Below are 139,430 nucleotides of genomic sequence, written 5' to 3' on the forward strand. Positions count from 1 at the left end.
TGGGGAAAATGTGTGGAAATGGATGTTGAGAGTGTGGGATCTGGGTGGAAGGAATATAAGCTTGCATAAGTGAGACAGGGACTCAGATACGAGATTCTGGACTTGATGTGTTGGAGTGAACGGCTGGGAGTGACCACCCCTCCCGCCCCCATTTTCTTGACCAATCACCAAAACTGTTGCCCCACAGGTAGCCTACCCTAAATTAAGTGAAATCCAGAACTTTCCTAGTATACTGGAGAGGACAGTGGAACCCTAGGATGGATTTATCACGAAAGACCAGCTTGATGTCCTTGGGGCTTGGAGGTCACCCCTTCACCAGGATTCTAAGGAGTGAATTCACGGGGTAGCCCCATACCCTCACCCTCACCCGCACCCTCACCCACACTCGCACCCGATCCGTCACCAACACCCACACCCGATCCCTCACCCACACCATCACCTGCACCCACACCCTCACCCTCACCCGTACCCTCACCCGCACCCACACCTTCAACCACACCCTCACCCTCACCCACACCTTCACCCATACCCTCACCCTCACCCACACCCTCACCCACACCCACACACTCACCCTCACCCACACCCACACCCACACCCCTCACCGCACCCTCACCCGCACCCTCACCCGCACCACACCCTCACCCACACCCTCACCCTCACCCTCACCACACCCTCACCCACACCGCACCCTCACCCGCACCCGCACCCGCACCCCACCCGCACCCTCACCCGCACCCTCACCCTCACCCGCACCCTCACCCGCACCCTCACCCACACCCTCACCCTCACCCACACCCTCACCCACACCCTCACCCTCACCCACACTCACCCACACCCTCACCCTCACCCTCACCCACACCATCACCCCACCCGCCCCCTCACCCGCACCCGCACCCGCACCCACACCCTCACCCGCACCCTCACCCTCACCCGCACCCTCACCCGCACCCTCACCCGCACCCTCACCCTCACCCACACCCTCACCCACACCCTCACCCTCACCCACACCCTCACCCACACCCTCACCCTCACCCACACCGCACCCTCACCCTCACCCGCACCCTCACCCGCACCCTCACCCTCACCCTCACCCGCACCCTCACCCTCACCCTCACCCTCACCTCACCCACACCATCACCCACACCCGCACCCTCACCCGCACCCGCACCCGCACCACACCCTCACCCGCACCCTCACCCTCACCCGCACCCTCACCCGCACCCTCACCCGCACCTCACCCGCACCCTCACCCACACCCTCACCCACACCTCACCCTCACCCTCCCCGCACCCTCACCCCACCCTCACCCACACCCTCACCCTCACCCACCCCTCACCCTCACCCTCACCCGCACCCTCACCCGCACCCTCACCCTCACCCTCACCCGCACCCTCACCCTCACCCTCACCCTCACCCTCACCCACACCCTCACCCACACCTCACCCACACCCTCACCCTCACCCACACCCTCACCCTCACCCTCACCCACACCCACACCCTCACCCTCACCCACACCCTCACCCACACCCTCACCCTCACCCTCACCCTCACCCATACCCGCACCCTCACCTGCACCTGATCCCTCACCCACACCGTCACCCGCACCCTCATCCTCACTCGACCCCAGGGAGAGCTCCGTGATCATTCTTTTCTGTAGGCCAAAAACTGCGGTGGGAACTGCTGCCATGCAGCTGGACTCCCAATGCAGTGGGGATGGTGGAGCTCCCGGCTGGCGGGAGCCGACGTGATTCCCAGCACAGCGGTGAGGGGCAGCAGAGGCGCCGTCATCTGACCCACGTAGTTCCCGCGTTGCCTGATGGGCGCGGCTTCCCTACAACTGAAAAAAATGGACATCCTGCCAAAGGCGTCCCCGTTTTGTGCTGGCAGAAAGGCTGTAGGTTCGAGAGCAGGAGTCCTGAGCTCTGACTGGAAGCCCCAACACAGAGTTCTGGGCCCTCGGCCAAGTTCCAGACTCTGGACAGACCCAGGCCCCTGGAATGGAGGAGAGACTGCGTCTCCCAGAGGAAGGGGCCCTGCTAAATGTCAAAAATATACAGCTAATTTTCCCACCACCCCTTCCCAAATGGATCTTCCTCTGCTTATCAGGAGTCTGTGCAACGGGGATGGGAAATAATCAGGCCTTTTAGGAATTTCTGGATCTGAAAGGAGGCCTTTTAGACCCTGGATCTGAAAGGAGGCCCAGATGCCAGGCAGAGCTGTGGTTTATGGAGGCGGATGATGGAGTTGGTTCAGGTTTTCCTCTGAGTAAGCCCAGTGAGCCTCCCAGCCTCCTGTGGAACAGACGTACTCAGCCAATGGCCGGGTCCCCACATGGGTACCCTGAGCCCAGGAGTGAGGTCGGCTGGAAGCAGCAGAGCAGCCAGAGGAGGAGCAAACCCCAGGCCACAGCGTGCTCCTGCAGGGACCCCGATTTTGTCAAAATTTAGATGCAGAGAGAGAAAAAGATTAAGGAAAATACCAAAATAACGACAGTGGTGACTGCTGGGTCTGACGTTTTGGGCAGGCTTGGTTCTTCTCCCTTTTGCTAGGTGTCCCACAGAAAGACAGACCCAGCGTGTGGGGACCCGCACCCAGCCAGTCTCGCCCTGGCTCAGCCTGTTTACTGGCCCTGCCCTGCCACTGAGGGCTGAGGTCACTGTCCGTCTGGTCTTGTCTTTTCTGCCCTTCTGGTTAGGCCCCCTGAGCTCAGCCACAGCCACGGTCCCCACTGCCGCCTCCTCCCTGGGACTCACTGACGCCTGATGTGAGGGGTGGGCAGGGAGGGTGCTTGCTGCTTTGGGTGTTACCGCCTGTCGGAGGCCCCCGTGCCAAGTTCTCCAGTGAGATGGCTCTTTCCATTTTCCCCGACAGCTGCCTCGGCCTCCCTGCTGGAACAGGGAGCCACAGCTCAGTGACCCTCTGGTGCCTTGTGGGCCTGTGGGCACCAGGGCTCCGGGGCCTGGGCCTTTTCCTGTTTCGTGCGGCCCCACCGGGCCGCGGATGAGCCCAGAGGCAGACTGGGGCTGAGTCTTCCTCGCCACTTTTCCGCACAGTGAGCTCTTTGGCTGCAGGGTTCATGGTCTGGAGCTGTTGGAGGAGGCTGGTCAGAGCTGTTGCTGTCCCACCAGACACTTGGCCAAGGGGTCTGCACTGGTCTGCACGGGAACGTCCCACCAGCGTCTGCTCATGGCTGGGCTGTGGACCCATAGGCTTGTTCAGAAGCCAAGCGCAGGCCAGGCGCCAGCTCACGGAGCCTGTCCCTGCAGCCACGCTGTGCGCAGGCACGTGGGGCACCGTGTCTCCTCTACTGGCACTGCTGGGTCTGGGCCGCCAACCCCGCCTGCCCACCTGTGTCCTCAGCAGCAGCCCACGCCTGGCAGAGCCACCAGGCACACTCTCTGCTGCAGCCCACGCCCAGCAGAGTCCGCGGGCGCACGCTCTGCTGCAGCCTGGATGGGCTGGGGCTTCGGGGCTCACTCCTCAACCATGAGACCCCTTCACCACAGCTGAGGCTGTCGCGGTGGTCTCGGGCTCCCACTCTGAAAGCCCCAGGAGAGGGTCTGAAGGGGGTGAGTCCCTCCTCCCGACCTTCCTGCCCATCGTCTCCGGAGCTGGATGGCACCGAGTCCCCGCAGGCAGCGAGAGAGTTGCCCCATGACGGAAGGATGTGGGGACCCGCACCCAGCCAGTCTCACCCTGGGCTCAGCAGGAGTTCAGGGAGGGGTCCAAAGGGCACTCCTGCCCACGCCCAGGCAAAGCAGCAACAAGAAACTGGGTGGCCAGGGCGTCCGTGCATGACCCCAAACTCCTCGGCGTTAGAAAAAGGCTGATGAAGACCCGAGACAGAAGCTTCCTGTGGCTGTTTATTCTACTGCGAGTAACAAACTCTAGGTCGTTCCATGTTCTCATGTACAGTGATAGAAGCCTCCGCAATATAAAATACAATTTACAGGAATCTCTATCAAGTAAACTAAAGAAACACACTTGATTTTTACATTTGTGTATTTAAATTAGAAAAATTTGCTTTATATGTTAAACAAACAAAAAAAAACCTTCACATCGTACTAGATGTTGGAAAGTGACACCTACTTTAATTTAACCTATGGACACTTGGCTTTCAACAGCAAACATCTCAAACTGATACGTTCTCAATGTTTTCTTAACTTAAGAAATCTGTGCTATAAAGTGAAAAATCTGTAGTGACGTACAATGGAATAACAGACTCCAAAGGACAAGTGAAGTTCTTTAATTTTATATCTGTAAAAGTAACTTTATGAAAATATAAAAAATTATCAAAGTGTATTTGTACAAATAAATTAGCCAGATGTTTTTTACTTCACACTTCAGTACTCAAAAAATACACAAGCAAGAGACTGTTTCACAGTGAACAGCTTCCTATCTCATTTGCAGTTCTTGAGCTAATAATCACTATTTCTCATCTCAGACTTTATACGAGTATTGTTCCACTTTCAAGGACAAAGTTTTAAATATATCATCTGACAAATACCAGTTTGAGGCTGACTGCACTTTTCTCGGGACACAGAACTGCTCAGAAGGTGAAACTGGACGAACAAAACGTTCCGATTATTCAGATCAAGGACTCCTCCCCACCCCCAAAGTACACTTAATTGGTTTGTTACTTTTTTTTAGGCTGGTCAAACTTAACATTTTTCAATAAATTGTTATTTAAAATGCAACAATTATACTAGGACAGATGTTGCTTTAAATCATGGTTTTGAAAAAATTGATAAGGTGACATATAAAAGCTGAGCTCGCTAAGAAATGTGTTTTTGTTTCCCAGTTGAAAATTGCAATTCAAATTTTATGACAAAAGAAAGATGCATTTGTAAGTTTTGTGTTTCTCAAGACTCCAGATACAAGCTACTAACACTTCTCCCCCAGCCGCAGGGTGGACGCCTGCAGGTCACGCCCACACCGGCCTCCGGGACAGCGGCTAAGACCTGTAAAAGCAGCTTTTGGAAACACAAACAGATGAGATGTCACTGAAGGTATGGCTCTAGGGTCCAACGAAATTCCCTTAAAATTTACAATAGTCAAGTTATTGGAAAAGATAACTTTATGATCTGAAAAAGCAATATGCTCTGTAGGCAATTTCCCATTTCTTTAACTTTAAATGGAAATATTAAAGTTTAGTTTTTTTTTTTAAAAAGCATCAGAATTGTAAAGATGTGAAATCTAGTAAGAAACCATTTACACAAAATTACAGTAATTTTTAAGTCCAGAATATTCTATCCTGAATCTAAGATCGTGGCTATTTCAAAAGCTACTTGTTCAATGCATTTTACGAACGTGGCTTTAAAAAGGGTCTCTGCCCGGCCGGGGCGTCTAGGCCTGCGAGGTGGTGCCAGCGTCGGAGGCCCTCGAGGCCTCGGGCTTCGGGTCCCGAGCGCTCTCTTTGCTCTTGCTCCGGTCCTTGCGGTCGCGGCCCCGCTCCCTGTCCCTGGCCTTGTCTCGGTCCCGCTCTCTGCTCCGGGACCGGTCCCGGTCGCGCCTCCGGTCTCGCTCGCGCTCTCGGTTCCTGCTCCGCTCCCGGCTGCGGTCCCACTCCTTGCCCCGGTCGGCCTCGCGCTCTCGGTCGCGGTTGGCGCTCCTCTCCCGGTTTCGGTCCCAGTCCCGGCTGGAGTCCTTGTCCCGGTGTCGGTCCCAGTCCCGGGCCCGGTCCCAGTCCCGCTCTCGGCTCCAGTTTCGGCCGCGCTCGCGCTCTCTCCGCCGGTCCTCGGACGCCCGGCCCTGGGCGTCGGGCTCCTCCAGCGGCTTCTCTTTGGGGCCCGCGTCAAAGCGCTCTCTCTGCCTCCCTTCGAAAGTCTGGTTTCTGTATTCGTGGCCTTTGCCCTCTCGGAAGTCGGGCGATGCCCACTGTCCGTCGGCCTCGGGGCCCTGCCCGGGCGCACTGGAGGCGAGCGCGGAGGGCGGCCCGGCCTCCTCCCAGCGGTCCTTCCGGTGCTGCGGGGGGTGGCTGGGAAGCTCCAGCAGGGGCCTGGGGCCCGGCTTCATCACCGGCGGGGCCTGGCCCTGGAAGTGAAATCGCGGCGGGGTCTGCTCGCTTTTTTCAGAGAAGGGCGCAGACCCCCGCAGTCCACCGAACTGCAGGGGTGCTGGCGCTCTTTGGTTTGTGAATCTTGGTGGTGAATGGACCCTCTGGTCTTCGAACTGCTGAGGCTGAATGCCCCGGGGACCTGGCATAAAGTTAGGGACCTGGCCTCTGGGTCCTTCGAACTGGCTGGGATGAGGGCCCCGGGTAGCTTCAAACTGACTAGGATGGGGCCCTCTTGGGCCCACGAAATGGCCAGGGGGCGGTCCTCTCTGACCTCCAAACTGAGAGGGAGGGGGGCCGCCTCGGGGCCCTTTCAGCTGGGACAGCAGCGGCCTTCTCTGGCCTCCGACCTGGAAAGGCGCGCCGCCTCTGCCTCCCAGAAACGGCGCTTGCTCTGTCCCTTCGAACTGGGCGGGGCTGCCCGAGACCTCGTTATACGGGGCGTCCTGGAACTCCCTCTTCTCCCCATGGGGATCCTTGCGTTCTTCAAATTGGGATGGTGCCACTCCTCGTGGTCCACCAAGGTAAGAGGGTGCGGGGCCTCTGCTGTCCCCATAAGGAGGTGGCCCATGTTGCCCCGAGAATAAGGAAGGGATGGGCCCCTTCTGGGCTCCAAATCTGGCTGGCGGCGGCCCTCGTGGCCCCTCGTTAGAGGCGATACCCTCTTCTGGAAACGGAGGGGCTGGCCCCCTTGGTCCCGGGAAACTGGGGCCATGAAGCCCTGACATCCCCAAAGCATGAGGTCCAGGTTCACGCTGACCTTGAAACTGGGGCTGCGCGCCCCCTGCTTTCTGTCCTGGTGTGGGGAGTGGGGTGGTGCCCTCGCCGGGTCTGGCCTGTGGCTCTCTGTCCCCCTCGGTTTCAACTGCAGGGCTGCTGCTCCTTCCAGCAGAATGAAGATTTCTTGGGTCCTCATACTGAGCTGGGCCAAGAGCCTTGTCCTGCGACGCGAACCCTGGGCTGGTGAAAGGGTCCCTCTCACCGTCGTGCTGCAGCGGGAAGCTGGGCTGCAGGGCACCGCAGGGTGGTGTGGGCAGCAGCACCCTCCGGGCAGGCCTGGCTGAGCTGTCTCCAGCCGTGGCAGGGCGGGTGCCCTCACCGGGCTCTGCCTTCCAGCCGTCCTGCTCGGACCCCGCTGGGGGCTTTTCGCCTGAAGACCAGGGGGAAGAGGCTGGTTCCTTTTCCTCCAGGACTGGCATGGGTGCCTGGCCCACAAGGCCGCCCCTGCAAGCATCTCTCTCAGGCAGGGCACCTTGGGCACCACGAGCCGAAAGCCTGGAGAGAGGCTCCCCCTCCCCCTCCCCGGTCTCGGCGGCCAGGCGCCTCGCCTGCCGTGGGTCTCTGTGGTTTGACGCCTGGCTGGCGGGGGGCAGTGAGGCGGGCTTGTCTGCGGGTTGCTGCTCTTGCTGGAATAGCTCCGCCTTGGGCAAGGACGACTTTGGTGGTGGAGACATCAAGGCGTCCGACACCGAGAAGTGGGCCATGGAGACCCCGACAGCGGCCCTCTGCTGCCTCAGAGCTTCTTCCTGCTCCTCCAGCTGTCTCTTCTGCTCCTCGATCTGTTTGTTCAGCTCTTCTAGCATCTTCTGTTGTTCCACCAAGGAGGGCGTGGTGGCCCCAGCCACCGGCTCAGCAGGCCTGTCCACGGAGTTCCTTCTCACGTCGGCACACATCCTGTTGGGCAAGTCATCAACAGTCACTTTCGCTTCTTCTAAGATGGTCTCATCCTCGGGGTCGTAGGCCACCTCTTCCCGCTCGGCTGCAGCTGCTTCAGGAGCCCTTTCCACCTCGTGGCGCCGGCCTCGCTCCACAAGCTGAGTGTCGAAGGCCCTCTCGGGGTCATACTCCTCCTCGGGGTCGTATGGCCTGTCATCCTCCTCTTCCTCCAGTGCCTTATCTTTTGATAACTGACCGAACTGCTGGACGATCGGATCTAACAGTGGAGGCGCGGGCACCCCGTCCTCTGCTGTGGTTTTGGGCTCCTGGGGGAGACCTGTGGTGGACCCAGGCGGCTCCCGGACAGAGGGGTCGAATGATTTCTTCTTTCCAAAGAGAGTCTGCAGGATGTGCTCCAGTGGTGAAGCTGTTTTGGAAGCAGAGGAAGCGGCGGAGGAAGCTGCCGTGGAGGCTGCTGCTGCTGTTGTGGCTGCTGTGGCTGGGCTGGTGGCTGCAGGTTTGAGGGATGACAACACTTTTAGCACCGGTGGTTCTGGAAGAGGGGGCGGAGGGGGAGGCGACCCAGGGGGTGTGCTGCTGACAGCCGTGTCTGCAGAGTACAGCTGATACTTGGAGGGCTTCTTTTCGGACTGCGGGGCTGTGGTTACTTTTGGATAGGCCGGAACGTCCACTTCTTCTTGTTGCAGTCGGGTTCGCTTTTCGTCCATCTTATCTAACTCTCCAGTGTTTGCGGGACGTTTTATTTTTTGGCAGATTACTAATCCAAGAATTATATTCGGACGTGGTGACTCAAGACCTGAAAAACAAAATATTTGTGCAAATTTTAGAATCTAAATCCAGCTTTCACCCTTCAGAGGTGAATTTTATTAAGGGCTTTCATGGGAAATGTTTAATAGAAATAAGCCATTCTGTGGCAAAATAAAATCAAGTGTCAAGATAGTTGCAAAAGCCTGGATGATTCTGCCCCAGAACACATCATCCCGGGAACGCACCATCCCGGGAACGCACCGAGCCAGTCCTCCCGGAGCCATGTGAAGGGGGCGACTAACCCCTCGTCACCAACCACAGAACTGAAGGCCCAATTCACGAGGGAATTCATCCCAATCATCGGAATTTGTTACATATTTTAAAGAAATTATCTGTAATGCTAGAGCAGAAGTGTGGAGGGGAGGGAGGCTGTGGTGGGAACCTACAGGGGTGGAAAGGGCATTGTCCCAGGTGCCCTCAACACAACAGCTCAGCTATGCTCTTCTTCCCCTCGTGCCACTGCCAGGAAGGTAACAGCCCTTTTTTTTTTTTGAGATGGAGTCTCGCTCTGTTGCTGCAACCTCGGCTCACTATAACCTCTGCCTCCCGGGTTCAAGCGAATTCTCCTGTCTCAGCCTCCTGAGTAGCTGGGATTACAGGCACACACCACCATGCCTTGCTAATTTTTGTGTGTTTAGTAGATAAGGGGTTTCACCATGTTGACCAAGCTGGTCTTGAACTCCTGACCTCAGGTGATCCACCCGCCTTGGCCTCCCAAAGTGCTGGGCTTACAGGCATGAACCACCACACCTGGCCCTCTTTTTGTCTTTAACTTAGGAGTTGCAACACATAATTACTCTAAATATACTAATATTAAATGTTTGATTAGGTGCCAATTCAACTCAATTCAGAATTATCAATAAAGCACAAGCATGAGGTCATCCATTAGTCTCTGGTGTCAGAATTACAACTAGACAGAAAAACGGCATTAAATGAAATGGCTAAAATAAATTCTTTGGACTGGGCGTGGTGGCTCATGCCTGTAATTCCAGTACTTTGGGAGGCCAAGGCAGGTGGATCACGAGGTCAAGAGTTCAAGACCAGCCTGGTCAACATGGTGAAACCCTGTCTCTACTAAGAATACAAAAATTGGGCCAGGTGTGGTGGCTTACACCTGTAATCCCAGCACTTTGGGAGGCCAAGGTGGGCAGATTATGAGGTCAAGAGATCAAGACCATCCTGGCCAACATGGTGAAACCCTGTCTCTACTAAAAATACAAAAATTAGCTGGGTATGGTGGCGCACACCTGTAGTCCCAGCTACTCAGGAGGCTGAAGCAGGAGAATCGCTTGAACCCAGGAGGCGGAGGTTGCAGTGAGCCGAGATCACACCATTGCACTCCAGCCCGGGCAACAGAGTGAGACTCTGTCTCAAAAAAAACAAAACAAAACAAAAAACAAAAATTAGCCAGGTGTGGTGGCATGTGCGTGTAGTCCCAGCTACTTAGGACGTTGAGGCAGGTGAACTGCTTGAACCTGGGGTGCAGAGATTGCAGTGAGCCGTGATCGTGCCACTGAACTCCAGCCTGGGCGACAGAGTGAGACTCTCCGTCTTGGAAAAAAAATAAATGTTTTAGGTTTAGAAAGAAATTCAGTGAGCATTAACATATCAAAGACTGCCTAAGGCTTGCGTCTTTGTAAACACAGGACACTGTGCTCACATGAAGCACAGAGGTGCTCAGCAAACAGGTGGCAAAGAGCAGAGCAGGTGAACGACGCGCACTGGGGGTTTTAGGGCACAGTATTAGTTAAAAAAAAAAAATTCTTCAAAGATAACTATTCCCAACGTTGTAAGCTGTGGTAACTTAGATCAGGAGTACTAACATTCCAGTAACAACCCTCCCCACACTCATAATCAATCAAGAATGCCAAAGGGGAATAGAAAAACCCACATCCCAAAGCAGTAGCTAAGAATGCTACACATGGGCAGAGCGTTTCAGCAGCGTAACAATGTATGAAACTAAACCGTCAAAACTCAATGCACAGATAATTTAACATTACTGTGGTATAGAAAAGGTGCTCACGTTACAGCTTTTTTTTCCCTTACAATGAAAACCAGTACGATTTCCCGTGCCTCTGGTGATGTTAAAGATCATCACAGATCGCTTCAGGTTGTTTGGACAGGCACCACCCTGTAGTTCTAAATACATTTGTTGTTACTCTCCCTAAATTCCACTAAGGAATTGATGGACAGGCTGAGCACACAGGGTAGTGGGTGTCCATCTCACCCTTAAGGGGGGAACACCAGGCCTGCCAGACTGAGTTGGGACCAGCCTGCTCATGGGACACTCCCTCCCTCCTGGCGAGAGGGCCAAAGGCCTCTTCCTCACAGGCTGCCGGGCAGAGCTGAGACTCGAGCGCAGCGAGAGGGGTGAGGTATCCCAGCACCTCACCTCCACCTCCTCTTCATTCTGTTCCCCGGATGGTAGCACGGTGCCAGTGAAAGGGCTGGGTGGGCACAGAAGGAGGGAAGCAGGAAAGCCAGCCAGGCCACACCGAAGGGCACAGCTGAGCTCTGCTGCTCAGCAAATACGAAGGGCAACCTGTCAACCTCACGTTCTGATTACCATGAGTTAAGCGTATTTTAAAATAGTACTTCTCTCACCACAATAGCTATCTTTTTACTGAATAAGCTATTACACAGCTTACTCAAATCCACTTTTCAGGTCTGGTCAGTTGTGAAATTGGCTATTATGGCCTTCCCGGACCATATATCTGCAGAGCCCACCACGCCCTGGTGGGAAGGGCACTGAGGCTCAGGCTGAGTTCCTGTAAGCCAGGCCTTCTCCCTGCAGAACCTGACACGGGGAACAGACACAGGCATGGGCTAGGCTTCGGGAGGGACCCCCCAGGCAGTCGGGCTTGTGGGGCCTCGTGTGGGGAAGTCACCTGGGGGAGCCTAGTGCCGACTCATTGAGACAGAGGGGACATGCCGCCCAAGGGAGACTCTCAGCTTCTAAAGGGCTGTCAGGGTGGCGGAGTGATGTACAAAATCACGGTTACGTGGTCGTCTTGTGGTGTCACTCCAACTCAAACTTTTAATGGCTAACTTGCTTGTTAATGAAAAAAATAATGAGTATATCCCAGCTCTGGCAAGATTCTTCAGTCTTGAAAACAGCAACCACCTGGAGATTGGCATCAAACACGCAGCTGGCGCGTGTGAATGCTCCCACTCTTGGTGCTCTCGTCTGCAGACACTGGTGACTGAGCAAAGCTGCAGAGTCAGATCGGTGTTCATTCTGAATTTCCCCGCCATTTAAAATTTAAATTGGGCTGTCCAAAAAAGCACACCCGTTGTGAAACAGTCAAACTTGTCACCCACTCCTGTTTGTTACTATGGTTGCATGAACATGTAAAACGTGGCCGGCACCCACTCCTGTTTGTTACTATGGTTGCATGAACATGTAAAACGTGGCCGGCACCTTGGAAATAACTCCTCATGGAAGCAGCAGTGCCGTTCACCTGACTGGACCTTGGGAGCCATCTTCCCTGGAGGAGAGGGAGCGCCTGGCAGTGCCTGACATGTCCAGCAGACCGGTAAGGTCAAAAGGTCACAGAGCCCACACCTCAGGAGGGGCACTTGAGGTTGCCCAGGGGCTGTTCCCAGGCTCACCCCTCCCCTCGGCAACTGCCCCGTGGTGTGTGTGAACCCTGGGAGGGAGTGTGCCCCGGGAAGCTGCAGAGACTGAGGCCTGCGTGAAGCGGGCACCAGCCAGGCCGCAGGCAGCACAGGGCACGGCAGGCTTACTTACCCACCTCCCTCCTGAGGGCTACTGAGGCCCTCCGTTCATAAAGCAGGCGGCCAGGAGCAACCAGGGCCCGGGGCCCAGAGATGCCAGCTGCGGCTAAACGTGCCCCTGCACTTCCACTGAAGGGTACTGATCAGGCCTGGAACAAGGGTGTGGACGTTCCCCCAACACCCTCTGAAAGGCCAGAGGGTGAATGGTTTTCTTCTGGGCGTATCATGTGCAAGCAAACAGGCCTTTTTAGCACCATGTCTGTGTCCTTTGCATATTCATGAAGGAGGCGTCTGGACTCAGTGGTCAGAATCAGACCACACGCACAGGAAAAGAACGCAAGACACCGAAGACAAGGGGTGTATTCGAAAAGCTGTGTGGGCCAAGACCAAAACCAGGATCTGTGTCCAGGTGTGTAGGCAATAGGGACTGGGGGACAAGGCAGCTGACGAAGGGAACCACCTGCTTCGGAGGATGCAGGAAGCGCCCTTGGTACTGAACCTGAGGCTGCAGGAAGACACTCCCTCTTACTAATGAACCACCTGCAAACCTGACTCCTCCCAACCCCAAACTATCACAATGAGGCCTTTACCCCTAAACCCACCCACCGAGCACATCCTACTACCAGTGATTTAAAATGAAAACTCTCTCAATGGTCTGCTTCTGTCAAAACAAAATGTTCACACCTGCTGGAACAGAAACTGTGTGGAAGTTAATCAACAAGGGTTCCGAGTATGACTTGGATAGAAAAGACTTGGCAATTAAGGTGGGAAGAAGTGACTTCCCCCAGCCCACCAAACACACCCACTCACACACACACAGACCCTCCCTCGTTCCAACTGGGAATCCCTATGACCTGCACAGAGCCGCTGGGTCCAGCACGCCTCAGGTGAGAGAGCGATGTCCATCTTCTTCTGGGTGCCGGGGTGCCAAGAAGGGCCCCAGGGCAGCACCAGCCTGCACTGCATCAGCTCCAGCAGCTGCCAGGTGGGCTGCAGGGCCGGGGGCACCACCAGGGTGTGCTGCACTGGCTTATGGAAAGCAAAGGAGGGCCTAGGATAGGTGACCAGGAGCCACCAAATGGTTCCAATTCAAACAAACAAGGACCAGTTTCCACGAAATATGTTTATTGATTTAGGAGAAGGCAGTACATTCCATTCAATACTGTATGACTCTGATTACAATTTCCATGCAAAGCTGCTACTGTTACATACACACGTGAAAACTGAAGAAATGCTTACCTGACAATATTTCAAGTCAGAATTTCTCAGCTAATTTAGAAAGCAGTTAAAAGTGAATACAGAAGGACACTATGGATTCACTCTTCCCAGAAGAGCTTTCTAATGTATAAAGACCTCAGAGAAAAGAGCCCTTTCCATTTGAGCAGCTACAGAGGGTGGTGTTCCTCCTGCCCTGTACTTGGGGGGAACAGACTGTGCACCCATGTTTATGGACCGAGGTCACTTGACAGGCATTTCAGACCAAGGCTCCGAGGCCTGCGGCTTCATGCAGAAATGACGAGGGCTGGGCATGGTTTACAGGCAGGCATCTGGCTGTGGTCCAGTCCCGTAAGGGCCCCACACAGAACCCTCCACAATGAGCCTTCAACCCGACTCATCTCCCTTCCATGAACAAGGCCCTGAGACAGGCCTAGACTCTGCCACCCCAAGTCCCTGCGGGGGGCCCTGTTGGTAGAGCTGGAACTGAGTGGGGTGAACGTCTAGGTGGAGAAGGTCACCCGGACCCAGGCCTCCCAGTTGCCCCCCAGTGATGCTGAGTTACGGAGAGTGCCCCACTGCAGGGCAGAGGGCAGAGGAAGAAAACCTGGTGTTTCTGTGGACAAATCATTCACATATGCAAGGACCAACGTCCTCAGGGAGATCCCGCTACTGCTGTGACCTGCACGGCTCCCGAGGGTGCTGCGGGGGCAGCTCCACTCTCACTACCCGACTAGGGCCAAGTGTTGACGGGACGGGTGACTTGGTTTCCCCTGAGGGCACAGCTGGGCACCTTCAGTCCTTCACTTGCTGAAATGTGAACAAGCACCCACGGGGCTGGGCATGGACACCACGCTGCCAGAGCCCATTAGGCCCCACGTGTGGGAGGCAGGACACCTGCAACTGGGTGGTATAAACCGAGGCACATGGATGAGTCGGTCACTCTTTTCTGTGTGGATCTCTACCCCCAACAGGACCTTCTCCTTAACACCCCAGGGGAAGATGCTCCCCCATCCGTGCCCTGATGCAGATGGGCAGCTCAAGGCTGGGGCGCCGGGTCTCCTTCAGGCCTGTGCTGCATGTGCTGCAGCGAACTGAGGCTCTGGAATGGCACTGGGCCCTGCAGACCCTCGCCCAGCACTTCCAGGGACATGACTCTAGGCCACGCAGCACACACTCACCCCTGACCACAGCTCTGTGGAGTCAACACCATCAGTGCCCTCAGGTGTGGCCTGTGCTGTCCAAGGGCTTCTGGGCAGAGACTAACTCCATAAGGACAGGGTCCGCTGAGACAGAGGAAACGTGCCAGGACCTAGCCCTACACACACACACACGCACTACACATTTACACCACAAAGCCAGGACACACATGTACATGTTTATATCTAGAAAACGCCAAGTCAAGTAATCAGTACGTGAAGTGGGCCAAGTACCCAATGGCCTGGCCCGGGGAAAAGGCTGTTTAGTGACCATGGAAGTGTGTGAAATTTCACGCAGACATATTCATGTCAACAAGGACATCAGGAGAATTAACATTATACTGAAGCCTTAAGTTAAAACATTTCTGAAGTGTATGGAAAAGTTTCACTCGCTGTTACTTCTCTAAAGTCCCTTGCCCTGTGTTACTTTACCCAGACGCCTCTGCTCTTTATGGTGCGTCAAAGTCCCCGGAGCGTTTGTGTGTCCCCCGTCAGGCGGCGTCGTGGCCTCAGCAAGTGCCTTGGTGGGCGAGTGTGACGTTTCCCCAGCTGGTCGCGGAGCTGACAGTGTGGGTGGTTGGCACCATTGCACTCAGCAGACAAGGTGAGTGACCCCAGCCCAGCCCTCCTTGTCCCGGTGCCATCCGGGAGGTGCCGGGAGACCGGTCCTCTCCCTCTGCCCCAGGGCTGCACCTGCCCAGCCAGCCCTCGCTGTGGGGAGAACGGGGGTGCCGCTCCTCTGGTGGCCTCCCTGGGCCCCATCACTGCCCAGTGTGGGGAACCCTGTGCCCGGCATGTGCTGGGGCTCGCTCAACCCCCTACGTACAACCTGTGCTCACCTGACAGCTCCAAGTTTGGAGACAGAGTAGGGAGAGGAGCTCAAAAAGGGATGAAATATCGCTTCAATTTTTTTAAAAAGGGGAGGCTCGCTATCTATGAATTCACATTCCTGTAAATAAAAAGTGCTCTTTTCACCCCAGCAGTGAGGCGCTGAGGCGCCGCAGTGTCTGCACTGACTGCACACACACTGCTGCACTTGCAACTGACCAGGCGGTCTTCACAGGTGCTTGAGAGGTCAGCTTCTCGGTCTTCACCTCCAGGAGGGCCGGGCTTTTCCTCTCCCTGGTCACGCGGAGCTGGCCAGAGCTCTTCACAAGCGTCACCTAGGACATCTACCAGGGTCCTTTCTGCCACCCATTAGGTGGTTTCTCTTTATCCCAAGTAGGATTTGAGGGGACACACTAAAGCACTTTGCTTTTAAAAATGTATCTGGCACTAAAATAATTTAATGCATCATGCCAGCAAATATTTAACCCTGAAATTACTGATACCAACCAATCCCTTTATGGACATACAATTCCACAACACAGGCACAGGCCGAGCCCACTCCAGCTGTGAAATGGGCTCCAGTAGGAACATGGGCTGTGCCTGGGGTGACAGAAGTCTCGCCCAAGATGTGGAGTGGCCCCTACAGAACCTCAGCTAGCTACGGTGAGGCGTAAGGAGTGTGGGTGGGAGCACCCTGCACAGCTGTGGCAGAAACACCCGCCGAGGCCCAGTGACAGGGACAGAGGGCACTGAGGCACAGGGTCTAGACAGCACCTGCCTTTATGACGAAGCACTTAAGAGAACACTGTGTAATTCACGCACCCATTTTTAGAGAACACGGATCCTCTGGGGACTGCATGGCCAAGGAGACATTGCAGTTGGGCAGCAGATACTTATCCCTACCTGAAGTCACATCAGCTTCTGCTAAGGGGCTATGAAAGAGCTGGTCACTGACAGAGCATGTGGCCCCTGGAACCACCCTCAACTCTTGACAAAGATATATTTTAGGCTATTTGTAAATAATCGTTTAAGTACAGTACTTCCCAAGGAATGTGCAAACACAAAGTAGCTGGCCAAAGATGAATGAAGCTATTACAATTTGAGCCGCAGATCTGAAAGTAATTCTTTCTAGAAATAGTTTTCTATGTCATTATTTTTAAATCTCCTGGAAATCCACCCCTGTTAGAGAAGTGACCCCTGATGGAGCCACTTTCTGGTGTGTGCTGGCTCCTGAGTCTATCTGGAGGAAAACACAAGGCAGCTGGGAACGTCACCTCCCTTTCTGGCTGAGCCTCGGACTCCTGGGCACTGTGTCTTCTCTGACCTGAGGCCAGGATGAGCTGGTTGCAAGCTGTGGGTTTTCCCCTCTAAAAAACTCTTCTGAGACAATTTATGCTGTGAATAGGGGGCCCTTCTAGTGCCACAGTCGTACGCCCTCAAAGATGAATCCTATTGCTAATCGCTGAGTCTGTGCTCCTAACTCCTGCTCCCAGAGAGCCCTGGGCTGGTCAGGACTCAGCGGGGCATGTCAGTGGGAGGAGGGGTGCGGGTGCAGGTGCAGGTGCAGGTGCAGGTGGGCCTCACCTCCACCCAGAAAGCCAGCGCTTACCTGGTCCCTCAAAGGGCAAGAGTTTGGATGGAACAGGGTCCTGGGCGCTCAGTGGGATCAGGTAGAGGTCCTTGACGTGCCTGTTGTTATTAGCTACAACACCAAAGCGGCCACGGCTGCTAAAATAGGAGTAGAGAGAGATATAGGCGACCTCCTCTTCCTCTGTGGCGGGGTGGAAGCGGATCAGACAGAGCTCCTGCAATGGAAGAGTGGGAAGCACTCATAAAGAAGATGCGGCTCAAGCATCACACGCCCGATTCACATCCTGCTTTCAACAGGAAGCCTTGTAAAATCTCTCCTACTCACAGCCACGATCCCATAGAGCTCCTGTCTCAGTGAGGCAATTCGCGTGACATGTGAGCCCAGCAGTGTCTGGAGCAGAGCCGGCTTTTCCTACATGCACGATGGCCCCAGTCACGAGGAACCAGCTGCATGATCTGCAATGGCTGGCTGTGTACCTCCCCAGAGGAGGGTTAAACTAGACAGGATCTAGCCCTTTTGTGAACCTGACAAAGACTACAGAGCTTCCCGAGAGAAAACTACAGACACACACAGCTGTAGCTAAATCTCAGGGGGTCCCAGAAAACCAAGACCGTTTAAGAGCCCAGGTTGAGTGCCCTGAGCCTGATCACCCCCGCAAAAGACACCTTCTGCTCCTTCAATCATAAAAAAAACAAGAAAATAAAGCTTATATATTTCTTACTAAAATTTAACTGCACATACATTATAATAAACTAGAAGCAACCCCCTACCACTGTATACTCAAACACCTTCACAAAGTAATACAACTGTAGAAACTTTTTTTTTTTTTTTTTTTTGAGACAGTCTTGCTCTCCCAGGCTGGAGTGCAGTGGTGTGATCTCGGCTCACTGCAAAACTTAATTTTTAACATTCACCTGGAAATATCTAATAAGCTATAGGCTAACATTTTAAGTGTTAACCCATCAAAATAAGAGGTTAAAAAAAGATGTGTTTAAATAAACACAATTTTCCGTGGTTGCAGAATTTATACTATAAGCAGATACCTTGGACACAGAAGACTTGAGTTTGCCAACATAATCCCAAACTGTCTTCGGTGCAATCCTCCCACCAATGTGGATCGTGTCAGGCAAATCCTAAACAGAAAGCACTGGAGTAAATCACTTTGAACTGCAGTAGTCACAAAAAGATGAATGCAGTCATTTGAATGTAGTCATACTATCCAAGATTCAAGAAGACCACAACTATTCCAAGGAAAACAGTCATTCTTGTATTAAATGTATTAAATGCTGTATTAAATCCAGGATTACAAGTTACCAAATCCAAGGGGGGTATGATGCCAACCTTCTGCCAAACAAGATTATGTTTAGAAATTACTGCCCAACACTTCTATGCTGTCTTTACGTACATACACAGAGAGTAACAATTCACATATGAGCCAGGGTGACTCCTTGCATTAAAGTCATAAATGCCAGTGCTGTTTTCTGGTTAATTCTGAAACTAAAAGGCCTGCCATGGGGTCATATGCACCACCCCACAAGTGGCCAGGTGTGTGTAAAGCTGGCTCCGAACACCTGGCTGTGCTGGTGGCTGTGCGCACAGCCATCTGGTCAGTGCCCCAGCGAAACCGGTCACTGACAGGCCAGACTACAGGCTCACATTTCTGACCCTGTCCAAACTGCTGAACCTGTGGACTCATCACAGCATCACCACTTTGCATTTAGAGGCATTTCTGTATCCAGACAGTCAGTTGCAAGGGTGTCAGGCATTTCTGTTTCTCTCCTACTTCTTGAAAGTCATGCGTTTGACTCTAGTTTAGAAACTCCTATGAAAGACACACACACACGCACACACGTTTTCTTGGTTCTAACCTCACTGAGGTAATCGAAACACCCAGAGACAGGATACGCCTTAGTGACAAATTTTGCCACACTCTGCATGTTAATAAATCCTTTCCAAATGGTGCTGAGTCGAGACAAAAAGAGGGTCGTGTCTCCCTCTGGAGGGGACCGTGACTCTGAGGTGCTGTAAAACAAAACCATGGAAAAAAAGTCAATGTCCCTCTGTGCAATGAGAATTTCAAAAGTAGATTTTTTTTTTTTTTTTTTTTTTGAGACGGAGTCTCGCCCTGTCGCCCAGGCTGGAGTGCAGTGGCCGGATCTCAGCTCACTGCAAGCTCCGCCTCCCGGGTTCACGCCATTCTCCTGCCTCAGCCTCCCGAGTAGCTGGGACTACAGGCGCCCGCCACCTCGCCCGGCTAGTTTTTTGTATTTTTTTTAGTAGAGACAGGGTTTCACCGTGTTAGCCAGGATGGTCTCGATCTCCTGACTTCGTGATCCGCCCGTCTCAGCCTCCCAAAGTGCTGGGATTACAGGCTTGAGCCACCACGCCCGGCCGATTTTTTTTTTTTTTTTTTGAGACAGGATCTCATTCTGTCGTGCAGGCTGGAGTGCAGTGGGGCAACACGGCTGGCTGCAGTCTCCACCTCCCAGGCTCAGGTGATCCTCCCACCTTAGCCTTTCAAGTAGCTGGGACTACAGGCGTGCATTACCACGCCTGGCTAATTTTTGTCCTTTTTGTAGAGATGGGGTTTTGCCATGTTGCTCAGGCTGGTTTCAAACTCCTGGAATCAGGCACACCTCCCACCTCTGCCCTGCAACATGCTGGGGTGACAGGTGTGAGCCACTGTGCCCGGCTTCGAGTACAAAGACTTTATACGTAAAAGCAAAAGTGAACTCTTGTAAGTTTTACGTTTTTGGTAGCTTACTTTTGCCAATTACTTACTTAAATTATAATGATACAGACATTTTGGTTAAAGAAAAATAAAGTGAACAGACAACAAAACTGGATGAGCACAAATCTAAATGTAAATTTCCAAGATCTCCACTTCCAGAAGGACAAGAAGGCACCCTACAACTGGGACGTTCTAAAAGATGAGAGTGAAGCTGTATTCCAGGTTAAATTTCCGAGTTCAACTATTTAATCACCAGTTATCTTTCCTTTTGTTAATCTAAAAAAAAGTTTGACTTGTTCAGACCACACCTGAAGGACGCACCTGATATTTGGTGACGGAGGAACTGACAAGTATCTTGGGTCAGGAGATGAGGACGGCTTAGCTAGGATGGACTTGGGCACCATCACAGAAGTCAAGACAGGCTTCGGCACGTCCTGTCTGGCTTCCACCACGTGGGTGCTGTCTGGGCGGGCTGCTGCGGAGGCCACGGCTGTGCATGAACTGCTTGGAGCGGTCCTGGGGTCCCGGCCGGACACTGTGACGGTGGTGACCAACCCGCTCCCACAGGAGGCTGGGCAGGGGGACAGGTCTTCCAGCGGGGAGGGCTCGGGATGGCCATCTCCTAGAGGCCCAGGGAAGTATGTTCTGTCCGTGTTTGGATGAGAAGCACTTTCGAGGCCTGGCTCAGAGGCAACTTCAGGCAGAGCCTCCGGCATTACCTCATCAGCTGGATCAGGAGCCGGGTCAGGGGCAGAGCTGTCAGGCTTTGATTTGAAGTCTTCTTTCTTAACAGAAGCTGACAGTTTTTGTTTTTTTGGAGCTGGCTCATCTTCTGCGGAGGGAACCTGGCCTGAAGAAGGCAAGGAAAGGCTCCGTGAGAAACCCAGCCTGCAAACGACTGTCTCTCACACAAAGCCGAAAGCAACGCTCTAAAGGCAGGGCGGGAATCATTCTGGCCTTTCTGCACGTTTAAGCTTGGCTTAAGTGTAGTTGCTTTTACAAGGATTCAGTGATATTTAACAAAATCAAGTTTAGTCTTGGCTTCAAGGCTCCATCCCCCAAACTGTGCGCACCTGTGCAAATTTTACAGTTGAGATCGAAGAGGTGTGCGCGGTGCTGACTGGTGGTGTCTTTCAACATGCAGCTGAAGACGTCCAGGAGCGGCGCTGTGCTCTTCTCAGGGGCAGCACGTGCCGACTCTTGCTGTTCCTAAAAGAAAAACAAAAAAAGTGAGGTCATTTCTTCTCCAAACTCAGCTCCAAATTAACAACACCCAAGACAAGTGGTCTCATGGGATTGAGACCCACAGGGAGAAAAAAGGACCACCGAAAACAAGGACTGGGGAACGCCATAACGACACACACCCAATACAAGGACTGAGGAACGCCACAATGACACACACCCAATACAAGGACTGAGGAATGCCACAATGACATACACCTGCTGTAAGCTCAGTGTTCTGCCCAGTAATTTAAGATAACCTCAAAACATGTGGGATGGATTGATCTATCTTGGTGAACACAAAAGCACCCAAACGCTTACCTCTGAATCTGACACTGGCGGAGAGTCCTCCAGATCAGGGATGGCCTCCTGCCTGGGGGCCGTCTTCTTGCTTTCATTGTGCAGTTTAGTTCTGGACTCCATCACCTGAAATGAAAAAGACACCACAGGGCTGAAGCCTTGTTTTCTAGGAGGAAAGCATTGCTCATGCGGCCGCCTACGAATTTGTTCCTGTTAAACTTGAGTCCCGGGTGCCTCCGCGGGTGCCCTCCGCACTCACAGATCTCGTCGGCCTCTCTTTCCACGTGGAAAGCTCTTTAGATACAAGTTCTTCTGGCTTCAGTCTCACAAGTTTTGCCAAAGAGATTTCCTCACGCAGAACACGATGGAAGAGTCCCTGTAAACAAACATTTTTCATTTACTCAAATACTATTCCTGTATCTATCAATACAGAGAGCTTATGGAAAACAGAGCTGCCCAGAAGTTTAGCGGGCACAGGAAAAACGTCCTCAGGGCCCACTTGCGTGTGGCACTGGGCAGACCTCTCTAACTCCCCAAATGGCCCTGTGACAGTGCACCCTGGGTCATCCCTGCTGTGAGCAAATGGGGGCCCAGACAGCACAAGCCATAAGGTTAAACAGTGGATCTCACGGCCTATGCTGCACTGGCTCTGCTAAAAAAACAACACACACCACCTAAGGAAAAACAATTATGTACACAAGGTGGACACAAGTCAAAAAGGTAGTGTCAGGGACAAAGGAAGGAAGAAATCATTTGTTTGTGGCTGTTTAATGGTGAGATGCAAAGTCAGGGTCTTTCAATATTCTAAAATTCTAAACAGGGAGGGGTTTGGAGGCCGATGGAGAGAGAACACCAGAAGGCTGTAAGCCTGGCGGTGAGAGGCCACCAGGCAGGCGGCCTATCCCTCCCAGCTGGAGTTTCTGTCCTTGTTGCATGGGTCAAGCACCACCCACCCCACACTGCAGTGAGGAAGGACTGATTCCACAACCTGGGCATAGCAGCCCCTGCTCCAAGTGGTGAGAACTCACTAAAGCAGCCCAGACTGTCAGGCTCACTCAGCTGGTGAGCAATATGAGAAAATAAGGTGGAAAAGGCTGTCTGAGGCCATAATATGGACACCCTCATATGCTGGGATAAAGAATTGGACTTTGGCCGGGCGCGGTGGCTCAAGCCTGTAATCCCAGCACTTTGGGAGGCTGAGACAGGCAGATCACGAGGTCAGGAGATCAAGACCATCCTGGCTAACACGGTGAAACCCCGTCTCTACTAAAAAATACAAAAAACTAGCCGGGCGAGGTGGTGGGCGCCTGTAGTCCCAGCTACTCGGGAGGCTGAGGCAGGAGAATAGTGGGCACCCGGGAGGCAGAGCTTGCAGTGAGCTGAGATCCGGCCACCGCGCTCCAGCCTGGGCGACAGAGCGAGACTCCGTCTCAAAAAAAAAAAAAAAGAATTGGACTTCATTTTGGAGCCAGTGAAGTGACTGGCTTGTAACTTTACAGCAATGTTTAGAGGAGACTAATCTGGTGATAAAACGTGGACTTCAGGGAAGCCAATAAGCAGACAGGACCCCAGTTAAGGCAGGGAGGGGAAGGGCCTTCCAGGACCCTCAACACCAATATGACAATACACGGGCTGGCGAAAGGGTCACAAAGGAGAAGGAGACGTCTCAGCTTTCCTGGAAAGGACACAAACATCTCAAAATACTGTTTGGTTTATCCCTTTAGCATCCAGTGAACAGAACAGGAATACTCCAATGCACCGACACCAAGCACACACCTGATTTTTGGGGTCCTTCAGGTTGAACATGATGCTGCGGTATTTACTCTTGTAGCGATTATCTGTGACTTGAAACAAGCTGAACATCTCCTTCTCAATATGGAGGGCGATTTTTCCTACTTCGCTTTCTGTCATGATTAAGTCATCGCTGTCATTGACTCTGAACAGAATAAAAAAAGGAACTACATAAGACACTTGCGTATATTAAACTTTTTGAACAGTGAGGCCATCCTGCAGCCACACTCTAATGAAAACCCTTCCATTTTAATGGGTAAGAAATCAAGCAGAACAGCCCACCTTTTCCACAAAATCTCTTTTAAGGAGCGTCTGATATTTTGCCGAATTTGTGAATTTGGCTGCGATGGGGCAGCACTCATAGCCCCAAGGCGTCCTGGGGCTGGCGAGGCCGTTGGAACAGAAGGTACCACTGGCTTCCTTACGGCTCCCACCAAGGCAGCAGAGCCGGGGAACTTCTTGGAGGCAGCTGCAGGTGCCGGTCCTGCCTGCCTGGCAACTGCAGCACCACTCGATGGGGTAGCGGAGAGCCACGGCCTCTTGGGGATGGTGCCCTTGAAACCTGAGGGCGGCTTTTTAACGGCTGGTGTGGCTGCTGCCACATTAGCAAAAGAAGATTTCTTTGGCACGAGGTTTCTAGGTGCAGGCTGCTTGCCCACCGCAGAGCCCGGAGGGGCTGTTTTCTTTGAGGCTGCCGTGGCTGCCGCTTTCTCCTCGGACCTCCTGTCTTCCTTCGTGGCTACAAAGGAGAACACAGGCGCTGAGTGAGGGAGGACACCGCGGGGTGCTGTCACCTGACTCTAAACCTATAAGTGCCCACCTGGCATTACTGAATAGGATACACATAGAGAAAAGGATTTGTAAAATCTTAACATTCAGAGGAGCGTAAGGGAAGACCGCCAGCAGCATTTATGACAGTGACTACATTTTATTTCAGAAAGAAAAATGCTTTATTACATCTTTCACCGTCAACCAGCAAACTCTAGTTATTAAAGGCTTGACTTGAGCACTAGCTAAGCTTCAAAACTGAAGGACCATCTCACATTATCAATTTTAAAAAGGCAGATTTATAACAGCACATCATTAATTCAACTGCAAGCTTTTTTGTAAACTTCAGTGAAAAAGATCGTTTTAGAAGGGTAAAACAGGTTCTCTTATCCTGGTGGGTGGGGTGGACACATCTCACTTCATTGTCCTTCCAGACTGGAGTCCACTGGAGGTGATGCCATTAATAAAAATAAGGAAAGCTGGCATACACCTGCACCACGGGAAGAGCAGCCACACCTTTACACGAAGAGTGAGAAGCTGAGAACGCAGCAGTGCTATTACAGGAATGTTTCCATTCACAACCCTCACGCTGTAATTCCATTAAGTATTAATCCAAACAAGGATTATAATTGAAAGCTCAAAGAGGTCAAACCCCCTCAACTTGCACAAAAAGCCTTCTATGCCAGTGGAGAATCAATCACTTTATAACCCCGTGTGAGACTGTCAGAGCTCAAAGGCCCTCGAGCAGGGGACAGACAGTGTGCCAGTGGACAGGGCTCACTGGGGTGTACTGCAAGACAGGGCAGGGATCCAGCTAGTGGGACAAAGGAGTGAAGCGCCTGGGGAATAGGGGGCCCCCGTGAGGGCCCCAGGACAGCAGAGGCCGTCTCAGCTCCACGGGCAAGTGCCTGGGAGCTGCCTTGGGTGATCAAGTAAACAAGGCCCCTCCTAGGGAAAGGCTTTTCCAACGATCTGTGCAGCAGCAAGCCTCCCAAACTCCCAAAGGCCTAACAGGAGAACGTGACAGATGCTCTCAAGAGCGCTTCAGTTTTATCCAGGGATTGAAAACAAAACCGCGCTCCTCCACCGTCGTCTTACTGACTGCTTTCAATAAATGAGGGAAGTCTAAAAGCTCAGGAAAGAGCCAAGACTCTACAAATAAGGCCCGATTCAACAGCCTGCCCCAGCTTGGTCCTGCAGGACGCCCTGCATGTGCTGCCAGGCTTGGCCATGTTGGCAGCGGGTGCCAGTCCTCCCCAGCAGCCAATCCATCAAGCAGCAGCCTCACGGCTGTGAGTCTTCCCAACTTCCCAGATAAGTACAATTCCTTCCATGTTACAAAACTTGCAACAGTATGACATAGATCCAAAAAATGGTGTCACTGTTAACAGATAACCCAACTTCCAAACAGTGGTGTCACTGTTAACATATATTCACCCCGACTTTCAAGATTTCCATGTGTTCTTTCCTAACCATCATTTTAATGGTAACTAAGTAAAGGCAAATCCTGTATTTTCATTTTAGAGCCCGTCGAACCTCATGGCCCCTGCCTACCCCGTGCTAGATGTGGTCCAGCCACAGGACGCCCTGCTTGGCAACACCGCCAGGCCCTGCCTCGCTCACCCACAACCGCACCCCAAAACACTCATTCCTGTTGGAGCTGGATCTTAAAAGTGCACTATAAAGCAATGGCAATGTCTAACAAAACAGGAACAAAGGTGAGTTTTTATCTGTCCTGGAAACTCTGCTTTTAATTCTATATGTACTATTTCATCAGATCAGGTCTAAACACCCAAGTAGTCACTACCTTAGTGTTTGCAAATCTGTAACAACTCAGTTTAACTCAGACTTAGCTCACAGGTCTGTAGCATCTTGCCTGCAGGGTTCCAATAGGTCAGTCAGGTTAAATAAAAATCACTAGAGGCCCTTTTTCTTGGGGGAAGCAGCGAGGGGGTGGGGTGGGGAGGGAATGAAAAGGCACAGCAGGCCTAGGGCGCTGGAGGCCCACAGGCAGGAAGCTGAAACCAGGCAGGCACCCAGAATCAAGCCCTGGTCTCCAGAGGCGGCAAACACCTGCCAGGAAGCCAGCCATCATGATTCAAACTGAAACCTCAAACCAATTCAGTGCCTGCAATAGAAAACTGTGGAGTGTTTTAGTATCACGTTTAAAGAACTCTAAAAAGCTGGCTTAAGGCATTTCCAGAAACCTCAACAAAATGCCTTGGCTGTCACACACAGAACACCTGTGTGCTGTGACCTGAACGGTATCTTTAGTGGTGTTTAGTGTTCACCTTGTTTCAAGTTAGGGTTATATGCTAACTTTAAAAACATCAACTCCATTTCTCCAGATCGTAAGTGTTGGAATGAGAGGTCATGGCCATGCTCGGTCTCTCTGCTCGGGTAACTAGAGTACTGTCTCCCTCACTTAGGAAAAACCCAAGTTGAGACATGAATTTTAGGGCATTCCCAATACACAGGATTAAAATCACCCATTACTCGAGTGCGGACAGCAGATGAACGTAATTTATTTGAAAAGCAGGAGATACCTTTCCTTAACCATTGCTATTTTAGAAAATTAACTGCTCCCTTTCTAGAGGCAACTTTTGTCATCCCTCATCTGTGCTTAAAGAGCATGGAAATGGGCAGTCAGGTGACTGAACGGCAGAACGTTCCAAGACGGGCCTCTGGGAGCAGCGTCCTACAACACACAGAAAGCCCCATTCCTGCTCGGAAGGGACATGTTCCATCCAGCGACTGCTCCAGGGACCCGAGCACACAGCCGTTCCACACCAGGTGGGACAGCACGGCTGGTGCTCAACTTGGGTCAGCTGCTGCCGAAATGGGGACAGAAACTCACTTTTTAGTAGAGCTAAAATTCGATTTGCAAGTTCATCCAAATTCACTTTGAACTATTATGGTGTACAGCATTAGAGAAGGACAAGCAGCAACTCCAAGCAACCTGGGAAAAAACCCACTGCAGAGAAACAGGGCCCTGTCAGGGTATGAGCCTCCCCTACACGCTGCTGGGTTCCCTGAAGGCAGCAGAGGTGGTGACCTGGTCACACCACACAGCACTGATGCCTGAGAGCTAGGGGTTCCCTGCCCCTCCCCACACCTCTCTGCCCCTTGGTCGCAGCGCTGTCTCCTTTAGCTCCCATATTCTGGGGGCCTGCCTAGGCCACTGGCCCAGATGAAACTGTTGCTGCCGGGTCTGGGTTTCAGCCAACTGCAGAATGGAGCAGGTCGTCGTCGTGCACATGGATCAGCAGCACACTCTAATTGGCCAATTTCCCCAAGCAGAAGGCTGGCTGGTTTGGGTGCTACTGCGCCGCTGGCCACTGGGTGGCACCTGGGCTTGAGCAGAGACGGGGAGGAGAACATCAGGCCCCCACCGGAGGATGGTGCTACTCGGCTCCTCTCTAGAACCCATCCAATTGCCCCAGTGGAAGTTTTAGCAGGACAGGGATTAAAATATGGGGCAAGAGACCAAGTCTGCTCAGTTCTGGCCTGTCCAGAGGCCCACGTGTAGCGACCTTATGTGCTGGATGGCTCCTCACAGGGAAAGGAACTGGTTATAAAAAATCACTAAAAACCACCTCTCGCCCTCGCTAGGTGTTAACGATGAAGTGGCCTGCCCTGTCACAGTACTGCTGGCTGGTTTAGGGAAGCTGGGGCACTCAGACCTCCAACCGGCCTCCCGCGGTGTCCTGAATGCTGCCTATCACCGTCCGCTACAGCTCTAAGGGCTGTTCCTATGCTATGCACCTGAAAATAGACTCAAGAGACACAGGGAAGGAACCGTGGAAGTAAATTCTGTAAACTGTGACGTCAGGCCTATTTCCAGCCCTCAGTGAGGTATGTGTACAACAATGTTTTACACATTTTCCCGCTTTACCTGTTTCTTCACTACCAAGATTGCCCCCAGTGGGAACCATCAAGGTGACAGTGGCAAGAGAAAATGTTCTGCTTTTGCTCTTCTCAACGTGCTAAAATGTGTTCAAATGAATTAGCCTCTTACAAGTAGTTACTAGCTTGCTTTCATGTTGGGGGGAAATGGTTAATTCCCAAATAAAGCAGGCAGACTACATCCCAGATGCTCCTCAGAGGAGACCATCACTACAGCCAGGACACCCTTGCAGGGTCCACAGCTAGACCGCCATGCTTTGGAATACTCCAGTTTTCTTACTAATACCCACTATTTGAGTGCCTTCCAACTTAATGGAGAGGTAATTCTCCTTAAGAAACTCGTGTGAGGGCCATGTAGACAGACGGACGTTCCACTCAACTGCAATTTCAGTTGTGCCCAGCTGCACATGGTGTGTGCCTGGCTGCCAAACCCATTTGGGAGCAGAGCTGCTGCTCTTCCCAAGATCTCCCACACCAGTAATTTAACCTTTATCTAAATTGTTTACTACTTAAACCAACATGTTAGGGGCAGGTTAAATTAGTCCACAACCCTCCCCTCTAATCCCTCCAGTCCCAAAGGGCCATACTCAGTATAAAGCCCCTAGCTGACAGCACCAAGCAGGTCAGTTGAGGATAAAGTCAGTTACCTTACGCTCTTCTTGCCGAACTCTTCCAGGTTTGCGGCAAATCAAAGTTGCCACAACCTTCATTTAAATTAAGTGCAAAAATTCTTGTCAATCTTCTAAGTTACTTCTCTAACTTTTAGAAGCTAGGAATATAACGTGTATGCTGATGTGTTAGCAGACAAAAAAAAAAAAAGAACCCAGTATTATTCTACAACTTCATAGAAATCTACCTGAAACTTGGGTACCACATTGGAGGAATTGTAGCAGGTGTCTTCAGAGCTGACCTCTGCACTCTGTGACACCGATAATGCCAAGGCGGCTTTCCTGAGTATTCATCTTTAGACTATTAGAGTAGATCCATAGCTCCCAAAGGTCCTACGAAGGTCACTGAAGAGGTGGTGAATTCAAGGGGACCGATCCTGCTGGAAACTTCCATCCCTGCACCCACCTGCCCAAGGTGGGTGAAGCGTAAGCACAAAGGGAGCAGCTGAGGGGCCGACAAGGGCGCCACAGGGCGGTGATGACGTGGGCGTCACCGTGCAGGCTCACGGTGACGGAGGTGTGAAACCTTTCCCTGGTGTAATTTTTTCAACAGCAGGCTGCTTTTTAAGTTTATAAAAAGTAAAACACTTAAAAATACCAAAAGAATGTTACTACTGACAGCCCAAGAAACTTCCAGTTATATGGATAACATAAAAAACAACTCTCAAGCTATAGCTTTCTCAGTACAAATTCTGATTCTTCTAATTGGGAGGAAGAGATTGGTGGACACGTAGAGTCTGATGACTCTCAGCCTCATTTTATTGCCGCTGACAACTCTGGAGGAGACAGATAAAAAGAGCTCACGGGACCAGTGAACAAGCCACCCTCCTCTCCCGGCTTCAAATTCCTGCAAAACACTCTTAGGTTCTAGAATCCCCCATGTATTGTTTTATTATTGAAAACTGAAAATGGATCCTCTTAGGATTTCAGTGACATGTGTTTCTGGAGCTCACACCATGAGTTATCGTTGTGAACGGTGTTCTCCGTCCATTTCACGCCACCAGGGCCATCTCTGTGGCAGCACGTGGGAACAAGAGGCAGTGCTTCCACCTGGGCACCATGCTTAACACAGCATCTGGATTTGGGTTTACAAACTGGCAAGGTTTTCCATTTTAATTCCAACGGTTAGATGAAAAGAACTGTAGAATCTGCTTTGCAGTCAAAATCTGTTCAGATCCTCAGTGTTTAAGTCACTTAGGGAGTCCAAAATACTAAGAATTACACCCATAAATACCAGAATTCCATCTCAAAATTCTGGTCAGTCAGGTACATCTCAGAAAAAAATTTCCAACTGACTTCATGCCTGGACAATAATGGGAGGTGAACAGTGGAAATAAAGAGAAAAAAAATGGAACAAGAATTTATAAAAACACAAAAGAAGTATCATGATCTTATTTGAGAAGTTATGTGCCAAATGTTTACGTAAGCTAAAGAAACTGTATATGTAAGAAACAATTTTTAAAAACAAATGGGAGGAACAAGTTGAGGCTGTGAAGGACCTACTGATACCTTAATGGGGGGCATAGCCTCCTTCCAGCAGCAGCAGAACGTCTGTGCACACGAGACCTCGCCTGTCGGACAGGAGCCCCCAGGTCAACTGAGTACCAATGGGAAGGACAGGAGGGTGCCTAGGTGCACTCTGGGGAGCAGCAGTGGCAGCTCCACCACGTGGGTCTTCTGATGGCATGTACGGTGAGGCAAGTGCAAATCAACTCATGAGACAGACCCACACCAGCCTCTCACTTCCAATCTCACCCCCTACCAGGGAGGGCCAGCTCTGTGGCCAGCAAGGGAGGTAGGGCGGGGGCCTCAAAGGCGGACAGTGGTGGCAGGCTCCCCAGTACCTGTCAAGCCCGCGAAAGTGCAGAGGTTGTTTAGGAGAGAGACAGAGACATGGTAGCTGCTCTCACCAATGCCTCTAACTCTGCTCCAATCAATCACCTTTTGGGAAGATGACATTTCCGGGATAACAAAACGAGCAGAAAGCTACTAGCTCAAAAGTGTGTCGTCCCCATTCACATCCTGTATAAATTCTGGAAATCTACCAATTTTAACTTGAGGTGATGTGTTGGGAAGGCTAACATTAGGCAATTTCCCCCACTTCCTGTCCCTGGAGCAAATCAGCTTCCCAGAGGAGCTGATGTGTGGCAAAGAAGAGAAGGAGGAGAAAAGGTCAGAGGACCCCGCTATGGGCAGAGCAGCAGCCTCCTGGTCGACCTCTCCCCACTCATAGTGCAGGAGGCAGGCAGGAAGCAATAACCCAGGGCCAAGAGCCCCTCATTTCCCCATCTTCCCACCAATGCTCCCTTCCCGCAGTGTACTCGGACTCTTCCAGCTACACGTGTGGAGTCTCTGGCAGCTTTTCAATTCTGGTTGACACAGACAGAAATTAACCAAGCTGAAATTATCACTGTTCTATTGTAGAGGTGCTAGAATCTGATGAACATTTGAGACATTTGCTAGCATAAAATTCTCAGCTCAAACAATGTAAGGTATCTCAAGATTCATTCTAATGCAGCAATTGCATGGTTCAATTTATGTGCGGCTCAATTTCTTAGGTCTAGGCTGTTTACATGATCAAAACGAATGACATATTTTTCTTCTTTTATTCAGTTATTCATACTCAATAACTGCGTATTTTTCGCCAGGCGCAGTGGCTCACACCTGCAATTCCAGCACTTTGGGAGGCCGAGTTGGGCGGATCACAGGAGGCCGGGAGTTCAAGACCAGTCTGGCCAACACAGTGAAACGCCGTCTCTATTAAAAATACAAAAATTAGCCAGGCATGGTGTCAAGGGCCTGTAATCTCAGCTACTTGGGAGGCTGAGGCAGGAGAATCATTTGAACCTGGAGGTGGAGGATGCAGTGAGCCGAGATCGCGCCACTGTACTCCAGCCTAGGCGACAGAGCAAGACTCTGTCTCTCTTTCTCTCTCTCTCACACACACACACACACACGTACACAAGCATATTTTTGTAAAGCACACCAGACCTAGCACAGCGCCTTCCCTTAGGGAATCTGCTCAAAGTCTGACGACGGGGAAAGCAGGGCACTCTGTGATCGTCTCTGAATTGAGGCTATTTAACCTTTCAGTGCTTTTTTTAAAAAGCACAAAATGCACTATAGACAGAAGGCATTAAAGACTGAACTGAAAATAGTTTTACAGCAGAAAACTGAGAAACAAGAAAACATTAAAGTTGCACCACAGAATCTGAGGTTTCAAAGATCTGTTTGAAATATCTTCGTCTCATTAATTTGAAATTTGGGGCAGGATATGATCTTAACACTCTAAACATTCGAGAGAGGAGGGCAAGAAAGCCAGTCACATGTAGAATACCAAGTCCAAGCCACGCGTCCTGTGGTCAGGACAGTGTTCTAGGTGTGAACTCACTTACCGTGGGGCCTATGAAGCAGGATTGCGTGGCCTTCGAAGTTCAAATGTGTTCATGCAGGTGTGTAGCATGTGAATCAGACATGAATAAAAAAAAATCCCCTATCTGCCCAGTCAAAAATAAATGTACACCTGAAAAGCATACGTTAAGTTGAGCATCAGATGCAACACGAACTTGCAAAGATTCCCACAACATAAAAAAGAAGTGATGCGTTCATGTGCTGGCCGTGGATAATGTGGAAAAACTGAAGCGTATACAGCGCTGTCATCAAATAACTGATGGTGCAGACAGGGGTGGATGTGGAGTGCCGGGCAGTGTGGCTATGCAATCAGACTGGCATGAAGAGAATACGAATACTTACCAGAGCCTGACAGTGAAAACAGAGATTAAAAAATCAATCATTAAGGTGAACGTTCACCAGTGAGGTTTGTACAGCTTTGGAAAACAGTGACAGGAAGTCCCGACAGACTAGGGATGGACACAGGGCAGCAGGAGGCATCCTGGACATGGGCTCTGCTTCCCGCTGATGGTGCAGCCGGTGTCTGTCATCAGCTTAACACACAGCTGCAATTCCCAGTCCTGGACAGGCCCAGGGGATGGCTATCCAGAAAGAACGGGAGGGGTCCAGAAGGCCAGCCCCTAGGTGATACATACATTTATACAACAGTGATGGCGAGGGAGCAGCAGTCTTTTCTGGCTTTACTGCATTGTAATTGTGATCGCTCGCCCACGACGGCGTGCTGCTCTCACAAGCTGCTTCCTTCCCGAGTGCTTCACTCCGCGCGGGGACCACCACTGCCTTCTTCACTGTGGTCTCTTTTTTTTCTGGAGCTGGTCTCTTGTGCACAGAAGAGATTTTAGTACCTGCCTGGATAATCAGTAAAAACCCCAATCATTAAGAAGGTAAGAAATTACATCTTCACTTCATTTCACTGAGAAATGAAGGTGGGGACCCAATGTCTTCTTGTGGCCATCTGAAGACCCTGCACCACCCTGCGCCTGCTTGGCAGCTGTTCAACACACTTGCGTATCCAGTGGGCCGCAGTGTGTCCGGGCAAAACTGAGGACTTCAGCCACTTGCGCTCCATGAAGGGCGCCTGGCATGGAGTCACCTGCAACCCTGATGAGGTGCCAGGTTGCCAAGACGACAGGAGGAGAAGCCACTGGACAGGCTGCCAAGACAGGAGGAGTGTGGCAATGAACCAAATGAGCCAAACGAGTGGAAAGGCCTGCGCGGGAGGCTGTCCAATGCCAAGGGTTCAAAAGGACCAGTCTTAAAAATTAAGTCATTCGAAGGCTAAGGAATCATTTGAAAATAATCAAGAAAACTCCTCAAACAGTGCTAGTTATGCTTTGCTGGTCACAAACATTAACGGGGCGGTGACACAGCCACAGCCACCTGAGCCTCAGAAGGGGCCTTCCAGTCTAAGACTAGAGTCTGTGATTTCTGAACATCCTCGATTCTTTCCAAATCACATGGAGTACAAACAGGAGACAATTCTGAGAGCCAGGTCTTAAATGAAGCCCACGGCCTTGCCCCAAACCCACCTCCCACTCCTGCCTGCCTGCAAGTGTACGCTTTACAAACTCCACCGGGTGGTTACCAACTCTTCTCGCAAGACAGCAGGGTGTGTCCTGGTCTTACGCCCCCTGTGCAGTGCCACTGTCAGCATTTGCTTTACTGCACTTGTTTTAATTAACCCGTCAGCTAACGGCAGAAAAGGGAAAACTGGTGGGAAGGTGGAAGACAAAGGTCAAGGCGACACCACATGTGCGCCACCTACACCTGCCACCCCCACGCGGTCGACAAACCGACAGGTCTGCAACAAACGCTCTGGTGCCCATGCGTCCAGCGCCCAGGCGGCTGGTCCCGGTTGACTCACCTGAACACCACACTTCGGAAGACTGGGCTTCTCTGGCTTCATCTTCATCTTCTCTTTAGGCTTTGGCTTCTGTTCTTTACCTGAGCTTAGAAACTTCATTGTTGCTGCGGCATGTTTGAGGATACAGTCATTGCTGCAGTACACCGAGTCGGGCTGCGCCACCTGACAGCACCCGGGGCCAATACATTTTGAGGCACCAGGCGTCTCTATCACCTGCAGAGCGAAACAGATGACTTCAAACAATGTACTTGCCAATTTTAAGCAGTTAAGTGTGTGGCTTGTAAAATAACCACTCATAGGACCAAGGCCACAGTTTTAAAATGAGATACTAATAGTACTTTTAATATGAAGAAACATTTATTTTGTTGATTCAAGCTATGAAAATCCCCTTACTCCAGGTAAGGCATTCACACTGTCACTGCCTGTCACGCCCTGCAGGGGGCAGGAGTCTGAGGAGACCCCTGTACTCCCGCCCTCGGTTAGGTGCACCCTCCCGAGGGTGGGCCGGGCCCATGGGACCTCACATCCACAAAGAGGCTCAGCTAGAGGACCCCCATGCAGGGCTTTTGCTCTAACTGGGATGACTGCAAGTCAAATGGGTCAGACTTCATCAGGTAAAAACCCTTAAAAGAGGAACTGGGTCTTTTGTGAAGAGAGAAGACTTCAGAGCTGGTTTTGAAGTAAGCTTCCCTGCTTTGAGAGGGTTACCTGTAGCTAGGATCTGAGGGCAAGGTTGCCAAGTAAAATACAGGATGCCAATGAAATCTGAATGTCAGATAAACAATGAGTAATTTTTCAGTGTAAGTATGCTCCCCAAGGCTGGGCGTGGTGGCTCACACCTGTAATCCCAGCACTTTGGGAGGCCGAGGCGGGCGGATCACAAGGTCAGGAGATCGAGACCATCCTGGCTAACACGGTGAAACCCCGTCCCTACTAAAAATACAAAAAATTAGCCGGGCGTGGTGGCGGGTGCCTGTAGTCCCACCTACTCGGAAGGTTGAGGCAGGAGAATGGCGTGAACCCGGGAGGCGGAGCTTGCAGTGAGCCGAGATCGCACCATTGCACTCCAGCCTGGGGACAGAGCGAGACTCCGTCTCAAAAAAAAAACAAACAAAAAAAGTATGCCCCCCAAATTGCATGACATATACTTTTTTGTTTGAGACAGGGTCTTACTCTGTTGCCCAGGCCGGAGAGCAGTGGCACAATCATAGCTCACTGCAGCCTTGATGTCCTGAGCTCAAGTGATCCTCCCATCTCAGCCTCCCCAGTAGCTGGGACTACAGACACATACCACCACGCCCAGATAATTATTTTTTTGTAGAGATGGGACTCTCACTACATTGCCCAGGCTGGTCTTGAACTCTTGGCCTCAAGTGATCCTCCCATCTTGACTTCTCTAAGTGCTGGAATTACAGGTGTAACCCACAACACCCAGCCAGACACACATATAGTAAAAACAGTGTGAGGGAATCCCCCACCAAGCCTCTCGAGACCATAGCCCCCGCTGCACCGTGACTGCAGTCCTGGAAGACCTGAGCAGCAGGCCCAGGCTTCCCATGGAAACGGAGGCATAAACGTGTGCTCCTTTAAGCCAGTACTGCTGTCACTCACCACGCAGCAGGAGGAAACTCACGCACCACAGGCAGTGCGACTGCTGCTGTTTACAAAGTCTGTCTCGATGATCAGGCCTCAGCACACATGAACGTGTCCTTCACACATACATAAGCAAAACCTTATTTCTCAAATTAAATATTTAACAGAATCGGTTTTCCTCCACAGAATCTCAGTTTTACTGAGAATACAATTTAGGTTTGTGCAGGGTTATGTCAAGCACATTGACAATAAAAAAAAAAAAATGTTGGGTGTGGTGGTGTGTGCTTGTAGTTCCAGCTACTTGGGAGGCTAAGGTGGGAGGATCACTCAAGCCCAGGAGACTGAAACTGCAGCGAGCTGGGACTGTGCCACTGAACTCCAGCCTGGGCAACAGAGCAAAGCCTCAACTGCACAAAAACCAGAATCAATACATTTAAAAATAAAGACATAAAATCACCGACTTTTCTCATGAATTCCCATTTCCATTCATCTCTGAATGCCTAGATGTGGTCCCTGACAGCGCTGCAGCATGAGCCTTCAGTCCTTCCATGCCTCCAGGGCACGCTCCTATGTGCACGGCCCGGCCTTCCCACATCCTCACCTTGCAGCTAACCCAGTGCAAGAGTGTGAAGGCAGAGATGCTTCTAGATACATCCATCTCCAATACCTGCCAGAGGACAGGCAGCTGGGTGGGGACAGGCCCGGGACCCGGGAAGGCCCATAGTGAAAACACACCAAGTCAGACCTGCCCTGTGGGGACTGGAATGGAGGCTGCAAACAAGACGGCATCAGAAGCTGACAGCGTGTGGAAATGTCATGAATACCAGGGGGAGAGAATTAAGTCAACACAGCCGCAAGACAAACCACACTCTCAACACAAACACCCCGAGGAGCCAGCACCAGAACCACGAGGAAGCTGGAGATGGCAGGTGACCCAGGAGCACCGCCACTCCCATGGTTCAGAAACAATTCCGCTAGTGCACACAAAACATACACGCAACATCCAAATACTCAAAGATGGGCTGATTTCAAAAATTAAGTCATTAATAGTAGAGGAGGTAGACAGGGTAACAATAAAAATAGAAAGGCCTCACCCAGGTGGAGTGAGGCAGGAACCCAGGAGAGGCACTGCCCCACAAGGGTGCAGCTCCCGTCCTGGGAGGAATTCCTATCGAGAGCAACAGCGAGGAAACCCACGAGGCCGACCGCGGAATGATTGTCTCAGCGGACAAACACTTACAGGTTGGAAGATCTTGAGTTTCTTCTTGCCACTTGGATTTGCAGCTTTCTCAATTCTACCCTTTATCCCTTGGTCTTCGCTAGACTTCTGCTCTATTGTTCCTATACTTGTACAATCGGTGCCATCAGCATCTCCAGGTCTCAATTTAGCTTCTTGCTGATCTGCGGTTTCTGAATTAGTCTCATCCTGCACTTGCAGAATGGTGCAGTTTGGGCAGATATAGTCTTCCCCATTCCTTTCCAAAAGCCTCCCTCGAGCCTCAGAAATGCCCACACAATCGCCATGAAACCACTCTTCACAGCGGTCACAGCAAATCATAAACCTGAAATTATAAAATAACAGTATTAGCAATGGGAAGTGACAAACACTTTTCAACATATTAATAAGCCAATTGGTTTTAACATTATGAAAAAATGCAAATATACAAAGTAAAGAATAAGAACATCCTCATGCCTTTCCCTTAATTTTAACATTCAACCAAATTTGCTTCACCGTTTTTTAAGAGTAGGGCATTTTAGGAGCGAACTCTAAGGCATTCCACCACAGATACCTCAGTAAGTCTCCCCTTAAAACTGCGACAATGCCTTTATCCCAGCACCAAGCCAACAGGCTGCCTATCATCATCTGACATCCAGTCCTAGCAGAGATCTTTTGAGCTACCCCAAATGTTTGTACTAGGCCAGTTGCAGTCTGCACATGGCCCTCTGCTAAGACTCCCAAGGGACAGTCTACAGGAGAGGTCTCAGACAGACAGTCGCCCGAGTGACAGACGCATTCTCCTCCGTGCCATCTACACAGAGCCACTGGCTGCATGTGGCTCACGTGACTGGGGTGGGGAGCTATTCATCTCCTCACGTGACTGGCAACAGTCATGCGTGGCTGGTGGCTACCAGGGTGGAGAGGTGGCTCTAGGAAGTCCTCAGCCACTCTGTGTTTCTTTTTTGACAATGACTTGTTCATTGTTTCCAACTTAACAAATTGCTCATCCAGCCCAGCTTTGTAGCCCTTTAAAATGAAAACAAATGGAAAATTCTGTTTGCAACCTGGGATTTCTGTGGGAGCCGAGGCAGCATGCCCACACATGACCTACCTGTTGTTGTGAGGCTGGCGGCAAATGCAATATAGGGCATTGGGGTCATAACCCTCACATTCAGGCTTCGGTCTGCCCGAGTCTCCAGGCTCCTCATCTTTGACATCCTGAGCCGCCTTTCCCTCCAACTTACTCTCTCTGTCATCTTTCCCAGCCTGGGACGCAGTCCCCTGATCATTCTCGGGCTCCTGCTTACTGGGCAGGACACCCTCCACAGTGTCACTGGCCTCGGAGCCCACAGTCTCAGCGGGACCCTCCTCCCGGCGCTTCTTCCGCAGGCGACTCTGGATCCCTTTCAGGGGCCTCTCGGTGGGCTCCTGTTCCCGCTTCCTGCGAAGGCGATTCTGAAGCTCTTTCAAGGTCAGGCCATCGCTGTCACTATCGGAAGTGTCATCATGGTCATCCCCTTTCACCTTTTCAGAAGAGGCTGGTCGTTCCTTCACAGGCGTGGAAGCAGACTGGGGGCCGCTTCTGGCCTCAGAAGCACTTTCCACGCTGCCCTCGGAGGCTGTCTCGGCATCTGTGGCGGGACAGGACGTGGGCTCACCAGAATCCTCCAGGGAGACAGGCGCGCTCCTCCTGCCGCGGCGCCGCGCAATGGTCAGGAACTGCTCCACGCGCTCAGTGCGCTTGGGCTGCCTCCCACTGCGCCGCAGGGACAGGCCCAGCTGCTGCTGTGGGGGCGGCGGCTCCAGTGGGTCAGCCTCTGCATCCCCTGCACCCTCTCGCTTGGCGATAGTGGTCCTTCGAAAACCCCATGTTTTCCTGAACTCTTTGCTGGTGGGTTTGATGGCCTTAGGTGCCTCCTCGTTGCTCGGGTCACCTTTGTCATCCATACCTAGCGGAAAAGTGTAAGCACATCGTGACCAACCAACCACAGAACAAAAGATGACACTGCCACCAAACACGTGCAAAGCAAGTCCTTCTGACCAGTGTTTCCTAACGTGTGCTATGTGAGATGATTCGAGATAATTCGTAAAGATAATTTTAATAAACAACTACTGTTTAGACAAAAATACAGCTAGCAAATCAAATGTACAATTTCATCATTTAACTGCCTAGGAAAAGGCTTCACAAGCCAGGTAGCAGGGATAAATATGAAATAATGGACAGTACAGTGGGGTAGCTCAGAGGCGGCACGAGTTCCCCAGTACCTCTGCAGGCAGATGGGCTGCTCTGACCACAAGCACAGTGAAGACGACGCTGTGCCAGTTTGGACATGGCCTGCAAGGGGACCCAAGTGTGTTCTGGACTTTGCAAGCATGGGCTGGCCACTACCATGCTGAAAAGAGGCTATGAAGAAGCTGAGTCCCGACTTTCAGCTCCCCAACCAGGGGCTGGGGCCAGGAAGGATGCTCTCACTACCTGGGACCCTGCGTGCCAGCCCTGCTGCCAAGGGAATAGCCCTCATTGACCCTCATGGAAACAACATGAGAGAACTGCCCGACTCCCAACCCACAGACTGTGTCATATGAAACAAACCTTGTCTTAGTCTACTGAGCTTTGGAGATATTGTTATAGCAACAAACAACTGGGACACTTAGGAAATATGACCAAGGCGAACACTTTATGAGACAGAGTCTTGCTCTGTCCCCAGGCTGGAGTGAGCCACCATGCCAGGCCAACACATGACTTTTCTGTATTCTTTGTCACTTTCATTCTAATACATTATTAAAGAATCTTATTTGTGAAACTTTTAGTCTTGTTGAAACGATAAAAATCTGAAAAAGATAGTATATACTTTGAGAATTCTTTTCCAAGTTGTCCAAGTTTTAGTTACATGTAAATGCTAATGATGTCTCTGATTTTATGCGATGTTCCATCCTGGGGGAAGGACAGGCATAAAATGAAAGCCTTAAAAAATATACAAAATGGGGCCGGGCCTGGTGGTTCAAGCTTATTATCCCAGCACTTTGGGAGTCCGAGGCAGGTGGATCACTGGAGGTTAGGAGTTCGAGACCAGCCTGGCCAAGATGGTGAAACCCCGTCTCTACTAAAAATACAAAAACGAGTCGGGCATGGTGGTGGGCGCCTGAAATCCCAGATACTTGGGAGGCTGAGGCAGGAGAATCGCTTGCACCCGGGAGGCGGAGGTTGCAGTGAGCCAAGATCACGCCACTGCACTCCAGCCTGGGTGATACAGCAAGACTCAGTCTCAAAAAAAAAATTAAAAAAAAAAATTAAAATTAAAATTAAAAAAAAAAAAAAAAAAAAAAAAGATGGTCAGGCACGGTGGCTCACGCCTGTAATCCCAGCACTTTGGGAGGCCGAGACGGGCGGGTCACGAGGTCAGGAGATCGAGACCATCCTGGCTAATACGGTGAAACCCCGTCTCTACTAAAAATACAAAAAACTAGCCGGGCGAGGTGGCGGTGCCTGTAGTCCCAGCTACTCGGGAGGCTGAGGCAGGAGAATGGCGGGAACCCGGGAGGCGGAGCTAGCAGTGAGCTGAGATCCGGCCACTGCACTCCAGCCTGGGCGACAGAGCAAGACTCCGTCTCAAAAAAAGAAAAGAAGAAAAGAAAAAAAAAAAAACAAAATGGAAAATTACGTGCAACCTGTGTTTGTTCTTTCTGCTTCCCTCTAAATGCCGTCACTTCTCATTTTCCTGTGATGCTGCCTGGCCGTGGCCTCCATGCTCTGTAAACGTGACCCACACCCCCAGGTCACTCCACAGACGCCTTGGAGATAAGGGACCCATCACTTCTCTGTTCGCCTGAGCTGACCCCATTGTTAAAGGACACAGCTAAACCCGATCAGGGTGCCAGCAGCGACTCCAAGTCAGGGTGCAAACTCGAGGCTGCTGTGTGAGGGGGCACTAGAGACAGTGGTAAACAGAAAGGGGGCTTCCTTCACCAGCCAGGTGACTCCAGGCAAGTCACAAGGAACTGCTCTGACCCAGGAGGCAACGCTGACCTCAAAGGTTAAGGGCAAAGCAGAGAATACTGCTTACAAATATATATGGTAGAGCAATTATTAAACCACATCAGTTAAAATGGCTTATTAATTCTCATTGGAAATTTTACATTTAGGGAAAGTTTTTCTGCTTGTGCAAGCCAAAATATTTGCAAGAAATGTGACAGTCATCTCAAGAGGGTCAAGCCTGCGATTTCATGCAACACTTGGGGAGTTTCTATTGAAGATGGAGTTTGAAGGGCTCGCACTAGCCTTTGCCCAGAATGGCACAAAGCTGCAGTCCCCTCTGCCTCTGGGCCTATGAAGTTCCAACCCAGCTGAAAAGGGCTGGTGCCTCCATGCTGATAGCTTTCTATGGGAAGAGCTCTAGTTTATAAAACTGGATTCTCATTAAAGAGAGAACAGACTATTTGCATATGACTTATGCACAACCTCTCAAGTATTTAAATCACCTCTAGATTACATCATAGAAACAGCTGCTGTACTACACTGTTCCATAAAATTTTTACTTTTTATTGTTATTTATTGTTTGCCCCCCAAATATTTTCAATCAGCAGCTGGTGGAATCCACAGATGCAGAATCTGCTGCTACAGAGGCTGCTGATACAAATGGTCGAGTGTATTGCAAATAAATACGAGTACTACATTCCATCAGTTTCTTTACAAATGTCACTTTATAAATAGCAAACACAGACTCATTCAGTTAAAATTTTGTTGCTACTGACAGTACTGATACCTTACCTGCTCCAACACTGAAAGCTTGGACACTTTTCCCTGAAATCCTAAATACAAGCAAAAAACCCTGGCAGACGAAACCTCTTGGTCCAAGCAGACAGCCAGGCTCACAACACCGTTGTCAGCCACTGTTCACGAGTAACAGGCTTCGTATTTTCAACAACTCAGATTATCTAGAGGCTGTTCCCATGGAGTAAGCTCCTAAAAGAAAATAAGAAAATATTTTACATATCTTAAGTAAATTACGTACCAACAACAATGAAAAGGGAGCACTGAATTCTCGAGTAACCTATTATTAGAGTTATGCTGTGTGACCCACAAAGACAGCTAGGGGGTTGAAAACAAGCATGCGAGTAGTGTCCGTAAGGACTTCTACCCAGGACAGCAGATGCTACCAACCCCCGAGAGAAAGGGGCTGGGGCAGCGCAAGAAGGAGTGGAGTCCTAGGCTTGCCCCAGAGAGACAGGCAGAGGCACAGCCAGAGCAGGGCCAGAGATGAGTCGCCAAGCATCAGCTTCTTTTCCATTTGGAGCCTATGTCCGAGATGGATCCCACTCAATCAAACCCACCACAAAACAGAAGAACAAGAACAAAAAGTGAAAAGACTGAATAACGAAATTATATAAGAATGTAATTATTGAAAATTCTTAATATTGTGGCTGTATTATTTTCATTAAAAACTCAAGAAAAATTTTAGAAGACTAATGTTTGACTTACTAAAATCAGCACGATACAGTTCACCACGTGTATTTAAAAAACACTTCTTCTATATCCTCTTTCAAATAGTCCTATCAAAACACTCAAAGGTTCCAGGTGCCTGGTTTCTAGCTAGCTCCCTGCCCCAAAGCCCACACTCCCAAGCTGAGCCCCAGCTCTCACCTCTTCCTCAGCCTCAAGACCAACTGCCTTCCCTCTGTGGTCTCCCTGGCAACCTCAGAACAAGGGACAAACATTTCAACTCCCCTCCTTTTAAAGGGACAGTGACAACTGGGCACAGCATTTCGCATCTGTGATCCCAGCTGCTTGGGAGGACTGCTTGAGCCCAGGAGTTCAAGACCAGCCCAGGCAACATGTCAGCATGTAGACACCGTCTCTACAAAAACTAAAAACAAGACAAGGATCACGTAGGCATTCCCTTTGATGAGCCAAATGTATCTTCATAGTCACCATCTCTTCAATGTGGTACAACTATCATACTCAAAACAATTACTTCAAGAAATCAGAAATGACTGTTCAGAAAACACTGGAAATAAACTTTTATATTTCGCAACACTGAGCATTTAATTTATTTTATTTCACTTTTTAAAGAGTTGGCATCTTGCTTCATTGCCCAGGCTGGAGTGCAGTGGCCCGATTATGGCTCACTACAGTCTCAAACTCCTGGGCTCAAGTGATCCTCTTGGGCATAATTAGCCACTATGCCCAGCTAATTTTTGAAAAAATTTCTTTTAGAGATAGGGTTTTGCTATGTTATCCAGGCTGGTCCTGAACTCCTAGCCTCAAGCAATCCTCCTGCCTCAGCCTCCAGAGTTTTGGGGATTACAGGCACGAGCCACTGTGCCCAGCCAACACTGAACGTTTATAAAAGCAAAGAAATTTAGAAGTTCTCAGGAATGAAAACTGATTTTTAAAAATTCAATTTATGTTAATCTGCAAAATAAGCACACTACTAGATTTGAGTCCTGAGTAATCAGAAAAATGTAGTTATTTCTGTTAAGCAGAATTCAACGAAGGATATATACCTTCAGAAAAGATCAGATCACTTTCCATTTACAAAACTGATTTATTTTCATAATGTCTTCAATAAAGAAAACGTACTATAACATTTCAGTCAGCTTGTAAAATAAAAACATGTATATCAAGGCCCAAGCAAAAAATATCGTGTTCTAACATAACTTTTGTGTGTGTAGAATTAGTGTGTGATTCTACACACCATACAGCACATCGCGGAGGGAATGTGCTCATCAAACTGCAACCGTATTGTATCAGTAACAACTTTTCCCCAGAAAGAAAAATGTGGCTATCCTCGAAACTGGGAAGTGAACAAACTACAGGTTAAAACAGAATGTAGCAAATTTAATATTTCTCTACACTTCTAAGCACATTTTTCCCCCCAGCTGAAAACTGCTTCATTTCCTCTTAACTAGAAGCAGCTGATGAGTGGTGATTCCAGCAGAGGACATACACTGATTTCTGAATGCTTGAATGGTGGCTCTCAAACCTTTCGTCTCAAGACACTTTTACTCTTACAAGTTGAGAACACCAAAGAGCTTTTGTTTATGTGGAATATATTGCTGTTTTCAAAATTCTAAATATGTATTAAAAATAAAACTTAATACATTAACAGTATCTTTAATGAAAGTTACTTCTAAAACAAAAATGTACAGGAAGGGTGGCCCTGTTGTATATTTTTGCAAATCTCTGGCTTCACAGAAGATAGCTCCATGTTCATCTCTACTTCTGCCTTCAATCTGTTCCCACAGAGTGTTTCAGCTAAAACACGTCATCAAAATCTTGTCTCACACAGAGAAGTCTTTAGAATAGAGTATTGTAACCATGTTCACGTAACTGTGGATGTTCACTGATACTACACCAACTCTTGTCAAGTAGCAGTTTCTTACACGAAAATTGACTGCTGTGTTTACTCTGAACACGTCCTTGCACTCTGGACCCATGTGCACGCCGGTCACCTGGATGACACGGGTTCAAGTTGCAGACAGGGATTCTCAATGTCCACACATCTCATCAGATAGCATAAAGCAAACATTTCTTTTTTTCTGCTGCCCAGGCTGGAGTGCAGTGGTGCAATCGCGGCTCACTGCAGCCTCAGCACCTCCTCCACCCACACTGCCACCAGGCTCAAGTGGTCTTCCCGCCTCACCCTCCCCAGTAGCTGGGACTACAGGTCATGCCACCATGCCCGGTTAATTTTTACATTTTTTTTTGTAGAGACATGGTCTCAAACTCCTGGGATCAAGCATCTATCCACCTCCGCCTTCCAAAGTGCTGGGATTACAGGTGTCAGTCACCTCACCTGGGCGATAATGTCAGGTCCAATCTCCACGAAGACTTTAGTTACTAGAAAGCCATCGAGTTTACAATGGCAGATACAAGTTTTCTAAACTTCCAATTTTCACCCCAAAGCTCAAATTTTATCCTTAGCAACAAATACTGTTCGTTCTTTCTTTGAGACATCATTCGTTTTGGACAAAACGCCTGCCACATGCCAAGTCTGAAAACTATCCTCCGTCTGTTGTTCTGTCAGGGACCGTGTTCCCGGAGACCACTCAGCTCCCAGCTCAATGCCCGAGGGCTGTGCGTGGACAGTACCCACGTGGGGATGCAGCGGGAGCTTTATCTGCGACTTGACATTTAATCACAGAGAAAGTTAAAAAGATGTATGTTTGGGGGTTCCAAATGAATAAAATTAATATTTACTGCATCATCAGGGACATTATTTGGGAAAATTGGCATATTCTAAACATTTGGTGCCCATGCACGGTGCTGAAGAGGCTCCAATCTGCCCTGTGCCACCGGTGCAAATGTCAAACTCCACAGAACAGGCCTGTACTATTAAATGACTATTATGCAGAAGTCATCTTCACCTCTTAGCCTCAGAAAAGGCTTCAAGGACTTCCCCCTCAGGGGTCCATGGAACACAGAGAACTGGGGCAACAAGCCATTTCTACCAGTTTAGGGGTACACTGGGTGTGTGCAAAGCAATAATACACATCTATGGTTAAGACATCAGAAGAGACTTTAAACATGTCCTTCCACAAGTGCTCTCCTTCCCTCAGACTCCCCAACTCACATGTCCTTCCACAAGTGCTCTCCTTCCTTCAGACTCCCCAACTCACATGTCCTTCCACAAGTGTTCTACAACTACCTGTTCACCTTCCCTCAGACTCCCCAACTCACCAAAACAGTAAGCAGCCAAAAGGGAAATTTCTTAAAAACCAAACAAAAATATCCTCCCGAAAGGTCAGCTCTATGTTACTTTAAAAAGCCCAACGACAACTATTACAAAAGCATGGGTGTGCGACCACCCATCTGTGCGCTCAGCTTGTGCTACTCTAGACTCTGCTGGGAGTCATCAACCCAAGCGTGCCCACTTCCAGGCTGGGGTGCAGCCACACGATCCGGGCGCCCTGCAGCCTCCACCACACAAGTTCAACCGATCCTTCCGATCCTTCCGCCTCCACCTGAGTAGCTGGGACACCACAGGTGTGAGCCATGTTGCCCAGCCCCCACCTAAAGATTTTCAGTTCCAAAAACCTGAGACTAGTTTCTGAGTAATTAATCTCCAAGACACTTTAACATATGACATATGACCATAATTAAGTTTCTATTTTCATAATCGCATCTCCAGGAAAAGAGCTCTGACTTCTAAGCAGAAAGATAAAACAAAAATGCATATTTTACCTCACCTGGTGGCAAACATTCTGTTTCTTCAAACCTCATATTCCCCTGAAACAATACTCAAAACAATTTTAACCCACCAGTCAGAAACTATAACGCTACAGTAAAACCTCACTATTCTAAACTTCATTATTTTGTTAATTCTCACAGGGTAGAGGCCAAAGTTTCTGTTTATTTCTATTTTGCCTATTAAGGGCCTCCTGGCTCATCAATCTGTTTATTATGCAGATGAAGAGGGAAAGAGAAGACACTAGCTAAAAGTTCTTTACCACAAATGAAGGAAAGATTACCCAATAAAAGACTCTTGATAGCTCAGTTTTCATTAATAGAACAGTCACTAGGAGGATCTACCTAAAAACTTCATATGACATCCCCAAATGCGATGTGTTCGGCAGTCACCAGCAGCAGCCGTTCACGTACCATGACGGCCACTCAAAGCTTCACCAGCTTGCAGCAGGAAACACTGTGCCGCACTCACCAAACAGGGAGAGAGATCTGGGCCCACAAGGAAACGAAGAAGCCCAACTTTCATTTATTTTAGTATCTATGCAGAATCTGACTCAGTTGCATAGATTACATTTAAATCCTTCAGAAGATAAATTCAAAGTTTTGCTGCTTACCAAGTAACACTGTCATTATAAAAATTATTCTGGGCCGGGTGCGGTGGCTCAAGCCTGCACTTTGGGAGGCTGAGGCAGGTGGATCACCTGAGGTCAGGAGTTTGAGACCAGCCTGGCCAACATAGTGAAACCCCCATCTCTACTAAAAACACAAAAATTAGCAGGGTGTGGTGGCGGGTGCCTGTAATCCCAGCTACTTGGGAGGCTGAGGTAGGAGAATCACTTAAACCGGGGAGGCAGGGGTTGCACAGAGCTGAGATCGTGCCACTGTACTCCAGCCTGGGCAACGAGAGCAAAACTCCCTCTCAAAAAAAAAAAAAGCAGCAAGGGTGCCACAACACAGTATGTTTCTCACAAGGAAAATACAGAGAAAAATCCAGAAACAACCTATATTGTTGTTTTACATTTCTTGGGTATTTGTGTTTTTATAGATACGCGAGACAAAAAGCAAAACTTGTTACTGAGAAACCTGCTGAGGACTAACGCCTTGGTCAGCCCTGGGCTACAGCCAGGCCGCCAAGCTCCCCGGTGTGAGCTTGCAACAATCCTGCCATTTCCCTCTATCCACTTTCTCATGCAAAACGCAGGCTTGTGACCTCGGTGGGCAACTCAGGTGGGAAATTTCAACTCTCCAAAGGAATGCCAGGAACCAGAAACAGTCACATAAAATCATTTATCGAGGTGAAGGAGAAGTGAGGTTTATTGTTCTCTATTTAACGGCTGGACATAAAGTCTCCTAAACTACTACCTTTGATGGGCTCCTCGTCTCTCAGTAAAAAAGAAAATACGGTTTCAAACACTAAGATACAGCCCCAATTCTATATACCAGGATTCCAGCTAGTTAATAAAAGGTTACCACCTGGGCCTTGGTGAGGACCACAATGCACAGGTTCTTGTCTCCACGAAGAAATCCACCTCATGCCACATGTGTGGCAGTGTGAGCTCTCTGGAGACCATGCCAGGTAGGGTGCGCTTTGGGAGGTCATCCCCGCAGGGTACTGCGTGGGCTGCTTCCCCTCAAGCGCATCTGTTTATTACGGGTTTAAATCACTGTTCCTTTATGTCCTCCTTGGTCCACACCCTTAGAGACCTGCATAATTCCATGGCCCCAAGCACAGCCTACTCTTGCCTCCCACCCAACCCCCGATTTTCACTGCTGCAAGAGTTGCTGCTAAGGATTCAGCAAGGGGATGTGTAGGGCACTTTGAGGGAGAGGTGTGTACTGGAACAGCTTTACAGGTGACAGCGAATCAGACTGACTCCACACTTGCCCCAAGTGGCAACCACATGGTTGAACCACTAAAAACTGTTCAAAGACACAGCTTATCTTCCTAGAAGTCATCAATTTCCCCAAGTGTTTACAGCCAACTATTTTACAACTCCTAGAGAAGTGGTTCTCAAAAAGGGTGGTCCAGGGGTCCTTTTGGGAGGCCCCCAGGATCAAAGCAGTCTGCACAACACTAACATTCCGTGCTGTTTCCACGGTCACTCTGAGTATATGCTAGAGCATTTCAGAAGCTGAACGAAGATGACACTAAGTTTGAATTCGGAAGGAGATGTGCAAATCCAGCAGCTGTCAGTTAAGCCAAAGAGATTTGTGAAAAAAACAAAACCATCTTTCTCATTAAATTGTTTTGGTCACTGAAAACAGGTTCCACAAAATGTTACTTATGTTAATATATAATGGTTTACAATTTTACTTATTTATTTTGAGATGGTGTCTAGCTCTCACCCAGGCTGGAGTGCAGTGGCACGATCCTGGCTCACTGCAAGTTCGGCCTCCTAGGTTCAAAGGATTCTCCTGCCTCAGTCTCCAGAGTAGCCGGGATTACCGGTGTGCCACCACACCCAGTTATTTGTGTTTTTAGTAGAGAAAGGGTTTCACCATGTTGGCCAGGCTGGTCTTGAACTCCCGACCTCAGGTGATCCGCCCACTTTGGCCTTCCAAAGTGCTAGTATTACAGGCACCAGCCACCGTGCCAGGCTGGTTTACAATTTTAAATAGAAGGCACTTAAGCATTTAAATGACTCTTTTTTTTTTTTTTTGAGACCGAGTCTCGCTCTGTCGCCCAGGCTGGAGTGCAGTGGCGCGATCTCGGCTCACTGCAATCTCTGCCTCCCGGGTTCACGCCATTCTCCTGCCTCAGCCTCCGGAGTAGCTGGGATTACAGGCGCCCGCCACCTCGCCCAGCTAGTTTTTTGTATTTTTTTTTTTGTAGAGACGGGGTTTCACCGTGTTAACCAGGAGGGTCTCGATCTCCTGACCTTGTGATCCACCCGTCTCGGCCTCCCAAAGTGCTGGGATTACAGGCTTGAGCCACCGCGCCCGGCCTAAATGACTCATTTTTAAATGTCAAACGTGGTGACTATCAACAGATATAACAAAAGCTCTTTGGAGTCTTCCTGCTTTTTAGGAGTGTAAAGCAGTCCTGGGTCCAGCCAGTCTGGGAACCACTGACACAGAGCAGCGCCTTCCACTGCTGGAGCCAGAAAGGCTGCTCTCCGACTCTCAAGAGCAACCCCGAGGCCATTCCTATTCAGTCAGGATCCTTGTGGCAGTGACAGGTACTGCTTTCACATTCGATTTTTCCAGATACCCCGTCTATTCTCATTCAGTTTCATGTGATTACTGACAAGGCCAAGTGAGATGATGTCCACCTAAGTTCAGGTGGAGAGAATGCGGTTTCTTCTTTAAAACCCCTTCTCTCACATGAATTGCTTCTCAAATTGGAGCTGCAGCCAATTTTTTTGTTGTAGTTGAGATGGAGTCTCTCTCTGTCACCCAGGCTGGAGGGCAGTGGAGCGACTGATCAGGGCTCACTGCAGCCTCAATCTCCCTGGGCTCAGGTTATCCTTCTACCTCAGCCTCCATGGTAGCTGCGACTACAAGCATGCACTACAGTGCCTGGCTATTTTATTTTTATATATATAAATTTATATATGTACAAATTAATATATATTATATATCTATATATGTGATATATAATATATATCATATATATAAAGATATTTATAATGTATACATCTATGAATTTATATATATATTCCCCCCCAACCAATAACAGGGTTTTGCCATGTTGCCCGGTCTGATCTCGAACTCCTGGGCTCAAGTGATCATCACGCCTCAGCCTCCCGAAGTGCATCAGCCCTCACACCCCACGCCTCAGCCTCCCAAAGTGCATCAGCCCTCACACCCAGCCTGGAATTCCAACTCATGAAGGTCACAGCCTAAGGGGCAAAATTACTGCTTGGGGACCTTGTAAACTCAAAAGTCAAGAATTAACTTTGTATTTCAGCTGGAATCTTCCTTTCTTTCCCTGGGATTGAGAGGCCAATGTCTAGTTCTGTTTTAGGGGGTGGGGGACGGTCCCAGCTGAAGACAAAGAGGAGTTTTGACATAAAAGGGCTTTTTTTCCTGTATCCATTTTTACATGTACAGCTGGATTCGACAGAGTCAAACACGTATGACAAGCAACTTCCCGGGCCCCCAGTCACTGCTGCATGGGTGGGAAGAAGTGAGCAGAAAGGTATTTTACTACTCAAACATGTGAAAGGGAAAACAATATCTTTTAGTTACAGCCTAGCAAATCCAAAGAGGCCAGGCCAGTGTCTACCTGGCCTGTGTCTCCAGGGTCTTGGGAGTATCCCTGGGGCCCACTCCCCTTGGTGCAGGTTCGGGGGTCCCAGTCCTGACAGTTGCAGCCAGCAGTGCCCACCCCCACCCAGACATTTACAACCAGGACAAGTCCTCAGTGAAGCAGATGGGAGGTTGGGGGGCTCAAGGGGGAACCTGTCTATGAACGCAGGGTTAGACCCCAGCTGCAAATGGTAACAGCGGCAGTGGGGGGGCGGGGGGAAGGGGCCCACAGTATACCAGGCAGTGCATCTGTCTACAAATGCGGGGGCCACAGGGTACCAGGCAGTGCTTCTAAGGGCCGCACTTTCCTGTCTGTGAAATGGAGATGGTAATGACCTCACGGCGTCCTACAAGGTTTTCTGAAACGACATGTCAAGTGCCAAATCATCTGTGGCAAGTGTGCAACAGACAGGAGGCGCCACCTGAGAAAGCGACACAGCCTGTGCTGGCGAGGGTTTGCAGAGAAACGCCCTCTTTGGCGAGTCTATTTGTCCGACATATTTGCTAACAGCCCCATATGGGCTTGGCACAGGGAAGAGAGCAGGAGACATACTGTTTTCATGGAGGGCAGGGAGTGCTTCACGGTCACCCAGAAGAAGTAAGTAGGAAGTACACACAAACTTAGGAGTTTTTTTTTCTCAGGAAGGTGACAAACGGAACACAAACTAACAGACTACTTTGAAAAATCAGGAAGCATCTATATACTGAAATTCTTTTTTTTGGGGGGGTGGGGGGTGGACAGAGTCTTGCTTTGTCACCCAGGCTGGAGAGCAGTAGGACAATCACAGCTCACTATAGCCTGGAACTCTTGGCTTCAAGAGATCCTCTGGCCTCTGGCCTCAGCCTCCCAAAGTGCTGGAACTACAGGAACGCATCTGCATGCTTGGCTTAAGGGAATTCTTTTTTTTGGAGTCTCGCTCTGTCGCCCAGGCTGGAGTGCAGTGGCCAGATCTCAGCTCACTGCAAGCTCCGCCTCCCTGGTTCACGCCATTCTCTTGCCTCAGCCTCCCGGGTAGCTGGGACTACAGGCGCCCGCCACAATGCCGGCTAGTTTTTTGTATTTTTTTAGTAGAGACGGGTTTTCACCGTGTTAGCCAGGATGGTCTCGATCTCCTGACCGCGTGATCCGCCCATCTTGGCCTCCCAAACTGCTGGGATTACAGGCTTGAGCCACCGCGCCCAGCCGGGAATTTTTTTTTTTTGAGACAGTCTCATTGTCACCCAGGCTGGAGTGCAGTGGTGCGGTCTCGGCTCACTGCAACCTGACCTCCCAAGTTCAAGCGATTCTTCCACCTCGGCCTCTCAAGTAGCTGGATTACAGGCAGGTGCCACCAAACTCAGCTAATTTTTGTATTTTTAATTAGAGACGGGGTTTCACCATGTTGGCCAGGCTGGTCTCGAACTTCTTACAAGTGTCTTGGCCTCCCAAAGTGATGGGATTCCAGGCATGAGCCACCATGCCCGGCCGGGAATTCTTTAAGGGTGATGAATCATCACATGCACAGCCGTGAGAAAAACTCCCTGGCACGCGAGTGAGAGCCGGGGACAAGCTGGCCAGGGCAGTGGCCACAGCCTCCAACACATCCCGTTCATTAGTGCAAAACAGCTGTAATGTGGAGCTTTTCCGGACAGTGCCCTTTCTTGGTGTTTTTACTATTTTTACATAATGTTTAAGTTTCCTGTATGTGTATTATTTTTGTAACCAAACACATTAAGGTATCTTCATTTTGGAAAAAAAGTTGATTTATCTTATTAAAAAGGTATATTAAATACCACTTAAATGTCTGTATCAGCATACGCAAAACAAAACCACGGCATCAAAATTTGATACCCAAGGAGAGAAATGCCTCCTTTACAATTTAACACACGATTATTACCACCTGTTAAGTTTTATGGTCATGGTTACAGAATTCTTATCAAAATATGTACAATCACCTATTCATATAACAACTTACCCTCAAAATTACTACTCAAAAAATAAAATGGGCCTGGACAGCACAGACTGTCTCACAGATGAGTGTGGACACGCACAGGAAATCAGCAAAGCGGACTTCGTTCTTTGGCCTCCTCTTTCCCAATCAGTACATTTCCATTAACTGTTCATCACAGAACCTTTGTAATGCAGTTAACGAACATCATTTGATAGCAGCCATAAAGAGGCTGATCTTAGTATACACTGTAAGGGACCCCATCATTTAAATAAGAAAGGTAAGTGAGAGACTCTGTTGACAGAGAATTTCCGAGTGGTCTTCTAAGCCTGCCAGACAGAGATGAGACCTCTCAGGCAAGTGGAGAGTGCAGGGACCACGGATAGTAGGGAGTCACCTGTTAAACACATTCAATCTTTGCTCTTCAAGAGCCCAACAAGCCACTTGGTATCATGTATACACTTGGACAGGTATACAAAAAGGAAAAACGTGCCTTGTTTACAGAGATTCCAAACACTGAAGACGTGGCACAGCTTAAAAATAAACACTAAAAAGAAGCACCCCACTGGGCTCCATCCACAGTACTGACCTTAAGGAATTATGACCCTAAGGCTGTAGAAAAACACAGTATCAACAGCAGAACCTGCCAACTTCACCGCGAAACAAAACGGGAGCCAATGCCCATTCCAATCATTCCCTCCTCACATGAAGAAACTCCACCACCCTTCAAGGCCAAACTGATGATACACACGTCCTAGACAAGCCTTTGTGATGCTCACACATACACATGCAACGTGGGCTGGGCTGTCTGGTAACCATAGGTACAGCTGGGCAGTCAATCACAAATTATCTTATTTGTGCCCTGTCTTCTCATCACAGCACAATTCGCTCTGCTTGCCATAGTCTGAATTCAACCAACTACTACTAAGGGTCAGCCTCTGGTGGAAAGCCTGAAGAAAATTCAAGATATACGCTTTTCCAAAACAAGGTAAGAGGTATCGTACTCATGAAACTTGTTGAAACAAGTCTACAAGAACAGACAGACACCTCCTCCCCATGTACACAGCAAGCAGGAAACCAAGTGTGCATTAGGCAGGGAGTTTCACAGCAGGGCTGTGTCTGTCTTCCTGGGTGACACTTCTGAGATGTCTATGCTGTATTTAAAATAGAAAAATAGTGGAAGAGTCACAGACACACATACATACACACACAGCAACCCAAAGGGCCACTACCGAGCCCTACGCTCCAGGGTCAATGGGTTGGCAACATCTGATTTAAAGGAAGGAGCTGGAATAATCTCTCAAGTTCCCCACTGAACTTGTCTCCAGGAGGACTGGGACGGGGCCACCTTGGTCACTGCTGTATCCCTCGTGCTAACACAGAATGCGATGAATATCCAGTAATAAAAGGACTGTATTTACTCCTTAAAACGCACTGCTAAGGACCTTTTCACTGCTGAGAACTGTATTTCAACCAAGTCATACGTGGCCCTAGGGAAACCATGCAAAACGGGGTATAGCTAGGCTATGTGAATATATCGAAAAGGCGTTCCCATCTGCCCTTTCCCTCCTCTAAGTCCCTGAGTACACTAGGCTCAAATCTCATTCCATCAACAGGCAGATGACATGGACATCGACGGCCCAAGCACAAGTTAAAGAGTATTTTCAATAACTGGTAACTCTGTAAGCTACTGCTACCTACGGCCCAAACTCTAAACTTAAATATTAAGGTGCTTTATTCACAGCAGAAATGCCGGCCCTGACCTCCACTGTCTCAAAACTGCGGGAAGGAGCCCCGGACGCCGCAGCGGAGGCAGCACGGGCACCCCTCCCGCCGAGCGCAGGAACTGGCCTTTTCGGCTTCCAGGGTCACTGGAAGGCAAAACGTGTCACAGATACGGCCAGTACACACCAACGCAACAAACGATTCCACAAAAAAACTGAAAACCAGCGCGGGGAGGTAAGGACACATTCTCTGGGAAGCGAATCCGCGCTCTTCGCGCTTCCCGCAGCGCCAGCCGCCCCGCAGTGCCGGAATCACCCGAAGGCACGCCAGAAGCTAAGCCGGCCACGGGGTGGCCGCACCCAAGGCCCGGGAGGAAGCGCCAAAGCTCCCAGGGATGCCTAGGGAAACCAGCTGCGCTTACGAGCCAGCTGCGCAGCCCCCCGAGCCCCGGGCCGCACTCGCCCAGGCCAGCCTTCCGCTCCTCCCCGCGAGCTGCCGCCCCGACTTCCAACCTTGAAACCATTCCTGCCGCGACCACAGAGTGCTCGCCAGTCGCCTCAACCTCACGCAGCCCACCAGGGCCGGCGTCTGAGGCCCGCGCCCCCTGCCCGGGACTGCTCTCACCGGCCCCGCCCGCCCGCTCGCTCGCTCCCTTCCGCGGCCGCCATCTTCTCGGCTGGAGCGGCCTCTGAGGGATCCGCGGCTCTCACCGGCCGGGCTCCGATGCCGGCCCCGCCCCGCTCCCAAGGGCGGCCAAAGCGGCAGCCGGCTCCTCTACCCGGCGCCCGGGACGCCACTTACCGCAGGCCGCAGGCCTGTAGGGTCTCGCAGCCATTTCCCCGAACGCCGCGGAGTGGGCGGCCGGCCACCGAGACGGCGCGGGGCTAGAGCGGCGCCCCCGCGCGGCGGGCGGAGGACGAGGCCGGCCACCGAGACGCTGCGGGGCTAGAGCGGAGCCCCAGGCTGGGAAGCCTAACCCCGTACTGCGCGCATGCGCCCGCCTTCCCTACCTGCACTTCGGGTGCGTCCTTTGGGTCTGCACTGACGATGACTTGGTTGCATCCTTTGTGGACGCCTTATTTCCCCGACCCCAAGGGTGAAAGCTGGAGCGCTGCCCTTGCAGGGATCCCTCGGAACAGGTCGGGCAGGGCAAAGGCGGAACGTGGATGCTAGCCCCGAGGGACTGCACTCCGCCAGGACTTCGCTCTTAAGACCGATAAACCCTTCAAGTCGGTGGGGATAGGAAGCTCCTAGGCTAAATTTGTAAGAGGTGTGGGGGGCAGAGACAGAGGATAATGGAAGAAAAGGCCGAAGTTTTCTCTTCCAGATTGTATTTCTCAAACCGCAAGCCCCTGACGGCCTCGGCTGGGAGTGGCAGGGAGCGGCGGGGTCCAGCCGTGGGCGGGGTTTCTCTCCAACTTGAAGACCCTATCCAGCTGCCTCCCCACCCCAAGCTCGGCGCCAGAAAACAAGAGCGTGGGGTGGGGGGAGCGGAAGGAGGACAGCGAGGAAGGGAGGCGGGCACGCTGGACCTCTAGGCCCCAGGGACCTTGGCTGTGTCCCACCATGTCAATCCTACACTCAGAACTACTGACCAGTAGCTAGAACTCAAAAAGAATGCATGGATATGTTTGCCCACAGGGGTTGGAGGGAACGATTAGACATTTACAATCAAGCGAGGGGAAAGTGAGGTATGGTAGATGTTAACCCTCCATGTGGATTTTCTTCAGTTCGCTCAATAGTAACTACAGTGACACCCCATCACCTGTCTGTCCCCAGATACTGCAGGAAAGAGACTGGGAGGGGGCAGGAGGGGCAGCTGCTGCCTTGAGGCACCATGGGCACTGGCCACTTGCTGCGAGGGCAGGGACTTGTAGGGGGAGGTGGCCCCAATGCTTCCGCTTCTGTGAACAGTGATCCGCTACCTGGAAGCATGCACCATCTAGCCTTTGGCGTCGGCCCTGGTCAAGAGCAAAAGGGGCCCACAGTGCCGTAAAGCTGCCCCTAATACAGAGAGGCTTCTGCGATGCTTCCGTGGATGAACCAGGGGCTTTGAGGCAGGTGTGCTTTTTTAAATAATACCTCTGAAGATTACAGGGTCTGCCAGTTTCTGAGGCGGACTTAGTTTTCTTCAAAGGAATCCAACACAGCTTGTTTCATGCTGGTGTGGCCCATTAGGACCACATTAATGGAATCTGGCAGGGATGGCCTTGACAGTCTTACATCTTGAGTGTGTCTTCAGGTTGTAAAGAGGGGTTTTTGCCCTCAGACATGGGGTAGTGGGAAGCTTAGACGGGGTTGAGACCACAGTACCTTGGTCTGTGTACTGTGGTCTTGGGCGAGCTCTCTCTTAAAGGAGGGCTCACATGCTGAGGCCCAGGTAAAGACCACGTGAGGCCTCCCTACAAGAGGCTCTCTGAATCCAACTGGTATGGGGGAACCTCAGCCCACTCTCTTTGGCTGAGGATCTTTAAACCAGGCTCAATTTCTTTCTGCAAGACGGTGAGATTTATTTAAGAGATTTTAACTCTTGGGTGCAGTTTCAGGTTGGGCACTCAGGAGATAGATGGAAAGGCCCTAAGGGAATAGAAAGAGTGGACAAGGCGGCTCAGAACAAGAGAACCAAGAGGAAGAAAAAGGCAGGAATACATGAGTAAACGGAACGCTTACCGCAGTGCTCAGCGATACGCAGAATGCCTGCCTTCCTGCAAGTCCAGAGGATACTGGAACCTGCCTCCCGTTCTCATCTCCCCCGCCACCCAGAAGCTGGCTCAGCTGTAGAGGCCTGGCCAGACTATCCATTCTGGCCTTCCCCACCTACAAGGTGATGAAGTCAGCCTACCCCAGCTTACCTGTCGTCACTACTCCTGGGAGCTGCCCTCCCTGGTGAGAAAGGCATTTGGAGAATCTAGTTTGGGTATTTGAATTTGAATTCCACTAGCAAAAGAATGCTTTTTCCTAACCGAATTTATTTAAAAAGTAAAATCCAAAGGAGGAAACAAAGTCTTCAGTAGTTTCAATAAATTGTTCCTTAAATATCCCCAATCCACAAACAAAACTCCACAGGCAGCACCGATTTACAACAGGATGTGGCCTGGAAAGCAGGAAGGGGGCCAAGAGCGCTCCAGCAGGAAGTTTAATAGGTGGTCCATGGAAAAAGAACACGATGGGTGCATCACAAATAGGTGTAAACAGTACACTTTTGTAACGTGTAGACACCAGTTTCTGCAACACACACGCCACGCAAAGTTTAAGGAAAGTTTTTGAAAGTACAATCCGGAAAACTCAGCAATTCTTTCAAAAAAAAAAAGAAAATTGCTTTCCGCGATTATAAGCCTCCTCCATTGGGACTCAGGGTCCGCAGCAGAATACCCTGATCCCAAAATAAAAATACTATGACAAAAATACTCCAGCAGGCAGCCGGCTTTACTTGGTTTAAAGTCGGATTTCGATTAGTCCCGTGAAAGCGAAGGAGCGCCAGCGCTTCCTGACTCCGCACAGTTCTCTCGGCGGAGAGTTCCCGCCCTCTCCAAGAACCGGAAGCCGGACAGCGTCAGGACGTTTCATTCTTCTCACTTTGGATTCAGAGCGGCTAAGGCCAGGGCCCCCGCCGAGGCCACCTGGCAGCGTCCCGGTCTCCCCTTTGCGAGGGGAGCAGCGGCGGAGGGGCACAGGGAGGGGCGACGGCGGGGCGCGCTTGGGCCTCGGCGCTGAGCTCCTCCTCTGCTCGCTCTGGAGGACGCCCGCAGGATTCTTGCAGACTTCCGCCGAGGCAGGATGGAGGCCTGCAGTGATGCATCCTGGGCCCGCGACCCGGGCGGCCGGAACATAGTTCTTTCTGGCCGGAGACCGACCCGGTCCTGAGTCGTGTCTGCGCCAGGCCCCCCACGCCGTGCTCCAGGGACTCAGTGCCCGACGCGCTGGGGCTGTATCGCTAGCCTCTTGGGGCAGGAAAAAGGAATCACAAAATACAACCCTCTCCTTTACCCAGGAGGAGAACGTGAATTCCCGGGGGGGGGGATATATATATATATATATATATGCATATATGTGTGTGTATATATATATGCATATATATATGCCTACTGTTTTCTTATTGCTAACAAAAACTTCAGCCACTGTGTGCTCTGTGTGGTGGTGTTGCTGTTTTTTTTGGAGAACCTGAATTTTCATTACTTTTATATTGTATAAGACCAGCTAACTTTAACAGTTAACTTTAGATAAATCAAGTCACCAATGCTAAAAGGTGTCACAATCAGATCGGCCACTACTTCCCCTCAAAGCAAACAGTAAAGCACTGCCTTTGGCTCCTTTAAAGAATATTAGCCAGATTTGCCGGGCGCAGTGGCTTACGCCTGCAATCTCAGCACTTTGTGAGGCCGAGGCGGGCGGATCACCTGAGGTCCTGAGGTCAGGAGTTCAAGACCAGCCTGACCAACATGGTGAAACCCCATCTCTACTAAAAATAGAAAAATTAGCCGGGCGTGGTGGCAGGCGCCTGTAATCCCAGCTACTCGGGAGGATAAGGCAGGAGAATTTCTTGAACCCGCTGCACTCCAGCCTGGGAGACTCTATCTCAAAACAAAACAAAAACAAAAAACCAAAAACAAAACAAAACAAAACAAAAAAAACCCAGATCTTTGTCTACCAAAGGGCAAATGCCACGTTTGTGCATCACTGAGCAACAGCACTGCCAGAAAAGGCAACTTCACAGAATTCACCCACTCAGTGAATTCCGCTGAATGCTGTTTTGAGACAACCAACACAGAGGGGGAGTACGGACGACAGTGGGTGGTAAGTTAAGGGGAACTGACAGGATGGAAAAGGGCCAGGAAACAAAAGAATTCAAGGAAAAACAGAAACAGAAGTTAAACTTCGTGTTCCAACCCCGAAGACCTCTAGAAAGCTGTGGGATGTGATGGAGCTACAGCTGCATAGAACATAGAACATCCCACATGTTCTATGCAGCATATGAGAATCATACCAATTTTCTGTCTTAGGCAAAAGAATAAATGTGAAATACGAAAAAGGGAGGGAAATGAGATGGGAGGAGGGATCACCCCCCTTAAATGCTGTACCAAATTACTTTAATACTGCATTTTTGTAATTAGCATTACGGACAGTGTCTTATCATTTGAATGTTACTAGAAACCTGTGCTATGACTTTTAACTAGAAAAACAAGGGATGAATCTTTCTTTGATCACATTAGCCTCTGTACGTTACTCAAGACAGCTACAATGAACTAACAACAATATCCACAAACGAGGCAAAAGGAATTTCTCATGGTAGGGAACTGAATCTGGATGTGTTACTCTCTCTTCTGTCATTTTCCAGATATCTTTAGAAAGAATGAGCTGCAGTTTGTAGTGCTGCTTTCCTTGCGACAAGGTCTCACTCTGTCGCCAGACTGGAGTGCAGTAGTGTGATACTGGCTGTCTGCAACCTCCGTCTCCCAGGCTCAAGCAACCCTTCTGCCTCAGCCTCCTGAATAGCTGGGACTACAGGCGCGTGCCACCACACCTGGCTAATTTTTGTATTTTTTGTAGAGATGGGGTTTCACTATGTTGCCCAGGCTGGTCTCGGACTCCAGGGATCCACCCGCCTCTGCCTCCCAAAGTGCTGGGATTACAGGCATGAGCCACAACGCCTGGCCTGAGCTGCAGTAGTTCTATATCCTCTGCTAAGGAGAGAACACATTAATGCAGAACCATGCTCATTACTCCTTCCTCTGAGAATGTTTCATGTTTCTCTGAGTTGTCTAAGTTTTCCCTTTGAGGTCAGTGAAAAGTAAATAAAGACAACTTTGGAATAAATTAATATTTTAATAAGTATAAGGCAAAAAACTTTCCTTTCTGAGTGGTTTTATCTCAACCATCTTTAAAGGAACACAGCAAACAAGAAAGCCAAAAAAACGCTTTCACAGATTCTGACAGAATAAGAGTAAAGTGGTTGTACCCAAATAGGATATTTACCCTTACAGGCTATTCACACCATGGAATATAGACCACGGAAAAAGGGGAAACGAACCCATGGATGACTGAATTCCTACATCTGCTGGTGAGCACCAGGAAGAAGGTGCAGGGATGTCCATGAGGTCAGAGGCAGCCATCAGTTCCAGAGCAATGGGCCCTGGCCCCATTCTTGTGCCTTCTGCCTAACCTCAATGCCTCCAGAGTATGGGACCTCACCGGGAGGGATAAGGCTACAATTGGGTAGACTACAATTAAAGACTTTTTTCTTAAATGAAAACACTTTAAGAAGTGAAAGAGGCCAGGCGCGGTGGCTCAAGCCTGTAATCGCAGCACTTTGGGAGGCCCAGACGGGCGGATCACGAGGTCAGGAGATCGAGACCATCCTGGCTAACACGGTGAGACCCCGTCTCTACTAAAAAATACAAAAAACTAGCTGGGCGAGGTGGCGGGCGCCTGTAGTCCCAGCTACTCGGGAGGCTGCGGCAGGAGAATGGCATAAACCCGGGAGGCGGGGCTTGCAGTGAGCTGAGATCCGGCCACTGCGCTCCAGCCTGGGCGACAGAGCGAGACTCCGTCTCAAAAAAAAAAAAAAAAGTGAAAGAGACTTCAGTAACCTTTCAGAATTTGTCCACATAGGATTAACTGTATAAATTAATTCCTGTTCTTGCTTAGTTCACAAAAACAAAATGGTAAAACTGAGAGTGTGTTTGGAGGAAATACCAACAGTAACAACAAAGGCTGAGCTATCAGCAGTTTCCAAAAGATACCCAAATGGGAACTTCAGAGTTTTTCCCTTCTTTTAAGAAACAGCAGGGAGGTCTCACTTTGTTGACCTGGCTAGTCTCAGACTCCTGGCCTCAAGGAATCCTCCTGTCTCAGCCTCCCCAAAGTGCTGGGATTATAGGTGTGAGCCACCCTGCCTCTTTCATTCCAATAGGAAAGTATTTAAAGAGTAAATGTAGAGCCAGGCACGGTGGCCCACGCCTGTAATCTCAACACTTTGGGAGGCCCAGGAGGGAGGATCACTGGAGCTCAGGAGTTGAAGGCCAGCCTGGGAAACACAGGAACTCTATTTCTACTTCTACCTGCCCATCAGACATGTCATCACAACAGCTGCATGCATACAAAAAACTTAAGACACAGAACTATCCACATGTAGGTGTGTATATTTATATATATATTTTGTTAATTTTCATAAAAAAGATCCCAAACTAATAACTGTCTATCAAATCCTAACCAGCCAGGTTCAAAGTGCATAATCAAACTCAAATGAAATAGTACATACATGATGCTTTGACCATGTACATTGCTACTCAAAACACTCTTTGGCCTTTCCCACTGGTCTGCAATGGCAGGACTGTATTGCCTTCCCTCCTGCCATGTGTGTTTCAGGTAACAGTATGCTAGATAGCTTATGTCTCAACCTCAGCAGCAGTTAAAGGTTTAAACAAAAAAAAAAATCAAGAAAAGATTATTCTTGCTCTCACCCAAACTTATAAAATATTCAGTGCTTCCTGATTGAGTGGTATAATCTAGAAAGGGAAATAAAATAGGCAAAAAGAGGGAGGGGGAAGGGCACATATATCAAACAATCGCCAGTTAAAGATGCTCCACAGGGTCTGGGTTCACCAAACACATGGTGTCAGAATATGTGCAGCAGGGCAGGGGTGGTGGCTCAGGCCTCTTATCCCAGCACTTTGGGAGGCCGAGGCAGGCGGATCACCTGAGGTCTGGAGTTCGAGACCAGCCTGACAACCATGAAGAAACCCTATCTCTACTAAAAATACAAAATTAGCCGGGCGCATGTCTGTAATCCCAGCTACTCAGGAGGCTGAGGCAGGAGAATTGCTTAAACCAGGAGGCGGAGGTTGTGGTGAGCCAAGATCACGCCACTGCACTCCAGCCTGGGCAACAAGAGTGAAATTCTGTCTCCAAAAAAAAAAAAAAAAAAAAAGGCGGGCGCGGTGGCTCAAGCCTGTAATCCCAGCACTTTGGGAGGCCAAGACGGGTGGATCATGAGGTCAGGAGATCGAGACCATCCTGGCTAACACGGTGAAACCCCGTCTCTAATAAAAAATACAAAAAACTAGCCGGGCGAGGTGGCAGGCGCCTGTAGTCCCAGCTACTCAGGAGGCTGAGACAGGAGAATGGCGGGAACCCGGGAGGCGGAGCTTGTAGTGAGCTGAGATCCGGCCACTGCACTCCAGCCTGGGCAACAGAGCAAGACTCCGTCTCAAAAAAAAAAAAAAAAAAAAGAATATATGCAGCAGACTAAATAGGATTTTTCCTTACCCCTTTCCAACGTCTAAGAATAATTGTTTAAAATACTGTGAAAAGTGAAGTCTATGAAAATTGAGGTCTGCGTGTTTCCTTCCTACTTGTGCTAATCATTCTGAGCATCAACAACAGATGGGTTTATCAACTATCCTGAAAAATAAGGTGGTTTGATTTGCCCAATCTCTTTGAAAGCCTGAAGTCTCCAGTATGTAGGGGTTTGATTTTATGCTTTTGGGTTTTGAGAGTAAAACAAAACATCCATGGGAATAATGTGGTTTTGAAACATGGCTGATATCCTGGTTTTTCAAACATTCTATGATTTGAGTACAGGAAACACTACGTAGTGGCTCACACCTGTAATCCCAGCACTCTGGGAGGCCGAGGCAGGAGGATTGCTTGCGCCCAGAAGTTTGAGAACAGCCTGGGCAACATAGTGAGAACTCTCCTCTACAAAAAATAAACGAAATGAGCTGGGTGTGGTGGCTTCCGCTTGTAGTCCCAGCTACTCAAGAGGCTAACATGGGAGGATTAGCTGGGAGGTGTAGGTTGCAGTGAGCTGTTATCACGCCACTGCACTCCAGCCTAGGCAAACTGCTTTCCCCTTTTTAAAAACTCATTAATGTTCTTTTACAACTAATATACCTTTAGCACTCTTCTTTCTGTTCATCTCTTTCAATATGAAACAACTCAAGTTCAAAGCCACTACCTCAGCTTGCAAGACACTGGAAGCTCTGAACACCTGGTTGCCCCTCAGCTGACAGTAAGGGCCAAGCCTGTGGTTTCTCTAGTCCACATGCCCACCTCTGTCACAGGAAAGCTCAGGCAGTTGATGAATCCAGCGGGCTGAAATCCTTGTCACTGTCCCAGATGTCAACCGGTGTAGCCCTGCACCCTCTCGAGCTGTCCCAGGACCCACCTACCTCTTTCCTGCTCTCCTGCACCCTTGGTGACCCTCCATGCTGGTGTCTTCAGAGCTCTGGCCTAGGTTCTCCTCCTCTCCCTCCACCTATACCTTCTCCACGGAGACTTCATGCACACCTGGCTGTAGGTGCCTTTATCTCTGCCTGGATCCAGGCACCGTCATTCACCTTGCTCCCCTGGCATCTCCATGTGAATGCCTCAACTGCACTTCAAAACCTATCTAATACAAGCAAAATGAGCTTAGGACTTCCAACCTCCCTACTACATACATCCAGACTCTTCTCTGGCGTTCCCTATCCAGAGGATGGTCCCACCACCCTATACATTCATAGGCCAGAAACTGAGAAATGATCCTTGACCCCCCTCCCTGCTCCTCAGTCTCACCTGCTGCTGCAACATTTGGTGGCATCTAGCTCACTGCTCACTTCTCAGTACATACGCACGTGGCCCTAATGGCTTCTGAACGCCTTCAATATACTACGCTGTCTTCACCTCACCCCTGTTCACACACTCCAATGTTTCCCATTCCCATCACATCACTCAACTTCTTGCTCTCTCACCAAAAACTATTAAATGGCGAGTTTCGGCAGCTTCACCCTGGACTTCCCTGCTGGAAACTGCTAACATAGCTTCTTGAAACTCAACACCCTGTGGCTTCAGGGAGCCCCTTTGAAGCCCCTGGTTCTTGTCAGACCCCCCGGTCACCTTCTTGCTACCGTTCATAGGCAACTTCTTCCTCAGTGAATACAGCTTGCAGCTCTGCATTCCGGACTTCATCCACTCCTTGTCTCCACGGACTTCCTCTGAATACTGTACCCATCAACTCTCAGCTCTCGCCCTGCTCTTCCCCTTGGGCTTTAGATGTGTCCTACAGGCACCTCCAATTCAATGAGGCCCACGCTGAACGCACCACCTTTCCCTCGTTGTTGCACCTCCTTCTTCATCATGATCATTCTCAGTTGGTGCCACCACCTCATCAGCTGTGCTACTCACCTGCATCTCTCTGGTCTTCCTTCTTAGCTCCCACAAATTAGCAGTCCCACCAAGGACTGCTCATTTCCCTCCTGACTGAAGGTCTCTTTCCATTTTTGCTAGTATTATTGCTTTTAGTTAAGATCCTCATAATCATTCTCTCATTTATTCCTTCATCACTCAACAAATAAATATTTATGGAGCTCCTATTACGAACTAGACTTCAGCCATATCAACTTGCATGAAGCTTACCATTTTATGGTGAATCACGGACCGTGTGCTAAGAGCCACCAAGAGGTAATTTAGGATTGTGTGCAAGCATGAAGGAAAGGCACTCAATCCAGCTTTGTTTAGGGAAGACTTCCCCAAGAAAGGCTCGTCTATACTGAGGAGGTGAGCAGGAGGTAGCCTAGGGGAAGTGTTTTACACGCAGGGCCCAGACTGTGAGAGCACAGCGATAACAAAGCCTGCTGACACGAGAAAACCTCCAGTCGGCTGGGATGGCTGGAGCAGAGAGTAAGATCAGGAGTGCAGACTTACAGCTGCGCTAACTTTACGTAGGCAATTGGGGAGTCCCCAAGGGATGTTAGGAGGCTAGAGTCAATGAGTGATGGCTTTTGGAGAGATCGCCCTGTCTGCTGTGTGAGAGGTGGTGACAGGACTTCTGGAACTCAACAGGAGTTATGGAGACGCCCTGGCAGTCCAGAAAGCAAAGATGGCGGTTTCCATTTATGGTGGAAGAGGCTGGGAAGCAACACAAAGGAACCAGTTTCTAGAGAGGACTAAGGAGGGGCTCAAGTAGGACTTGGTAACTGGCTCTAGAGAGGACTAAGGAGGGGCTCAAGTAGGACTTGGTAACTGGCTCTAGAGAGGACTAAGGAGGGCCCAAGTAGGACTTGGTAACTGGCTCTAGAGAGGACTAAGGAGGGCCCAAGTAGGACTTGGTAACTGGCTCTAGAGAGGACTAAGGAGGGGCTCAAGTAGGACTTGGTAACTGGCTCTAGAGAGGACTAAGGAGGGGCTCAAGTAGGACTTGGTAACTGGCTTTAGAGAGGATTAAGGAGGGGCTCAAGTAGGACTTGGTAACTGGCTGGCTGCTGGGAGGAGGGGTATTAACCTGTGACCCACAGGCAAGCACTGAGACGTTAAGGAATGTCCCCTTAAGGCGCTAGCACTCAAGCTTTCTGCTCGCGCATCCCTTTGCACACTTGCATCCCCTTGCACACTTTTTCGTTGACGTTCAGGCCGGGCGTGGGGGCTAACGTCTGTAAACCCAGCACTTCGGAGGCCGAGGTAGGAGGATGGCTTGAGCCCAGGAGATCGAGACCAGCCTAGGCAAGAAGGCAAAACCCCGTCTCTAAAAAACTTAAAAAATAAAAATAGGCCGGGTGCAGCGGTTCATGCCTGTAATCCCAGGACCCTGGGAGGCCAAGGTGGGTGATCATTTGAGGTCAGGAGTTCGAGACCAGCCTGGCCAACATGGTGAAACCCCGCCTGTTCTAAAAACACAAAATAATTGGCCGGGCGTGGTGGCGGGTGCCTGTAGTTCCAGCTACTCGGGAGGCTGAGGCAGGAGAATCACTTGAACCCAGGAGGGAGAGGTTGCAGTGAGCGGATATCGTGACAGTACACTCCAGCCTGGGCAACAAAGTGAGACTCCTTCTCAAAAAATAAATAAAATAGGCCGGGCGCGGTGGCTCAAGCCTGTAATCCCAGCACTTTGGGAGGCCGAGACGGGCGGATCACGAGGTCAGGAGATCGAGATCATCCTGGCTAACACGGTGAAACCCCGTCTCTACTAAAAAATACAAAAAACTAGCTGGGCGAGGTGGCCGGCGCCTGTAGTCCCAGCTACTCAGGAGGCTGAGGCAGGAGAATGGCATAAACCCGAGAGGCGGAGCTTGCAGTGAGCTGAGATCTGGCCACTGCACTCCAACCTGGGGGACAGAGCGAGACTCCGTCTCAAAATAAATAAATAAATTAATTAATTAAATTAAATTAAATTAAAATAGGCCGGGAGCGGGGGCTCGCGCCTGTAATTCCTAGCACTTTGGGAGGCTGAGGCGGGCGGATCACGAGGTCGAGATCGAGACCAGCCTGACCAACAAGGTGAAACCCCATCTCTACTAAAAATACAAAAATTAGCTGGGCGTGGTGGCACGCGCCTGTAGTCCCAGCTACTCGAGAGGCTGAGACAGAAGAATCGCTTGAACCCGGGAGATGGAGGTTGCAGTGAGCCGAGATGAGGCCACTGCGCTCCAGGCTGGCGACAGAGTGAGACTCCATCTAAAATAAACAAATAAATAAATACCAAGAACTGTTGACCATAGGGTTAAGTAGTTGCAAATGATGTAATTACTGTCTTGTACTGCCTCTGCGTATGAAGCATAATGTTGTCAAGACTTTAGACCTGTAGATTTAGCTCCTTCGATTAACGGAAAATGTCCAAAACCAGTCTTCCTCCAAACTATTTGCCGAACTGGACTTACTGTCGCTGAGTAGACCGACCGACATAGCTTACACGTTATTCAGCTCACTTGTAAGCAAACACACGAAACCACCTCACCCCCGACTGCTACTTCAGAAAGAAGCCGTCCCGTGAATTCCTCGCAGATGAAATCAGGGGCTGCCCCTCAAGGACTCTATCTCTTCCTTCGGCTCTTATTAAGTACTTTAAGTTACTTCCCAGCAACAGAAACATGGGACCCTGCGATGACAGAGTTCGCATTCCTCCTGAGCCGACAGGCAATGAGCAAGTAAACGCGCAAATACCCAAGTGCGGCCTCAACCCGCGCGCTCCTCCCCGGCGGTCTCCAGTCACCGAGTACCCCCGGCCCTGCCCCGCGCCGCCGCCAGGACTCCGCCCCGCAAGCATGTGGGGTCTCCTTTGTCCCGCGCGCCCTGGCCGCGACCCGCCCTTCAGCGCAGCCCCTGGGAGGCGCCCTGAGGGCAGGCCCCTTCTGATTCCCCACCTGGCCTCGAGTGAGGACGCGCTCAATAACATCTCAAGTAAAGCCGAGGAACTCGCTTCAACGAGCAGAGAGCACAGCTCTCGCCCAGCCCGGTCTCGGGTCCGCGGTCTCTCCCTGGGCCTTAGGGACACCAGCCCTGGAAGGCCGCCGCTCGGGAGGGGATTCCTTCCCCGTCTCAGGGGCGGCCGCGGACACCCGGCGCCTTTCCCCTGCCCCACCCCGTCCAGCCTCACGCAAACGACAGGAAAAGAGCTGGGACCTTCGCCTCCGACTCAGTGTAGACGTCGCCATCCCGGCTCCAGATTTCCGTACTCCAACGCCTCCGCAGCAGCCATCTTGCCAGAAGCGGCCGACGCCTTTTGACTCTCGCGCCAACCCGTAGCGCGAGGACTCCGCGAGGAGAGTTCTGCGCAAGGACGGAAACTAGGTCCCACGCTTCCGGGAGGCCGTCCGCCCCGCCTCCTCGCGGGGGCGCTTCATTGGTCATCGGCTCGCGCTCTCGCGCTCTCGTGCTGTCGCGAGAGGAGCTGAGGGGCGGCCGCCGGTGCTCCTGCCCTCCCGCTCCCCGCCCCCGCCCCCGCCCCCGCCTCCGCCTCCGCCTCCGCTGCGGCCCCCGCCTCCGCCTCCTTCTACTCGGGCGCCCCAGCCGCCGCCACCCCTCCCCGACCCAGGAGAGGCTGCGGAGTCGCAGCCGCCCCGACCGTGCAGCGTGGGAGGCAGGTTCCGCACGGTAAGATGGCGGCGGCGGCGGGCCCGGGCGGCCGGGCCGAGCGTCTCCCGGCGCCGGGGCGGGCGGGCAGGCGGGATGCGGCCGGGGTGCGCGCAGCCCCGGTTCTGGGGGCCTTGGAAGCGCCGGCGCTGGCAGGTGCGGAGCTGGGGCGTGCAGTGAGTCCCGGTCCGGACGGCCGCCCCGCGCCGGTGCCCAGGGTGCAGTCAGGGCTCAGCCTCCAGGCGCGCGGCCTCAGGCGCGGGTGTTCAGGGGCGGTCCCTGCCAGCCTGAGGGGCGGCGGTAGCTGTCTCTGTGGAGGAGCGACGTCTGTAACGAGGTCTTTTTAACAAAATCTGCTGCTTTAAAGCAGAAACCGAGCGGGTGAGGACGTAAAGTGTGGCATGGAAAGTAGGGTTTTCTTCTGTTGAATCTTGTTATGCTGGAGTTTGAGACTACCGAGTTCTTCCTGCTAACAACAGGACGGGCCAGTTCTACAAAGTTGTTGCTTTTTATGGGCTCATGTAACTGCCCGGAGTGGAAGCGCCGTGAGTACCGATCACCGAATGGGCTGAGAGAAAAAGGTGCCTTTTCGTAGGGACCTCTTAACCTTGGTCCTAGGGCCGTGCGCGGTGGCGGAGGTCGAAGTGGGCGGATCTCTTGAGCCCACGAGTTCGAGACCAGCCGGGGCAACAGCGAGACTCCCGTCTCTGCTGAAAATAAAAAAATTAGCCAAGCAGGGTGGTGTGCTCCTGTTGTCCCAGCTCCTGGGGAGGCTGAGGTGGGAGGATCGCTTGAGTCTAGGAGGTCGAGGCTGCAGTGAGCCATGATCGCGCCACTGTCCTCCAGCCTGTCTCAAAAAAAGAAAAAAGAAAGAAAATGGGTCCTTAAGTTACATTTAATTGTCGTGAATAAAAATTTGGTCTCAGTGGGTTTTGCAATTGATTATTAGAGAATGGATGTTCGTGTGTGACAGCGACTGACTCCTGGTTTCTCCTCCACTTTACCTGCCGCTCCGCAGCAAGTTTTCTTCTGCTGGTGCCACTTTCTCTGCTTGACCTTCAAGGATGGCATCCTCCAAGTAATGACGATTCTCATTCCCTATCTACCCTCACTCTATGATCTTTGCTGAATTCTTGACTTTAAATATTCCTGTGTCCACCCCCCCCCCCGTTTCACTAATTCATGTTTTCAGCAGTGAGCTCAGGATCTGTAATCCAGATACCTGTTTGATTTCTCCAGCCACATGTCAAATAGTCACGTCAAACTTGCCCTGCTCCTCAAACCTGTTCTTCTTCCAGTCCTTCCTCCTTATTTGTGGTCCCATCTTGCAGGGCCTCTTATGCTTGAAACCTGTGACCATCTTCGATTCTTCCCTTTTTTTTGTCCGGTAGTCTTCTGTCCAGCAGCAGCCATTGACTCTGTGGCCGAAGCATCTTGATCATCACCTTGCTCTCCATCTCTTCTGCCGATGTTCTCTCTCACTTGGGTGTCTCCCTAATGGATTTGCTGCTCAGCTCTCACCACCCTGCATTCATCCCGTTTTCAGCCAAGAGACCAAAGTTTTTTAATTTATTGAAACACTTCAGCAGTACTTTGTATAAAGTAGCATCGTATAACATATGTATCAGTGATAAAACAAAGACCGAATGGACTGTGGCATGCCCCTGCCTGTCTCAGGTACTTGCCCATTCTCCCATAGCTGCAACACCTGCCTGGGGCTTCAGCCATTTGCCCCTCCCACAGGTAACCCCCTCCTGAGTGTCAGCTTTCATGCCCTTGTTTTAAAAAACAAAATAGGGCCGGGCGCGGTGGCTCAAGCCTGTAATCCCAGCACTTTGGGAGGCTGAGACGGGCGGATCACGAGGTCAGGAGATCGAGACCATCCTGGCTAATACGGTGAAACCCTGTCTCTACTTAAAAATACAAAAAAAAACTAGCCGGGCGACGAGGCGGGCGCCTGTAGTCCCAGCTACTCGGGAGGCTGAGGCAGGAGAATGGCGTAAACCCGGGAGGCGGAGCTTGCAGTGAGCTGAGATCCGGCCACTGCACTCCAGCCTGGGTGGCAGAGCAAGACTCCGTCTCAAAAAAAAAAAAATAGGTTTGCCACATATTTGTTGCTAAAGCACATATCATGTATTTTGTCTTGTTGTTCCTAATAAAACTCAGGCCACATTTTGCCTCTCCCTCATCTCTCTTCTTTCATTCAAATTGTTTTATGAGAGTCGTCCGTGTGACTTTGTGTGATGTTCATTTATTTTAACTGCTTTATGAAATTCTCTTGTGTGAGTACATGACCACTGTCCCTTCTCAGCAATGTTGAAATCTAAACATCTCTGAAACCGAAGTTTCTGGTTTTGTTTTTAACCTATTTGGTGGCCAAAACCTCACCAGATGAAGTTTAGTAGCCTCTACTACTTAGTATGGATACTTAACACATTACACTGAAGAAATAATGTCTGATGATGGGGAGCTCCCCCAAACTCCAGTGAGGCTGTTATATGGTAAATTGTGCCAAATAATCGTTGTACATTGAAGAATTCTGAATTCCAAAACCCATCTGCCCAAGGGTTTTAAACACACAGTTGTTCTGTGTGCCACAGTCCCTTGGTCCATGCTGCTGTTGAAGGAATGCTCAGGTGGGTGACTTCCACATTTCTGCCGCTTTGAACAGTGCTTCTATGAACAGTGTTGTCTGTGTTTGGTGCATCCTGGTGAGTTTTTCTAGAATATAAATGTATTAAAAGTAGAATTCCTGGGTTGTGAGGAGCACACATATTCAGCTTCATAAGGAATGCCACATTGTTTTCGTAGTATATTCCATTCTCCTGATACCACAGTAGAAAAGTTCAAATGAACTTCTTCTTTGCTAAGCACTGGCGTTCTCAGTCTGATGGGTGTCCCATGGCAGCGTTCTCTTTCAGTGCATGCTCAGTGTGGGATTCTCTAGCTCACAACTCTCCAGCCCTGCCCTTTGCACCTGGAGGAGCATCTAAACCCCTCCCTCAGCTGTTATTTTTTTCCTGTAGAGAGAAATCAGAATGAGTTATGCAGAAAAACCCGATGAAATCACGAAAGATGAGTGGATGGAAAAACTCAATAACTTGCACGTCCAGAGAGCAGACATGAACCGCCTCATCATGAACTACCTGGTCACAGGTAATGGCTTACAGCAAGGATGTTGTTGCGCGAATGTGATTCTCCCTTTTTGAACACATAAGGAGTGCTGTAGCCCTGAGGTTTGACGACGTAGTTATTTGTGTTCAGACATTATAAAAACACAATGCTAACCTGATAAGTTTGTAAATTATCATATGAAAGATAACCTTTTCTGAAGATGAGATTATTCCAGGTCTCTGAGCCCTAACACAAACCCATTTCTCAGCCTTTGACAGTTTTACAGTTAGTCAAGGTAATTGAGACTGTTGTGAAGTAAGTATATTTAAAACCCAAATAGTTGATCTCTTCTGGCCAGTCTGCTAAAGTATGGTGGCCTGTTTCTAGAAGGTATGCCCAACTCAGAGGGCGAGAATGGGGAAGGGCAGAAGCGTGCAGAGGGAAGTAACACTCAGGCTGTTCTTGATGTCGGCTGGAGGAAGGGCAGTGCTTTATATGGCGAGAAAATAGATGTTTTTAAAAGGCATGACATGAAAAATCTCCCTCCTGTTAGTCCCCGTTTCGTACTCCCAAATTAATCTCTGTGAAAATTTTTTAGGCCAAACATGGTGGCTCATGCTTGTAATCCCAGCACTTTGAGAGACAGAGGAAGATTACTTGAGCCTAGGAGTTGGAGATCAGCCTGGGCAACATAGTAAGACCTTGTCTCTACAAAAACAATTTTTTAATTAGCTGAGTGTGGTGGCTTGTGCCTGTAGTCCCAGCTACTTGGGAGGCTGAGGTGGGAGGATCACTTAAGCCCGGGAGGCAGAGGTTGCAGTGAGCCAAGACTGTGTCACCGCTGTCCAGCCTGGTAGAGTGAATGGGACCCCATCTCAAAAAAAATATTTTTGGAAGGTGATGAGGAAATTTAGGCCTATAATTATGTCGGGGGCAGGGGAAGGGGCACACATGCTGGCTTTGAAAAATTGTAGACACTCTTAAGAGGTGGGAGTCACCAGGCCACTGCAGGTGGAGCTGGCCATGGAGGGCTCCTGTGCTGTGGAGGCTGAGCCGGCTGTGGAGGCTGAGCCAGTGTGACTTGCCTAATCTGGCACCAGAGCTGCAGCTGCTGGCATCTGGACCTATTATCTGTCCTCAAAGGAGGCCACACCAACACACTAGGCCAGCAGCCATTCTGACCCCTTTGCTAACGGATTAGAGTTTTTGGATGGGATAACAAAGAATGAAGTATATTCTTCTCATTTTCTATATGTATTTTGATAGCATGACTTGTAAATTACAAAGATATTAATATTGGGTTCTTGAGAAAGTGTGGTTCACATTAGAGGTGATTAATTGAGGCAATTGGAGTTTCTGGAGATACAAAGTCTTTGCCTTAATTCCTTGCTAACTTTCCTAGCAGTGAAGATGGTTTTTCTTTTCAGAGGGCTTTAAGGAAGCAGCGGAGAAGTTTCGAATGGAATCTGGGATCGAACCTAGTGTGGATCTGGAAACACTTGATGAACGAATCAAGATCCGGGAGATGATACTGAAAGGTCAGATTCAGGAGGCCATCGCCTTGATCAACAGCCTCCACCCAGAGCTCTTGGACACAAACCGATATCTTTACTTCCATTTGCAGGTAAGTTTCAGGAGAGAGCAGTCTGGTTTGTGGATACTTGATAAGTTAAAGTTATTTGCAATGATCGAGAAATAACTAGGCTAATTTGCTTTAATGTTATTTTAATGCATGTGGGGGGAGGGGTTTGAGTTTGCTCTTTTATGTAGTTCAGAAACTATTTTTTTGTTTTAAAAATGCGAATTTGATAACTCAGAGATGCAAGAAAAGTCTTCCCTCTGTGATGTACTTTTGATGGGGACCTGGTACCACCTGCCCTGAGTCCCTGTCTTGGGTGTGTGGGGTCAAGCTTGTCTGTCTCTGCCTCCAGCAACAGCATTTGATCGAGCTGATCCGCCAGCGGGAGACAGAGGCGGCACTGGAATTTGCACAGACTCAGCTGGCGGAGCAGGGCGAGGAGAGTCGAGAGTGCCTCACAGAGATGGAGCGTACCCTGGCGCTGCTGGCCTTTGACAGTCCCGAGGAGTCACCCTTCGGAGACCTCCTCCACACCATGCAGAGGCAGAAGGTGGGGCCCACCAGAGGGAAGCTTTCTTCCATTCCCAGCGTGCTCCGAGGGGGCTTCGCAAAGACACCAACTGTGTGGCTTTGTGGTGTGGACTGAGAGGTGGCTTCTGTGCCTGGGATGCTAAGTGGTTCCCTCATGACTTTTTTTTTGGAGGTAAAGTCTTGCTCTGTCGCCCAGGCTGGAGTGCAGGGATGAGATCTCGGTTCACTGCAACCCCCGCCTCCTGTGTTCAAGCGATTCTCCTGCCTCTACCTCCGGAGTAACTGGAACTACAGGAGTGTGCCACCACGCCCAGCTAATTTTTGTATTTTTAGTAGAGACGGCGTTTCACCATTTTGGCCAGGCTGGTCTCGAACCCCTGACTTCAGGTGATCCAGCCTCCCAGAGTGCTGGGATTACAGGTGTGAGCCACCGTGCCTGGCCCCTCTCTGGCTTTTAATCTTTTGTCAAACTAGGGACAACAGACTTGGTGACCGTTGCAGAGTATTCACACCCTTTGCTGATTTCCCATGTTTATCTGAACCTTTTTCCTGTTTAGGTCCCAAGTATTTTTCATTTAAAATCCTTTTTTCTGAAACTTTTCTCTCCTCACTGCTGTTTTTGTCTGGCAGAACATGACAGCTCCTCACCTTCCCAGACCCAGGTCCCTCTTCCTCCAGGTCCTCTCCTAGGGCTCTGTCCTCCCTACACTGTCTTGGAAGGATCGCCTGTCCTAGAGTCCACTTGAGATGCTTTCTTGAGGCTTGTGAGGAGGGTGCTGGTATGTCCTGCTACGCTGGTCTTGCCTCTCCACAGTCCCCTCAGCACTTTTTTCAAGCCTTGCTCATGGCACTTAACTGCCATCGAGGCTGGATGTGACATTTGCCGACCAGACTGTGAGCTTCCCCAGGCAAGGACTATGTGTTTCATGTCCCGAGAGTGTCTTGCAGTTAAGGGCTTAAACTTTGTTTAAACTGCATGTTTTTAATAGATTCTACTGGTGCTCTGCGTGTGTGGTGGTTTTTATCAGATGTATTTATATTCTAGGTGTGGAGTGAAGTTAACCAAGCTGTCCTAGATTATGAAAATCGCGAGTCAACACCCAAACTGGCAAAATTACTGAAACTACTACTTTGGGCTCAGAACGAGCTGGACCAGAAGAAAGTAAAATATCCCAAAATGACAGACCTCAGCAAGGGCGTGATCGAGGAGCCCAAGTAACGCCTGCGCTTGTGTGGTGGACCCAGCACCACCCCTGCGTCGTGGGACTTGCCTCAGATCAGCCTGCGACTGCAAGATTCTCACTGCAGTAGAGAACTCTTTTTCTCCCTTGTACTTTTTTTTGACCTGGCATCTTTTTTATAGGGAAGAATGGCCTTTGTAGGCAGTGGAAAACTTGCAAAGAAAGCTGCCGTCTCTTTGGCAGTCTGATGCAGAGCCTGCACTCTGGCACTCGCTGAAGAATCTGGAAGGCTGCGGTTTGCTCTTCCAGCGTTCCGGGGGCCTATGACTGCTGAAGGATTTGGTGGGCCACGGAGGGCTGTGCTGTTAGGCTGCATCCCACTCAAAACACAGGAAAAGCACGAATCATGATTCTGCTTTCTGTTAGCTTAGGCAGACATTGGGCCTTCACCTACAAATTTTTCCTTACCCCAGTGGTTTTTTGTGTGTGTGTTTTTTTTCTTCCATAGAAAAAAATATATAAATTTGTAAATCCTAATTCAAAGACGGCTTGTGTGTGAGGGCATTGAGTTTGATTTGTTTTCCCTGTGGTCTGGGTTGTGTGGCTTTTGGGAGATGCGTGTGAGGGGACTCTGTGTTTTTTAATTTTTTAAATATATATTTTGGTGCTGTGTATGGTGAGAGACTTCTTCATAGTGGATCAATGAACCATCTCTTCTGGGCAGTTTTGTTGAAAATAAAGGTTTCTCTTTGATTTCAGGAATGATCAAAATGGCCTCTAAAAGGTGTTAATCATCTCAAATGACCTTTTGTCTTTGGGGCATTCTTCCCCCTGTGTTAGTGGCAGTGGCTTTTTCTGGTACCTGCAGCTAAAAAGGCCACTTGGCCCTGTGCTGAGTGAGCAGCCTTCATTAGAACGAGGCAGCCCTTGGGCAGTGGGGACGCAGGGCCCCAGCTGGTGGTGTGCGACTGTTGGCAGAAGGAATGCGTGTTCAGCCTCAGTGATCTGCCCTTCCGCATCTCGGCAGCATCTCATCTTCCATTGTCAGCCGGCTCTGTGGATGTCCTGCTTCTGTTCACTCACAGAACTGTCCCCTGCTCCATGGTGGGCAGGAGGGAAGTGGTGCAGGGCTGTGTGCATTGCCTGCGAGTTGGGACAGTTGATGGGCACATGGCCATGGAGCTCTGGGCGCAGATGTGTTTGGATTCGTTGCAGCGGAGCACGGGCACTGTTGACCCCACTGAGCAGTACTAAGTGTTGGTTTTGTGGATGTTCATGGGATTGCTGACCCATCCAAGGGCGTCCTTTGGAGCCAGTGGAGCCTGCAGGTGCATCTGAGGGGCAAAATGCTGCTAGCACTTGAATCTGGGATCTTGCCTTATTTTCAAGGAGCAAGGCATCTTGACAAGCACAGTCTGGGTGTGGTGGCCAGCTCGCCAGTGCCTGAGCTGGTCAGGTCAGCTGCCTCTGAGGGACCATCCTCACTGAGCTCCTGCATCCCTTGAGTGTTGATCACGAGGTGTCCACAGCATTGTTCTCATCTCTGAGTGATGCTTCCTTCTCCGTTGAAGCCTGTCGAAGTTGTGTTTTCAAGCCCTCTGCTTCTCTTTCCAGTAGGTAGGAGCTTTTGGCAGTATTTACTTTTACCTAGATGGCTTGTGTAATCCAGTAAGAGATGCTAAGGTAAAATTGCTGCGGTTGTTAGAGAAACTTGGTGGCATCCAGACTGACTCATTGGCTGCCCTTTGGATTTTGTGAGGATGCAGTGCTGGGGAGGTGGTGCTTCCCTACCCCCTAGAAATGCTGCCTTCCAACTACCGCTCTCCCAGATGTGACCTTCGCAATTATTTCCTCTGAGGTTTGAGGATGAAGATAAGTTGGAGAGAAAGAGAGTAACTAATAGGTGATGAAATATAGCGGAAGCTAGAAGAAAACTGTTAGGTGAGAGAGATACATCTGCACGTTTTCTTCAACAACAGCAGATGATTCAGCATATTCCTAATTACCTTTTACTATTCGTGTATATAAGATAATTTACTTGCATAATACATAATCAATTTGACATATTCTTAAAACTAGAGAGTGTGAGAAGCACAGCAATGGGAAATCTCCACAAACTGGGGGACGTGAGTGGGGTCATCACATGCCTGGACTGTCACTCTGTGGCTGTCACGTGAAGTGCTGGTGTTGATTTCCAGTGCAGCCAGTGGGTAGCTGATACGCTGGTGCCAGCCTCCAGTGTGAGCAGACGTCGGGGAGACTGGGAAGTCTCCGAAGTTACTGCCTTCCTTCCCTTCGTGTGAGGGGCCACACCTGATTTTCTCGCGATCTGTTAGTGAACTGGAGATCTTCCAAGGAAGTGCTTTGCACGCTTTCTCTCTCTGCTCCTTTTTACAGTCTTTGTCTTTGCAGCAAGCAAATGAAATTAAGCCACTTTGGGATAATGAGCATTCAGTATAATTCTACTTTGTCTCATTTTTATTTGGTCTCATTTTGGATCTCACTGTTGTGTTTATAAAAATGTAGTCACATTTTACAGAGTAGTTTATTCTTTTCATACTTTTCTGGTGGAGAGTGCCTTGAATAAAAATGTGAGAATATTCTGGTACTCTGTGTTCCTGATGCATGAAGTTGGGTGAGGATAACCCCTAGTCTGGAATCTTTGTGACGCATAGCGTTATTGCAAGGCAAATGGGAACTAACAAATCTTGCCATTTGAATCAGGGTCTCCAGTTTCTAGAAAAGGCAGACACTGGTTGGGACCAAAGTCTCCACGGTGCGTGACTGAAGACTGGTGGTCGTGTGTGTGAGGAGTCCCCGGAAGCCTCGGGGAGGCGGAGCTGCTCTTTCCATTCCGTCGGGATATGATCTGAAAACGTGGAGAAGATGAGTTGAGGACAGCTTTTCTAAGGCCATGTGGCGTCTTTGCTTTCTTGTTTCTATTTCTGTATGTTGTTAGTTTGGAAGCGTGGAGGAGCTAGGGGCTCCAGAAAGAATCTTACACATGTGTTGAAGACATCGATGTCTTAGGGAGTGTGGAGCTGCATTCCCTTCTGGGCTATTACTGCTAAATCTGAGTGTGAAGAGACCGGGCGGAAAGCATGGTGGCCAAGCAGTCTGTGTGCTTCCCCGCTGATGGAGAACGTTGCGTTGTTCACAGTAGGGCCTGACGGGTGTGGACGCACAGCAGACCCATGGCTGGTGCAGCTGCCTGTTGCCATCTGTCTTCAGGAACTGCTGCTCTGTTGACTGTTCTATTCTGATACTATGCGTGTTATTTTTTATAACAAGTGTGTTTTTGTTTCAGAAATATGTATTGCTTTTCTCATATTTTTTGCAAATTGTATTGTCAACATTGGTCATTTAAAGTCCTGTATGAACCATAACCTGTTGTGGTACCTTTGTACCTGTTTGATTCTGTATACTTTATCCCAGCGTGGCGTACGTGCCCCCAGTATCTTCTGAGAAGTGCAGAATAGGTAGCTTCTACTGCCTGTTCTTAATGTAAGAGTAAAAGTTTTCACATTTTTCTCAGAACTGTTATCTGGAAGCTCTCTTTTTTTCTAAGGATATTTTAATAACAAATACTAATGCATTTGTATTGAAAGTTGGTATCTTGGAATGGAAGGACAGAAGCAAGCTCGCCTCACAGAACCGTAGTTGGCTCTCCTCACGCTCTGACAGTGCCGCACCTTTTAGTTTGTGAATCTGTGCTTGTGTGTGTTTAATCTGAAACCTATCAGCTGCTGTCTAGACTGGGGCACTTAATGTTTCATAAACTGGTTTCCTTAGTGTGAAGGAAATAGAACTTTTGAGCTACCCATTGCATGATTTTAAACGGATTTGAATAGCCTAAGTAATTATTCTTTTTTTTTTCTTAATTAAAATTTCCAAGCATATTAAAGACAGAGGGAATATGCCAGCACACCCCAGTATCCGCCAGTCAGCCTGACACCCACCACCACCTGCCTGAGCCCCAGGCGGGAGATAACCACAGGTGTCTGATCCTGGGTGGCTACCATGCTTTCAGGTCCATGAGCGCTTTCATGAGTGGAAGGCAGTTTTAGGGTTCTTGGAAAGGACTCAGACGGACCACTTCAAGGGCCTGAGGTGAAATTCAGAAACTGCCTGTGCACAGAAGCTGAGCAGTGGGCATCATGGAGCGAGGTGTCAAGCACTTGGATGTTTGTTGGGTATCAGAGAACGGGGAAGGCCTCTCCTCACCTGCTGCTCCTCCCTGTGTGGCAGTGGCATGTCACAGTGTTCTTGACGTCCACACGCCTCTGCCAGTCCGTCAGCCTCACGGGTCAGAAGGCAGCACGGTAGTTCTTGGTGGAGGTGGGCGTCACCAGCAATGCTTCAGTGTGAGATCCCACACTACAGTGTGGAGGCTCACACCGTCCTTGCACACGTGACCGTCCTGTCTTGCATATTCTGCCCAATTTTGGAATGCCATCCTTGCCTGTAATTTTTCACTTCTGTAAAAGTAGAACATGGGCTTTGAATGGGCCTTTGGTGTAACTTGCTATGGCAAGAATCTTCTAAGAGATGTGCTCCTTGGAGGTACAATGTCCTGAGCTTGTTTGTCTTTTCCAGAAGCCACAGAATGGCTTTGGAGAGAAACAGGCCAGTGCTACAGAGCCACCGGCACGAGGCACCTGGTGCGCAGGAGCTGAAGTGCAGCCTGTGGTTAATTGGTAATAATCATGTCCCCGCATCTGTGCGTTGGGGGCTGTTCCTCTCATTTCACACCCCGGTATCCACCAGTCAGCCTGGTGTATGTGTGTGGAGAATATTTAAAGGGAACGTGACGTTCTGGTTTGTCTTCCACATTTCATTGTCGCCTAGTTGGAAGGCCAGGTTGACGGGTCCGGATTGTCCGTAGTACAGAAGACCATTTGTCAGGTGAGGTCCGTAGACCCACAGGCACAGCTATAACCAAAAGAACTCACAAAAGGAGTAACAACTGAAGGTGAGTGGGTTTCCTCCACAGGCTTTCCCACGTTTTTAAATGCAGGTCACGTTGCAGGCTCTTCCACCGGCTGTCCACCCAAACGAGGCAGTTGCTCACCCCGCAGGCTCACTTTGGAGATGAAGAGTGCTGGGTGCAGCAGCGCCTCCTGTGCTTGGGTTTCTGTGTGTTTGAGATGGAATTGATGAGCCTGGGAACCAGCAAGAAGCGGTGGAGTTGCTATTGCCTTGAGCTGCCCGTGTCGGGCAAGGTCTCTGCCTGGCTGTGACTTCCGCTTCCTGGAGACACATCCGCAGGCGTTCCTCACACAGACGAGCTTTTTTCCCTCTTGTGGATCGCGGTGTGTGACTGACAGCTTTGATAATTTTCCCAGCTGGCTTTGAAAGTGAAGCAGGCTGACCCGTCACCAAGGATTCTCTGCCACAGAGGGTCTTGGAGGATCGGGAAGAGGTGCTGGCGGTCACAGCAGCCCCGGGTTTGTCCCTGCTCGTTTATAGATTTGTGTGCCCATCCAGTCCTCACTGGGCCCTCCAGTTTTAGAAGTGTTGACCACTAGGGCTTGTAAGATTTGAACAATGAGTTTACAGCACTGAAAAAAATGAACTGCTCCAGAACCTTGAGGAATGATTCTCTGTATAGCACCCACATCGCACTGAGTTCATTTGTCGTCATTGCAGAATTCATCTTTCTGGTTTCGAGCACCGTCTTCTGGTTTCGAGCACACAGTTCCTTGTCTTATTCCAGTCTGCTGTGGACAGGATTAACTCAGCCCGAAAGGTGCCCCTACTTTTGAGGCAGTTCCTGCACGTGATGTCCAGTGCCGCGTTCTCCCCTCTTGCTGTTGCCTGTCAGTCATGGCGGAGGAAAGTGTCATCTGTCAGTCTCCTTTTTACGGACTCCTTGTCTTGAGAATTGTAGTTGGGCTGGAAGGGTGCAGGGCTAAGTGGGGTGCAGGGAGGAGCCCCAGGCCCAGGGCTGGCTTGTCTTGATTTACAAGAGGCTATACTGGGCTCTCCTGAGGCCTTTGCAGGGGTGTGTGTAGGCAGAGACCAAGCAACGGGAGCCACGCATGTAGTGAGGCATAAATTTGCTTTAAAAAAAAAACTCTCCAGCATCGTCTCCCCTTAGCAGCACTTGAATAAACAAGTGGAAGTTAGGTGGGCCAGACCAACAAGAGGGAGGAACGCAGCCCTCCAGAAGCAGAGGCCAGTGGGTGCTGGCTGTGACTGCCCTGTCCACAGGGTCACCCACTGTCCTTGAAAACCCAGGTGTTGACTGTCTACTGTCCGTACATAACTTTTCACCTTAGGCCTCAAAGATGCCTGGGTGCGGGGCAGCTCTCAGAATCAACCAGAAGCCTGGAGAGTCTCCATCTGGCCACCACCAACACCCAGCTTTATAACGTCCCTGTGAGATGGACCCTTTGCCCACCCACCCATCCCTGCACGGCCCGTTCCTTCAGCTCATCCAGCCTTCACTCAGGTGTCCAGGGGTGCCTCCTTAGCCCAACCTACTTGAAGTAACACCCCTTCCCTACCCCTTTCACTTCTTTGATTTTTGTCTACCTGCCCCAGAACATCAGCTCCAGGAGGAAGGGGACTTTGGGTAACCAGATGGCAAATGTCTGCTGCAGCGTGATCACAGATCTTGGTAGGAAATCACCATCACAGTGAATGGAAGCGAATCACCGCAAAGAGGATGCTGTTGACAGCCATACGTTCAGCAACAGTTTCCAAACTTTCTGGCTGTGGGCTAGGGCTGTTTGGAGCGATAAACCTCTCTCTGCCACCATCTTTTCACCCTGCCCTACATCAGGGTGGATGAAAGCATGGCCTTGCTTTTTTTTTTTTTTTTTGAGACGGAGTCTCGCGCTGTCACCCAGGCTGGAGTGCTGTGGCCGGATCTCAGCTCACTGCAAGCTCCGCCTCCCGGGTTCACGCCATTCTCCTGCCTCAGCCTCCCGAGTAGCTGGGACTACAGGCGCCGCCACCTCGCCCGGCTAGTTTTTTGTAGTTTTTAGTAGAGACAGGGTTTCACCGTGTTAGTCAGGATGGTCTCGATCTCCTGACCTCGTGATCCGCCCGTCTTGGCCTCCCAAAGTGCTAGGATTACAGGCTTGAGCCACCGCGCCCGGCCCGGCCTTGCTTTTTAAGGGGCTGTGTCTTTAAGATCTGTTCAGCACTAGGCTCTGGGAACAGGCTCTGCAGTGCAGTGGGTTGGGCTGTTGGAGACCTGAGGGCTGGGGGCTGGGGGGAAGGAGTCCTGTTGTAAGTGCAGGGCCCCACCTTAGGTGTGTCTTCCTCGGCCGCTGGGTGGTGGCTGCTGCGTGGAGGGTGGACTGAGGTGGGCCCTAGTGGAGGTGGGGGTGACGCCTGAGGAGCAGGCCCTGCCGCCTCCTGGGGAAAGGCTGCATGGTCTTGGCCTTCCCCTGCCGGCTTCGTCCTCGGCACGGCAGCAGGAGCATGCAGAGTGGGGGTCCCACCCCATCACCCCTGCCCCTGAGCCCAGAGCCTGGCCTGTGATGGGTGCTCAGGGCACCTTTAGTCCAGGATCCCAGGGGCCAATGACAGCCTTCACAGGCATCTGCTGAGAAGACACTGGCCAGCGCTGGATTTGCCCAGCTCTCCCAGGCTTGGTCCAAGAGCTCAGGAGTGGACCCATCCCTGCCCTGAGAGATCCATTTTAAAAGTCAGTCACCCTGGACTTTTACTCTCTTTGCACTTGGTTAAGACTTTATCCCTAGCCGGGCGCGGTGGCTCACACCTGTAATCCCAGCACTTTGGGAGGCCGAGGTGGGCGGATCACGAGGTCAGGAGATTGAGACCATCCTGGCTAACACGGTGAAACCCCGTCTCTACTAAAAATACAGAAAAATTTGCCCGGCCTGGTGGCGGCGCCTGTGGTCCCAGCTACTCAGGAGGCTGAGGCAGGAGAATGGCGTGAACCCGGGAGGCGGAGCTTGCAGTGAGCCGGGATCGCACCACTGCACTCCAGCCTGGGTGACAGAACAAGACTCCATCTCAAAAAAAAAAAAAAAAAAGACTTTATCCCTAATTTTATTTGATTGGTGAGGTAGAGACTGCCATCACCCCCTATTTTATAGACAGAGGACAGACGGCCCCGTGGCTCCCTGTGGTGTCCAAAGGATGGGCTGGCACCTCTGGGACCAGGCTCACCACCAGGGCCCTTCTCTGAAGCCCCAGTCTTACCGGCCTGCTGCTGGGAACCCCCCTCTGCTCCGACACTAACTTCAGCTGGGGCTGAGCCAGGGTGCGTCAGACCAGCCAGGGCGACCGTCGGCCCCGCTCCTATGGGGCAGCAGGGAGGGACGTCAGCAGGGTGGGGCGGGCGCCCAAGTGGTATGCCCCGCCCTGCCCCGCCTGCCCGCCCTGGTGGCCGTCTGGGGGCGACAAGTCCTGGGAGAACCAGACGGAAGCGCCGCTGGGACTGACACGTGGACTTGGGCGGTGCTGCCCGGGTGGGTCGGCCTGGGCTGGGAGGCAGCCCCGGGACACAGCTGTACCCACGCCGTCTGAGCACCCCAAGCCCGATGCAGCCAACCCCAGACGAGGCCCGGAGGGACAGGGCCGGGGACAGCCAGTGGTCCAGGTGTGGCGGGGGTGAGGCGAGCGGGGGAGGGGGTGAGGAGAGCAGTTGGGGTGGGGCTGTGGGGAGGGAGCTGAGATGCTGCTGGGTGGGACGATGCTAGGTGGGGAGCCCTGAGCTGGGCGGGCTCCTCTGGCTTCAGGGCTTCCTGTGTTCCTTTTGGGAGGTGGAAGGAAGTGAGTGCCCTGTCCTTCCTCCCTGCCATCAGATTCCAGGACTGGACCTGGCAAGTGCCCTATCCCAGCCAGTGTTCCTGGGGCTCTTCCAGGCAGGGCCATGTTCCCCAGGCCAGGAGCATTGTCCTGGATGGTCAGGAGGCATAGCCCCCACCAGGTGGGACCACCCTGTGTGTGCATGACCCCGACAGGCAGGTGCCAAGACAGGAGGCTGGGTATGGGGCATGAGCTGGAGCCTGCAGCTGGACGGGGGTCCTGCCACCATGTGCCAGCTGTGTGCTGGGGACGAGCTCCCTGCTGGCTTCAGCTCTCAGAGCATTTGGTGGTGGGGAGAAGCAGGGCCTAGGCAAGTTGCCTGGCCACCAGCACTGCTGCCTGTAGGAGGCTCCCTGGGCAGGTGATGCCTCAGAAACCGGGTGAGATGGTGACCGCGGGCCATTGGCCAGCTGGGGAGGGCCTCTGCCAGGGAGCTCCTGAGAGCAGCCCCCACACTCCTGAACCCCCTTGCTCTGGGTCTTGGGCTGAGCCCTCAAGTGGCTGGACCCTGGGCCTAGACTCAGGCCCTGTGGGTTCCAGAGCAGTCTCCTGCCCGCACTGAGTCCCCAGAATACCTACCCTGACCATGGCAAGGTAATGGCACCTTCTGGCCTCACCAGTTCCCAGCTCTATGACGGCTGAGGACCCTGGAAGTGCTGGGAAGAGTTGCAGGAAGGCCCAAAGGGGCAGTGCCACCATTGGACGTCGGCACCCAGATGAAGGGAGCGCTGGCTGCGTGGGAAAAACTGGCAGCCCAGATCACAGCCCAAGAGTCTCCCTGCCAGGCGCCAATTGGAGGGGAGGGCCTGCCCCTTGCTCTCTTCCTCCTCCCCCACCCACGTTCATCCAGGCCTGCCAGGCAGGGCCAGCTCCCCGGGGCTTCGGGGCCTCCTCACAGGCGGTATGAGTGGCTCCGCCTTCACTGCGTCCCTCCCGGCTGGAGGTTTCAAAAAGAACCCTTGCCACAGTTCTGGCAACTTCCTTTGCAGGCCCTTATTGGGTAGCGCCAAGCATTCTGGAGGGGCCTGTGGGTCAAGGCTGCCACGCCCACGCCTTTTCCTAGCCCTCCGCGGGGACAAGAGCCCTCCCTCCTGCAGCCACATCACGGAGGCTGGGCCAGGCCAGAACAGAGCTGGAGAGGTGGCACCCACACTCGAGTGTCCTCTCCAGCTTGCTGCTCTCCTGGCCTGGCCCCGGCACAGTTCCCTTTTCTGAATCAGGGGCCATGTGACCACCTGTTTGCTCAGCCGTGGATGCTGCTTCTGCACAGGGGCCGTTTGCTCTAGAAAGTTCACAGGAAGCAGCCTGCTGGGCTCAGGGAGTGCAGAGTGGTGGGAGGAAGCTGTTCAGGCTGCCCAAAGCTTTCCGGTTCTTGGCACCCCCCGCCTCCTGCGCCCCCAGCAGGATGGAGGATTCCGGGCTTGAGGTCCTAGGGAGCCCTCAGGCAGCTGACTGTATGGGTCATCCTCTCCAGCCTGACATCCTTGTCTTCCCAGCGTCTGTGGAGGGTGCCCTTGTGCCCGCCTGGCCAGCACCACCTGCCCAGCTCAGAGAAGGGGCTGTGGCTGCTGCCTGCAGCATAGGGCAGATTGCTTGCCTGGAAGGGCTATTCTTGACTTCCTCCTTCCAAGGAGGTCAGGGAGTGGCTCTGTGTTCTCAGTACTGTGCTGGCCTCAATGGGGGTGGAAATCAGTGCCACTGAGCTTTCTGCCATTTCTAGCTAACAGCCAGACAGTGCGGGGCAGGTGCCACCTGGACACAGGTCTCTCACCTTCCCCCCCGCTTTTTTTTTTCAAGACGGAATCTCTGTCACCCAGGTTAGAGTGCAATGGTGCAATCTTGGCTCAGTGCAACCTTGACCTCCTGGGCTCAAGTGATCCTCCTACTTCACCTCCCAGCTGGGGCCACAGGTGCACACCACCACACTCAGCCACTCAGCTAATTGTTTTTTGTTTGTTTGTTTTGTTTCGTTTTTGTTTTTGTTTTTGTTTTTTTGAGATGGAGTCTCACTAGATGGAGTCTTGCTCTATCGCCCAGGCTGAAGTTCAGTGGTTTGATCTCAGCTCACTGCAACCTCCGCCTCCCAGGTTCAAGTGATTCTCCTGCCTCAGCCTCCAGAGTAGCTGGGATGACAGGCACCTGCCACCACGCCTGGCTACTTTTTGTCTTTTTAGTAGAGACAGAGTTTCACCATGTGGGCCAGGCTGGTCTTGAACTCCTGACCTTGTGATCCACCCTCCTCAGCCCCCCCAAGTGGTGGGATTACAGATGTGAGCCACCGTGCCCGGCCCTGGCTAATTTTTAAAGTTGTGTTTTTCTTTTTGTGGAGCCGGGGACCTCCCTATGTTTCCCAGGCTGGTCTTGAACTCTTGGGTTCAAGTGATCTGCCCACCTCCGCCTCCCAAAGTGCTGGGATTACAGGCATAAGCCACTGTACCTGGCCCTAAAGCTCCTTTTTAAAGTCACCTTTGGACTGTGTGACTTTTAGTGGAAAGTTAATAGTGGGGCCCCCACGTCCCTTCTGCAAGCCTCCTGCGTTAAGTCAATGCAAACTGTTTACAGAGAGCCTGGGGCCAGATAAATAACAGAGCTGCGGGTATCAACCACACCAGGGCAGGGCATGGAGGCCAGGGCTGTACTGGGTTAGGCGGGCTGGCAGTGAGGACTGTGTCCTGTGGTAACCCAGGGAGCAGACCTAGTCCCCAGACCCAGGCCACAGCCAGATATGGGGCAAGCCAGTTGTCCCAGAGTGGAAGCTGCAAATGATGCTGGCGAAACCACACTCACAGCTAAGTTCCAGGACAGACAGCACTTCCACACGACTTTCTCCAGACTTCAGGGGTTAATGGTTGGCCCTGATGTGGGGAGGGGCTGGAGCGGGACAGCCTCTGGCAGAGCGGGAGGTGTTGGAGCCAGCTGTTCTTGCCTCTAAGATCTCACTGGGCCTCCCTCACCAGGACTGGGAGTGTGAGCTGGCCGGCCTGGCTCTGACCTCAGGCATGGTCAAGGTCAAGGTCATGGTCAAGACCGACAAGTGCCTGACTTGGTGGTCTTTTCTGCTGTGGGAAGCGTCCAGGCATAGACTTGCAGAGAGCACCAGGAAGGCCAGATACCTACCCCTCTGTCCACGGCACACCCTCGTCCACTCTGGCAGGTTCTCGGGAGCATACCCCCTGAGTGCAGCCGGCTCCCCGCACGGGCAGACAGGACCTTTTGGGAAGGGTGGGGTGAGACTCTCCAGTGTCCGACTCGTCTGCTGGTCACCCTCTCCCCTGTTCTCTTTGAGGCCCATGCGGCCTCCTCCTCCTGGATGTCCCCTATCCCTGGCGATGCTGGCTCTTGGCTCCTGGCTGCAGCCTCCTCAGCTGACTCCTGCCATTCTCTTGGGTGACTTTGAGGTCCACGGAGGCTGTCCATATGGCACCCTGGCCCTCACCCTTGACCTTCTCTCCTTGGCCTGCCAGTCCTCAGTCCTGCCCTTCATCAAGACTCCCAGCACTAATACCTTGAACCCCTTTGGTTCGCTGGCCATGACTCAGGCCCCAGGCTTGGAGCCCCGGCTGGACCCTGGCATCAACTTCCCCTCCCCACTGTGCAGACCTGGCCTCCCAGGGGTGACCAGCACCCAGCGTGCCATCAGGACCTGGCCCCTACCCCTACCTCGCAGTGGCTGTTTGTCCTTGTTGCCCTCCTGACAGCCCGTACTCTCAGGGGCCATCCTCACCTGCTTCACAAAAATTGGAAGTGGCCAGTGGGAAATCCTCTAATTCCCCTCCCCCAGCTTGAGGCAGGGGAATCCTGCCTCCCAGGCCCTTCCCTCCTCTGTGAGTCACTGCCGATCCAGTGCTGACCCTGCCCAAGCCCTCTCTCCAGCATCTGACTCAGCAAGTTCCAAACCCAGCTCCCCCAGGCGACCTCCCCATCTGGGGCCCCACTCAGTGCCCCCATCCATCTCAGGGCACAGAGAGAAGTCTGCATATCTAGCGGACTGTCCATGTCCAGCCCTGTATGCTGCTCTGAGTCCTGCTGACCCCCATGGCCCTGCAGCCCGTGCACCTCTCCTCACACATCTGCACACCCCAGCAGCCTCCCAGCTCACCCCCAACGGGTGCCTTTGGCTCAACCACAGGACCCAGGGATGGAGCTTCCCTATAACTCTCTTTACTCAGGGACAACAGCAGCCAAGGAGCCTCATTTGCACAGGAGCCAGGAGCCATGTGCGGAATTCAGAGGCCCTGGCTGGGAAGGCCTCACCCCTGCCCAGCTTCCTCCAAGGGGCCAACCGTCCCCCTGGCACTGTGTCCTCTCCTGGCCACCCAGCCCCACCTGCCTTGAGGTTCTCAGCTAGGACCTCCTGTGGTGCCTCAACCTGGCCGCTCTGGGGGCCCCTTGCCCACCACACCCCACCCCCACAGTCAGTGGGCTCTCAGCTGTCATTCCTGCCCGGTGCCTGCCTGGTGCCTGCCTGGACCGAGGGAGGCTTGAGAATGTGGCACCACGTGCTGCTGGTCCTCGGCTTTGGGGGCCTGGTGGCCTGGTCGCCCATCGTGGGGAATAAGCAGAGCCCAGCCCAGGCACCTTTTGTGGGGATGAGTTGTTGCTGTGACCTGCCTGAGTGCTGGCCATTCGGCTGCTCCCAGCCGTCACTGTGCCTCATTTCTGGCTGCCTGTGTCCTCCCAGGGGTCAGCAGACAGGTGTGATTAGGCGTTTGAATGCTTGCCAAGTTGCCTTCCATCGAAGCTGTCCCCGTTCAGTCCACGTCCCCCAGCTCGGGGGAGGTCTCTAAGTGACAAACTCGAAGCAGCAGGGCCGTGGGGCCTCCCCAGGGCCTGACCATCTCCTCTCCCTCAGGCCCGAGTGCCAGGCATGGACAGGGACGCTGCTGCTGGGCACATGCCTGCTGTACTGCACCCGCTCCAGCATGCCCATCTGCACTGTCTCCATGAGCCAGGACTTTGGCTGGAACAAGAAGGAGGCCGGCATCGTACTCAGCAGCTTCTTCTGGGGCTACTGCTTGACGCAGGTTGTGGGCGGCCACCTCGGGGACCGGTAACTGCCCCCTTCCCCATCTCCAGGCTGGTGGGGGCTGCTCCACTGGGGCCACCAGAGGCCAGTGGGCTGGCTGTGCTGCTGCACACAGAGGATGCAACTCCCAGGGAAGGAGCTTGGTGGATAAATTTGGGCGAAGACACCCGGAGGAAGATGGGAGCTGGGAGGGGAGAGGCCAGGCGCAGCAAGGCCCCAGGGCCCTGCAGGCAGAGGAGGCAGGCGGCTCCCCTGGAGTACCTGGTCTCCTCACGAGGCAGCTCTGGGGTCATGAGCAGGCCCTGTAGAGGCAGACAGGCCAGGCCCATCTCCGAGCACCCACTCGAGGGCGGCCCTGAGTCAGGGTGGTGCTCCTTGGTCCTGCGCAGCCACATCCTCACCGCCTTCTGTCTCCCCTCCAGGATTGGGGGTGAGAAGGTCATCCTGCTGTCAGCCTCTGCCTGGGGCTCCGTCACAGCCGTCACCCCGCTGCTCGCTCAGCTGAGCAGTGCCCACCTGGCCTTCATGACCTTCTCACGCATCCTCATGGGCTTGCTCCAAGGTAAGGGGCGCTCAGGCACTTCCCTCACGCTCTCTGGCACCAGATGGGGAGACAAGGGGAGTGTGCACGGATTTGTGTGCAGGTGCACGCGTGCATGCAGGTAGTGTACAAGTGTGTGTGTATGGGTATGCCTGCGTGCATGTGTACACCAGTGTGTGTGCATGTGCAAGTGCGTATGTCCCTGCAGATGCGTGTGTGCAAGCAGTGTGAGCGTATGTGTGTGCTGTGCATGTGTGTACATATGTGTGCATGCACACGTGTGAGTGTGCACGTGTGTGTGCAGGTGGTGTGCATGCCTGTATCCATGTGTATGTGCGTATGCATGCCCATATGCGTGTGTACGTGTGGCCATGCATGTGCCTTCTGTAAGTGCACACTCTGCAGTGACACACAGGATCACAGAGGACACCTGCATAGTGAATTTGCTCCTGCCCCTGAATTTTGTTACCAAACACCTTAGTTCAGTGGTGGATTCCAGCTGCAAGGGACCTGCTGTGGGACTCTGGGTTTTGTGAATTTTGGTCACATGTTTCTGATGATGCCTCCAATACTAGGGCCTTGGAGCGCCTTAATTGTCAGGAGAACAAGGTGGGTGGGGGGCCAAGGGGGCTTTGGGGGGGCCCCTACTTGTCTGAGGTCCCCTGGAAAAACAGCTAGGCCTCCAGCCTGCAGGGGCCTGCCCACCCCACCCCAGCCTGCCTGGCTGCCCCACCCACTGGCAGTTCCCGGCCTGGCTACTCCTCCCCCAGTGTTCTGGGCCATCCAGACTCCCCACTGAGGACTCCCCCTACCTTCCTGAGCCGGCATCAGGTTCAGAGCCCTGGCCATGGCTCCCCTAGAACCTCTGCCCTCCCTCTCCCCCAAGTCCAGAGACTTTGGGGAGTTCACTCCCAGGTCTCTTTCTCCTCCCTCTCCACACTCTCACCCCCCAAGGTGACGCCTGGAAGGTGCTGCCTGGGACTCTCTCCGTAACAGAGGAAGGGGGTCTGCCCAGGAGAGAGGCCACTCTCATGGTCACAGGGTCTCACATGAGAACAAGGGCCCTACCACCAGTGCCCACCGGGCCCTGTGCATGGCCAACCCTCAGAAGAGGGTGCAGTGAGTGCAACTGAGGACTTAGGATTGTGTGTTTACTGTGAGACCCCATCCCAGAGCCAGCCCCTCCAGCATCACCACCTCCCCAGGCACTGCCCATGTCTCACTGCAGGAGCTTGAGGAGGGGAGGAACGAACAAATTGCACCCACCTGGAGGGGAGGACAGGCCTGGCGGGGGGTGGGGGCCTCATCTTTGTTTACTGAAGGGTCTTCGGGGTGAGGGAGGAAGGTCCTAAGGCTGAAGCTGTGAAGAAAACAGTGGCACTGCCTCAGACTGGGTTGACCAATGCCTCCTAGGTGTCACTGAGAAGACCCTCAGCCCTGGGGCAGGCAGCTGTCCTCGTGGGCAGCTCTGGGGACCCAGCAGGCAGCCAGACCCCGTGGGCTCACTGCCAGCTCCAGCTGTGCTTCCTCTGCGGGGGCCAGCTTGTTGTGCTACGATGACTTGGCACCTGTGGCACATTCTGTTTTCTAGAAACCTTCAAAGTCTGGCACGTCTCAATGTCAGATGTCATCCTGTGCCCACAAGCCTACTCTGGGGGTCTGGGGGGTAGCAATGGCAGCCACGTGGTAACCATGGGCACCACCTGTGGCTGGCTTTGCCGTGTTTGTGCACGCTGTCCTCGGGCAGAGCAGAGACGCCGGGTGTCCCAAGACTTGTGGCTCTTGCTGTGGGGTATCGGACTTCTAGAGGGAACCCCACGGAGCCCCGCCAGGCGGCCCCCAGCCTCCCTCGAGGGAGTGAGGGATAGGCCCTGCCTCTGAGCTGTGAGCCTGTGAGTGAGCGCTCTGCGATTAAAAGTTACAGGCACTGGCCAGGCAGGCACTTCCTGTGTGTGGCCGTCTGTTTGACGATGCCCTCCTGCAGGGTAGCATCAGCGCCTTGTAGACAGGGCCCGTGGGTTTGGGGTACAAGCTTCTGTTGTCACAGTGGCTCCGTGGTGCCTCCCCTCACAACGCCAGGCTCAGAGCCCTCTGAATGTGGGGCTGCATGGGGTGGTAAGGTGGTTTCCAAACTTCTAAAGCGGCCGAGAACACTTGGTCCAAAAGAGATCCTGGGAGGAAGCTCAGTTAATACAACAGGGAAAGGCAGGTTTCCTGGGGGAAGGATGTGTCTGTGCACGCGTGCGGTAGGTTTCTGTGCATGCAGCTGTGTATCTTCGTGCATATGCGTGTATCTGCGTCAATGTGAGCACCGTGCAGCACTGCCAAGAAGTGGTGTGCCGGTGGACCCGTGCGTGTGCAGGTGCGTGTGCACATGCTGCGTGTGTGTGTTGGTGCCAGGACTCTGTAGAGCACAGCTGGAGGCCGGCGGTGAGAGTGTGCACATGTGCGTGTGCGTGTTCGTGGGATGGGAGGGCTGGCTTCGAAGCAGCGGTGTTTCCCGCAGCTATGCGAGTGGCATGACCCTGAGCGAGCCTCACCCAAAAGGAGTCTGTTTCCTCAGTGGCACAAAAAACCCTGCCCTGCTGGTCCCTCGGGTGGGTGAGGTGAGCGAGAGGGACAGGTGGACGTCCTCTGGAATCACAGCCCAAACCTGAGCAGATGGGCCGGGATGAGCCTCCTTGGATGGACCCCGAGAGACTCTCCCTCCACTCGCTGCAGGGGTTTACTTCCCTGCCCTGACCAGCCTGCTGTCACAGAAGGTGCGGGACAGTGAGCGAGCCTTCACCTACAGCACCGTGGGCGCCGGCTCCCAGTTTGGGTAAGTCCTGGCCTCAGATGGGGCCCAGGAGAGGCCACCAGATGAGCCCCTTGCCAAGTGGCCCCTGGTCTGTGTGGGGGATGGGCCACATGGCCTGCAGGGCCACCATGGGTGAGGTGGGTCTGGCAGGCGCCTTTTGGGCTCTGTAGCCCAAGGCTGTGCTCTGCAGGTGGCAGCCCCGGGCACTGCGCTTGCTTTGTGCATATTTCTGCCTTTCTGGAGTGGCTGGCAGGTGATGAGGCTGGGACCTGGGGACATGGGTTGGGGGAGTGGCCATATCATCTCATGTTCTTTCATCTGTGCTAACGAAGCCAGATGCCACCCCCACCCTCTGCTGGCCCCCACCCCCGACAGGAGGGTCTGTGAGCCCTGGAGCGTCTGGACCAGGGTGGGCTCTCAGCTGGCTGGAGGACGGCTTGTCCTCATCCACAAGGCAGTAACCCTGTGCCCCTTGGTCCTCCTTCCCAATGCCCACTCCTTGGGCAGCTCCAGACCCTCTAGCAATGCTGGCAACCTGGATGGAGGCCGGGCCTGGGGTGGGAGACCTTCCCAATGGTTGTAGCAGGGTGGATAGGTGCAGGAGCTGACAGGGGCTTCCCAATCGCTGGGCTCGGGCCCTCATGTTACTGTTGCTGAGGTTCAGGGGGCGGAGGCGGTCCCTGTAGGTGGGGCCAGGAGCAGCCCCAGGCAGGCCCAGGGTGACCAGATTCATCAGATAAAAACAGACTGCCCAGAGAAATGTGAATTTCAGATAAACAGAGGGGATATACTCCTACTAAAAGAATGAATCCTCACTTCTCCAAAACCTGGTTTCTTTGGGTGTCCTGCGGTTTTTCTGCACCCAGGTGGGGAGCAGAGAGAGGGTCAAGTGTGGACTGGAAGGGGCAGGAAGAGTGCTACCCCAGCCCGTCCTGGCGCCCAAAGCCAAGCCCTGCTGCCCCAGGAGCTGTGTCCACCCCGCAGAGGCTCAGCGGGAGGAAGGAGGCCCCATCTGGATGCCAGGCCCCGCTTTGGGTCTCTCTCTTCCTCCTTTTGCCATGATGTTAAGTGTTCCCGCAGGTGCCAGCGGAGGGGTCTCTGCAGCAGATGGGGGCTGGGCTGTCAGTGGAGGGGTCTCTGCAGCAGATGGGGGCTGGGCTGTCAGTGGAGGGGTCTCTGCAGCAGATGGGGGCTGGGCTGCCAGCCAGGTTGCACCCAGAAGGGAGCCTCTGAGGAGCTATTTGGGACAATGAGATCACGGGGACAGGGGATGGGGGTTGTTGGATTTGGCCATCATAGTATTTTTGCATCTAGAAATATTTTTGAATTTTAATCTCAATGAGGTTTGAAGCACAAACACCGTGTGGAGTTTCACTGTAGTATATTCTCATCACCGTCTCCTCCTCGGTGCCATTTAGTTGAAAAGGATCCACATGACAAATTGTAGGCCAAAGTGAAGCCCTGGAAGCAAGATGTGAAAAACAACGTGAGTTCCACAGCAGCCGCCCAACTGGCCCGACTGGCCCCGTGTGTCCAAAGTCCTTAACAAAATAGGCCGGGACGGGGGCTTCTGAACTGCCGCTCTGAAGGCGATGAAAACACCTTCTTTTCCAGGGGCTCAGCCTGCACCAAGGTGGGGTTTCTGAGAGGCCCCTCCTCGCCCGAGGGGTGCCGCTGAGGGACCTGGCCACGCTCCCCCTGTCTTTGCAGGACGCTGCTGACCGGGGCAGTGGGCTCCCTGCTCCTAGAATGGTACGGCTGGCAGAGCGTCTTCTATTTCTCCGGCAGCCTCACCTTGCTTTGGGTGTGGTACGTGTACAGGTACCTGCTGAGTGGAAAAGGTAACGCAGGCCGGGTGAGCTAGTGCCGGGCACCACGGCTGCCCAGTGCCTCCTCCCTTGGTGGCAGCCACTGAGCAGCCTGGAGCAGGAGCCCGGAGACAGCGGCCTTGACCTCTCAAAGAATCCGCCAGTGAGGAAAAGTGCTCAGGTGCTGAGCTGTCAGCGGCTCTGCCACCTAATTCGGTCTGGAAGGTTCCATCTAGGGCTAAGGCAGACACCCAGGAAGACCTGCTGGGCAGGTCAAGGCAGGGTGCAGGAGGAGCCGAGCCTTTGGGTGGCCAGGAGGGGGCTCTGGAGGATGCTGTGGGGAGGGTCGTTCAGAGCACGGTTAGGTGCCTGGTAGGGAAGGCCACGGGAGGCCGTGTGCAGCCTGAGGTGTGGGCGGAAGGCCGGCGCCCGTGTGCAGCCTGAGGTGTGGATGAGGGCTGCTGACCCCTCTGGAACCACCCCCAATCCCCAATCCTTTGGAAACGGACGGCGCCTCCCACCCTGATAGCCATCACTTTGAAACCGTTGCTCCCTCAGATCTCGTCCTGGCCTTGGGAGTCCTGGCCCAAGGCCTGCCGGTGTCCAGGCACAGCAGAGTCCCCTGGAGACGGCTCTTCCGGAAGCCTGCTGTCTGGTGAGCTGGGACCTGTGCCGCCCTTTGGAGCAGCGGCTGGTGCCCATGGGGGTGTGAACCTGGCTGGATCTGACAGCCCCTGAGCCAGCAGGGCCTAGGGCTCAGAGAGGTGGGACTCTGGCCCCCAGGGGAGGCCTCTCGGGGTGGGTCCCACAGGCCCGGCCAGCTTGTGCAGCAGCAGAGTCATGGTCCACCGTTGGGCCCCGCAGGGCAGCCGTCATCTCCCAGCTCTCTGCAGCCTGCTCCTTCTTCGTCCTCATCTCCTGGCTGCCCACCTTCTTCAAGGAGACCTTCCCCAACGCCAAGGTGAGTCGGGGGCTCCTGCAGGGTGAAGGAGTGCCCAGAAGGCACGGGGCTTGAGCTGCACCAGGCACTGAGGGTCCTTGGCCTGCAGATGGTGGAACCCTTGGCTCCTCCTGGACTCCGAGGGTCCTGGCACCGCCAGGCTCTTCCTCTGGGGAGGACCCAGTCCATGCTCGGGGCAGGTTTCTGTGTTTGAGGCTGGAAATGATGTGGGCGCTCGGTGCCTTCCGGCTGTGGCTGCAGCCCTCCCAGCCCTCACCGGTGACCTGGTGGCCTGCAGAGCCCGACGTCAGGGCCCGAGGAGGCCGGTGCAGGACCCGGGATGTGGACAGAGGGGTCACCTGCGGTCAGTACGGTTCCTTCTCTGAGGTTGTCTTGCTGCCCCCCCGGGTGGCGGTCAAGACTCCAGAGCTGCACATTCCCAGGAGCAGGGCTGGCCCTGCGGAGAAGTTTCCTGGGCAGTGGTGGGCATGGGGGGGCTGTCCAGCCTGATTATCCTCTTCCAGATGGCCGGGTGCTAGCCCTGCCCCTCTGAGCCCACACTCCCACTACAGGGTTGGATCTTCAACGTGGTGCCTTGGTTGCTGGCGATACCTGCCAGTCTATTCAGCGGGTTTCTCTCTGATCATCTCATCAATCAGGGTGAGCCCCGCGGAGGGGACCGGGGCGGGGGATCACACCCTGATTCGCCTCACTTTCAAGAGGCAAGATGCTCCTCTCCTGGGGGTGCAGCTTCAGCACATGGAGAGCTGGGATAGAGGGGCACTTCTTTCCAGGCTCGGCCTCCTCCTCAAAGGGTGGGATTAGACTGTGGTGAGAGGGTCTGGTCTCACAGTGACCGTGGAGCTCGCCCCTGGGGGCCAGATGCAGCCCCTGACCCTCTGGGAAGGCACCTGGTGGGGTCAGAGGTTGCAAACATCCTTGAACCTTTGGAAGAGCTTCTGTCTTTGTTCCATGTGCCCCAGACCCATGCTGGGATGAGCCCCAAGTGGGCTGCGTGTTTCTTCCCCTAGTGCAGTGTCCTCACAGACAGGTACAGGCGGATGCACACGTGTGCCCACATGCTCTCTCCACACATGTATGCCTATTCTTAGAATGTTCGTGTTTTTCCTAATTGCAAAAGGAATACACACGCGTTGTGGAAAAGCTAGAAAATCTGGAACAGCAGAGGAAGTGGGGCCGCTCGCCTGTTTCCACCTCTGTAACTGCTGTGTGGCTGTTCTTCTGTGTTTCTGCCCAGACCCACGCCTTGGGAACTTCCAAGGGCACAGGCGCTGCCTTGTAGCTGTGCCACACACACGTGTGTGCGCACGTTTTTGCCCAGAGCACGGGATAGCTGTCTTGAGCCCCAAGCCTCCTCCTCCCCTGCTGCCCCTCTGCAGCTGTTCAGGATGGGACCCCCTCTGGGCGCCGTCTGGGGTGCCAGCACGAAAGGCCTAATGGGAGCCCCTTCCTTGGCCTCCCCCTGTAGGTTACACAGCCGTCCCTCCCCTGTAGGTTACACAGCTGTCCCTCCCCTGTAGGTTACAGAGCCATCACGGTGCGGAAGCTCATGCAGGTAGGAGAATCATTCCAGTCATTCTTTCTGGATATCCCTGCTTTGTTCAGGGTCTCCCAGGACCACAGGCTTGTGTCCCCAAGTCACCTGATGTCTGGGACCAGGCAAATGCCAGGCCTCTCCACGTGCCCAGCCCCGGGGTCCAGAGGGGGCTGTTTAGATGGCTGTCGGGGGGCAGGCTGGGGCCAGCATCCTGTGCCCCTCTGGGCCCAGGCCTGGGCTTGCCCACGTCGAATAGGGCCTCTCCCGTGGGGCGGGGCTGATTCTTGGGGCCTCCTCCCAGATCTCCTCTGGGGTCCTGGTCCGAGAGACTCTTTCGGTCCCAGCTGACCTGACCCTTGTGCAGTGTGCCCAGGGCAGCTGTCGGGCGGCCGAGTCAGGAGAGGGCCCGGCTGCAGGCAGGCCGGGTGCCTACCCGTCACAGTGGTGCTTTCCTGCAGGGCATGGGCCTTGGCCTCTCAAGCGTCTTTGCTCTGTGCCTGGGCCACACCTCCAGCTTCTGTGAGTCTGTGGTCTTTGCATCAGCCTCCATCGGCCTCCAGACCTTCAACCACAGGTGAGGGCCGACTGCTCCATCCACCAGAGCCACCGTGCTGCCTGCATGCCCCAGGCCCGTGCATGTGAAGAGGCATCTCTGTCCGCCTCTCTCTGAGTCTCTTCCTCACACTTCACCCCCTTCCCAAGCTGCTGGGCAGCGACTGCATCGAAGACTCAATAGGAGTTCTGTGGGAACCAGCACTTTCCATCAGTGAGCAGCACGTGTGTGTGATTGGTGCGAACGTGCTTTCCCCACAGTGCTTTACTCTCAGGAGATGCTTCCTGCACCAGGTCCTCCATGAAGACGGGCGGCTGGGGCTCGGCTTGGCGTGGTGTGCAGGGCTGGAGCGTTTTGGCCAGGGAGCAGGCCTGAGCGTCTCCCAGCCCCTTGGCCGCTCACCACCCTCTTTCCTCCCCGCAGTGGCATTTCCGTTAACATCCAGGACTTGGCCCCGTCCTGCGCCGGCTTTCTGTTTGGTGAGGACCTTGCCCACCCCAGCTTTGGCCCTCCCTGGGCCTCCAGGTGGGTGGGCCATGGGAGATCCCAGAGGGCTTTCGCTGACCGTCCATATTCTCTCTCGCTCTGGCCTATTCACAGGTGTGGCCAACACAGCTGGAGCCTTGGCAGGTGAGGGGCGGGGCTCTGCGCCCAGGAGTTCCCCTGTCTGTGGGGTTTGAGCCCACCGAGGGGCTGCAGGGTGGGGGCGTGCTTCCCTTCAGAGGGGGTCCCGGTGTCAGGGGAGGGCACAGACCCCAGAGCAGGCCTTCCAGGTTCCACTGGACTTTGCTGACAGCAGGTGGCTCAAGGGTCGCCATCTGCCCTGACTCATAAATAGGTTCCAATCCTGGCAGCCCAGGGTCCCCAGACACCACCTGGCCTGCTGAGTACCTTGGATGGTGGGGGCTCCTTCTCCAGCTCAGCCTCGCCTGGGCCGGCTTGTGGCTCCCATTTCCCCTTCAGCGGGACAAGGAGGGCTCATCACCAGGCCATTTCCTGGATGGCCTTTGAGATCTTTGCCCCTCCAAGACCCTCCTAGTCTGAGCCTGACCCACAGCTGGGACACCGAATTCAGCCCTGGGAACCGTGGGGGCTTCTATCGGGCGCTAGACCCCTAGCCCTTCCCCGGCACTACCCTGGGACCTAGAGTGGGCGTGGGGCCTGGGCTGCCCGGGAATGCTCAGCCCACCTGGGCCTCTCTTGGGCAGGTGTCGTGGGTGTGTGTCTGGGCGGCTACTTGATCGAGACCACGGGCTCCTGGACTTGCCTGTTCAACCTTGTGGCCATCATCAGCAACCTGGGGCTGTGCACCTTCCTGGTGTTTGGACAGGCCCAGAGGGTGGACCTGAGCTCCACCCACGAGGACCTCTAGCCCCCAACCCCACAGCCTCTCCGAGGACCCAGGCACCGGCAGCCCCGGGACAGAGGGGACTCAGTGTGTGGGACTTGGTCACTCCATGTCAGACGTATGAGCAGAGAGGAACGCAAACCACTGTAGAGCCTGAAGCTCCTTAAGGAGAGTCCACACCAGCTGGCAGGAGGGTGGGGTGGGCCTGGGTCCGGACTAGGCTCGCTGCTTTGTGGGCCTCAGTTTCCTCCTGCCAGCGGGCTCGGCCCTGTCCTCCTCACAGGCTGGTGTGGCCGTTCGGGTGAGTGGAGTTATTGTTAGTCGGCGCAGCCTCATTCCCACCACGATCTGTTCCACGTGGTTCTGCCAAGCCTCCCACAGTGCTGTGGGTCCCGCCAAGGCTCCCGTGGGTCCCGCCAAGCCTCCTGCAGCCGCCATGCTCTCCGCAAGCCTCCTGCAGCGCCCGCCTGCCAATGTGAGGCTGGCACCAGGCTGCAGCCTCCCCAACCCCAGCCCATTTTGCTGTGTCTCTGGCAGGACGTCCTCCGTAGTGGGAGCCGCCCTGTACGCTGTAGGATGCTTAAAGGCATCCCTGGCCTCCACCCACCCCTTGCCAGCAGCACCTACCCTCCCTCCTCCCAGTCAGACAACAGCCAGAAATGTCTCCAGACTCGACTCAGCCTCCCCCAGTAGCCACCCACGAGACACGACCTCAGAGTCTCTGCGTCTCCCAGCAGCCTGACAGAGACCCCCAGGGCGTGGGTGGGTGGCGGGTTAGAGACCCTTGCCCTTCTCTGGGACCCTGGCGCCGCTCTCTCCTCCTGTGGATCCCTCTGCACTAACAGTGTTCTCAGTGGGCAGATGCCTGGGCACCCCTTGGGCCCTGCCCAGCATGGCCGTGGCACAGGTTCTCGAACCTGCATGGCTTTCCCAGGCCTGGTGATTCTGCTCTCCAGGGACGGCTGGCACCTTCCTCAGGGGCGGGCCCCATGCACCAGAACACACAGACCCACCTGTCTGGCTTCCTTCCTTCCTTCCTTCCTTTCCTTCCTTCCCTTCCCTTCCTTCCCTTCCTTTCCTTTTCTTTCTTTCTTTCTTTCTTCCTTTCCTTTCCTTTCCTTTCCTTTCCTTTCCTTTCCTTTTCTTTTCTTTCTCTCCTTTCTCTTTCTTTTTTTTTAAGACGGAGTCTCGCTCTGTCGCCCAGGCTGGAGTGAGTGGCGCTATCTCGGCTCACTGCAAGCTCCGCCTCCTGGGTTCACACCATTCTCCTGCCTCAGCCTCCCGAGTAGCTGGGACTACAGGCGCCGCCATCACGCCCAGCTAATTTTGTTTTGTATTTTTTAGTAGAGATGGGGTTTCACAGTGTTAGCCAGGATGGCCTTGTTCTCCTGACCTTGTGATCTGCCCGCCTCGGCCTCCCAAAGTGCTGGGATTACAGGCGTGAGCCACTGTGCCCGGCCTCTGGCGTTCTTTCTACCTCCCTTTTCATTGCCTGCGGAGCTGGTGGTTTCATGAGTTAATGATACATCTTGCAAGGTGTACACATAAAGAAAAAAACCTAAAAATGTGGAAAAGCACGCCAAAGCCTTATTTAAATAGCAACTATTAAACTATTCAAAAAGAAGACTGTTGCTTTATTTAACACCTTTGTTTTTTAAGAGTGAACACCATGTTAAAGACTTTTTGTAACTAATTCTTGAGGAAACTACTGACACGTTGGAACCAGGTCAAAGGAGAACCCCAGGAACAGACTCCGAGGCTGGGAGTGTTGACATGAGTGTGCCAGCAGAGCCAGGCTGGGTTTTGGGGTTCCTTTGCCGGCAGGGGTCCTGAGTGTCTCAGATGACAGCGATGTGCCCTGCTCTCAGCTGTCCACCCGGCTTTCCCAAGATGTGGGGCCCCCATGGAGTCAGACAGCCCAGGTGTGCTGTGGAAAGACAAAGTGGAATTTTGTACTTGAGCACCAATGTTGCCCTACAATCTCCCCAGTTTTGGTCACAGCCCTGGCCCCGTGGCACTGTCAGTTTCGGTCAGCCCTAGCCCCGTGGCACCGTCAGTTTCGGTCAGCCCTAGCCCCGTGGCACCGTCAGTTTCGGTCAGCCCTAGCCCTGTGGCACCATGGGTACAGCCTAGAGCATCACCCCCACAGAGGCTTAGGGACGGCCCTGCTGGACGCCGCTGAGGGTCTCGGGGGAGGAGGGGCTTCCAGAAGCCGGGCAGTTGCTGTCTGGAGACTGGGAAGCCACGCCCGGGAAACGACCTGCGGCTGAGTTCAGAGGTGGGGTCCGGGCATTGTCAATGAATTCCTCTCTCCCCCCTCCTCCTCTTGCCTACATCTACATAACACAAAATTCACCATTTTAGCCATTTTTAAGTGCACGGTTCTGTGGCATGAGGTACATTCGTGTTGTGCAGCCACTGCCACCCTCCACCTTCAGAACTTTCTCATCTTCCCAAACCGAAGCTCTGCGCTCAATAAACGCTAGCTCCCCGCTGCTCTCCCCCAGCCCCAGCAACCCCATTCCACTTTGTGTCTCGACCTGAAGTGTGGCTGCTCTGGGGACCAGTGCAAGTGGAGGGATGCTGGGTTTGCCTGCGTCTGGCTTATTTCACTCAGCAGAGTGTCCTCTGGTTTTATCTGTTTTGCAGCAAGTGTCAGCATTTTTCTCATTTTTAAGGCTGAAGAAAATACTGTGTGGATAAGCCATGTTTTGTGTACCTGCTCACCCCTTGATGGACCTATGAGCATGAGAGTGCACTTAGCATCTTTTATTTTTATTTTATTTATTTTTTGGAGACAGAGGCTCACTCTGTCCCCCAGGTTGGAGTGCAGTGGCTTGATCTCGGCTCACTGCAAACTCTACCTCTCAGGTTCAAGAGATTCTCCTGCCTCAGCCTCCCAAGTAGCCGGGATTACAGGTGTCTGTCACCACGCCAGGCTAATGTTTGTATTTTTAGTAGAGATGGGGTTTCACCATGTTGGCCAGGCTGGCTGCAAACTTCTGACCTCAGGTGACCCACCTGCCTTGGCCTCCCAAAGTACTGGGATTGCAGGCGTGAGCCACCACATCTGGCCCCAGCCAACTTTTACTTTTTTTGGAGACAGGGTCTTGCTCCATCACCCAGGCTGGAAGGCAGTGGCACAATCACAGCTCACTGCAGCCTCAACTTCCCTGACTCCAGTCGATCCTCCCACCTCAACCTTCCAAGCAGCTGGAACCACAGGTGCACACCACCACGCCCAGCTCTCGCTGTGTTGCCCAGGCTGGCCTTGAACTCCTGGGCTCAAGTGATCCTGTCACCATGGCTTCCCAGAGTGTTGGGATTACAGGCATGAACCACAGTGCCCAACCAGTTAGCACCGTCTAACATCCACAGCCAGCTGTAAAATCTCTGAGAGCCAGGAGGCAGCCTTGCCCAGGGAACTGGAGTGGAGAACCCGGAAGGGTTACAGGACTAGGTGGGCAGTGCGGGCCGCCCCTTGGGCTGCACAGTCCTGCAGGACCAAGGTTCCTAGGCCCTCTGGATTCTGCCAAGTTTCTGTCACTTCCTTGCAGAGTGGAGGCCAGGGGAGGCTGTCATGTGGGATGTGGGGGCACAGGCCCAGGCACAGCAGGCAGGCCCACCCCCTTCCTGCCCAGCGGCTTCTGGGTGCCACTTCCCCGGCCTCTTGTCAGGCGGATGTTGGAACCCGAGACAGTCAGGAGTCCGGGAGTTTGTGGGTGGTTTGCCTGTTCTCCAGCTCCAGCAGAGGGGATGGTGGGGTCTGCACGTTGCTGTCGCTGCAGACAGGCTTGGATGCCCTCCGCACCCTGTGGGGCAGCTCTGCAGCATCTTGGTGCAGGAGCTGTGGGAGCCCCGCGGTCTGGAGTAAGATGCACTGCGGGATGGAGGCTCCTTGGCCACAGAGTGAGTGCTGGTGGCAAAGCCTGCTCGTCCATTTACCCATGTGCTGGCTCCTTCTTCCATGAACTGTTCGGCCACAGCTGCCGACTCTGCTTTGGCCAGGTCAGCTCCAGGCTTGGGTGGCAGTCCTGCCACGGGCTGGGGCAGAGGGGCTGGGACGCGGGCGGGAATGAGAGGGAACCTGCCTGGGAAGGCTGGGGAGAAGTGTCCAGGCCCTGCGGTCATTTGTAGAGGAAGCAAGTGTCAAGGCCTGCTTGGGTGGATTCTGAGCCTGGAGGCCTCTGTGCAGGTCAGCACAGGACAGCCTCGGGCGGGAGACCCCCAGCCGCACACAGGCTCCTGGTCCTGGTGCTTGGTGCCTGCTGCCTGGGACCTTGCTAGAAGGCAGAACGTGCTGTCAGTGCCACATCAGGGCCCGGCTCCCGAAGCCCGCCCACCTCAGATCCTGATGCTGGCCCACGAGGAGCTCCCATTTCTGGGTCTGGATTTTCAGAAGCCCCAGGCAGTTCTTGTCCCACCCCCAGGGTGACCCAGGTCTTCACTACTGTTTTGGGGCCTGACAAACCACTCTGCTGCTAGGTGGGAGCCCTGCGGGCAGCTGGAAGCCAAAAGGACGCAGCAGGCCCACAGCACCTCTCATTGGCGCCCTCGTGCCCTGGAAGCAGGGGCTCTGGCCGGCTGGGGCTGCGTGTGGGAGTGTGACTGTGTGTGCATTTATGAGTGTGTGACCCTGTGTTTGAGTGTGTGTGGGAGCGTGTGTGTATTTGAGTTGTGTAACCGTGTTTGAGTGTGTGTGGGAGCGTGTCTGTGTGTGTATTTATGAGTGTGTGACCCTGTGTTTGTGTGTGGGAGGGTGTGGGTCTATGTATGAGTTGTGTAACCCTGCGTGTGTGGGAGCGTGTGTGTCTGTGTATGAGTGTGTAGCCCTGTGGGTGTGCGAGTGTACGGTGTCTGTGTATTTATGAGTGTGTGACCCTGTGTTTGAGTGTGTGTGGGAGCGTGTGTGTCTGTATGTGTTTGAGTGTGGGTGAGCACGCACGTGTGTGCACGCATCCGAGTGTGCATGTGCCTGAGGGTGTGAGTTGCCGCATGTGCGTGTGCACGTGAATATGTGCGTCTGTGTGTTCATGTCTGAGTGTGCACCTGCCCGTGTGCCCACAAGCTCAGGACCTGGCCGCGGTGGCCATTCCCGGTCGGGCCGACAGAGGGTGCCGTCGGATAGGCCTGTGCCAGCTCTCCCAGCACCCAGCAAAGCTGTCTTCTGCCTGGGACACAGCGAGGGGAGGTGCCGGCCGCTCTGCTGGGAGAGAAGGGAACCGGTTGGAAGGGAGACCTACGAGTTGGAGGAACAGCGTGGGGGATGGCAGGGGGCAAAGTGACGTCCAGTGTGGGACGGGAGGAGGGAGAGTGTGAGGCCCATGAGCGGGACGTGGGGGAGGGGCAGGCATGGGCACTGGATCCTCTCGGGCTGGTGGGGGTGCCTCAGGGGCCTGATGCACAGAGGGCAAGAACGCTTTCACCATCACCTCCGTCCCCAGCCTGGGTCACCACAGCGCGTCCTTCCCCTGGGTGCCTGGTGTGTCCTGCCTCCCCCTTAAAGGACAAGGGGCAGAATCCTGGCCTAGGGCAGAGCTACAGGCTCTCCTTGCCGCCCCTCCCCACGGCCCAGCACGCCCCCATGCCCTTCCCCTCAAAGAGCACAGGGCTCAGCAGGGCAGGGCAGGGCTGCAGTGTGGACAGACAGCTCGGGTGGGAGTTCTGTGGCAGGGGCTGCAGTCCCGGCCCCATCCAGGACAATCAGCGTCTAAGGAACGCCTCCGGGTCTGCGGCCTTGGGGAGGCTGGTGAGGCACAGGGCTGTGGGTACAACACCAGCTCAGGAACACGGGCTGGGGCGGGGTCACGCGCGGGCGGGGCCGGCTCTGGTGGTCCGGGCGCTGCAGTTCCCCCACCCCAGCTCTGCACTTGCTCTTTCCCACTGGACTTTGCACGAAGATTTCGAGTCCCTGTGACGGGGAGTCCTGTTGGAAATGTTGACTATTGTGATGGCTGGTCTGGAGAAGCTGGGAAACAGAGGCCTGTCGAGGGGAGAACGAGCTTCCCGGCGGGCTGCAGTGGAGCCGCGACTGCCCCTGCCAGCCTCGCAGCCCACAAGCCCCAGAGGCCCCACCCTGGTCACTTCCCGGGTTCTCCCCAAGCCCACTGCCCTGAGTCCTCACACCCCACCCCCTGCACGTCCCTCCAGGGCTGGGCCTGTGCCTGCCCTAGCTCCCTGACCCCCAGGCTCCTGACAGCCCCACACTGGCCTCCCAAGGGCTCTTCTACTCACATCCCCTACTGGTCACTGTAAGAGGCTCTTTTCCCCCCCTCCCCTCCCCCCCTCCCCTTTCTTTTCTTTTCTTTTCTTTTGAGATGGGGTCTCCCTCTGTCTCCCAAGCTAGAGTGCAGTGGCGCGATCTCGATCTCGGCTCACTGCAAGCTCCACCTCCCGGGTTCACACCTTTCTCCTGCCTCAGCCTCCCCAGTAGCTGGGACTACAGGTGCCCGCCACCAAGCGTGGCTCATTTTTTTAATTTTTAGTAGACGGGGTTTCACCATGTTAGCCAGGATGGTCACAATCTCCTGACTTCACGATCCACCCACCTTGGCCTCCCAAAGTGCTGGGATTACAGGCGTGAGCTGCCGCGCCCGGCCTTTCTGTCTTTTCTGTAAATCAGGATCTTTAATGGCAGCTTAATAGCCATCATTAGTATGTTAATAACCCCTCCTCCGCTCTGGGCTGGCTGTCCTCCCATTTCCGGGCCATTGTCCTTCATTTGTGGGATGGCAATACCTGGAGGTCTCCGCTTGCCCCCTTGGGGACCCTGGACATCCGTCCCCCGGATGGGGACACCCAAGCTGGGACGATGCCTGGGGGACGCCCTCGTGGGAAGACCTCTCAGGAGCCCTCCAGCTGCAGTCTGCCTGTCGGCAGTGGGTACCGCCGGGCTGCCCGGCCCCTCCCCTCCACCGGGCCCTGCCAAGTAGGTCAGAAGGAAAGATGGGCAGCGGCTGGAAATACACTTTTGATGGAAATTTACTTTATTGTGTTTAATTGAAAAGTGTGGAAGTCGAGGCATGAATATTCAGTGTTGCCGGCTGCTGGCTTGGAGCTGAGGTCTGTGTTCTAACGCACCCAGCACGGGGCCTGTCTGAGGGGGAGCGGCGGTGGGGAAGCTATTAATTGAAATAGCTTCATTAATTAGTAATTAACAGCAGGGTAATGACTATGTCACGCATCGTATTTCAGTGGATGCCCTTCATGTGTTATGAGGCCTTTAATTAAAGGACGTGCATTTTAATTAAAGGCGTGCTTGGCCCTTTGGCCTTTGCAATACAAAAGACGCTCCCAACTTTCAAAGAAGCTGACAGGGAGGCTGTGCTCGTGCAAAGGAGTGGGGGCTGCCGGGGGCGTCCACCTTCAGGGCACCCCTCGCCTTCCAGCCCAGCTCTGGCTGGTCCTCCTTGGAGTCCATTGGACAACCTGGTGGCCATGTGGGGTACAGGAGGGGCCCTGGGCCAGAGAGCCATGGATGGGGAGGCCAAGGCCCCTGTGACCCCCCTTGGGATCCAAACACTCTTCGCTGCCCCTACTCCCCCGCCAACGTATCTGTCTGCTGGTTGGAAGTACAATGTCCGAGGGGCACCCAGGGACACTTGTCTCCTACACTGATGTGCAGAAATTCTAGGGTCTTCCCATCTCAGCACTGCCTGGGCACCTTTGTGCCCATCAAGGGAGGGTGCCCTGCTAAGGCTGTTTTAAAACTGGCACCCACATTCTTTCCCTCAAGAGATGGAGCCTGTGTCCCCTCCCCTTGAATCTGGGGGTGGGGGCTTGTGACTGCTTCTGAAGCTAAAATGTGGCGACTTCTGCAGCTTCTGCCTGTATCTCCTGGGTACTCACGCTCAGGACCCGGCCACCATGTTGTGAGGAAGCTGAATCACGCCACACAGGAGCCACCTGGAGAGGCCGGACATGCACCTAGGGTGGGAGTGGGGGTGTCTGAGCTGTTTGGAGGAGGGAAGGCTGTTGACTAAGAGAACAGTCCCAGGATCCCTGGTGGCAGAAGGGGGCTGGCAGGGAGTGCTGGGCAGGGAATGCCTGCGTGCTGGCCCGAGTGCCAGTGCCAGCCGGCTGCTGCCCGGAGAGCCCTAGCCCTCTGTGGCTATCTGGCTTCTGCTCATGGCTGTTTGTTGTTCAGAGAGAATCTGACCAGCACTGACTTCACCTCCACCCCACCCCTGACGTGGGCAGCTGGACCTCAGAGTTGCTTCAGGAAAAAGTCCTCAGCCAATGGTGTCCGTGCCAAGGACAAACCTGAGAGGCCACTAAAAATGCCAGAGACATGCGGGATAAAATACAGCCTGTCCCATTAAATTATTGAATGCCTTTAACATTAATTACCATCCTCCAAACCTGCAGTGGCTCACATCTTCCCTCCTTCCTCCGGCTTGGAGAACCTTCAGCTAGAACTCAGGCTGGAAATGTGCTTTACTGTTTTCCCTGTGCCCCTGTGATGCGGGGGTCTTGGGGGCACGCTCCCACCCCAGCACAGGAGCCGCAGGACTGCCTCTGGTGCCCCAGACCCACCCACACCAGCCCCACACCCATACCTCCCCCCAACCTTCCCCCAGCAGGGAGGCTCTGGGTCTTTCTGCCCCCTTCTCCCCTTGCCATCTATTTTTAGAGCTGCCTATAGGAACGTTTTCCGTGAACAGAATCCGGAACTCTCACACAGACAGGCTGGTGCTGGGGTGGGTCTGACGGTGTGGTGTGAGTTAATCTCTGCTGCCCTAGCAGGGCCCTGTGACAGGGCAGCCTAAACAATAAGAATGAGTTTTCTCAGCAGGGCACAGTGGCTAGAATCCCAGCACTTTGGGAGGGATTCTTGAACCCTCCCAAGGGTTCAAGAGCCACTGTGCCCGGCCCCTCCTTACCTCTTTAAAGACCCTAACTCCGAATGAGACTGCACCTGAGGTGGGAGTTGGGGCTTCTGCACAGGAACGGGAGGGACACAGTTCAACCCAGCACAGCAAGGCAGGAGGATTGCTTGAACCCAGGAGTTTGAGGCTAGCCTGGGCAACATGGCAAGATCCCGTCTCCACAAAAAAGAAGAAGAAATATTAGCCAGGTGTGGGTGTGCGAGCCTGTAGTCCCAGCTATTCCAGAGGCCGGGGTGGAAGGATGGCTTAAGCCCAGGAGGTCAAGGCTGCCATGAGCTATGGTTGTGCCACTGCACTCCAGCCTGGGTGACACAGCAAGACCCTGTCTCAAAAAGCAAAAACAAACAAAAGAAATGAGCTCTCTCCCACTTTTGGAGCCCAGAAGACTGAGATCAAGACCAGGGCTGGTTCCTCTGGAGGCCACTCTCTTCCCTGTGTCCTGCTGGTCATCCCTCTGTGTGAGTCTGTGTCCAAATTTTCTCTTCTAATCCAGCCAGACTGGATTAGAACCAACCCCAATGACCTCAGTGTGCCCTCCTTACCTCTTTTTTTTTGAGGCGGAGTCTCGTTCTGTCTCCCAGGCTGGAGTGCAGTGGCCGGATCTCAGCTCACTGCAAGCTCCACCTCCCGGGTTCCCGCCATTCTCCTGCCTCAGCCTCCCGAGTAGCTGGGACTACAGGCACTGCCACCTCGCCCGGCTAGTTTTTTGTATTCTTTAGTAGAGACAGGGTTTCACCGTGTTAGCCAGGATGGTCTCCATCTCCTGACCTCGTGATCCGCCCGTCTCGGCCTCCCAAAGCGCTGGGATTACAGGCTTGAGCCACTGTGCCCGGCCCCTCCTTACCTCTTTAAAGACCCTAACTCCGAATGAGACTGCACCTGAGGTGGGAGTTGGGGCTTCTGCACAGGAACGGGAGGGACACAGTTCAGCCCAGCACAGCAAGGCTTCATTCCCGCCTGCCCTGGACCCAGGGCCTACCAAGCAGTGAGGCTGCCCGAGAGCGTACGACAGCCTGGCGTTGCCCTGGCGTTGCCCTGAGCCCTGGCGTTGCCCTGGCGTTGCCCTGAGCCCTGGCGTTGCCCTGGCGTTGCCCTGGCGTTGCCCTGAGCCCTGGCATTGCCCTGGCGTTGCCCTGAGCCCTGGCGTTGCCCTGGCATTGCCCTGGCGTTGCCCTGAGCCCTGGCGTTGCCCTGAGCCCTGGCGTTGCCCTGGCATGCCCTGGCGTTGCCCTGAGCCCTGGCGTTGCCCTGAGCCCTGGCGTTGCCCTGGCATTGCCCTGGCGTTGCCCTGAGCCCTGGCGTTGCCCTGGCATTGCCCTGGCGTTGCCCTGAGCCCTGGCGTTGCCCTGGCGTTGCCCTGAGCCCTGGCTTGCCCTGAGCCCTGGCGTTGCCCTGAGCCCTGGCGTTGCCCTGGCATTGCCCTGGCGTTGCCCTGAGCCCTGGCGTTGCCCTGGCATTGCCCTGGCGTTGCCCTGAGCCCTGGCGTTGCCCTGGCATTGCCCTGAGCTCCTTCGGACTGAGGGGTTGTGGCAACAGACAGCTCACAGCTGAGCCCCTCTCCTGGGGCTGATGACTGACGACTGATCAGCCCAGGGGATCAACCCCAAAGCCGCGGAGGCTCCAGAGCACCTGTGGGCTACAGAAGCTTCTGTCGAGGCCACATCGCACCCTAACTTCTCCCCCACCCTGCCTTGCCCCCCAGCCCCAGAACTCTCCCTCGGCAAATCTCCATCTCCGTCAAGTTTGTGGGGGCCCGGCCTAAGGCAAGACCCCAAGCCCCTTGCTGGGAGGGCTCCCAACAGACCCTCCATATTAATAAGGAAAGAAACGCTAAACCGGGTTGAGAGGACCACGGCAGATGACACGTTCAGCCACAATCCCACAGGACTCAGTTCAGCCAGGAGGAAGCTGGGGACAGATGGAGCCCTGGGGATGGGTCCAGGCAGGCAGTGCTGCCACAGGGGACGTGGCTCTGTGGTGAGAGGGGTGACACAAGCTCCAGAGCCAGGAAAGCTGGGCCTGCAGTGTCTGTCAGCCCCACAGAACCCTCCCGAGGCGTGGAGATGCCAGCTGCGCTATTCCAATGGCCGTGCCCTGTGTGCAACGGGACGCTGTGCCTGCAACATGCACTGTTATTACGTGTCATTATAAACAAAATAGAAACCCCCACCAGATGCTGCGCCCACTAGAATGGCTGGAACTGTGATCCACGGGAGGATCAGGAGGGGCTGAGGCCGTAGAGGGTCCCAAGAGCCCGCCTGGTGTCGGGGAGCTGCTGACACTCCTGTGAAAGTGGGGCACGTGGACGTGGCCCCGAACCGTCCCCACCACCCTGCTGGGGCGGCCAGTCCCTGAGAGGGTACGAGGCCAGGGTGGGATCTCACAGTTCCCGTGTGGTGGCCAGGGTGGGGTCTCACAGCTCCCGTGGGCTGTCTCCCCTCCTGGTGCACTTCCTTTTTCTGGTTTTAGGATGTCACCTTGATGGACGTCACAGAAACCGCATACCGTTGTCTGAGAAGGTGAAACCCACGAGTGAACGGAGGGAAGTAGCGCTGCCCGGGCATCCTCTGGGGTTTGGTCAGTATCCTTCGAGCTGCTGGACATCTGTGCACCGCGGTCCCCCTGTGCCCCCTGCTGGGAAGCGTTCTCCTGCTGGATCGTAGGGTCTCTCGTCCAGGGCAGCGGCTGTCCCACCCCCCTCTCCCTCTGCTGAGACACCCCTCCTCAGCATCCCCCTCCCTGGGCCTCGCCAGGGACACACACCAGGGGGCTGTGAGCCCCAGAGGCCAAGAAAACTGCTCCCTGCTTCCAACGCCGGACACCACCTCCACTGTCCCAGGTGGCTGAGAGTGGGATCCGGGACTGGCTACTTCCTTTGCGCATCTCCCTGCCCTTTGTACCCAGGCTGCCCTCCTTCCTTCCTCCCCCCGGGCCAGGATAGTCCCAGGCAAGGATGGGAGGATTGCGCACCTGAGCAAGGCCCAGAGCCTTTCCTGAAGCTCATTTGGGCAATTGGGGGCTGGAGTTCCCCCTGCCCAGCCCAGGAAGACTCAGCCTCCACCCCCTCTATGGTCTCTGAGTCTGGGTTCTGCTTCTGCAGCTCCTTCTGACCCCAAGCGTCCTCTGTTCCCTCAGCCTGAGCCAGCGTGGGGAAGCTGGAGACAAGCCCTGAGCAGCCGGGCCCCTCCTCTTCAGGGCGCGAGCTGGGCACGGGCAGCACTTCCTCACCCCCGTTGTCCTGGGGGGCGGAGCTTGGTGGAGGACAGTGCCGTCCAGGGATAGGGGGCGGAGCTTGGTGGAGGACAGTGCCATCCGTCCAGGGACGGGGGGCGGAGCTTGGTGGAGGACAGTGCCGTCCAGGGACGGGGGGACCCTCGGAGGCCGGGATGTTTCTTGTGGACACTCAGTGACCATTGGGGTTTCTCACGGGCCCTGAGGGGTTTTCAGGGAAGGAGCTGTCTCCGCCCTTTAGGCTGTTTATGTGCTCCCTGCGCCGCCATTTTTTTCCTCAAATAGACAACCTGGACACAGGCTCGGGAAGGCACCAGCGCGACCGACAGCTGCCCCCACGCTGACCCCAGGACAGTCTGTCTCTGTGTTTCTGCCAGCATCCCATGGAGCAGATGGTTTTAGGAGGGACTTTCCAGGACATTCCCTTGCTAAACCAAGGGAACTCAAGGATCACCAGTCACGTACCCAGTTTTCAAACATTTTCCATTTCCATGTTTAATTGGAGGAAATGATTTTACCAACATTAATTTTTTTATGTGGAAAACTTAGAACAAGCCCTGGCCACTGTCAAAATTTGCCAGTCATTATGTCCCATCTCTCTTGGGCACCTTCATTTTCCTGGCCAGGTTTGAAGCTCTAGCTGACGTCAAGTGGAGGTCATTCTCCCATCGGCCTTTAGTGGGTAACAAACGTGACCCTGAGCTCAACAGCACTGCACAGGCCCCAGGCAAAAGCAGTCGAAAACCTGGATCACGAATGTTTGGGGCCCAAACAGCTGAGCCAGGGTGTCCCAGTAAGAGCTGAGAACACATACTGGCTCCTGTGCCTGACCAGAGCTCGATGCCCTGGCTGGTCCTCCCCTCATCCAGCGAGGGCCAAGGACGTGGCTCTCTCTGGCTGGGCCCTCTCTGCCCCCTCTTCCAGGAAGGCTGAGGTGACAGCAGCTCTGCCCATAATGGAGCTTTCTGCCCCTCCCACTGCAATACAAAGCTCGTGATGGTCTTGGATTTTCCATATAGATCGGTCCATATGGAGTAGTGACCATGGGCAGCAAGTGGCTCAGGCCCGCCCTGTCCCTGGGCAAGTTGGGGCCTGGGAGAGGACAGACAGATGCTCAACACTCCAGCATGGAGAGCCCCTCAGCATGGCTCAGGCTGCTCCAGCTCCTTCATTAGCATCCCTGCCTGCAGTGCAGACCCACTCTGGGCCACAGGCTCCTGTCCCCAGTCATCTCCAGGATTGCCCTAATTGGCGGCTTCTCGGCAGCTCTCAGAGAGAAGAGTGAGGGGCAGCGGCCGTCCCCCCGTGGGGGGAGAGCTGCCGTCTCAGCCAGTGTGCAGGGGACCCTGCAGGGGACGCAAGGAGACAGGACTGCCTGCCAGCCCTGCCCAACCCTGCTGGCTGGACGCTGTCTAGAGCTGGCAAGGAAACTTGGTTTGTTTGCAGAAAAACGAAGAGAGGAGAATAGCCTCTGAACGCAGGCAGCCCACCGTTGCCAGATTTGACTGGGTCCTTTCATTCCAGCGGCCCCAGGCAGGGACAGGTGGCTACTCTGCCAGTTCTGGTCTGAACCCCACGGGCGAGGGTCCTGCAGTCCTAACCCTGCATCTCAGGCTCAAGTGCATCCTCTATCACTGCCCAGCCCGGCGGCGGTGCCTGCTCAGGGGGAGGCCCTCTCTGCACTCAAACCACGGGTGTCTGTCCCGGACAAAATCAGTCCCATCTTCCTTTGCTCACCAGCACCATTCAAAGGGGGTTGAAGAATAAATGTTTTCCTAAGTTTTAGCTGACATTCAATTTTAATGACTTTTTAAACAAAGTAGCTGTTAAACGTGCAATGTTTTACGGTTTCCTGATGTCTGACAGGTGTTTTTGCCCATGTGGGAAGCAGATGCTAATCGCATTCTCCCTAATAGCTCATAAATAATAAGCACTGCGCGTTCCCTTTGTGCGCCGTGCTGCCAGTGGCCAATTTGCTCTTCAGAAGTGGCCACGCTGCCTGTCAATCAGCTCTCGCCGGAGGCACTTTTTGGTGATTAGAAGCCCCTTGGAGAGCGAGAACTCCAAATTAGTTTTAAATAAAAAATAAGAATATTCATGCTGCTGAACATCTAAAGGTAAAGGAGACAACACAGTCCAAACCTGCGGCCTGGGTTCGGCGTCGCTGGTGGAGGGGCCGCGGCGCCCAGACCCACCGGAGCCCCCGGGGACGGGGCGCAGACAGCACCGCACAGCGCGGCACGGGGCGCACAGAGAGGCACGGGCGGGGGTGACAGGCACGGAGCCGCTCGGCGGGAGGGGCTCAGGCAGCCTCCTGTCGCTGAAACGCGGGTCACACGAGAGCTCGGCTGCGTTCCGGGACCGGCGTAATTGGCAGGCTCCAGGCAAGAGCGCTCGTGCTGACTGGCGCCTTTGCCGGGACTTGAAAGCAGGGGAGGGGATGTGCCTGTCTCCTTGAGAGGAGAACAAACGTTCCCTTTGAAGAAGTTTGCGGTGAGCGGGCCGGTGTCAGAGGAGACGGCTTCTGGAGTGGCGGGCGGTGGCGGCAGGTGGCGGCGGGTGTCTGGCCCTGCCCTCCCCGCCTCCCTCCCCCCTTCCCTCCCTTTCCCCCTCCCCCAGCAACCTCCGTGGGTCTCTCCTCCGGGGCAGGCTCAGCTGGGCGGGCGCCGCTGCCACCCCCGTCCTCAAAGTCACCTCATGCTGTTGTCCCTTCTGTGCTTGAGGATGGGGCCGTGTGCACCCTTCTGGGGTTCCCGCTGGGCTCCCCTCGGCCCCAGGCTCTGTCCATGGTGCTGGGAAGTCCCACCATCTTCCCAGGTTCAGAAAACTGCATGAATCAGCTCATGCAGTGGGGAAGTGGGACCCTGGGCTAGGGGAAGCCAGGCCCGGTGTCCTCAGGCGAGAGAGGCCATGAAGAGCTGGGGAGGGCAGGCAGGGCTTCGGGACCAGTATGGGCAAAGGTTGGGTGGGTTTGGGGGCGGCGGTTTAACGTCTCTTTGTGAGAATCCAGGACAGGCGAGGGCTCCAAGGGTGAGTTGGCTGCACGGAACCCTCTGGAATCTTCTGACCCTCAGTGTGCTCCTTCCGATGCTGAGGGTGGCCCGGGTGACCCACTCTGAGGCCTCGGGGCTGTCTCTCTCCTCGCCAGCGTGAAGTCTGTGGACCGTGGGTGCAGGTGTGAGGCCTCAGGGTCCAGTGGACCAGGGAGCGGCCAGACCAAGACCTGCTGGGCGGCAGTAAGCAGGCCCTTGGTGGGATAGAGACTGGGGGACCAGGACTCCACTTGGGCTGGGGACAGCAGAGGGCCCTGGGCATCCGGAGAAGGGGGCAGGCTGAGAGAGGGGCAGCAGGAGGCAGCAGGAGCAGGCTGGGCCGGTCTGAGGCTGGTGAGGCCTTGAGTGCAGGGACCCTGGAAGGCAACCAACAGTGCCCAGCTCTGGCCTCCTCCAGAAGTGCTCCAACAGCAGAGATGCCCCAACCCCTCCCCACCTCTCTCCACTTCCTCCCAGGGGTTTCCTTCCAGTGACCACAGCTGCCAGGCCATAAGCTTGGGGAGGACCCCCATCTCTCCAGACCCCACCTGGTTCTCCACACTGAGGGTGCCCTGCCCTGTGTCTTCCCTGTGCTCAGAGGCTCTGGGGGTCCCTGACAGCCCTAGAGCTGGGCGTCCTTCTCTGCTGGACACCAGAGCTGTGAGCCCAAGGGACCAGGAGTGCAGCCTGCCCTCAGGATCTGCCATGAGAAGCCTTCGGGTTCTCAGGCCTGGGGGCAAGTCCTGGGTCAGCCCCATTTCCCCTGTCCCAATCCTGTGGGCAGTGGGGAGGGAATATGGAAGAGGTCACATGTTTAAGCCTGAAAACAAATGATGCCCTCCCACCTCACCCTGGCTGGCCCACGGCCACTGCCCTGGGACCATTTCATGGCTATAACTCTTGTCCTTCCTGGCTTTCCAACTAATGCATTGTGATTGGGCTAATGCATTGTTAATTAATAGGCAAAGACAAATCCATTTCATGGCCCATGCATTCTGGAGTTGGCTTCCAGAGGCTCTGCAGGCGGACTGAGACCCGGCCGGGGGAGGTGCTGGTGGCTGAGCCCTCTCCAAGTGGATGGCGGAGGAGCCAGCTGCACCTCAATGGCTCACACGGGCAGGGAACCCGGGTTGTTCCTGGAAGGGGGAATAGGGAAGCTGTGGAACCCATGGGTGGCCTTAAAGGTGGCTGAGAAGAGGGTGGGGGATGGTGGTGCCTTCTTACCTGCCCTCACAGAGGACTGAGGGCCCTGCCCCAAAACTGCAGGCCCGTGGCCTCCCCGGCAGGCACACAGAATGGGGTTTCCATCACAGATATTTGAACTACCCTCATCATCCCCACCCCCTTCCTACAGTGACAACCCCTGCGCTCAGGGCAAAGAGCAGACCCCTCCCTGTCCCCAGTACAGGCCCCTGACCTCCATTCCAACCAGGGCACCTGGCACCGCCCTCCCCAATCTTAGTCCCCCTCCCCCACCCACACACCCTTTCCCCTTCCCTGAGCACCCTCATTGCTGCCTCAGGGCCCTGCATGTGCTGTTCCCCTGCCTGGATGCCCACCCCAAGGGTCACCTCCTCCAGGAAGTCTTCCTTCTTCTCAGGCTGAGTTGGCTAGTTACTGCTGTGCCTGCTCTTGACTGGGGATTCTACTGAGGTGAGGCCAGGCCATTCTTGTCCATCATCATGTCCTCAGTGGGCACGCAGAGGCCTGTGCCCATCAGTCAGTGTTGACAGGGTTAAGGCTGCCACCATCAACATCAGCGCCATCTCTTCTTTGTGATTATCTTTGTAAAGAATGTGCCAGGCTGGGCGCCGTGGCTCACGCCTGTAATCCCAGCACTTCGGGAGGCCAAGATGGGCGGATCACAAAGTCAGGAGATCGAGACCATCCTGGCTGGCACGGTGAAACCCCGTCTCTACTAAAAATACAAAAATTAGCCGGGCACAGCGGCGGGCGCCTGTAGTCCCAGCTACACGGGAGGCTGAGGCAGGGGAATGGCATTAACCCGGGAGGTAGAGCTTGCAGTGAGCCGAGATCGCGCCACTGCACTCCAGCCTGGGCGACAGAGAGAGACTCCGTCTCAAAAAAAAAAAAAAAAAAAAAGAGGCCGGGCGCGGTGGCTCACGCCTGTAATCCCAGCACTTTGGGAGGCCGAGGCAGGCGGATCATGGGGTCAGGAGATCGAGACCATCCTGGCCAACACGGTGAAACCCCATCTCTACTAAAAATACAAAAAATTAGCCAGGTGTGTGGTGGGTGCCTGTAATCCTAGCTGCTCGGGAGGCTGAGACAGGAGAATGGCGTGAACCCGGCAGGCGGAGCCTGCAGTGAGCTGAGATCACGCCACTGCACTCCAGCCTGGGCGACAGAGCAAGACTCCGTCTCAAAAAAAAAGATGCCAAAATACACATAACAAAAAGCTTACCATTTCAGCCATTGTTTTTTTGTTTTGTTTTGTTTTGTTTGTTTGTTTGTTTTGAGGCAAGCCCAGGCTGGACTACAGTGGTGCAATCACAGCTCACCATAGCCTTGACCTCCTAGGCTTAAGCAATTCTCCCGCCTCAGCCTCCCGAGCAGCTGAGCTACAGGCCCGCACCACCACTACCAGCAGATTCAGCCATTGTTAAGTGTGCTTTTCAGTGGCATTAAGGACATTCATAATGCTGTGCAACCCTCACCACCATCTACTTCTAGAATCTTTTCAATTTGTCAAAACATACCTTGTACCTGTAAGCCATCACTCCCAACCCCCTGCCCCCAGCCCCTGGCAACCACCAATCTCCTTGTTGTCTCCGTGGCTTTGCGATTTCTGACGTTTCATGAAAGTGGAATCATAAGTACCCTTTGTGTCTGGCCTCTTCCACGGAGCGTCGAGTTTTCAAGGTTCACCCCTGTGGTAGCCGGAATCCGTGCTTCACTTACACTGCAAGGGCGTGCCGTGGCATGCAGATGCCGGGTTGATGGCGATTCGCTGATCTGTCCTTGGCTGAGGGCACTGGGCTGGACACCCCCTCGTGGCTCCTGTGTCCTGTTGAAGAGGCGTTGAATTCTGCCGTTCTCGAGATGCACATGTACAGCTTTGGCCGATCCCCTGTTTTCAGCTGCAACCGTCTCCTGAGGTTGCAGATTCCCCCTTGGTCTTTGGTGTGTGGGGAGGGCGACAAATCCTCCCCAAGAGTGCCTACCCTGCCCCCGACTGGGGCAGATTCTGGTTATCCATAGGAGGCCCCTCCTGCCAGGACAGAGCTCATCCTCTCCGATTCCTGACCTCCCGCCCCCGTCCTGGACTGGTACAGCCAAGCCCCGAGCTGGTAAAGCAACTTGAGCTGTTTGCAGGAGTGGCCGGGTGTGAGCATATGCGTGGCCGCCCACGTCTCCAGCTAGCCCCCCGCCACACTACTAAATATTTTAGCAAATAAAAATTTTTTAAACGTGCGGCCAGATGTCCAGGTTGACAAAGTGCTTAAGGCGTTTGACTGATAAAAAGCTGGAACCCTTGGTAAATGGGGATTTAAAACAAGCCCTGAGGCAAGTGTGTGATATTAAAAACATCCTGGGCTCTTTTGTGCGGGGCCCAGGCGCACAGAGGCTTGAAGGCGAGCGTCCATCTGTCGCCGCCGTGTGTCCTGACACTCAACAAAGCCGGATCGATCTTCGAGGGGTGGCTGCTCTGCATCAGGCCCGGGTGGCTGGGCACGCACTCACCACAAAGGAGGCGCCATCAATATTCATAAGCTGGGCCTGCGTGGCTGGGTTTACAGAGAGCACGAGGCAGCCGCAGGCCGGACACCTCTCCGTGGCACTGACTCTAGGCCTTGGCTGGCAGGGAGGGACGAGTTCTGCCTCCAGAGTCCCCGTGAGCCTCCGAGAAATGGGCCAGGACTGTACAGAGGCCACAGTTCTCGAATGGATGAGGGGTAGAGGTCAGCCCGGGCTCCATACGAAGCCAGAGGCTCCCCAGACTGGGAAGTGAGGGAGAGAGAAGGCCCTGGAAGGATGGGAGGCCCTGGGAGGGAGGCCGAGGACCACACAGGCACCCTTTGCAAAAAAACAAAAAACAAAAAAGCTGAGAACGACCAGGGAGAACACCTGTCTGAATCCACGGACAGCCTGACCTCAGCTGTTTTCAAATGCAGAGGTTGATTTTCACACGATGCTCGCCAAGTGGATGGAGGCCCCAGGGGACTGACGTGAGTCCAGGACAGGGGACATCACTGACACGCAGAGACGCCGGTCCTCTGTGGTCTGACCTGTCCATCCATCACACTCTGATTTGTTGATTTCAGCCAGTGTCACCAGGGCTTTGCTCAGGGTCTACGGCGCTCTCCTGAGGCCCTCTCCAATCATCTTGCTCCATCCTGACACGGACCACACGGAGAACTGGTGCCTTAAGAGGCAGGGCCTGGGCAGGCTGGGGAGGACTCCAGCATCTGGAAAAGGCCTGGCCTCAAGAGAGTGCTGGCCCCAGATTCCCCGGCATCAGAGCATCTGCGAAAGGCCACTGCACGTGGTTCTCAGGCAAGGACTCCAGGGACACGTTTAGCTCCAGGGCCTGGCGCCTGAGCCAGGGTCCAGTCTGGACCTGGGAGCTGGCTGATGTGGGTGAGGCCACCCTGGTTCCTCGCCCGTCTTGGTCCCAGCGTCCTTCTGAGAGGGAAGTGCCCCCTGCCCACACTTGTCTGGGGTGGAAGGATGCAAGCGTCTCCTTTCTGATGTTAGAACACAAAACCTGATAGGCGCTTGGACCTGGGGGTGAGGTGGCCCCTGCTTAGGTGAGGTTCTCAGGAAAGGCGGGCACCAGGCAGCCCCTCGGGGCCCCAGAACCACAATCTTTCATGCAAACATGTTGGTCTTGACACCTGCTTGGCCCAGCTCTGTCAGACAAAGTCCCTCTCCCTGGTTACTGCCCAGGCAAACTAGGGGACACCACAGGTCATCTCCTCACAGGAGCTGGCGCTGTGGGAGGAGAGACCTTCCAACCTGTGTCCAGCCCTCCTCAGGACTTTGTCAGGCCTGAGGACACCTCTCCTAAGCCTAGAAATGACCAACAGTGAGGAAACCTGGGGAGGAGGGCCGGAAGCAGGAGCAGACACTTCAGGCTCTGAGGATGAGGCTGGGATGGAGGAGAGCCTGGGGCTGCGCGGTGGTGAAAGTGGCATTGTGCAGGTGGGCAGTGGGACAGGATAGGTGGACTGGGGTGCAGGTGGACTGGGGTACAGGTGGGCAGGCAGTACAGGTGGGCAGGGGTACAGGTGGGCAGTGGGACAGGATAGGTAGACTGGGGTGCAGGTGGACTGGGGTACTGGTGAGCAGGGGGTACAGATGGGTAGGGGGTACAGGTGGGCAGGCAGTACAGGTGGGCAGGGGGTACAGGTGGTTAGTGATGCAGGTGGGCACTGTTCAGGTGGGCAGAGAGTGCTGGTGGGTAGGGATGCAGGTGTGCAGGGGCACAGGTGGGTGGGGATGCAGTTGGGTGGGAGTGTAGATGGGCAGGGGTGTAGATGGGTGGGGTACAGGTGGGAAAAGGGCGATGGGGCCAGAGGGTGTAGGTGGGTAGAGGGTGCAGGCAGGGGGGTGTGCAGGCGGGTGTGGGTGTAGGCGGGCGTGGGTGCAGGCGGGTGTGGGTGTAGTCGGGCGTGGGTGCAGGCGAGTGGGGATGCAGGTGGGTGGGGGTGCAGGTGGCTGGAGGCTGACATGGGGGTGATGTAGGCATGGGTGTACAGTTGCCTGTGGGCGTAATTCTCCGCTCTGCCCTTTATTCAAATGCAAATGTCCAGCTCTGCGACTTCAGAGCCTTGGAGCTAGGAAACTGATTCTAGCAGGGGAAAATGTGTCCCTAGAACACGATTATCCTCCTGAAAATGGTGCCAGTTGGTGTCTGCAAACTCCGTCCTGTTGTGCATTCTCACTTTTAAGAGGGTGTCCACCCCTCCTGGGTGTCTGTGGGACTCGTCTGCTGAGCCCAAGGGTGGCAGGAGCCACGTCATTTCACAGACCAGGACATGGAGGCTCACGGTGGTCAGCAGCTTGCCCAGTCTCTCGGGCATTGGTTCAGGCTCTGGCCCCTGCCTTGTGGGGATGCCCCAGTCTCCTGTCCCAGCCTGCACCCTCCTGTGGGCCAGGCCAGCATGGTGGGGCGAGAGGGTTCTGCAGAGAGAGCCTGGGGGCACGTTTGGGATTTTAGCACGCCAGTGCCCTTGCACCTTCTACTGGGGCAAGCAGTGCGGCTCCAGCATCCCCTCCAGAATGCTCTTGTGGAAGCTCCGCTTTGTTTCAGAACAATGGAAGCTTAACATAAACATGCAGAGGAGATGTAGTGATGTCACAGTTTTTACTGGGACCTGGAATTCTCCTGTGATTGAGTCATGACCTGGGTTAAGCTCGTTAAGTTCATTAACGTGAGCATTATTACTGCTGGTAAAAGATAGTCTCAGGGGATTGATGGAGCCAGTGTAGCTACAGGGGTGGGCACATGGGGGGTGGGGATGGGGGACTCAGTAGAGACAGCTGGGGGGCCGGGAGAGGCCCTGCTAAAGCTGCAAAACAATCATTCTCACACCCAGCTGCTCCCGCCCTGAGGACACGGGTGAACACAGAGCTTGGGGACACGCCCATCCAGCCTCATGAAAGCAACTACTTGTACCTGCCAGACACGAGCAGTGAGGATGAAGTGACGGCACCGACTTCGTCCCGAGGACAGAGGTCACTGTCACCAAGGACCCCCGAGAGAGGACGGTGATCGGTCTGGAAGGGTCGATGACGGACATTCCTTCGTGGGTGGCCCCTCTTTTGGGATGCTGACTCCAGAGGTTGGAGACTCATCTGAAGGTTGAACTTAGACCCCATCATTATTTTTATGTGTGTGGAGGGATCTTTGGGTGGTTTTCTTTATATTTTATATTATTTTATTTTTTTGAGACAGAATCTCCTTTTGTTGCTCAGGCTGGAGTGCGGTGACACCATCTCATCTCACTGCAACCCGCACCTCTCAGGTTCAAGCGATTCTCCTGCCTCAGTCTCCTGAGTAGCTGGGATTACAGGCACGCACCACCATGCCTGGCTGATTTTTGTATTTTTTAGTAGAAACGGGGTTTCACCATTGTTGGCCAGGCTGGTCTCCAACTCCTGGTCTCAAGTTATCCTCCCACCTGGGCCTCCCAAAGTGTTGGGATGACAGCAACCTCCTGTGAAAACCGCCCAGCTAAGCCACACCCCAATTCCTGTTCCTCGGATACTGTGGTCAGAGGGGTTCAAAGCAGAGCGAGTCCATCTTGAGTAGGGACTGGGTAAAAGGAGGCTCAGACCTGCTGGGCTGCACTCCCAGGGGTGAGGTGTTCTGAGTCACAGGATGAGACAGGAGGTCGGCAGGACTCTGGTATCACAAGCTGCAGGTCGTGAAGATCCTGCTGAAAAACAGGATGCGGTAAAGATGCCAGCCAAAATGACCAAAACCAAGATGGTGAGAAGAGTGGCCTCTGCTCATCTGCCCTGCTCATCACCCACTAATTACATAATACGTTAGCAGCTAAAAGACACTCCCGCCAGGGCCATGACAGTTTACAGATGCCATGGCAACATGGGAGAGTTATGCTATAGGGTCCAAAAAGGAGAGGAAACCTCAGTTCCTGCAATTGCCCACCCCTTTCCCAGAGAACTCACCAATAATCCACCCCTCGCTTAGCATATAATCAAGAAGTAAGTGCCCTTAATCAGCAGCCCAGGCGGTGGCTCTGCCTACGAAGTCCCCGTTCTTGTGTTCTTTTACTTTCTTAATTTACTTTCACTTTATGGACTCACCCCAAATTCTTTCTTGCATGAGACCCAAAAACCCTTTCTTGGGATCTGGATCAGGACCCCTTTCCCTGCTCGTCTCCTCTCCGTCAGCCCAGGCCCCACACCTGTTTCCTGGTGTGGACACAGAGGACTGAAGCCATCCTCCCAGCCACTGGCACACATCCCTCTGGGTGGCCCGGCTGGCATCGCCTTCTCCTAACATTCCTGGGGGGGCCCCCAAGGTGCTCGTGACTCTCGGGAGAGCCCGGCAAGCCCACCCTCCGTGCTCCTCCGTCTGAGCATCGGGAGGTGGACAGTACATGACCTTTTGCTCAAGAACGCAAATGCCTGGACCACGAGAGCGTCTGTGTGTGCCAGAGAGCTGCCTGCCTGCATACTTCCCACCCCAGTCAGGGGCTGCCTCTGTGGGGCCAGCCGGGAGACTTGCCTGCGGCTGCCTTGGGCCCTGAGTTCCGGCTCCTCCAAAAGCAGCGGGAGGCCGTGGGCCTCCTTCACCTGCCACCGCCCCGTCTGCAAGAGGGGAATGAGGGCCTGGCTTCGTGGCTTGCACTGCAGAGCGCTTAGGACCTGACCCACCCAATCTCCACAGCTCTTCAGAGCCTGTGAATGTGGTAACGCGTGATTAGGTCCCAGCTGGGAGTGTGCCGGCTGGTGGGCACTTAGTACCTGAGCCCACCCAATCTCCAACAATTCCACACGGCGGCTCCTGAGCTGGGCTATAGAGCGATTAGTACCTCACCCACCTCATCTGCAACACTTCCACAGTGGAGGCTCCTCCCCTGGGCTGCTGAGCCTAGTACCTGACCCACCTCATCTCCATGGTGAGGGCTCCTGCCCTGGGCTGCTGAGCCTAGTACCTGACCCACCTCATCTCCATGGTGGAGGCTCCTGCCCTGGGCTGCTGAGCCTAGTACCTGACCCACCTCATCTCCATGGTGGAGGCTCCTGCCCTGGGCTGCTGAGCGCCTAGTACCTGACCCACCTCATCTCCATGGTGAGGGCTCCTGCCCTGGGCTGCTGAGCGCCTAGTACCTGACCCACCTCATCTCCATGGTGAGGGCTCCTGCCCTGGGCTGCTGAGCGCCTAGTACCTGACCCACCTCATCTCCATGGTGGAGGCTCCTGCCCTGGGCTGCTGAGCCTAGTACCTGACCCACCTCATCTCCATGGTGGAGGCTCCTGCCCTGGGCTGCTGAGCCTAGTACCTGACCCACCTCATCTCCATGGTGGAAGCTCCTGCCCTGGGCTGCTGAGCGCCTAGTACCTGACCCACCTCATCTCCATGGTGAGGGCTCCTGCCCTGGGCTGCTGAGCCTAGTACCTGACCCACCTCATCTCCATGATGGAGGCTCCTGCCCTGGGCTGCTGAGCGCCTAGTACCTGACCCACCCAATATCCAGCACCTCCACAGTGGGGGCTCCCGTGCTGGGCTGCAGAGGCCCACAGCACCACACAAGGGTCTCTGTGCCCAATTTCTGGGCACCCTGGCTGACCTGACCTATGGGGTGGGGGCAGCTTGGCAGCCATGCACATTTGGTGGACTTTCATACTGACAGCTCGCCCACCCTCTCCTCTCATTCCTCTGGGGGAAAAAAACTTACAGGGAAGATGTGAACGGGCCCAAGTGGAAAGGAAAGCTGCCACTCCAGGAGGATGCCAAAGGGCGTGGGGCACAGGTCCACACTGCGGCTCAGGTTTAGGACTTCTCACAGCAGGTGCTGCTTTTGTTTTCTGGGGCTGCCACCATGAAGCACCACAAACTGGGCAGCTTAAACAAGAGAAACGGATCCCCTCATGGTCCCGGAGGCCAGAATCCTAAATCGAGGTGTGGGCAGGGCGTAAGTCCTCCTGGGGGACTCTCCTTGCCTCTTTCTACATCTGGTGGTGGCCGTCAGTCCTGGCTCCCAGCACTACAAGCCGTTGGCAAAGGCCAGGAAGTCAGAGATGGAACCCTGGGCTGCTGCTCAGAGGAGCCGGGCTCAGTCACACACACGATGCACACAGTTCCCAGGTCGACTAAGGAAGCAGCCAGAAGCCCTGTTTGCAACAGGCTGCCATTCTGCTTTTAGGGAAGGGATATTTACTCAGATATACAATGTCTCTGCAGGCAGATGAGAAACCAGCCACTGTGCACCTTCTGAGGAAGGTGCTTGTCCTGGCAGGCAGGAGGACAGGGAGGCCTGATTCCCAGAGCTGTGTCTCATTTGAAACTGTCCTCTGCCACTGGGAACATTCTTTTTTTTTTTTTTGAGACGGAGTCTCGCTCTGTCGCCCAGGCTGGAGTGCAGTGGCCGGATCTCAGCTCACTGCAAGCTCCGCCTCCGGGTTTACGCCATTCTCTCGCCTCAGCCTCCCGAGTAGCTGGGACTACAGGCGCCCGCCATCTCGCCCGGCTAGTTTTTTCGTATTTTTTTAGTACAGACGGGGTTTCACCGTGTTAGCCAGGATGGTCTCGATCTCCTGACCTCGTGATCCGCCCGTCTCGGCCTCCCAAAGTGCTGGGATTACAGGCTTGAGCCACCGCGCCCGGCCGGGAACATTCTTTTTTTTTTTTTTTGAGACGGAGTCTCGCTCTGTCGCCCAGGCTGGAGTGCAGTGGCCGGATCTCAGCTCACTGCAAGCTCCGCCTCCCGGGTTCACGCCATTCTCCTGCCTCAGCCTCCCGAGTAGCTGGGACTACAGGCGCCCGCCACCTCGCCCGGCTAGTTTTTTTGTATTTTTTAGTAGAGACGAGGTTTCACTGTGTTAGTCAGGATGGTCTCGATCTCCTGACCTCGTGATCCGCCCGTCTCGGCCTCCCAAAGTGCTGGGATTACAGGCTTGAGCCACCGCGCCCGGCCAGGAACATTCTTAACAGAAGAAAATGTCCGTAGTGGCCTAAGTGGTAGCCCCCAGAAAGGTAGCTCTACACCCTAATCTTCAGAGCCTGTGAATGTGGCAAAACACGTAATTAGGTTAAGGGTTCCAAGAAGAGGGGCTTATCCTGGGTCCCCAGAGGGCCCCCTGATGCCATTACCTGTGACATGGTCTGGCTCTGTGTCCCCACTCAAATCTCATGTTGACTTGTGATCCTGAGAGTTGGAGGTGGGGCCTGGTGGGAGGTGGTTAGGCCATGGGAGTGGCTTCTAATGGTTTAGAAGCATCCCTGAGTGCTGTCTCGTGATAGAATTCTCACGAGATCTGGTGGTCTGAAAGTGTGTAGTGCCCCCACACCCCACTCTCTCTTCCTCCTGCTCCAGCCATGTAGGATGCCCTGGCTTCCCATTCGCCTTCCGCTGTGACTGTAAGTTTCCTGAGGCTTCCCCAGCCACGCTTCCTGTACAGCCTAGGGACCCAGAGCCAATTAAACTTCTTTTCTTTATAAACAACCCAGCCTCAGGTAGTTCTTTACAGCAGTGTGAGAACTACTAATACAACATACATGCTTTTTTTCTTTTCTTTTTTTTTTTTTTTTGAGACAGGGTCTTGCTCTGTTGCCCAGACTGGAGTGCAATGGCACCATTGCAGCTCACCGCTGCAGCCGAAACCCCCCGGGCTCAAGTGATCCTCCTACCTCAGTCTCCTGAGTAGCTGGGACCACAGGCGTGTACCACCACACCTGGGCTGCATGCATCCTTAGAAGAGAGAGGCAGGGGAGTTTGGGGACGAATGCACACAGAGGAGAAGGTGGTGTGAAGACAGATGGGGCCACGTCACCTGTGTGCACAGCAATGCTCTGATTCACGCTCTGGCCTGCCTATGCTGAGGGACAGACCCCACAGGGAAACCTGAGCCTCTCCCATGAGACAGGAACGGCCCCCTCCTCTCCAAATGGAGATTGAACAGACGCTGTTCCACGGATGGGAGCGAGGGCAGCAGCAGCTAGACCAGGCCTGTCCCTACCTCCCACACAGGCAGCAGTGTCCAGATGGAAGTGTGTGCCCCTGGGTGTGTGTGCAGATGTGTGCACACATATATGGATGTGACCGTTGGGTACTGGGATGAAGGGGCCGAGAGGGATGGAGGAAGAGGAGGGTGCTAAGAAGTGGGTTGTTCATGGGCCCAGCTTGTTGTGCAGCCTGACTGGGGTTCGAGGTACACCCCTCTCCTCCCCAGGCATGGCTGGCTTCACCGTGCATGACCTGAGCAGCTGCCCAGGGCCCTGTGATGAGCAGGGACCTGTGCTTGGTTTAATTCTCTGAAGTCACCATATTGAAATCCTTGACAGCTTTGGAACAAGGTCCCCATATTTTCATTTTGTGCTGGGACTGCAAATTCTGTAGCCAGTCCTGCCCCCAGGAAACTCACTGGAAAGGTGTTTACATCATCCTTTGGAGGAAGGGGCAGCAGGGCAAGGTCACTCCTGGAATTTTGGTTGCATTTAATAACTGAAACAGCATCTAAGGTGCTGGCAGCTGCAGGAGTTTACCTGGTTAGTATGGCAGGGGAGGCTGGGAGGCAGGCAGAGGGTGGGAGCAGGGGAGGCTGGGAGCAGGGGAGGCTGGGATCAGGGGAGGCTGGGAGGCAGGGGAGGCTGGGAGACAGGGGAGGCTGGGATGCAGGGGAGGCTGGGAGGCAGGCAGAGGCTGGGAGCAGGAGAGGCTGGGAGCAGGACAGGCTGGGAGACAGGGGAGGCTGGGAGCAGAGGAGGCTGGGAGCAGGGGAGGCTGGGATGCAGGGGAGGCTGGGAGCAGAGGAGGCTGGAGGCAGGGGAGGCTGGGAGCAGAGGAGACTGGGAGGCAGGCAGAGGCTGGGAGCAGGGGAGGCTGGAAGCAGAGGAGGCTGGAGGCAGGGGAGGCTGGGAGCAGAGGAGTCTTGGAGGCAGGGGAGGCTGGGAGGCAGGCAGAAGCTGGGAGGCAGGGGAGGCTGGGAGCAGGGGAGGCTGAGAGTAGAGGAGGCTGGGAGCAGGAGAAGCTGGAGGCAGGGGAGGCTGGGAGGCAGGGTAGGCTGGGAGCAGGGGAGGCTGGGAGGCAGGGGAGGCTGGGAGCAGGGGAGGCTGGGAGCAGGACAATCTGGAGGCAAGGGAGGCTGGGAGGCAGGCAGAAGCTGGGAGCAGGGGAGGCTGGGAGCAGGGGAGGCTGGGAGCAGAGGAGGCTGGAAGCAGGGCAGGCTGGGAGCAGAGGAGTCTTGGAGGCAGGGGAGGCTGGGAGCAGGGGAGGCTGGGAGCAGGGGAGGCTGGGAGCAGGACAATCTGGAGGCAAGGGAGGCTGGGAGGCAGGCAGAAGCTGGGAGCAGGGGAGGCTGGGATGCAGGGGAGGCTGGGAGCAGGGGAGGCTGGGAGGCAGGCAGAAGCTGGGAGCAGGGGAGGCTGGAAGCAGGGCAGGCTGGGAGCAGAGGAGTCTTGGAGGCAGGGGAGGCTGGGAGCAGGGGAGGCTGGGAGCAATGGAGGCTGGGGTGCAGGAGAGGCTGGGAGGCAGGCAGAAGCTGGGAGGCAGGGGAGGCTGGGAGCAGGGGAGGCTGGGAGTAGAGGAGGCTGGGAGCAGGAGAAGCTGGAGGCAGGGGAGGCTGGGACTCAGGGGAGGCTGGGAGCAGGGAAGGCTGGGAGCAGGAGAAGCTGGAGGCAGGGGAGGCTGGGACCCAGGGGAGGGAGGCCAGATGTAGCAAGTAAGAACACAGGATGCCCCCAGTTAACTTTGAGTTTCAGATGACTATAAATACATTTGTAGGGTAAATATGCCCCATGCAATACTTGGGACCTAGTCACTGTTTTTGAATCTGGCACCCCAGCTGGGGGTGTTCAGCCAGGTGGGCAGGGAATCCCAGCAGTTTCCAGGCAGGCTTTGTCCGTGGGTACTGAGTGGGGAGCCTTTGCCTGTAGCAGACCCTGGGGCCGGACAGCCGCTTCTGTGCAGACCTGCCTGTCCTCCTCCCATTGAGGTTCTGAGGCAGGAGTGCAGCCCCAGGCAGGCTGCTGGTCCAGAGGCATCCAGAGACCACCTCATCCCTGGAATTTTGGTTGCATTTAATAACCGTAATGTGCAGAGAAGCGGGTCAGCGTTTCAGATTAGCGCCCAGCACGTAACGAGGGCAGCTGCTTCTGTCCATCTGGAACTTGCTCTGGTCTCTCTTGGCCAAGGCTCAGCCTACAGGCCTCACCCACCGACGCCTGCTGGTCTCCATTTAATGAGCGATTTTGGATTAGAGTGGGAGTCAACAACAGGGCACAACCTACATTAAATCTCGGCAAAATGAAAATTGCGAAGATTGACTTAGAGTGTTACGGGGGAAATATAATCAGAGCTTATCCATAACATCCCACAGTGCCGGACAGATAACTGAGCTGCCTAGAGGGGGATTAGGAATGTGGGCGTGTGGAGACAGCCCCGCTGTGTCTGGGCCCGGCCTGGGAGGTGGCTGGGAGCAATGCACCAGGCTCCGTTTGGGGTGCTGATGTCCTGACATCGTGACTTCCCCTGGTGGGAGCACCCTAAACCCGTTTTGTCTATTTTTTTTTTTTTTTTTTTGAGGCAGAGTCCCCTCTGTCGCCCGGACTGGAGTGCAGTGGCCGGATCTCAGCTCACTGCAAGCTCTGCCTTCCGGGTTTACGCCATTCTCCTGCCTCAGCCTCCCGAGGAGCTGGGACTACAGGCGCCCGCCACCTCGCCCGGCTAGTTTTTGTATTTTTTTTAGTAGAGACGGGGTTTCACTGTGTTAGTCAGGATGGTCTCGAACTCCTGACCTCGTGATCCGCCCGTCTCGGCCTCCCAAAGTGCTGGGATTACAGGCTTGAGCCACCGCGCCCGGCCCCGTTTTGTCTATTAAAGGCCTGTCCATCAAGACAAGCAAGAGAAAAAAGTTGAGACAAGATTGGAGTAGGAAAACCCACCCGCCGTGTTCCACCTTCCAGAGACAAAGAACTGTAAAACGTGTCCCTGGCTGGGCCCATTCCGCATCAGGAGCTGCTAGTCTGGTCCTTTCTCATTTGCTGGTTTATTGCAAGATCGCATAGCCCTTTCGTGACTGGTTTGTGTTCTGCAGTGTTTGCAGTCAGGGCTGGGGATGTCTCCAGGTTAATGCCAAGTGACAGGCAGCTTAGCAGCAGCCCTGGGGGCTGAGCTCACAGGGGCCTCCCTGGCGTCCCCTCCAGACCATTGCTGCTGTTTCAATCCGTCAGTCCTGCAAGGGCCTCAGCCCCCAGCACCCCAGGCCTTTCCATGCCACGCAGCCTTCTCTTCGCCCGTGCGTGCCTGACCAACTCACTCCCCTTGCCTGTCTCCACCCTGTCAACTTGGCGCCCAGTGTGCTGCGCTGCGGCTGGAATCTGGAGAAGTGTTTCTGGAAATGTGGGAGACAGCTGGGCTGCTTCTGAAGGGCTGCCAAGCACACATCGCACTGTGGATTCTCCGTGTGCCGCGCTCAGCGGCCCAGAACTGCAAGCAGGTCCGTGGATCCTTCCAGCAAGGTTAAGGCCGGGCCAATCACTTCATTCCCCAAACGTCTCTTTCACATCACAGAGGCTCATGCAGCGCTCCTCCTGCAAAAATCAAGGCAGCATACGACTTTCAGAGCTTCAGTGAGAGCCCCAGTGGGGCAGCAGAATAAGAATGACAGCAACTCCTGGCCTGGCCCGCGCCAGGGTTTACGGAAACACCTCCTGCAGCTCCTCAACCCCCCAGAGCAGCCATGTTAGCGAGGATTGTCAGTCTGGGTCACGGGGAGGGAAAGAAGACAGACTTGAAGACCCCAGTCCCGTGACTCCGTTTATATGACATTCTGGAAAAGGCAGAACTCGGGCCAGAACACAAGCCAGGGATCACAGGGGCTGGGACCGGGGCCACAGCAGGACCTTTTGGGTGATGCAGCGTTCTTTGTCTCGACTGTGGTGGGGGCCACGCGGCTGTGGTGTCTCAGAAGGGTGAATGTTACTGTACATAAATTATACCTCAATATACAAGACGAATGATCAAATCATAGCAAAGTCCTGCACATGGAGTGTGACGCCGGCTGTGCCACGCTACGTGTCCTTCATGCCACCGAACCATACACTTAAAAATGGTTACCATGCCGGGCGCGGTGGCTCAAGCCTGTAATCCCAGCACTTTGGGAGGCCGAGACGGGTGGATCACGAGGTCAGGAGATCGAGACTATCCTGGCTAACACGGGGAAACCCTGTCTCTACTAAAAAATACAAAAAACTAGCCGGGCGTGGTGGCGGACGCCTGTAGTCCCAGCTACTCGGGAGGCTGAGGCAGGAGAATGGCGTGAACCCGGGAGGCGGAGCTTGCAGTGAGCTGAAGTGAGCTGAGATCCGGCCACTGCACTCCAGCCTGGGCGGCAGAGCGAGACTCCATCTCAAAAAAAAAAAAAAAGGGTTACCACGGTGAGCTCCATGTGACGTATATTTCACCACAATAGGAGAAAGAAAATAATCGCCTTCGAGGGAATTCACTGCTGCCCGGAGGAGCTGCCCCACATTTCCTCCACTGCAGGCTCTTCAAGCAGAGAACTTGCTGCACCTGCCCCTTCCAGCTGCTGCTCTTTAGTGAAGGACTGTGGTGCCTGCATCACGACCATGCGCGTGGAGCCGCGTGACTCTGGTCTGGTTGGAGGCTGCTGCGTCTGTGGGACTGCAGCTGACCCTGATGCAGTGCCCATGTGGGCCTGGAGTGGGGAGGTCCCCCCTTAATCCTCAGGATGCGGTTCAATGACGGTCACTCCCCAGCAGAGAAGGTGGCCAGATGGGTGAGGAGAGCCAGGGCCCAGCCTGCAGGTGCAGCCCTCAGCCGGCCACCTGGCATGGAGTTTGCCAAGGACAGGGGCACAGTGCCGAGGCTGGAGCCCGGGTGGAGACCTCACCCTCAGCCTGCCAGGCAGTGTGTGTCTGGACAGCAGCAGGGCCCTGGACACGCCCCTCCCTCCCCAGCACGCCAGCCTCTGAGCGCGTCTGTTCATTTGTAATTATTTTGGAAACACCTGTTCAGCTACATGATGGGGGCAAGGTGTGGGGAGCGTCCTCTTTCCACAACACATTTTGCTGCTGCAGGCTGTACAGAGGCTGCTTAGTGACACTGCATCCTGGAGAGTTCGTCTGTCCCCGTCCCCTCCTCTGTCCGCACAGCTGCATTCCCACACAATATCAATTAGCCACAGCATCACCACCACCTGTGCCAGAGACGCGTCCCTCACTGATAACCAGCAGGTTTGGGGGAGCCATGTCCCCTCAAAGTTACCTTTTAAGCCTCATTAAGCAGAAAATCAGAGCCGACTTGCCACACCCACGCTCACTGAAAGGTGCCGACCACCCCCATGTCCCACCCCGGGCTCCCAGCCCCTGCAGGAAGCCCCCCTTCTTCCTCTTGTCAAATCTGATGGCCCAGGAGGCCCAGCTGCTGGCTGAGCAGGGTGGGTCAGGTGCTGGGGCCGGCCGGGCCAGGTGGAGTCTTCCAGAGATAAAATATTAGGACCCAGGAAGTGACTGAGGCTCAGGGGATGGAACCCCTGCCCCACCAACCTAGTTCTTAATCCCTTTCTGCAGAGCCAATACTTGCCACATTCCGCCATTTCGATCCTGACCAGGTGGCTGCCACCTCATGCACTGGCCCTTCCTCCGCCTCCAGTCTGCACTGAACGCTCTCACCCACCTTCCCGAACAGCCATGTGGCAGAGGTGACCCCACCCTGTGTGAGGCTCAGGCGTTTCTCCTGGGCTGACACCCCATTTCCTCCAGGCCACAGTCACGAGATGCTCTTTGGTCTCGGGCCACATCTCTATACTGTGCGTCTTGGGGCGATGCAGTGGGCACAGCTGTGGCCTCAGGGACTGACAGTAAAGCTTTATTTTATTTTTAATATTTTTTGAGATGAAGTCTTGCTTTGTCGCCCAGGCTGGAGTGCAATGGCCACGATCTCGGCTCACGGCAACCTCCGCCTCCCCAGTTCAAGCGATTCTCCTGCCTCAGCCTTCAGAGTAGCTGGGACTATGGGTGCACACCATGCCCAGCTAATTTTTTCCTTGTATTTTCAGTAGAGACTGGGTTTCGCCATGTTGGCCAGGCCGGTCTTGAATTCCTGACCTCAGGTGATCTGCCTGCCTTGGCCTCTCAAAGTGTTGGGATTACAGGTGTGAGCCACCGCGCGCAGCCTGACAGTCAAGTTTTAAATCTGAGCTTTGGTGCTTTGGAAAGAGTAACCTTCTCCCCCAGCCTAGGTTTCTCCTGAAAAAATGGTCAATGGAATCCCACAGGCCTGTTGTCTCCAGTCCACAGCTTCCATTTCAAAAGGCTCTGAAAATGGAAATGTTAAAAAAAACACTCATTTGATAGCAAAGCCTGCCCTGGAGTGACCCAAGGCCGGATGTGGTGTTCACCCCAGTTTCCCTTCCTGGGGGGAGAAAGCCTGAAGGGAGCCATGGCCGAAGGACCCCCACACCGCGGACAGGCCACCATCCTCTCTTTTCCTCGCCCTCCTCTGTCTGTGTCTGGGTTCAAGGAGGCTCCATGTGCCTCTGGCTGTGACGTCTGCGAGTGGGGTGTGCCCTGTGTGCCACGCAGCCTTCCTGCCAGGCAATGAGGACACACTGGCCTACTCCCATCTTCCCTTCCCTCTCTATGCTCACCCCTCCAATGGGCGCACTCATAGTTGGGGACAGCCCAGGAACCTCCAGAGCTCTGACTCTCTCTTCTCCTTCCAGAAAGGGTTACAGGACCTGACCTCTGGGGCACCCAACTCATTCTGTTTGCCAGGGCTTTCCAGGTTTTAAGACTGAAAGGGCTGTGTCCTGGGAATTAGAATGGTGGCTCCCATCTCACCTCAGTGAAACACAAGGCAAACTCGACAGAAAGGGAAGGAGGGCCCCAGAGATCTCTCAGGGCTGGGGGCGGAGGGACGTGGGGGCAGCAGGGCTGTCCTGGCAGGTCAGGGTTGTGCTGTAACAGGATGAAGGCGAGGGGGCTGGAAACCCACACAGAAAGAGAGCTGTATGCAACACGACACCACAAACATGCTTATATATGCACACACGTGGACACACCCCACATGCATGCACACACATGAAGGCACCCGACATGCATGCACACACACCTCACACATGCATACACACCACATGTATGTACACATGCCACACACGTGCACACTCCCTCATGCATGCACACACACCACACATATGCACACACACACCCCACATACACGCACACACATCTCACACATGCACACCTCACGCATGCACACACACCTCGCACATGCACACACACTGCACATACACACCACACATATGCACACACACCCCACATGCAAGTACATACCCCCACACATATGCACACCCCCCACATGCATGCACACACCCCACATATGCACACCCCACATGCATGCACACACACCACACATGTGCACACACATGCACACCACCACATGCATGCACACACACCACCCATATGCAGACACACACACACCACATATGGACGCATGCACATACACATCATATATGCACACATGTACACACAGGCACACCACGTGGACACACACAGCACACACAGACACACATACACAGACACAAACACAAGTTTGGGTAGCACACTTGGGCAGAGATAATTTTTGCTGCATCTGATGTCTGCCTGTCTCAAGACTAGGCTGACGGCAGGCAGTCAGTTGCCCCACCGGGGCCAGTCTTTTCTTTCCAGACCCACCAGGCCTTCCACAAGCCAGACGAAACCAGTGACCAGGGGCTTGAGCCTCACTATACATTTGGGATAGTTTTAAAAGCATGGGTTGATGGTTAGGGGAGCAGAGCTACCCAGACAAGAGGGGTGCACTGCAGAGGCACCCCATCTTCTGCAGAGAACGTTGAGAGAGGAGGAGGAGGAGGCGGGAGGGGAAGGGGAGGGGGAATAGGGGAGTGCAAGCCCAGTGCTTTTCCTTCTGTTAGTGCTCTGGAAGCTGCTAAGGCAGAGGGCAGGAAAGCAGACGGCTTTGGATGCATCTGCTCATTCTGGACACACCGCTGAGGCCACCACCCTGGGGGTGGATCCAGAGTAAAAGCAGGGGCATGCTTTTCTCCTCCTGGCAGTAGGTGAAGATGCTTATTTTGGAAACCCAGATTCCTGAATGTGAAATCAACACCTTCCCCTTTGTCTATAGTGCTTGAAATGAAAGCGAGGGCTTCACCCACTTCTCAGCTGAGGGCCATGGGGACACTCTGGCAGGTGGGATGGTTCTGCCCAGGGGCTTGGTTAGTGTGGGGTCTGGAGAACGAGTTTCTCCCCTCTGTTTCTTCCACTAGCAGCCTGGGCCTGTTGGCACTCACTGGCTCGTGGTCGGTGGGTTTCGGAATCCCAGTCCCTAAAGCTGTGGGTGTGTTCATGTACGGAACACCCTTGCGACGAGTCTCTCGCCAGTCTGCATTACGTGGACCCACCGGGACGCACTGCCCCAGGAGTCTGCTGGGCTGTGGAGGATGGTTTCTTCCCGTGCATGAAACGCAGAGACCGTTTGACCCTGTAACTTTGGTGGCTTTGGTGTCATCTGTGGTCGGAAAGCAGGAAGTGCTGGGGGCCGGAAGCAGCTCCAGATGCCAAGAGCACGTAGAGGCTCTGGACAACGGCGACAAAAATGCGTCCTGTCAGATGCCTTGTGGCCATCAGAGAGCACCGTGGGTCCTGTCTGTGTCTCGGGGTTTGCAGCCACAGATCCGGACTGGTGGAGGCCTCATTAGGACAGCAAGGGCCGCCCACGTGCATGGGGAGATTGGCCTCACGTCAGGGCGAATCAGGGGGTCCCAGGGGAGCAACTGACTGTGGGCTCATTACTCTTGACAAAACCCAGCTTGGAGGCAAAACGAGCCTGGCTAGGAAGAGGTGCAGACATTCTCTGAGGCGCACTTTAGCCAAGATCACGGTCCCGTCCCCTGGGGTCCCAGGTGGGGCAGGCACGCTTGGTAGCCCTGTGTGTCTAGGGCAACAGAGACCACTGGCAGGCCCGTGTGCCGCTCTGCGCTGTTTCTGATCACCATGGCCCCCAGAAACGCACGCAGAGGCAGCTTGCCTGCAAGGGTGGCTCTCGGAGGATGCCCACAGATGCCTGGGCAAAGACACGCCAGGGAAGGACAGAGACAAGAGAGTCCACATTGGTGTGCTCAGAGACCCCCTTCCATCTATGCCCCTCAGAGGGGCTCCTCCTCTTATGTTAACTAAATTCTGACTATCTTCCCATTCAGCTACTACACAACAGCTTTTATACATTTATGTGAGTAAATATGCCTCAGGCACGTCAGATTGGAAATAATACAGCATAAATCACTTTTTACAACAAGTAAAACAGTTGAATCAAAGGTGACTTTGCTAATTGTTTGAAAATTTCTGCATTCGGGGTAGCACAGGTTTTGTCCTTTTGGGATAAAATTTGCAAACACACATCAACTTTCTAATTTTACGAAACATACTTTGATTGGAGTATTGGAACACAGTATCCAGGGTTATGAGTTCAAAGAGGTAATTGTTGGAGAAATAATTTAATACATCACAAATCCCTCTATTTCCATCTCTTCAAATGGGATGCCAAAAGCGATTAAAGACTAAAAACATATCACAAGCAAATTCACATTAGAAAATTGCTGTAATCACTCTGCTGGATTAAGCAGGGTTGAGGAGCCTCTGGCGGCTGGTTCCAACAGGAGGTCTTCGGAAAGCGATGGGGAAGCCAGAGTGGCTCTGGGGTCGGAGACCGTTTGTGCATTTCACCCATCCTTTCAGGAGAATGGTGTCTGTTCTTTACGAAGAGGTGCCTCTTCTCATGTTCCCATCCTGCAAGGGAAACAGACACGCTCATTTGGTAATGTGAGCATCTGTAAAGCAGGCGGCTGGTCATTGGCTTAACCATAAGGTAAAACAAAGTTCCCCAACAAGTCTAGTGACAGCTGTGCTCAAGAAAAAAAAAATCCCATCGTTGGGATGAAATTATCAGCTAAAGGAAGCTGTTGGAAGCCAGCGTGCCTGGTCGACCAGGGTCTGTGCATGAACTTCTGTGGGCTGGATGGACCCAGTAGCACCGGACAGGCCCTAGGGTGGAGCTGGAGCTGGGGCAGTTCTGCCCTGAGATAGGAGGCCAATTGCCTGTTACTGAAAACCAGGGATGCAGTTTCAGGTGAGTGAATTTCTTAACTGGGGGAAGCAAAACTCTTTGTAACACACTGGGCACCATCGGAACCAAGAGTGCTAGGGCCACGGTGCCTCACCCAGGAGGTAGGAAAGTCCGTGGCAGCTTGGTTTCAGGCAAGGAACTGCATTTTAAGGGCTGCCTTGTCTGAAGTATGCTGACCACGGGGCATCCAAACGTGCAGAAATGCAGGAGAAGCATCTGTCTCTTTAAGAAATGAAAAAAGGAGAGGCCCTGTGAACCCCCTGTTTGTTTTTTAACCTGCTGGGCCCTCTATTTTTACCCCGCAAGCTGGAGAGTCCCTGGGGAGCAAGGGAGCAGGCAGGGCCATCAGTGCATGAAGACATGAGTGGGACCTAGTCAGGCAACCTGCGTCTCCTGACCCCAGCGAGGGACTCTTACAGAGCCACTGGGCTCTGAGAAGCCTGTCCCAAGCTTCCACAAACTAGGCTTCACAAAAGGACCCCTTTCCAAAGAGAGGCCAAGCCATCAAGAGAATGAGTCTTGGCCAGGTGCAGTGGCTCACGCCTGTAATCCCAGCACTTTGGGAGGCTGAGGCAGGTGGATCACTTGAGGTCAGGACTTCAAGACCAGCCTGGGCAACATGGCAAAATGACGTCTCTACTAAAAACACACAAATTAGCTGAGCGTGGTGGCACTCGTCTATAATCTCAGTTACTCAGGAGGTGAGGCAGAAGAATAGCTTGAACCCAGGAGGCAGAGGTTGCAGTGAGCAGAGATCACATCACTGCACTTCAGCCTGGGCAACACAGTGAGACTCCGTCTCAAAAAAAAAAAGAAAAAAAAAGATCTGAGTTGCTCAAGCAGCAGCCAGCAGGGCCCATACCTTTACTCTGTGGCTACAGGAGGAAGAAGACAGCATGGCTCCCAGACAAACCTCTTGGCAGGGCTGGAGGACCCGAGGCAGTCACTATACTGGACTGACTTTGGGGAGTTCGCCTTGTAATCTGCTGTCTCCTGTTTCCTAGGCTTGGGTGTGGTTGGCATGTGTGAGGCTGGAGGGGTGTGTGGACCCAGTGACTCAGTGGGTACAGCCTCTGCCTTTCCTGCTGCCGGCCCGGGCCCCAGCCCGTACTTTGGAGAAAGGCTCTTTGGAGAAAGGCTCGGTGAATCAGGATTGGAAGAAAAACAAGGATGGGGCATTTCCTATTTGCCCAGTTCTAGAATGGACTCCCTGAGTCCATGGCATTTCCCGGTTATTATTAAACAAAGAGAAAGAAGCAAGGAACACTTTGTATGCTTGGCATTTTCACAGCTGAGAGCTGCAAAACCCGAGGCTGCCAAACCACGCGTGGTCACTGAACATTGAAACGCATTGAAACATGGCTGGTATGAACAGAGCTGGGCTTTAAGGGCAAAACACATGCTGGAACTTGAAGACTTAGTGCCAAGAAAGTAAAACATTGAATAATTTTAAATTTTGATGACACACTGGCATTGTATTTTGGATGTGTTGGGATAAGTATTAAGTTATCAATAAAAGTAATTTCACCTGCTTCTATTTCCTTTTTTAATATGGTCACTTGAAAATGTAAAATTCGGCCGGGCGCGGTGGCTCAAGCCTGTAATCCCAGCACTTTGGGAGGCCGAGACGGGTGGATCACGAGGTCAGGAGATCGAGATCATCCTGGCTAACAGGGTGAAACCCCGTCTCTACTAAAAAAATACAAAAACTAGCCGGGCGAGGTGGCGGGCGCCTGTAGTCCCAGCCACTCGGGAGGCTGAGGTAGGAGAATGGCGTAAACCCGGGGGGCGGAGCTTGCAATGAGCTGAGATCCGGCCACTGCACTCCAGCCTGGGCGACAGAGTGAGACTCTGTCTCAAAAAAAAAGAAAAAAAAGAAAGAAAATGTAAAATTCTACACACGACCACATTCTCTACGTACAGCAACACTGGTCACAGCGGGTGGTGTGAACACCTTGGTTCTGGGGACGTGGCCTTCTGCCTCCCACAGTCTGCACATCTCCAACTAGGAGGAATCTAAAGGGAAGCATCTTAGCCAGACCTGGTGGCTCAGCCTATAATCCCAGCACTTACTTGGGAGGCGGAGGCAGGCAGACCACTTGAGGTCAGGAGTTCAAGACCAGCCTGGCCAACATGGTGAAGCCCCATCTCTACGAAAAAATACAAAAATTAGCCAGGCGTGGTGGCACACATCTGTAGTCCCACCTACTAGGGAGGCTGAGGCAGGAGAATCACTTGAACCTGGGAGGCAGAGGCTGCAGTGAGACAAGCCAAGATTGTGCCACTGCACTCCAGCCTCCGTGATGGAGCGAAACTCCGTCTTAAAAACAAAACAAAACAAAACAAAAACAGGGTGAGTGTCTTGAAAAGCTTTCGTGTTTGATTCTTCCCTGAGTGTTGGGGGAAGGGTGGCTCCTGGTGGGTGGTGATGCTGAAGTTCTTTCTGGGTGACCCCCAGCCATTCTCCACACACCTGCAGGAGCACAGCCGTCAGAGAAAAGACCAGCAGCCTCCATGTTTTTCGGGAGCCACGGGCTTGCGCAGGCACCTGCGTGGGTTCTATTTTGCTGTTTGCCAGATGTGGGCACACGGGCCGTGGAGGGCTGTCTTGGAATGAGAAGATCCTTGGGCAAACCTGAGAAAGGCCAAATGGCACCGAGATAGCCCAGGTGGCTTCACGAGCAGCCACTGCAGAGAAGGCGAGCTAATTCTTCTCTGAAACACTACTCTCCGCTCAGGCCAGGTGAGAGGCATGCAGACTTTTGTAGAACAGTAGAAAAACAGCTTTGTCATGTACAGAAAAGTTTAAATGTAACTTGAATTTTTATTTAAGTTATCGGAATAATTTTTGATTAGTGAAGTGGTTCTTTCATAAACTTATTCTCCACCCAAAGAGGGAAAGAGATTTTTTTCCTCTACTCTTTTCCTTACGATTTCACACATTTGCTATAATAAGTGGTTGCTTTTGGATCAGTTTTAGCATCTCAGAGACTCTTCAGACCCTAGTTTAGAGTGGACACAATTCTCTGAAAAATGAAATTATGGTGAATTCAGCCACAAATGAGCACTAAATATGAACACTTGATATTAAAATTTAACCATACTGTTTTTATAAAATAAATGGAAATAAAATGCTTTATTCTGAATATAAATGCCGTACCAATGTCTCTGATTTTAACCAGAATAAATACCCCTGTTTCGAATTCCGACAAGCAGGTAATTTATTTAAGATCACGTTGAAATGTCCTAGAAGTGAAGGACATTTGAGTTTCCAGCTTTCCCACTTTATCTAAAAGGGGAAAAACGTTGTCTGGCACTCAGCTTTTCAAATGTGCAAAACTGATAAACTAGTCCGTTAGAGGGGGTAAAAAAGACAATGAAATAAAAGTGGAAATTAGCAGAAATCAGTATTAGGCATATGTCTTTATGAATAAGACTTAACCATACACTTCATTTTACAAGTACAGAAGGCCCTCTGGAATGTATTAATTAAAGTTAAACGCTGTAGACAGGCGCGTTGCAGGGCAGTGGCCCTCTCCCCTTGGCATTACCGACAGCCGAGGAAATTGGGTTAATAAAGCCGGATACCGCGGCGTGGCCGCGGGCACGGGACGCAAACAAACGCGGACAGCTGGGTCCCCGGGGGCGCTCTGCCCGGCTCCCTGGACCTCGATGGTGGCAGAGCTGGGAGCTGCGCGGCGCATCTCCGTTCGCATCGCAGCAGTTTACTCACCCGTAGCCCGGCCTCCTCCCTCCGACGCGCGAGGGGATCGGTGGGGAGGGGGCTTTGCTGGACACCAGGGCTAGACGACGGGGCCCTCCCCTGACCGTCCAGGGTTAAGTAGGGCGCGGGCTGTTAGGACCCTCCTCCACGCAGCCCTCCGAGGCAGAGGGCCCGCAAGGCGGTCTCCATCCAACTCCCCCGCGCGGACGTTCCGGGCAGGGGATGGCGGCGGTGGGGGAGGCCAGGGGACGTTTAGGGGACAAATCCCGCAGACTTCGAGGCAGCCGGCGCCAATGTCCACTTCCCAAATGAACAAAACAAACTCCTACTTGGAAAAGGCCGAAAGCTCTTCGCCCCGGGTCTTCCCGCGCCCGCGGTCCAGCTCCTCTGCAAACGGCCATCGCGGGCTGTCCTCAGGGCTGCGGAGTCTCGGAGTCACCGAGGTGGGAGGTGCGGGCCACGCGCGTCCTCGGGAACAGAGCACTGCCCTGCACTTTAGCACGAAGGGCCGACTGGAGCGAGAGCGCGAGGCCCACTGCGAGAGGATCACGAGCCACTAAGTCCGACTTTGCTTAGTCTCCACCCTCCGTGCGCCTCAGGCCAGGACCTCCTGTCCGGAATCTCACCAGTGCCCGTCCTCGCCGGCCCTGGGACGCTGCGGTGGTCTTCTTTTGGGGGTGAGCGGCAGTGCCCGAAGAATGCTGTACCCACCCCGTTCCTAGACTTGCTGGGTCCCGACAATGCCCAGTGGGTGCCGCGAGTTCCGGGGCGCAGAGTACAGCGTCCGGCTCTGGAGTTCAATCCCGCGTCCCGACGGCTTTGGCGTTTCCCGCTGCGCCAAACTGTTCACTGCGCAGAGGCTGGAAGCGAGGTCGGGCCGCCTCCTCCCCGTCTGCAAGGTCCCTCCAGGCCTTTCCTGTCCGGGCAGAGCGACAGTCACAGGGGAGATCAGAGGACGCGTGCGGGAGGGGCGCGGGCCCGCGCGGTCACGGCTTCTCGTGACAGTGTTTGCAAAGGGCGGAGGGCGTCCCGGAGAAGGCGGCGCACTTGTCAGGGCAGGGCCCCAGCGCCGCGCCCGCCGAGAAGGGGCACACGGTGGCCTGGCCGAAGGGCGTCAAGGGCGCGGCGGCCACGGGCGCAGCCAGGCCCTGGCCCTGGTTGAGGAAGGCCACCAGGCGCCGCATCTCGTCCAGGGCCTGCGCCTGCATGAGGATGTAGTTCTTGGCGAGCAGCAGCGTGGCGATCTTGGAGAGCTTGCGCACCGACGGGCTGTGCGCGTAGGGGATGACTGCCCGCAGCCCGTCCAGCGCGTCGTTTAGGTCGTGCATGCGCCGCCGCTCGCGCGCGTTGATGCTGAGCCGCAGGGACCGCTGCTCTCGCGGCCGCCGCCGCCCATCCCCAGCGCCCCCCGGCCCGCGCCGCCGCCGCCGCTGCTCGAAGGCGTCAT

General features: G+C 53.6%; 4 protein-coding genes across 9 annotated transcripts in view; 2 read left to right on the forward strand and 2 right to left on the reverse strand.

The window, feature by feature from the left end:
- Positions 1-3,845: 3,845 nt before the first annotated feature.
- DIDO1 (death inducer-obliterator 1) lies at positions 3,846-67,206 on the reverse strand. 2 transcript variants are annotated; one of them, XM_033187034.1, is made up of 16 exons: positions 67,048-67,206; positions 41,351-41,545; positions 37,694-38,531; positions 36,604-36,925; positions 33,771-33,983; positions 32,542-32,755; positions 23,436-23,892; positions 23,139-23,298; positions 21,622-21,738; positions 21,384-21,488; positions 20,915-21,050; positions 20,163-20,691; positions 18,979-19,132; positions 18,154-18,243; positions 17,129-17,324; positions 3,846-8,528 (listed from the first exon to the last, which is right to left on the reverse strand). In XM_033187034.1, the coding sequence occupies exons 3-16, from the start codon at positions 38,527-38,529 to the stop codon at positions 5,347-5,349; spliced, it is 6,711 nt and encodes a 2,236-aa protein (XP_033042925.1). In that variant the 5' UTR covers positions 38,530-38,531; positions 41,351-41,545; positions 67,048-67,206; the 3' UTR covers positions 3,846-5,346. The 2 variants fall into 2 exon arrangements, with proteins under 2 accessions (XP_033042925.1, XP_033042924.1); XM_033187033.1 differs by lacking the exon at positions 67,048-67,206 and adding an exon at positions 54,475-55,417.
- Positions 67,207-67,347: 141 nt separating this feature from the next.
- On the forward strand, positions 67,348-77,439 carry GID8 (GID complex subunit 8 homolog). 2 transcript variants are annotated; one of them, XM_033187036.1, is made up of 5 exons: positions 67,348-67,518; positions 70,524-70,653; positions 72,039-72,235; positions 72,543-72,740; positions 73,767-77,439. In XM_033187036.1, exons 2-5 carry the CDS (start codon positions 70,536-70,538, stop codon positions 73,938-73,940), a joined length of 687 nt encoding a protein of 228 aa, XP_033042927.1. In that variant the 5' UTR covers positions 67,348-67,518; positions 70,524-70,535; the 3' UTR covers positions 73,941-77,439. The 2 variants fall into 2 exon arrangements, with proteins under 2 accessions (XP_033042927.1, XP_033042928.1); XM_033187037.1 differs by lacking the exon at positions 67,348-67,518 and adding an exon at positions 67,614-68,042.
- Positions 77,440-81,919: 4,480 nt separating this feature from the next.
- On the forward strand, positions 81,920-98,406 carry SLC17A9 (solute carrier family 17 member 9). Its single transcript, XM_033187035.1, has 13 exons — positions 81,920-82,483; positions 87,545-87,742; positions 88,141-88,280; positions 90,981-91,080; positions 92,770-92,900; positions 93,426-93,522; positions 93,732-93,828; positions 94,380-94,467; positions 95,349-95,383; positions 95,824-95,939; positions 96,342-96,397; positions 96,519-96,548; positions 97,127-98,406. Exons 1-13 carry the CDS (start codon positions 82,425-82,427, stop codon positions 97,288-97,290), a joined length of 1,311 nt encoding a protein of 436 aa, XP_033042926.1. The 5' UTR covers positions 81,920-82,424; the 3' UTR covers positions 97,291-98,406.
- A 35,208-nt stretch (positions 98,407-133,614) lies between these two features.
- The window catches only part of BHLHE23 (basic helix-loop-helix family member e23), a 6,329-nt gene continuing 513 nt past the window's right edge, over positions 133,615-139,430 (reverse strand). The window contains exons 1-3 of one of the 4 annotated variants that reach the window (XM_033187093.1): positions 138,610-139,430; positions 138,313-138,518; positions 133,615-133,922 (exon numbers count right to left, since the gene is read on the reverse strand). The exon at positions 138,610-139,430 is cut by the window's right edge and continues 513 nt beyond it. In XM_033187093.1, the coding sequence (XP_033042984.1) occupies positions 138,970-139,430 (461 nt within the window). In that variant the 3' untranslated portion in view covers positions 133,615-133,922; positions 138,313-138,518; positions 138,610-138,969. Of the gene's footprint in view, positions 133,923-136,732; positions 136,895-137,992 lie in introns of all 4 variants that reach the window. The other 3 variants (XM_033187092.1, XM_033187090.1, XM_033187091.1) reach the window with 3 other exon arrangements.

The sequence above is a fragment of the Trachypithecus francoisi genome, unplaced genomic scaffold (genome assembly GCF_009764315.1).
Source record: "Trachypithecus francoisi isolate TF-2019V2 unplaced genomic scaffold, Tfra_2.0 Lachesis_group21, whole genome shotgun sequence".
In the NCBI taxonomy this organism is placed as follows: Eukaryota; Metazoa; Chordata; class Mammalia; order Primates; family Cercopithecidae; genus Trachypithecus; species Trachypithecus francoisi.

What these genes read in the sequence shown, in the direction of transcription:
- DIDO1 (XM_033187034.1), bottom strand. Translation starts at nt 38,529, where the DNA reads ATGGATGACAAAGGTGACCCGAGCAACGAGGAGGCACCTAAGGCCATC. An exon ending in AAAGAGATTTTGTGGAAAAG is followed by an intron (nt 23,299 to 23,435) that starts GTGGGCTGTTCT and finishes TATTCTGTTCAG; the next exon opens with AGTCAATGACAGCGATGACT. An exon ending in GTTTCGATTACCTCAGTGAG is followed by an intron (nt 18,244 to 18,978) that starts GTTAGAACCAAG and finishes CTTTCTGTTTAG; the next exon opens with GATTTGCCTGACACGATCCA.
- GID8 (XM_033187036.1), top strand. Translation starts at nt 70,536, where the DNA reads ATGAGTTATGCAGAAAAACCCGATGAAATCACGAAAGATGAGTGGATG. An exon ending in CATGAACTACCTGGTCACAG is followed by an intron (nt 70,654 to 72,038) that starts GTAATGGCTTAC and finishes TTTTCTTTTCAG; the next exon opens with AGGGCTTTAAGGAAGCAGCG. An exon ending in ACACCATGCAGAGGCAGAAG is followed by an intron (nt 72,741 to 73,766) that starts GTGGGGCCCACC and finishes TTTATATTCTAG; the next exon opens with GTGTGGAGTGAAGTTAACCA.
- SLC17A9 (XM_033187035.1), top strand. Translation starts at nt 82,425, where the DNA reads ATGCAGCCAACCCCAGACGAGGCCCGGAGGGACAGGGCCGGGGACAGC. An exon ending in GGCGGCCACCTCGGGGACCG is followed by an intron (nt 87,743 to 88,140) that starts GTAACTGCCCCC and finishes TCTCCCCTCCAG; the next exon opens with GATTGGGGGTGAGAAGGTCA. An exon ending in CTCCAGACCTTCAACCACAG is followed by an intron (nt 95,940 to 96,341) that starts GTGAGGGCCGAC and finishes TCCTCCCCGCAG; the next exon opens with TGGCATTTCCGTTAACATCC.